This window comes from Heloderma suspectum, chromosome 2, assembly GCF_057233095.1.
Source record: "Heloderma suspectum isolate Gila_16-S chromosome 2, 16-S_ref, whole genome shotgun sequence".
NCBI classification, from domain to species: domain Eukaryota; kingdom Metazoa; phylum Chordata; class Lepidosauria; order Squamata; family Helodermatidae; genus Heloderma; species Heloderma suspectum.
The window spans coordinates 173,711,329-173,833,224 of NC_139459.1; the positions used below are offsets into that span (position 1 = coordinate 173,711,329).

A 121,896-nucleotide genomic window follows, 5' to 3' on the forward strand; every position below is an offset into this window, starting at 1 on the left:
TGGCCCAGCCGCTTCACTCTTTCTGGCGCTACTTGGAAGTACCCTCTGCTCTTCCCCAGTAGTATAATGGACACCTTCTGACCTGAGGGTCTTATCTTCCGGCGTCATCTCTTTTAGCCTTGTGATACATTCCATGGGGTTTTCTTGGCAAGAATACTGGAGTGGGTTCCCATTTCCTTCTCCAGTGGACCACATTTTGTCAGAAGAACTCTCCGCCATGACCTGTCCATCTTGGGTGGCCCTGCACGGCATAGCTTATGGCTTCACTGAGTTACGCAAGGCCCTTCGCCACAACAAGGAGGTGATCCATGAAGGGGAAGGGCAGGATACAACAGGTTAAACATTTTTCAAAACAGGATGGGTGAAATGAAATCCTGGAAGGAATTGGAGAGCTGGAGAAGTGGATGAAGGGGGGAGGGAAGGAGGGAGGGAGGGAAAAACATTTTGGTTTGGATGCAGAGAGTTTATCCAATGGGTTGGATCCAAATGTTGTTGTTGTTGTTCAGTCGTTCAGTCGTGTCCGACTCTTCGTGACCCCATGGACCATAGCACGCCAGGCCTTCCTGTCCTGCGCTCTCTCCCGGAGCGTGCTCAAGTTCATATTCATTGCATCCGTGATGCTATCTAGCCATCTCATCCTCTGCCGTCCCCTTCTCCTTTGGCCTTCAGTCTTTCCCAGCATCAGGGTCTTTTCCAGGGAGTTTTCTCTTCGCATTAGGTGGCCAAAATATTGGAGCTTCAGCTTCAGTATCTGTCCTTCCAATGAGCACTCAGGGTTGATTTCCTTTAGGATGGACTGATTTGACCTCCTCGCAGTCCAGGGGACTCGTAAGAGTCTTCTCCAGCACCACAGTTCGAAAGCATCAATTCTTCAGCGCTCAGCCTTCCTTATAGTCCAGCTCTCACAGCCATACATTACTACTGGGAAAACCATAGCTTTGATTAGACAGACCTTTGTCGGCAAGGTGATGTCTCTGCTTCTTACTATGCCGTCTAGGTTGGCCATAGCTTTCCTCCCCAGGAGCAAGCGTCTTTTAATTTCATGGCTACAGTCACCGTCTGCGGTGATCTTGGAGCCCAAGAAAGTAAAATCTGTCACTGCTTCCATTTCTTCCCCTTCTATATGCCAGGAAGTGATGGGGCCAGATGCCATGATCTTCGTTTTTTTAATGTTGCGTTTCAAACCAGCTTTTGCACTCTCCTCTTTCACCCTCAACAAGAGGCTCTTGAGATCCTCTTCGCTTTCTGCCATTAGGGTGGTATCGTCTGCATATCGGAGGTTGTTGATAATTCTCCCAGCAATCTTAATTCCGACCTCTGATTCATCCAACCCGGCATTTCTCATGATGTACCCTGCATATAAGTTAAATAAGCAGGGTGACAATATGCAGCCTTGTCGATATTGTTAGTCCAAATGTTAGTCTAACTTAAATCTCATTCATTTCAATGGTTCTGCTCTAGGTAGGACTAACATTGAGTACCACCCAACCTTAGTCCTACTTCGAATAGACCCATTGTAATCCATAGGACTTAAGTCATGACTAACTGAAGTCCCAGTGATTTCAGTGGATCTAGTCTAAGTAGGACCAAGTCTGGATCTAACCCAATATCTAAACAGAGTTTTCCAAGACCTCTTCAAGCCACATTCTTGTGTGACTGATGCCCTCACCGGGAAGCCTTTCCCTTAATTTCAGTTGTCTGGAAGCTGGCGCAGTAAGGTGAATGCACTCCACACATGCTCGGAAACACTCTCTCTGTATTACTTTACATGTCCCAGAGTCGAGGAGGGGAGAGATTGTTGTGGGTGGCTGGGAGAGATGAACAAGCGCCTCCTTGTCCACAGCACAAAACCAACAAATCGCAGCCAGCGATCCCTTTCCCTCCAGAGATCCGTTTCTTCACGTCCTTCCACCGAAACCCTGTGTAAACCGCTCAGTGGTGAAAGGAGGGCACTTTGCACGTGCTCACTGGCACCGCTGTCCTCGCGTTGTCCCAGGATGCCGAAACGGGTTCCGGGACGAAGGCCCAGCCAAGCCGCCCGCGTCCGCCCCGCCGCTCCTCCGCCTGCCCTTGACACAAGGCCGCTGAATGATGGGCAGAGGCGGAGCCACGAAGCGGCTGGGCTGGGCGGAGCTGCCGCTATTGTCTGGCGCGCTCCCCTCTCTCCTCTGGTGCAGTCCGGGCTCGGCTCCGTCGCTCGCTTGCTGTCGCCGCCGCCGCCGCCTGGGCAGCCTCTGCCTCCCGTCCGCCAACGAGGGGAGCGATGGGCCCGGCGCTGCTGCTCGCGCTGCTCTCGGGCCTCGGAGCCGCCAAGGTAGGCGATTCGAACCCAGCACCGGCGCCCCAGCCCAGCCGTGCAGGCTGGCCGTGTGAACGCGACTGTCTTGGGAGGTGGGATGTACACGCGTGTGGCTGTGCTGCGGGGCGGTGATGGACTGCTTATGTATCGTGTGATCCGCACACTGTCGATCAGTGGGGGCTGGTGGCGCCGATGTCAGTGGGGCGGCGAATCCGCTCTGGGTTTCAGTCAGAACCAGTCCACACTCTAAAGGAGCTTCCGAGGTGCTTCAGCTCCATAAGAGTTCAGGCTGGTTCTGACTGAAACCCAGAGTGGATTCAATGCCCCACTGACATTGGAGCCACCAGCCTCTGCTGCTATCGATTTATCCACCCATCTATCTGTGTGTGTACATATTGGGGTGCCGGGTTATCTGGTGACATCTCTTCTGGAGCCCCCGACACACATAGGACTAGTAGTGCCCTCCCTCCGCCCTAGCTTGTGGCTTGGCTTCCTTGCTCGAGTCATCTCAAACAACCTGAGACCCTCCAGGTTTGCTGGGCTGCAACTCCCATAATTGCCATAATTGGCCAGGCTGGCTGGGGACCATGGGAGTTGCAGCCCAGCGCATCTGGAGAGCTCCAGATTGGGGAAGGCTGACCTAGAACCATTTGCTTTGCCGGCCTCTTTCTGTGGCGCACCTGTTTTCCTGCCTCCGTCTGGATTGCGTAGATTTGATCTCTCTAGAGAAGAGAAGCTGGCTGGCCGGCCAGCTGGCTGGCTTGCCGACGAACGCTCACAGTTGCCAGCTGCAGGTGGAGTACACTAGATGGCTCCCTTGAGCGCCTTCCGACTCCATGATTCAATTCAAGTGGTAATCCAAACCCACAAACTAAGTGACCCTTTGGGGCTGTCATGTCTGGAGGAAGGAGCATTTCTGATCTTGCGAGGGAAGGATGAAGTGTGGAAAACCAAGAGAGTATCGATTTACATTGTATAAGACTGTGATGATCTGGAACAAGAAAGCACCCTAAATAGGAACGGACACCTGGGAATCTATGTGTGCGTGTGTGTGTGATGGGCAAGCATAGCGCAGTGAGTCATGTGCGCATATTTTTCACCCACCTATCCAGTGAAGTCACTCAGTGTGTGGTTGTGTATATGACTCATGCGTGAGCATGTACTGCGAGCAACTGTGTGTGCTCTTCAAGTCTTGTGGGTGGGTGCTTGTAGGTGTTACAAACCGTGTGTGTGTGTGCTGATACTGAACTACATGGCAAGTGTGCGAAATAATTGTGCAAAGCAGGATACGCCGGTGGAGGCTGTTGGCTCCAGTTTCAGAGGGGCGGTGATTCTATTCCATTCTGGGTTTTAGACAGAACCAAAACATCAAAAAGGAAAAATCCAAAGTGCCTCTGAGTTCTATCAGTTTCAACAGAAACAGAAGCAGGCTTGTCGAAGAGATCTATTGCTCCTGAGGAAGAGACCTAGTCTCAAAACACGTTGAGCATTTTAGAGATCTGCATAATAAACATTTTTTATAGTCCACAAGTATTTTAGAGATCTGCACAATACATAAATTATTATTACAGTCCATAGTTAGAGGTGCTTTGGATTTTTTCCTTTTTGATGTTTTGTGCATACAGCGCCTCCACTCTAAGTTTTCTAATTTTAGACAGAACCAGCCAGAGCTCTAAAGGTTCTATCCAAGGTGCTGAACCCATTCTGAGGATAGGGTGCTGCACCTTGGATAGCACCTTTAGAGTTCTGGCTGGTTCTAACTAAAACCCAGAATGGAAGCACTGCCCCTCCAAAACTGGAGCCACCAGCCTCCACTGAGATACACATGTGCAAAGGGGCAGGCAGTACAAGATTGCTGTATGTGCCTAAGGGCAAGTGGGGCCCACTTTTGTGGAAGAGGTCCGACCCAAGTGGGTGTGTAAGATGCATTGCATGTACCAAAAAATGCCGGGGAGGGTATGTTTCCTCTATGGTGGCTGGGTGTGTCCGCAGAGGAAATGGATCGTGATGTCTGTGGTTGTGAAAGGAGTGTGCAAGGTGGAATGGGTGGGTACAAGGGAGGTGCAAGGTGGCATGTGTCAAAATGCAAGCCATTGTGGACTTTCATGTAAGCGGTGTGTCTACGATCCTTGGCCACCCATCTGAGCTCCAGGAGTCTTGACTGATTCGCTGGGGCCTTGGGGCGGGGGAAGATGTTGTAGCTGAAAACAAAGGCAGACGCAGACTGGATGTTGAGTGTCTTGTGGAACATCACCTTGGGATGGTTAAGGAGCCATTAAGGCTCAGGAGAGCCCTGATCCATCAATGCAGTTCTTCAGTGTACTCAGCGGAGGCCTCTCTGTTTCCCTCTTCCCCACAGTTGTTGTGACTAACCCTGCAGGAAGACTGCAGAGCCTCTTTGGCACCCTCACTGATTTATGTGTGTAGGTCTCTGCAGAGATTCCCAGCTTGAGGCTTGCCAGCCTGTCTCCTCTCCTTGCAGATCCTTTGTCTGCCCCCACCCTCCCATTACACACACACACACATTTCCCACAGGGCCCCTTCTTAAATGCCTGCATTTTGCTGTGGCTCATGTAGATTTCTCCCTTCAAGTAAATGTTGGAGGGGGCAGGTCTGGTTACACTAAGACTGGGAGCACGGATGCTACAGTTTCATTTCTGCCCCCAAAGCTTGGCAGATATGCTGATATCTTCGTAGGAGCCCAATCATATTAATTAATTAATTATTAATCCTTAATAATGCCCAGACATTTGACTAGTAGTTACATAGATGTGACTTGTGTGAAGGGCATACAGTGATTTGCAATGAGCAAGAAGTTGATCAGGGTAGAGCGGGGGAGGGGGGGTCTAATGCAGATCATATTGGTGTGTACTGAGTTGGTGGGCCGGAAATTGGAAGAAGTCATCTACACCTGTGTGTGTGTGTGGGGGGGGGGTGTACTGGCTGATGAAGATTGAATTTATATATATATTTATGCACATGCGTGCATGTGAATATTTATTGTAATCAGTTAGAGGATGGCCTATAAATTCTATAAATGAATGAATGAATGAATGAATGAATGAAAGCCAATCTTTGCCAATCTTCATCGAAGCTTTGAAAAGATTGTTAAGACAAAATAATGTATGCAACTCTAACCAATAATATCATTTGGAGATGCAGAAATATAGACATCCACATCTACAAAGCTTCCCACCCCCAAAACATGCTTTGGCAGTTTGGAGGCAAATTGGTTTGTGGTGACGTGAGCTATTTGTTGTTTCCTATGAATGCTCCTATGAATGTTTCTGCTATGAATTCTACAATAAATCAGCGGATCTCCAAGATACCATTGGATTTTCTGTCTTTTTGCCGATACAGATGGCTACTATCACTTGCCTTGGGGGGATGGGGGGGAATCTAGACTGAAATCCAGGAGAAAAATCTGGAATGCATCTTATTTCTATGGCTAAAGAGCTAGCCTTTCGCCACGGGGGGGGGGGGGGGATCCAGTTTTCATGCTTGGATTTTTAGCTTTTGTGTGTGTGTGTGTGTTTTAAGTATGTCTAACTCTTTTACTTACAGAGACAACAGAGAAATGCACAGGCAGTTTCATACTCGGTTAACTCACTGAGGCTTAAATCTAGCTCTGCTTCCTATAGATCTTATCCCACCCCAGCCTATCCTCAGCCATGGAGCAACCTGGGTGACATTGGACCCAGTCACCGTCTTCGGCCTAACCTATTTCAGAGGTTGTTGGGAGGATAAAATTGGCTTGGGAATCATGCCATCCAGAGCTCCCCAGAGGAAGGATAGGAGAAAAATGTTTAAAAATTAATTAATTAATTAAAAATTAAAAATAAAGCCCTTTTGATTTCAGTGAGAAAGTGAAGTATTCTCCCCTTGCTGAAATCAATGGGATTTTAAAGTGCTTAGCTTTGGCTCAGGCTTCTCCAACCTGGGAACCTCCAAATGGTTTGGTCTACAACTCTCAGCATTCCTGAATATTGGCCATGTTGGATGGAGCTGATGGGAGCTGACATCCAAAACAGCTGTGAGGACCAGGTTGGGGAAGGCTGCTTTGGCTAGATTGTGCCATTTAATAATAATAATAATAACAAATTCCAAATGTATTTTAAACTTATTAAACTACTTGCATTTTTTTTTTGCTGTTTCGCAGTGACTTATGATGAATTCCAAGTTACACAAAATTTCTAGCTACTAGCCGGCTGCGGGGCGATGGTGGTGGTATAGTACCACCCTCCTGCCCCATTTTCCACCAGCCGCATTTCTGACCTTTGTCTTCTTCTCTCCCTTCCAATCATCCTCCTTGTTTCTTACAGCCTCTCTCCACCACTGGCAACTCCCGTGGAGGGCTGAATCACAACTTGTCTGGGGGGGCAAGGCGGATTCGACGTGAGCTTCAGGGGGCGCCCTATGAGGCTGTTGAGACCGCTTTGGCGAATGAAGTGTATTACCCTGAACTGGTCCGGCTGGCAGCGCTGGAGAGAGCCATGTCGTCCCCTGGCAGTCAGCTGCCGGAAGAGCAACTCGCCCAAGCATTAGAGAGAGCCATGGCTTCCTCCGGTAACCAGCTGCAAGATGACCGCTTGGCCCAAGCACTAGAGAGGGCAGTAGTGGCACCCAGTAACCAGTTCCAGCCAGACGAGCGCCTGGCTCTTGCCCTGCAGCGCCTCCTTCAGGATGGGCATCGCCGGGACCAGGAATCTGTCTATCTGGCAAACCTGCTAAGGCTTTGGGATGAAGCAAAGGGTGCCCCGTTGTACCCCGAGTACGATGAGACCGGCTTAGCGGGTGGCTCCTCTCCGCCTAGATCACTACCAAATCGTTACTGGGTCCCCGAAGGAGGTTTTGAACCCCAAGAAGAGCTGGTAGGCGAGGAAGAGCCTGCTGGAGAGATGGACCCTGAAATGCTGAGGTAGCTGGAATGGGGCACCTGGAGAAGGAAATGTCAGCGCCTACTTTGAACTAGGGCTTAGCCCCGGAAATGGTTTTGAATGTCATTTCTCAACTGTGCCACTCACGAAGTAATAAAGAAGAGAGTGCCTATGAACATGAGCAGAGTGCCCACTCATACTTCATCGCGGAATAAATTCTAGCTGCCCTCATATATTAATTTAATTTAATATTTTTTAAAGATAAGAAAACAGGAATGACGTAGTATTTCAGGGAACAGTTCAAGAAACAGGAAACAGTTCGTAAGAAATTTAGAGGCAGTTTATATTTTCACCAGGTTTAAATAGTAGAGCTTTTTCCTGCCCTATAAAACGTGAAGCTGCAGATGTGGGGTTTTGCATGTTTGAATATTATCCCACTAAAAAAACAAAGCAACCATTCCTCCCTGCATGTAGAAAACTAGCATGTCAGAACAAGGGGTCAGCCTAACCTCCCCAATATGCAATTTTTCTATATGCAGGGAGTGTGTTTTTGCTTGAAGAATTCATTCAGACATGCAAATCCTCACCTAGAATGTACATTTTTAAAAAGCCTTTTTCACCCTAGGAAATACCAGTTGGAGAAAATGTGGGCCTTAGGCATTGAACTTGCCATGGGATATGCTGTGAGGCACAGGGCCTCTCAGGGCTATCCTAGGGACTTCCATAAATTTGCAGCTCTCATTTGAAAATGAAACAACTCCAGCCTTTCAATTAGGGTAACATTCACCTGCTAATTGCTTAGTAAGGAGTAAACCTGCTTCTCACTTGGTAGGTGCTTGGTACTTAATTATTGTTTTAAATGTTATTCAAACAATAATATAATAATATATTAGACTGCTTGGGTTCTATCCAACAGTGTCCTTTTATTCACAGTAGGCTCTTTGATCCAGCAGAGGATTCCATGAATGGAAGGGGGTGGGGGGAAGGAGCCAATTTTCACAAATTCCCCCTTTCTGTTGCAGCTCCCTGCACCACCTCCCACACTATTCCGGAGACTGCCCCAGCCCCCTGGAGCAGATTTTTGATGGGTGCAGGGAGCAGCAGAGGAAAGTGGGAAGCAATGAAAATCGCCTCCCCCCACTCCCGTTCTGAGAAGTCTCCACTGCATCAAAACGTCTTCCATGACTAGAAGGGCAACTTTGCTTATATTTAGAGTTTTGCTGTTTTGCTTCCACCTATGATCTTTGTTCTTGTTTTGCTTTGACCTGTGAGATGGCCAGTGAACGCAGAGCCTTCCACTCTAGAGTGATGGGTTTTCAATCTTTCTGCTTTGAGGGAACCCTTGTATATCAGCCATGGGACCTCAGCGTGCTACAAAAGATTCTGGGATACTTTCTAGGGCACACACTTTCTAGAGGAGATTAGTAGTGGTGGGCGAGCTTTGTCTTTCATCAAAGCTGGCCTACCATTCTTGATCTTCTCCCTGAGAAATCTAAGATAGCTTCCAGGGAACTTCAGGTTCCCCCACAACACACATTAAAAATCACCACCGTAGGGTATGGAGAGGGGTAGAGGCAAAGACCAATCCCAGAATGAATGTCAAGAGAATGAGTCCACAGCTTGAGAGAAGAATCCAGGCATATCTGTGGGCCCTATGGAGCAGCAGGCCCAGAAATTCTTTCCAGTCCCCTCATCCTTGCCTGGGTACTTCAGTAGTGGGGGATGCACAGTGGGTTTTCTGGGTTCTGACATTGGAAATTAGGCCTAGTGGGTAAGGCAGGGATGGGAGTCTTATGCTCATACTTTAGGAATTCTATCTCCAGCTTTTTAGAGGGGAGGTGGAAAGCATGTTTAGGAGTTAAGGTCAGTTCTTGGCTCCGGTAAAGGTTTCTGGTGGGTTTGAACTGGGGAAAAGGCCATCCGGTGGACTCCTGAGTTCTATCCCCCTCTTTCTCTGTCTTTTGCAGGTACCTCATTGGCAGGATCTTGTCAGGAGCAAGCAACTTGGCCCCCCAGCGTCTCCCCATGTCCCCCAGGCGCCTGAGGCGTGCCATCTTTGATGCAGGCGACCTACCTGAGCCCCCCAATCTTCTGCGGGTCAAGCGACTGGGTGGGGAAGCTGGGGGGGAACCCCAGCTGCAGCGAGTCAAGCGGACAGAAGGGGAAGGGGCTGGGGGGAGGAGGAGTGTGACTGGGGGAGCTCAGAGGCTTCGGTATCTTCCTGAATAGCAGGAATTTGCCTCTGTGGGGGAAACAAATGGGGGCAGCCACCTCATCACGGCCCCTCTTGCCAGTCTCTGAATGTCAATGGACTGTGAGCGACACCTAGTGTTTTTTCCTGCCTCTGTTCTGCCTTGTGACCCCAATATACTGGGGAGGAAGGGGGTAGCTTCAGGCTGGGGTCCCCAAATCCCAGTTCCATTGTTATTGGGGGGGGCCTGTTCTCCACACTAACCTTCTGAGTGCCCTAATAAAAAGCTCCAGTTCAGTTCAGTGGATGCATTTTAATGCTGATGAGCTCCCCACAACCCCAAACCAGAGCTGGGCATTCTCAGCCTCAGTTTCCTCACATCCTGGCTTTTTTTAATGTGGCTCCAACAAACTCCCAGCCTCCAAATCTTCCTTCTGCCTTAATATTCCCATTCCATCCACTCTGTCTCTCACCCCTTCCCCCCCAGTTCCTACCTGCTTGTTTCTGTCTGGTGTGTAAGACCCCTTGTGTTCACTCCTACTCAGTACACACAAATACATATGCACCCCCTTGCTGATTTGTTGCCATGTTGACAATGCTTGTGGCCAAAGTTTTGGTGTTGATGAATTAATGAATAAAAAGTCCCATCAGGTATTTTAACGTAGCCATGGCCTTGTTGGTGTCTTTCTTTTCATACCTTGTTTAAATAATACCACGCTGGTGTTCCTGCTTATAGGTCAAGGGGTGTTGAACCTCAGCCCTGTGGGCCAAATCTGGCCCACCGTGGGTCCCATTCCAGCCTTCCCAGATTCCCCATATGGCCATGCCCCCTTTCTCCCAACCACCTATCATTTGGTGGTTTCCTGGCTTTTGCACAGTTTTTCCCCATTCTAAACAGTTGAAATGCCTCTCCAAAAGGCTTCATTACCGGCAGTAACAGCTTTAAGCTAAAGTATGTTGGTATTGTTTGTATACCAACTAAAATGTGGCCCCTGAGAGCTTCTTCAAAATTGAATTTGGCCCTCAGGCTGTTTAACAGAGGTTCAACACCCCTGATATAGGTGCTGGCTCTTATTAAAAACAAACAGTAAGTTCTGGAATAGGAGGTTCAGAATCTATAACCAACCCACCTACTCCCCATTTTGAGCATAAGGCTATTCTAGGCTCCATTTTGTTCTTCCAGACAGAATGTTGAACTATGGAGCTGGAAGAACCAGGCCCTACTGCCGTCACAAACCTCGCTGGATAGCTTTGGGCAAATCACAATCTTCCTACCATCAAGTTTCCCCATTTGTAAAATAGGAATGATCTGCCCTGGAGAGTAATGCTGAAGATGAACAAGAATGCTAAAAAGATTTTCAAAAGCATATGAAAACCGCTGTAGAAGTTAACAATAAATACACAGCATATTTCATTAAAAAAAAAATTTATTGCAACAGCCAGGCACAGCAAGACCATGGCTTCATTTTGGTAAGTGTGTGTCCAGCTCTGCAGGATGCCCACTGGAAGGTGAGACTGCAAAGGGAACGGATCAATCTGGAGTCAATGCTGAGGTAACACCTGTGTGCATACATGGGAGGTGGGAGGAAAAGGAGGAAATAATAAGACAGATTTTCTAAAGTACTGGCCTTCACTTGGTATGTGGTGACCCACAGCCAATGCCATCCCAAACCTGAAGCGGCACCCAAATTCCCCCAATGCTTGCTAAGGCCAACACTGCCTTTGTCTATCCCCCTCCCTTCACGGTATCACCAGGAGACAATCGCTACCTGCATGGCTGGCCTTGCCCACCACTGGATCACAACAGAGGCACCACCATAATTTTTTGATGGTTTTTTGTTTGTTTTTAAGGAGAAAGTTGCTACTTTTTTTTTTTTTAATTAAAGTGTTTCCCACATGCATGCTGGGGTTACAAATGTGACAGAAGACTGTGAGGGAAGAGGTGTGGGCAGCAACGCAGTGAGGCGTGAGTGGCTTCCCCATTGTCTCCCAGAATGTGTTTTCTGCATGTAACTGAGGGCTGGCCGTTCTTTCATATGAAAGCATCAGTTACTTTTAAATGTCTACTGTGGGGGAGGCGTGATAGGGATCTTCTGCCGCAGGAACCAAAATGTTCTGGGCCTTCCCTTCTTGTGTTGTTCCTTTTCCTGCGTCCTGTTTTGGTCTCTTCCTCACTCTCCCAACTAGCATAGAAAAGTTGAATCTTTGGTCTGTCTTAGGGCCATTTCTGACATAGCTTCTGTATTCACAAATAAACTTTCAATCATATGGTTGTGAAAGTGCCTCCACTTTGAAACATTACAGCTGGATTAGTCAACTATGTGACCTCCCCACAGCAGCATCTGTGAACTGAGCTGTTTGAGGGGAGCCTCAGCAAAGTGCCTTCTGGTGGGCTCCCTGCTACTTCGGCGGGATCAGATGGGGGTGGCGGCAGCAGAAAGCACAGCACTTGAATCGGCACCAAGTGGCGCCATTTTAATTTCCCACAATTGCCCTGAGGTGGCATTGTGGGTAATCAATATGGGGCTGTTCAGTGGCTGGTGTTGATCTGTTCACTGTTTGCTGGGGGGGGAAATTCTGAAAGGAACTCCAGGGCAGACATCAGTGGTGGTCTTGTGGGGTGCTGAGTCCCCAGCAGTCCCCACAACTGGTACCAGGCCTAAGATTCTGAGACATACTTCACATGGGGCTTGGCAAGGTCAGAGGCAACACATGCCCACTCTCTGAGCAGACCAGGCTAGACTGGGAGCTACTTGGATTCAAGATGGCGGCACTTGCTCATGGCAGGTGGGCCTCATCACTGGGTGTGGGCCCTGGCACATGCCCAGACCCATTGACCCTTAGCCGCAGCTATGAGTCCTGAAGACTCATTATCTTCCCTACGAGTAGCAGAAATGGTACAAAACAAGCGCTCCAGGCAAATTTGCAATTCTTAGAATCTAGCTTTTGGGGACTCTGTGTGTGCACGTGTGAGTGTGCGAACACGTGTGTGCACAGACTTTGTGTTCTTTGGGAAGCAACTGCTATTGGTATATTTGCGGGAAGGGTTTTACAAGTGCCAGAAAGAATGAACTTTTTGCTTCCATCTCTCTCAGAGCACTGCCAGCCTCCTCCACCTTTCCCTGTGCCAGTTGCATCCTTGTTGCCTAACTGGCCATTACTAGGCAACAGGTAACACTGCTGTCAGCCCTGCTTCTAAGGTAGCTAGTCCTAGCTGAAGCCTCCTTTGGCTCCCATCATTGCCAAGAAATAGGGGGAGGAGGCGGGAATGTGCAATTGCTTACCTCTCCCCCCTGAGGGTGGTGCGTAGCCTGCAGGTAGCAGAGCATCCTGTCGGTTTCCCAGCACAAAAGCAAGGGTAGCCAGTACCAGAGCATCAGCTATGCCCAGCAAGGCCAGGGTAAAGGCCCAGTGTATTGTACAGGTGCCCAGGGTGTAGCTCCTAGCCCGAGGCCCACAAAGAGCCCGCACCTCTGGGGCTCCCCAGCCATCTGGGAAAACCAAGCAGCCAAGCGCCTGACAAGTTGCTGTGAAACAGACATACAGAGAGAGGGAGGGAGAAACAGAGGAAGAGGGAAGGAGTTAATAACGGTGTGGTCTCTACAGAGACACCCCCATAGGATTGAGGGGGTCAGTTTGAACCAGGGCCCATCATGGTTTGCATTCCTACCAGGTCTCAGTCCTAGGACCTAGGAAGTCATGATAAGATAAGAGAATGCCCCTAAGCAGGTGCAGAGTGTCCTATCCCTCCTCAATGAGTAACTGTAACTGGCACTCACACACCTGGAATTAGAGGTAGCTTCTCCAGTATGAGCTCTGGGCAGGCTTGAGCCCAAGACCTTTTGCAGCCCCAAAAAGCTGCACCACATGGACTGAGAGTTGTCTCCCAGCGTCCCTTGCAGCAGCACAATAGCTACTGGGGCACATCACTTGGGCTGGATCCTGCTTCAGCGGCAACCATTAAATGAATAGGTGTGGTATTCAAGAGCAGCTACAGCCCAGTGAGCTAAGAATTGTTAGTCAGGAAGCCTCCTGGTCAAATCACACTTCAACAATGAGTGTGCTAGGTGGATTTTGGCAAGCCATTATTCTCTGAGCCACAGCCCTTCATCTGTAATATGATTAGATTCATTCATTCATTCATTCATTATTTCATGTCATTTCATTTCATTTCTATACCGCCCAATAGCTGAAGCTCTCTGGGCGGTTCACAAAAATTAACACCAAAAAGCACACAATAAAACAATACAAAACATTAAAAACATTAAAACCACAGTAAACAATACAACCAGAATAAAACCAGAATAAAACCTAGCAGCAGTGCAGGGATTTAAAATACAGATTTAAAACAGCAAAGCTAAAAGTCTACAAAGCTAAAATGCTAAAATGACTGGGAAAATAAAAAGGTCTTCACCTGGCGCCAGAAAGAATACAATGTAGGTGCCAGGCAAACCTCACTAGGGAGCTCATTCCACAGCCGGGGTGCCACAGCAGAGAAATCCCTCCTCCTAGTAGCCACCCGCCTCACTTCCTTTGGCAAGGGCTCACAGAGAAGGGCCGCTGAGGATGATCTTAAGGTCCAGGCAGGCACATATGGGAGGAGGTGATCCTTCAGATAACCTGGCCCCAAGCCGTTCAGGGCTTTAAATGTTAATACCAGCACTTTGAATTGGGCCCGGAAATGGACTGGCAGCCAGTGCAGCTGGAAAAGTACTGGCGTAATATGAGCTCGCTGGCCAGTCCCTGTTAACAATCTTGCTGCCCTATTTTGGACCAGCTGAAGTTTCCAGACCATTTTCAAAGGCAGCCCCACATATAACGCATTGCAGTAATCCAAACGAGAGGTTATCAGAGCATGGATAACTGTACCTAGGCTATCTCTGTCCAGATAAGGGCGTAGTTGGTATACCAGCCTAAGCTGATAAAAAGTGCTCCGTGCCACTGAGTTCACCTGTGCCTCAAGTGACAGTTCTGGATCCAAGAGCACCCCCAAATGATGAACGTGATCCTTTAGGGGGAGTGCAACCCCTCCAGAACAGGTTGAACATCACCTAGCTGGGCAGACGAACCACCCACTAACAGTACCTCCATCTTGTCTGGACTGAGTTTCAGTTTATTGGCCCTCATCCAGTCCATTACCATGCCCAGGCCCGGATTCAGAACAGCCACTGCCTCACCTGGGTTTGATGAGAAAGAGAGGTAGAGCTGGGTGTCATCCGCATATTGATGGCACCTCAGCCCACACCTCCGGATAACCTCCCCCAGCGACTTCATGTAGATGTTAAACAGCACAGGGGATAAAATAGAGCCCTGTGGACCCCCATGGCACAATTGCCATGGCACAGAGCAATAATCCCCCAGCACCACCTTCTGGAGTCAGCCATCCAAGTAGGAGCAGAACCACTGCAGTGCAGTGCCTCCAACTCCCGACCCAGACAACCTATCCAGAAGGATACCATGGTCGATGGTATCGAAAGCCACCGAGAGGTCCAGGAGAATCAACAGGGTCACACTCCCTCTGTCCCTCTCCCGGCAGAGGTCATCCCACAGGGCGACCAGGGCAGTTTCCGTTCCAAAACCAGGCCTGAAGCCCGATTGAAATGGATCTAGATAATCCGTTTCATTCAAGAGTGCCTGGAGCTGTCCTGCAACCACCCACTCAAGCACCTTGCCCAAGAAGGGGATTTTGGCCACTGGCCTATAATTGTTAACATCCTCTGGGTCCAGGTTAGGCTTTTTCAGGAGTGGTCTAATTACCACCTCTTTTAAAGCGGCAGGTACCACTCCCTCTGTCAAGGAGGAATTTACAACCTCCTGGACCCAGCTGAGCATCCCCTCCTTATTTGATTTAATAAGCCATGAAGGGCAAGGGTCAAGCACACAAGTAGCCTCAATAACTGAAACTCATCCAATAGAACTGGACCAGACAGTGCTCTGAACGCCTGTACCAATGGAACTGCATTAATCATGGTGTCCAATTCATGGTGAATCTGAGCGACTTTATCTTCAAAGTGCCATGCAAACTTGTCACAGCATGCAACCAAGGGTTCCACAGTCTCTCTCCCTGGCCCAGAATGTAACAAGGCACGAACCACTCAGAAAAGCTCCACTGGACGACACTGAGAAGATGCAATGCTGGTGGAAATAATAATAGATAATAATACTGGTCAATTTTATGGGGCTGGTGTAAATATTGCTTGGATCATGTATAATATACAGTGTACATTAAGTGGTCTGAGAACACTCTAAAGCACTAGATCAGAGATGCCCCCCAGATGTTTTGGACTATGACTCCCCTAAACCCTGACCACTGGCCACACTGGCTGAGGCTGATGAAGGTTGTAGCATGAAACATTGGGAGGGCACCAGGTTGCCTACCCTTGCACTAGATAAATGCTAAGCATTATGAAATACTAGCACAGGCTTCCCCAAGCTGGTGCCTTCCAGATGTTTTGCACTACAACCCTCATCATCCCTGACCATTGACCATGCTGGCTGGGGCTGATAGGAGTTGTAGTCCAATACATCTGGAAGGCACTCTGTTGGAGAAGGCTGTAGTAGCAGAACATCCATGATGAAGATGGGTGAGCTATGAGCAGGAGACCTTTATATCTCAGGGAAGGTATATCTTCTTATATCTCTAGGGAGGAAGCAGGGAGGGGTTGCCATCCACAGCAGGATCCCCTGATGGTGAAGGCCAGGCCACCCACAGTCAGGGGTAGAGTGCAGGGTTGGCTGTCACTGCAGAGTGAACAGTCAATGTATTCAGGGACACCACTGGAAGTAGGAGTGAAATGTGACATCTGCTCCCGGCAACTTCCACCTATTGAGAATCAAGCTTGCTTCCATCTGCACAGCCGCAGCTTGGACTGTGTTTCTTGGACACACCAGCGCATGATGGAACGCTGTGGTCTGTCTTTTAAATATGTTACCACCAAGCAACCACGCTGAGTGGCTTGTGCAGGACTTGAGCCCTGGTATGTCCCTTTTTGCAAAGTATTGCCCCATCCCACTCCAGTTTTCCTCCTCTTGATGTTACTATTATTGTTATCATCATCATGAAGTAGAAGAAAAAGAAGAAGAATTTCTTTGGGATGATGGCCCAAAGCTGCCCACTCTCACCTGCACCCAGCTATAGCACAGGGCGCCTGCCCTTTGCTCCCACTAAGGAGGCACTTTATTCTCTCTCTCCCTCTCTCTCTCTCTCTCTCTCTCTCCTTTCTCTCACCTGCTGAAAGCTGCTGCCAGGCACACACCTTGTAGACAGTCCCAGGGCTGCAGAGCCAGAATAGACCCAAGGACGCCACGCTGCCCATCACCAGCACCAGGGCCATCAGGACAAAGACAGCCGCCGCCTTGAAGGATGGGATGGGGGTCAGGGTGACCAGCGACCCCTCACACTGGAGGGCGCTGTCCTGCTCTGTGCAGACTTGGTACAGGCCAAACGATCCCACAGCGCTCACACTGGGGTCAGGCAGGACCCCCGAGGGCGGCAGCTGGTAGGTGAGCGGAGCCGTCTGCACCCAGGCCGGCTGGATCAGCACCACGACCTCTAGGATGCCAAAGCAGAGGGTGCAGCCGGCCCAGAGGGCGCCCACCGCCCGGGCATTGCGCACAAAATCCGTCTGGTAGAGCGCGGCCGCTTCTCGAGCCGCCAGCATGGCCCACCACAGCTCTCTTTCTTTGAAGGGGCCTCCAGCCGCCCGCCTTGGCTCCAGACAGCCTCCACTAGGACACACAGCTATGCTGCCTTTCCTCTTTCCCAAGAGGGAACGTCTGGCTTGCTGCTGGAACCCAGCTGCTGCACACCCTCCCCTGTCCAGATATCGCTTCCTCTCTCTTGTTCGGCTCCTGGCTCGACTCCTCCCCTGGGATATTTCTGCATTCCTTTACTCCAGCAGCGACGACCCTCCTCCTCCTCTTCCTCCTCCTCCTCCTCGTCTGGGAGCGGGCAAGTCACTGGCTCCGTGCAGGCTCCCTCCGGGGCGAGGGTTGCCAAGCTCCCTTCCCTCTGCAGTGCTTACACTCCTCCGCTGGGCGGGGGTGGTGGACGGGCTGCTCCATCCCCGCCTTCCCCGAGGCTGGCTAGCTTCCTTCGCCGGGTGCCGAGGGAGGGAGGCGCTCCCCTGTCCCGGTCACCCCATAGACCGGCTCTGACTCCTCCGGTGTGGGGCGGGGGGGGCCGAAGAAGCCCCTTGGCCAAGCGCCCGGCTCGCCCCGTCCCCTCGTCTCGCGCTGTCGCTCAGCGGGAGCCGCGGCGAAGATGGGGCGGGAGAGGCGGGTGCGCCGCGCCGAAGGCACCTGCCGCGGCCGCCCATTGGCCCCCGCACCCGGGCAGGCTGATGCTCACCAGCTGCTAAATCGTCCCTGGCCTTGGCTTGGGAAAGCAAGGGGGGGCACGGCGGGGGAGGAGGGCTGCTGCGGGGGAGAGGAAGATGCCGCCGCCGGAGAGCGCCTCCCCAAATCGGCGAGAACGCTAGGCTTCGGGAACACAGCCCCACGTGGAGGCTGCGGGCTCCGATGTCCGTGGGGCCGTGAATCCTCTCTGGGGTGCAGTCAGAACAACCCAGAACTCCAGAGGAGCCATCCAAGGTGCTGAACCTGTTCTGGGCCTCGGCTTCAGCACCTTGGATAGCTCCTTTAAAGTTCTGGCGGGAGCCCAGAATGCATGCACGGCCCCGCCGAAATCGGGGCCACCAGCCTCCGCTGGCAAACCCCATTGCTTTCTGCGGACGAGGGATTCGGCTGAGCTTCCAACAGGGGGCCGCAGACTAACGCTGGGTCCCCCACCCCCACCCCAATGAGATTTTATGGAAGACGCGGGGCCTGTTTATTGTTACGCAGCGCTGCCGTATGTCGCGCTAGTTCGAATGTGCCACTTCAGACTGCGGGGCGGAGGGAAGGCGGATCACGTGAGAGAGAAGAGGGGTTCTTCCAGCCCAGCCTGCTACTGAATTCTTGGTGAAGGTAAGATTTGAATGGAGGACACCACTCAAATCTGATCTGGCCACCGTGACACATGCCTTAGTTACGTCCCGTTTGGATTACTGCAACATGCTCTCCGTGGGGCTGCCTACGAAGAGTGTTCGGAAACTGCAGTTGGTTCAAAGAGCTGCTGCCAGACTGGGGCTGGTTACAGGCAGCATACAACTCCCTTGTTAAAACAGCTTCACTGGCTTCCAGTCTGTTCCGGGCACAATTTAAAGTGCTGGCTATAACCTATAAAGCCCTATACGGCTCCGGTCCAGGTTATCTGAAAGACCATATCCTCCCTTATGAACTTGCCCATGTCCTGAGATCTTCTGGGCAAGCCCTTTTCTCAGTCCCACCACTGTCACTGGCACGTTTGGTGGGAACCTGGGAGAAGGCCTTCTCCGTGGCTGCCCCACAGCTGTGGAACACCCTTCCCAGGGAGGCTAGGATGGTTCCCTCCTTGATTTGTTTCCGGAAGCAGACTAAAACATTCTTGTTCCAGCAGGCCTTTGGGACATAGTTGGAACCTGGGGGTAAGCTGCTTAAATGCTGTTTTAAAATGCTGTCTTAACGTTTTAATATAATTTTAATTACATTGTTGTTTAATGTATTTTTTAACCTTTGTATATTTTCATATGTTTTAATTTTTGTAAGCCGCCTTGTGTCCCAATACTGGGGAAAAGGTGGGGTATAATAATAATAATAAACCTCTTAGGCCTAGTTCTCACCGAGATGCTCAACCTGAGCCTGGACCATATCACTGCAGGTGGCAGCTGACATGTTTGAATGCGCCTCCATATGGCAAAGAAAGTGGCCTTGCATGTAAATAGCGATCATATCAGAGAATATCAGAGTTTTAGCCTAGCCTTCTCCCTGACATGCTAACTCTGTATGTATGCCCCTGCCCTGCCATAGAGGAGCATTCGGACACCACTTGCAATGATACAGTCCAGGCGCAGGTTGACCAACTCAAGGAGAACAAGGCCTAAAAGACTGAGTGGTGCCCTCATTTCAATCCCCCCCCCAAAAAAAAACAGGGGGGAAGATGATGGTACTGATACGTAGTGTAGAGCCAGTGTGGGATAGTGGTTAGAGCATTGGATTGGGCCTGGGGAGACCCAGGTTCTGGCCCCTACATGGCCATGAAGCTCACTGAGTGATTTTGGGCCAGTCACTGACTCGCAGCCTAAGCTAACTCACAGGGTTGTTGTGAGGATAAAATGGAGAGGACTATGTGAGCTGCCTTGGATTCCTTGCAAGAGGAAAAAGGCAGGATACAAATGTAATAAATATATGTAATAAGTCAGCACTATAGTAATGTTAATGTCACCGCCGTTGAGCTGGCTAGGGCTGATGGGAGTTTGTAGTCCCAAGAAATCTGGAGGGCATCAGTTTGGGGAAGGTGTGCATAGTTGTGTGAATTCCATACAGAAATACTGGGCGCCGTAACTAGCATGCTGAAAATCTGTTCGGGGATGGGGGGAAGAAAACAAGCTTCTAGCCCTTATGACTGAAAGAAAAAGCAACCCAGTGTGGTGTAGTGGTTATCTTCCTACCAGCCATAAAGCGGACTGGGTGATATTGGTCTCAGCCTAATGTACCTCACAGGGTTGTTGCAAGAATAACATTGAGGGCAGGGGAGCCTATATACCATCCTAAGTTACTTGGAGGAAGGGCAGAATAAAAAGGTAATAAAATAAAAGATAGGCTTGAAATAGCATAGGGTGGATGAATTACTGAAGAGTTCTGTCCATTGACAGACGTGACACCACTTGTTCTGGCTTGAACCTAGGCTGGTATTAACACTATCAACAGTGATTTGCACTTCTGGTGTCATGTAAATATAGTACCGATCTTCTAAATTTGGATGTCCCTGGAGTTGGGGGGTTTTACACCTATTGACCTGCTGAGCCCTAGTGACTTAAGTTGCAATCCTATGCACACTTACCTGGGAGTAAGCCCCATTACCCTGTATGAGGCTTGTTTCTGAGTTGTCATGTATAGGATTGCACCCCACATCTCATTAATTTGCTTTAACTCAGCATGGTGTTTCTGCACACTTCCTTTCCCGTGTACATATTTATCCATCAAGTACCCTGTTGAATTCATGCATCTGGCACAGTGGACGCCAAAAAGATTTGGTCACAGTTTTTAAATATACCAAAAGGACTCCATTATTTTTGGAACCAGAGGGAGGCATCTGGTTATTTATCATCCTACTGATTCTGACAGGCCAGGGCGTTGAGCAAAAGCCATTCCATCACTCCTTGGTTATCCTTACACATATGCAAAATAACCAGAAGAATGCAGATTTGCTTACTGTGCTTAATTTATACAGAATTCAGCTTTAATTAGCCCTTTTAAAATATGAGCACCCATAGCTCTCTCCTGCCTATAACTTCCCTAACCCAAACCAAGGCAATTGTTTGGACTTCTGTATTCCGCCCAGAGCTTCAGGATGCCTCATTAGGGACCTGCTCCATCCTGATGCTTAAGCAGAAGTGGGTTTGCACATAAAGGCATCTGTGGCCGCTCCACAAGTATTATTCAACTCTTTTTCCACTGGAGCTTTGCTAGAACCCACGCATTGCCTAGACCAGGAATAAGCTATTATAACCTTCTATTATAAGCTGCATAAGCTTTCTATGGGCAGACTGGCATTTACTGGACAGGGATAAGGAGGTGGAGACAACAGGTTTGATGTCCTGAACCTTTGGAATAGGCTGAGATAAATATAAGTTTAGAGGGAGAAACAAATCAACACACAGGCATGCATACCTGTAAAAAAAAATGACAACACCCCTAACAGCTGCATCCTGCACCCCCCCCCCCGATGGATGGTCAACAGGCCACGTGTAAGAAATAAATAAAAAGGTTGCGTTTCTAATGCACACAGAGAGACTCTGGCCTTCCCTTGCGTGATCAGTGGCATCACCCGGCTCACCATCAGGCATACAAACACTTCCCAAGCGTACACACACATGAAGTCATGGGGAAGTAGGGCACTAACAGACAGCCTGTGCAGCATAAGTGCTACCTCCAGTAGTGGGAGGCACTTGTTGGGGAGGGTGCTGTTGCAGTCATGTCCTGCTTGTGGGCTTCCCATGGGCATCTGGGTGGCCACTGTGTGAACAGAATGCTGGACTAGACGGACCCTGGGTCTGATCCCGCAGGGCTCTTCTGGTGTTCTTATAAGCAAATGAACAGCCCATAAGGAGGGCAAGGTCTGGAGACTGATCCATCCCACAATCAACAGCTGTTAATTGCACTACAATTACACACACACTACAGCACAGGATGTGAGCAGTTCCAGCCCAAGAAGTCTAGAACACACACACACACACATATACCAACTCCTTTCACAGAAACACTTTATTTGAATACTTAAAAAGATTATAAAATCAAGCAGTGAAACAGATGTAAAGGAATCGGGGGGGGGGGGAGGCTACCGTGTAATTAACTCCCCCACCCCCAAGGTTCAATATAAGCCACCTTCCCACTTATATGTCACGGCACAAATACAGCCTGGCATATCCATTCCTCAGCAACCCCACCAGGGCCGGCCCTGGCAAAATGACGCACCCTTGAGGGGCACTAATCCACCCCACCCACATTAACCCTTTCAACCCATCCTTCCCCACTCCACTTGCCTTTTAGGACAGATTTGTAAGACAACTTGTAGGCCAAAATCTGGAGCGCCACAACTCCCATCAGCCCATAGCCAATGGTGAAGGATGGTGGGAGTTGTAGGCCAAAACATCTGGGCCGGAAGTCGCCCGCCCATTTCAGGGTATGCCGCTTTGGCCCTGCCCCCATTCAGTTGTTTTATGGTTTCCAGGAGACAGGCAGATAAAGAAGTAATCTGTGGTTGTCTGGGTGCCTCAAAGGGAGATCTTCTTCCTAACCACTTTGAGCCAGATAGGGTCATGTAGGAATGCCAGTTTCACATTCTATCCCCAAGCCCCCTTCACCACGTTTGGAATCAATGCAAGAACTGGCATGGATAGACACATGCTGTGGGAACACACAGTGGCAGACCACCAAATTCCCCCACCCCATGTCATTGGCCGATGGGGATCTCACTTGCCTTTTCAAAGGGCCAGCCTTGTTCCTTGCTTAGCAAGACAACTCTGGCAAGCACCTCCCCTAATGATCGCAACTGAGGCCCAGTTCTCACATCCTCTTTTGCAGCACGGCTGCTGCTCTTCTGTCGAACCACCCGAGACCCAAATGATGCAGGAAACTGTGTGTGCATAAAGCAGCTTCTGCACACTTAAAATGATGGTTCAAAATGGCGCTGTTCCACATCAGGACCATTGCGGGTTTGTTGACATGGTTCAGGCCATCCTGCCTCACAGGGGCTGCTTGTCTCTCTGTCTCTTACACACACGTGGTTTTAAGTTCATAAAGAGCAAGAGGGGGAAATGTGAGAACCTGGCCTTAGAATCATGATTTAAGTCCTTGTCAAGGTCAGAGGGCAGCCTGAGCTGCTATCGGATTCCCCCCCCCAACCCTAAAATCTAGAGGAAAAGACTTTGCATCCCATTTTCCCAAGCACTTTGCCTGCTACATGCAGGACCAGACACTGCAGGGTCTTTTAACAAGCAAATCAAAGACTGCCATCCAATATATGTGTGTGTGTGTGTATAATATCAGTTATATCCCCCAGCTTAGAGAGCTTGGACTCGCAACAGAAAAAAAAAATGTATTTCAGTCCTTTTGGATATGAACCTCTTGAAGCCAAGAAAACCCACCTGCTCAAAACATACCTTTGCCTCAACTACTTGCAGAACATTCTTGACTAAGCAGGGTGGGGAGGAATAAAGGGGGTACACATTCCCCCCTCCTCCTAAATATTCAGCATGGGTTTTCCCCAACTGAGCATGAAACTATTATGGAGGAGGGAGGACTTGGTGAAATATATGGCTATCGGGGGCGGGGGGCGGAGGCGTGCTGTACAATTAGACATTGGAAATGTGAACAGACATTCATCCCTGTCCCTCTAAGAAAAAAAATGGCACTGCTGCTTCTTCAGCACTGGGGTTGGAAGTGAAGAGATCCCCAATGCTGTCTAATTTGGTTGCGGCCCATCGTGGAATGTGCTAGAAGAGAACATAGTAGAAGCTGTGAGGCTGCTGGTGTTTGATTCATGGCTGCTGGTGGTATTGCATTGATGATCGCTGACTATTTTTGGCACATCAAGAGCCCTTTTAAGCATCTGGTTCAGTTCCATTGAGGTCAAATGATGGTCGATTGTGCTGCATTCATTATTAGCCTCTCCCTCCTAAAGGAGCCGCATTAGGCAGGTATCATCATGTCCACTCCGAACTTCACCTTGTGAGCCTGGATCTTGGCTTCAAAGAGAGTCTGAAGAAAAACAAAGAGTGGGGGAAAAAAAACATGCACCACACAAAACGGACACTCCTAATCCAAACATAATGTAGCTACCTACCCCTGTGTCTTCTGTTTTGTGGGACTACCATAGCAGCAACATCATTACCAAATGGAAGTGGAGAGGCAAAGTTGCGCATTGGTTAGAGTGCTGGACTCAGATTGGCGAGGCTATTTATTTATTTATATCCCACTTTTCAGAGAGATATTTTCATAAAGCAGCTAGACGAATTCAAAACCCGCCTCAGGCACACCTTCTACCATGCTGCTTTCCCAAAGAACATCTGCTTTCCATTTTATTCCATTTTCCCATGCAGGAAAAGAGACCATCCGTGAAGGGTTCCTCTGAAGGAACGAGGCTTTGCGTTGTGTGGTCTTTTCCCCTCTTGTCCCTTCCTATGCAGTGGTACATTTTGCCACTACAAAAAACTGACTTTGCCATTTGCCAATAGAAATCCATTCCTCACAGCCATTTACTGAGCCCTCCCCTCTCCACAAGGGAAGAATTTGCTCCACAACTGGCATAATAGAACAGAACAGACCTGCTGGGAGACAAATCCCTCTAGATCCTATATTAATGGGAAAAAATGCTGCTGTATCACAGAATGATCTCCTGTCAATACTGATGGAACATTCCACTCATGGTACCCACCCGGTAGCTACTGTCAATCTGAGAAAGAGAGAGATTATCGAGTGACACATGGGCCTCATTTCCTGTTCCTGCTTGAAAGCTGGATGTGGGCAGGATCATTATGAAGATCGGGGGTGGGGGGAGTCTCTCTACTTTTGCATGTCAATGGGATAAACATAAATTTGCCTAGCAGGGGTCACTACTCAAGTGGCCAAGTTCAATGACAAACCCGAGGCACTGATGAAAGTACATTCAGACAGGAACCCTTAGAAGTGCCAGTTCTCAAAACATGGCAAGGGGCTTCCGCAGAAAAGTGCAAGCTCCTCCCACCACTCCCTCCCAAGCCCCAGAGCCATGATTTGCAACAACAGCCTACGCTCTCCCAAGCAATGCAGCTTGGATGCTTAGGTATCATTTGTGTTGACTGACTGAGCTGAAGACCAACAGGAGTGCGCATGTATGTGCATGCGTGCACACACACCTGTGCCCCTTTCCCGGGAACTCTGCAAGTGTGCATCTCATCATGCTGGTTCAATATTTCCAAGCTGAAGGGCAAATCCCTGGGGAAGGGCGGGGCGGGGCAGGTATTAAGGACCAAACCATTACACAACTCACCGGGTGGTGGATGTAGGCTTGGCATTCATAGCACCAGGCACTGAGGTCCGCAAAGCTGAGCACCAGTGGATGCCCAGATTCAGAGTTGTGCGCTACCATGTGCTGATTAATGTAGCGGCCGCAGCAAACCTGAATGGGGTGGAGCAAGATGGGCTTAGAGAAGGAAGTTGACGGAAGCAGCTCAGGTCAGGAAATCTAGCCTTGGGAATACTCACCTGGAAATGTACCAGAAAGCCATCTCAAGCACACCTCCTCCACCCCTAGGCAGTGGTGCACCTAGGCAATGTTAGACCCAGGACTTCATGGTCTTTAGATGGCCGTGCACATTTCTTCAGCTGTGAAGCACACAACTAATATTCTTCTTCCCCCACACCCCACCGCCTTTCCAAATACTGTTACAGTCCTGTCGTATCAGAGAAAAACCCTGTTTGCTAACTCTGATTTTCAACAACAACAACAGAAAAGGAGAATATATTTTTAAAGTAACAACATTAGCAACTGTAACCATGTGCATGTCCCACCGGCTACCCGAGTATAAAACGTGTTTTAAAAATCTGAATGGAGAAAGGATGGAGCGGAGGGTAGTGCCAGCCTTGGGAGAACATGGCACGCCGAGGCTGGTCCAGGTGCTGAGATTGGGTCTGTATGCTGCTGACTCCATCCCCTGCTGTTCTCTGGGTGGCTATTTGAGGGCCCCCAGACTTTGGCCATGAGCCCAGCCAGGGCTGCACCACTGCCCCTAGGTAAGATTGTCCACATACCAGCCCCCTATCCCTTCCAAACTCTACTGCATCAAAAGCAAAATGGCACCACAGTGGAGTCAGCTTCAGAGACCAGGTGACTTCAGAGGAAAGTCAAGGCAACCCCTTACCCCCAAAGGCACTGGCCTATACAGCCTGGAGGGAAATCTGCTTGCCTTGTCAGCCACCAGTACAGGGAGTTGGATCCAGACTTACGTTTAAAGGAGACCCATTGAAATCCATAGGACTAACTTGTCCCATGGATTTCAGTGGGTCTGCACTAAGCATTGATATGTCTGGCTCTAACTCAGTGATCCTCAGAGCAAGGATTAAAAGCCATCAGCCTCCCCAAAAGGAATTGAATTTGGAGCACAAAGAACTAGTGTGGTAGAGTGTAGAGCAGGGGAGGCCAACCTCTGGCCCTCACACCTAATCCAGCCCATGGAGGTGCCCAGTCTAGACCCAGCCTAGAGGCTTGGGGAGGAGGGTGGGAAGAGGAATCCAAGCATTATTTCCCATCAGAGGTAACATGGGGAATCCACGGACTCGGCTCGGGCTTGCAGGACCGGCTCCTGCAAACCCCATCCAAGTCCCTTCCTGCGCCATTCATGCTGCAGCTGGGACGTGAGCAGTTCAGGAAGGAGGTGTCCCATTTGGCCGAGGCTCATAGTGAGTCAATCCAGCACTAAGTCGATCCAGCTCTTTCTCTGTGCAGAGAGAGGCACAGGGAGTGGGGGAGTGGGAGAGGTGACGCTGGATGATGTCAAAGGAGGGGGCGGGAGCCCAGTCCGTAACATCATCCGGCCCACTAGCTTGGTCCAATCTGGCCCCCAGACCAAAACAGGTTGTCCATCCCTGGTGCAGAGGGGAGAGTGTTGGACTAGGACTGGGGAGAAACAGGTTGAAATCCCCACTCAGCCTTGAAACCCACTGGGCGACGTTGGGCTAGCCACTCTCTCTCAGCCTAACCTACCTCGTAAGGTTGTTGCGGGGATAAAATGGGGGGGGAGTACTAAGCATACCTCCTTGAAGGAAAGGTGGGGTATAAAATATAATAAATAGAACAGTAAATACATGCCACCCCAACCCTCCAAAGCCTGCTGTCACTTGAAGCCATCCATCACTGATGCCCCAAATGCACAGGTCTGTATTTTGATTTATGGGAGGTCTGGCTAAATTAGCCACAAGCCTGATTATTGTCTCCCTCAAAAATCCCTCTTCTGAACCAGGCAGACACTGTCAATTCCAGCTAAGAGATGAGCAAGTCCCTTCCGGCCTCAGGCTTGCCAAAGACCACTCCGTTACCAGCCCAGGGCAGAACAAGGGACCCAACCCTTTGCCTCCCTGGTACAAGTCATTGCTCTGTCCCAACTGACTGACTGCCTCTGCCGTCTTACCTTATAGCAAACCAGGCAGACCCAGTTCTCGGCCTTGCTGCCACATTCTGCACAGGGCTCCAGCACATTCAAGCCAGTGGGAGGGACAGGGAGCACCGAGTCAAGGTGGGGGCACCACAGTAAGGGAGTCACAGCATAAAACAGCCCCTAGAAAGAGAGGGTATAATCCCTGTATCCTGGCATCTGGCCCAACTCCAACCTGCACCAAGCCCAGAAAATCCGACTCCAGTAGTCCTGACTCAAGGCCTTCCCTTCCTTTCCCTCTCCCAACACTCACTCCATCTGCCAGATCTCCTCCAAGAAGCTCACAGAAGGAAGAACAGCCACCCGTGGCTTCATCAAGCAGGTGATTCTCAGTTGGCATGGGAGGGAGATCAGGTGGGCTCACCTGGTTGAAGGCAGGGGACAGGAAAAAAGAGAGGGGAGGCTGAGATGACAGAGTCCCAAAAAGTATCAGAGGGACCTGATTCCCAGCTGTTCTAGACTCGGCACACACTGACAAATCTACTTCTGAAAAACAGGCGGCAGCCTCCCTCTGGAGCAGGATGGGTGGTGGAGCAGGGGAGAGAAAGAAGCACAACTATTCCTTCTGCCGTCCCCTTCCTCCCCACCCTTTTAATTCTGTAAAAGTCTTGATTAGATAGAGGGGTAGAATGGCAATCCCCTCTTTTCCAGTCGCTCTATGGTTTCTGCCCCTGCCTCCCAATCTTAATTCGGGTGTGAGCTGCCCTTGTTTAAGGACAGCCCCCACGTTCTAGAGTGGGATGGGCAGAAGGTAGCTCTCCAGATGCTTTGGACTTCAACTCCCAGAAGCCCCCACCAGCATGGCCAATAGTCAGGAATGCTGGGAGTTGAAGTCCAAAACATCTGGAGATCTACCTTCTTCCCACCCCACTCTAGAGCATCAGTCTTCATCTGACAACTTGGGACCTACACATGGGTAGCACCCCAGCCCAGGTGGCACCTCACCTCACCTCTTTCTTCTTTCTCTCAACTGAAAAGAAAATGGAACCCTCTGGGAGTGGGGACAATAAGAGGGAAGATGGACAGACAGGCATGGGAAAAAAGATTTAAAGTGGCCCCCATGACACAGGTCAGGTTCTTGAGTTTAAAATACCAGAAGATCATGGATTTAGAGCAGTGATATCTCAAGACGTGTTTCTTATAACCTTGTCATGGGTTCCACAAGAAGATCAGGAATGGACAAGCTTCCCAGATAGACAGCCCATCTTCCCTTTATAACATGAAGCCGTAGCACAGCATTGGGCAATTTCTAGGTGATTCTCACTTGGCATGGGATTGATGTCCAGGCCTAACAGACGGGGCCAGGGCCCCACACACTCTGAGTGCATAGCTTCCAAACATGTCCCTGAATCCTTTGCACTGTGGAGGGTCTCTGTGGCAAGCAGGCTGATCTGGATCAGGGTCCCCAACCTCTTTGGGTCACTGGGGATGTTTGGAATTTGGAGAGGCCGCTGTGGGCGCTCTCACAAAATAGCTGCTATGGAGGTGGGCTTGCCCATTTCTAAAAATGGCTGCCATGGTGGGCATAGCCGGTCACAAAACATTCATTTCCCAGAAGGCAAGTTTGTGGAACTCAATGACAAGTAACTTGCCCAAGAATCTAAGCATAACGGGCAACCCTGCATTTTGCAGTATGCCAGGCTCCCTGTTAAAAAAAACTTTAAGAAATAAAATGAAAGGAGGGGCAGGGGAGACTGGTGGGTGCCAACATGGGCACCATGTTGGAGACCTCAGATAGGAAGTCTGAAAAGCCACTCATGTAAAGAGGAATGTATGGCACTTACTTCTGCCTCTTTGTCAGGAGACTCCACTTCCTCAGAGGAACTCCCCACGGACATGCCTTCTCTCCGGGGCTCCTCCGCTGGCTCAGCTTCTTCAGGGCAGCCCCTGGCCTTTGGTTGGGCCTCCTCACCCACTGGACTGGAATCCGGAGAGAGAGAACTTGAGGCCATCTCTCCCTCCTCTGCAAGGTTGTCTTCTAGTTGGAGGGAGGCCAACGCCACAACCGCAACATCGACAGCCTCCTGCAGAGGTTGAGCGGTGGGGCTCTGAAGCAGCTCTTGGGGGGGCTCTGGGGGGATTTCGCCTGGAACTGGAGTTCCCTTTGCAGCCCGAGTCCTGGGCTTCTCCCACACAAGAGCAGGCACTAGGGAGGGGGAATAAAAAGACAATGTCATTACTCCTCCTCTTCCCAACTAAGAAGCCCACCAAAAAGTGGGAACGTGTATGAGAAAGGGAGCCATAAAACTAGGCTGTGGCTGTGGGAAAACCTGCTTGTGGGTTTCCCACAACCAGCTGTTTGGCCACTGTATAAACAGAATGCTGGACAAGATGGACCTCTGGTCTGGTCCAGCAGAGCTCTTCATATGTTCTTAGGATCAGCAAGGGCCAGCTCCAACTTCCCTTCTTGGCCAGTTTCTCCCTTTCCCTTGGCGCCTGGTTCCTCCCTCTTATCTTGCCCCTGTCCTCTTACCTCAGGCCCCAGACTTCTTCCCCATCTCTCTTCAGCTCTGCTCCGTTGAGGCCCTTCCCCACGGCCGTGTTATGCAAGGAAGGGGCTTTTGTGACGTCAGTTGTCATCCTTTTTGTGACGTCAGTTGTCATCCTACCAATCCCCTTGTCGACCTTTTCTGAGGCAGGCTGGTTGCTAAGCATGCAAAACTCATCCAGTTGGAAGCTGGGATGCAATGTGCAATAGCTGCTGACGTCACAGGGGCCCTGCAATATCCCTTCTAAAAGCAGAGAAATAAACTGACCTACCTACTTCCCCCAGTGTAGTTTTCGGAGAGAGGAGAAAGATATTACTGGAGCTTATCCCCAGATGAAAGATTGTTGCTTGCCTAAAAGACACATCCTATTACCTTCCCCTCTCTCTCAGCTTCAAGACAGTGGGCCAATTCACACGCCACAACAGCCTGCTGAGGGTTGATTTACCCTTGAGGAGCTGACACGAATGCTGGTCGCCGTTATGAATATTCAGCTGCTGACTACAGGTTGTCATTGTGTACGAAACTGGCCACCGTGGGTTATATGAGGGTTAAACCGCCCTTGCATGACCTAGGCCAGACCATGGGTTATGCGAGGCACCCAGCACGTGCAGCAGCTCCTCGAGGGTAAATAACCCTCGATGGGCTGTTCGAACGTATAACCCAGATCATTACCACCCCTGCCCATCCAGAGGATGGGAATGTATGTGGCAAGGTGGCTATAAAGCAGGGGCACTGAACCTCTTTCAGCGCGAGGGACGAATTCCATTTTGGAGAAGCTTTCCGTAGCTGCGTTCCAGTGATGAGTGGGGCCAAAGGCAAAAGGGGCAGGGCCAAAAATACGAAACATACCAGCATATTCCAGCTTCAAGCTCTCACTGCCAGTAACTCAGCCTTAGGAGAGGCATTTCAACCTTTCAGAATGGGAAAAAACAGTGCAAAAGTTGGGAAACCAACCATCAGCAGCCATGGGAAAGGATGCAAGGCCGTCTGGGGAACCCCGGAGAGCCGGTTTGGGACCCCAGGTTGCCCAGATTTGGCCCACAGGCCTATGATTTAACACCACTGCTATAAAGAGATACTGTAGCTGAGTAGGCAGGTAAATGCCAGCTCAAGCTTCCTTCCACAGCTGGCTTACCCCCACATTTCTTTTCCTCACTCCCTGCTTTCTTCATCTCACCACTGAAGGCAGGCAGGCAGGCAGGCAGGCAGACATTTTAAATGTGGAGGGAGCAGTTCTGATGCAGCTTTGTGGCAGGCCAGGGCATGTGTTTTAGGAGCAGTAACAGCGATCACCAGGTATGTCAAAATGACTTAAGAGTCCAAGAAGCATCCTGCTGGGTCAGACCAAAGACCTATCGCATGCTGTTTCCCACAGTGGCCAACCAGATGCCTCTGGGAAGCCCACAAGTAGAACATGAGCTCAGCAACACTCCCGTGCTTGTGTCCCCCAGCATTCCGCCTCTGATCTGGGAGGGAGCAGATAGCCACTGATAACCTTCCACCACACACAGGACATATGGCCATCTTCACCCTCCATCTCCTTGGACTCTCACCTCTCTTCATCTCTGCCCTTACTTCTGGCCTATGCTTCCAGCCTCTCTGGAGTCCTATTGAGTGGCAGCCCTTCCTTCTGGCCAACTCAAGAAGATGCCCAACCTTGAATTGGGAACTGAAAGGCAACTGATACAGCAATGTGCTGTACCTGTGTGGGAGAGCGGCAGCCCAAACTTCCTTTCCAAGCCAACTTTGCCCTCCCTTCCTCGACTTCGATTTCTTCTAGCTTTGGCACTTTCCTGTAGTCCCCCACCCCCTTAGGCCTAATAATGCTGCTAAACTGGCAGAAACGTGCTCTGCTGTGCTTTTTTCCTGCAGTGGAGACCCGCTTTGCAGTTGGAACTTGGAAGTTTTGACATGCAAACAAAGCCAAGGAGAACAACTGGTCTAGTGGCTGAGGATGCCACAGCTGCCCTTCATCACTCTTTGATGGCAGCTTGTTTGGCCCTAGGAGGATGACACATTTGGGGAACTCTTTATTTTTTATTGATTTCTGATGTTTCTATCCTCCTTCTCCTCCAAGGAGCTCAAGAGAGCACATATGGTTTGTCCAGCTCCCGCACCAACCTCATTTTATCTTCACAATAACGCTGTGAGGTAGGTTAGGCTGAGAGAGAGCAACTGGGCCAAAGTCACCCAGTGAACTCCATGGCTGAGTGAGCCCAGGTCTCCCCAGTCTTAGTCTGGCACTTTAGCCACTACACCTCCCTAGCTCACTTCCTGGAGAACCCGAGGCTTTTCAACCCAACACAGCCATCACCTTCCCAATCCTCTCCTGTCCACCCTGTTGGTGAGGGGTTCTCTAGGTATCATAGTCCCAGGTGGCGTGCCTCTTCTGGAGGAATCCTCTTCAGAAGAAGTGTGAGAGCCCTTAGAGGTAAACTACGGTGAGGAGCAGCCCGTGCCAGGAGACAAAGGAGCCTGGGCCTTTGGGGGAAATGTCTGTGGCCCCATCCCACAAGAGGAGGAGAAGTCTGCTTCTGAAATGGAGGCTCACCTGGCCCCCAAGAGGGGCAGCATCTCAAGAGGCACAGCAGCACCATATCTGTGAGAAAGGCCCAGCTGCACAGAAAGGCTCCTCATGAGTAAAGGGCTCCTTATGAGCAGGGCTCTCCTCACAAGGAGGACTTCTTCCAGAAACCTCTGATGTGCTGCAGTTGTACCTGGATGTGGGCCAGGAGACTTGGCTATGTAAGTCTTCAGCTGAGACCTGCTAGCTGCTGGAACAACAACTGTAACTTAGCTCCCAGTAGGTGTGTATGGATTCCCCACTGTCTGTTCCATTGGGGGGGGGGGGAGTGATCCATTCCTCCCCCCAAGAATCCTCCACAGCAGCTCTGCTCTGCTCAGAATCCAGAGGGGGGGGGGAGAACTGGCTTGGGGTCACTTACCTTCCCTCCTGCCAGCCAGAGCTGTTCGCCTCCTCTCTGTACCTGCCACTGCCTTTACAAAAATGTCTTTTTAAAAAAGAAAATGGCGATGGGGGGGAATGTGCCCATAGACTTATACACAAATAGAGTCATGAATCTTGTGTATAAGTCTATGTGTCCATAGGCTTATATGCAAGATTCACCGCTCTATTTTATGTATAAGTCTATGGGTACATCCTGCTGCTCACATGTGCCCATAGACTTATACACAAAATAGAGCAGTGAATCTGCATATAGGCCTATGGACACATAGACTTATACACAAAATTCATAGCTCTATTTGTATATAAGTCTATGGGTACATCCCCCCATCATTTTTTTTTAAAGACATTTTTTGTAAAGGCAATCACAGCAGGGGCAGGGAGGGAAACAGCTCTGGCTGGAAGAAGTAGCCAAGTGTCGTTCTGCCTCCAGTCCTCCTGGAGCAGAGGTAAGTGGTCCTGATCCGCTGTGGATTCCTGAGGCCGGATTCCAAATAATTTGAATCCGCAGCGGATTTCTCTGACATCCCTAGCCCCCAGTACCTTGAAACCTTACTTCACCTTGGACTGATCTCTTGTGTTGCTGCCAGCTGATAAGACCCTACCATTGGACTGGTCTTTTTTCTGGACTGATAATAATTTGCTGTGGCCTTTTGCTTGCCAACCGATGTTTCCAAATGGATTTGCTCCTGGTTTGCCCCAGGGCTGAGCCCAACCCAGCCAAAACAGGACGCTGAGGATTAAAGGGCACAGGTGTGTGTGTAGACATCTTGAACATTGTTCCCACCACCCTAGAATCACCTTTGGGGATGAGGGAGCAGTACAGAAAACATAAACAAGCAAACAGCATCATTATCGAAATGGTGCTTTCCCCCCTTCCCAGGGACTCACGTATATATTATCCCAGTAATCATTAGGCTGTGAAGTTTTCAGCAGCCTAGTAGCATTAGCCCCCCATTTGAGAGGAGCCAAGGCTGAGAAACGGGCTTACGTAAAGCCACCCGGTGAATTCACAGCAGAGGTGGAAGGTGAACTGGGGATGCCCCAGCCCACAGCGGACACCTTGGCCACTATGCTACCACAGTTCAGCCACTAGAGAGCAGATGTGCTGTTGGACAGGAGAGATTAGTCACCTTCCAGTCGGAGGCTTGCCCAGTACTTGCGGTGCACAGCAGCGACGTGGCCCAGAGACTGCAGGGCACTGGGGTGTGGGGCCTTGAGGCGTCCCAGTGGGGGTGGAGGATCCCCCAGGAGGCTGCGCGTGCACATAGTCATGGACTCCGAGATCGACTCTAGGTTGTAGCCACCCTAAAAAAAAGGGGGGGGGGAGGTTAGGGAGATGGCACCCCTGTTGCAGCATGCAGGTCCACTGTGCAGGTTGCACACAGGTTCACTCTCCAGGTGTGGAACTCACTATCACAAAGGAACCTCTGCTGTTACTTAAAATACAAAAAGCATGCTTCTAGCCCTTATGGTCCATGCTTCCAGGCACCAAATCAGCTTTTCTAGGGGACTCAGAACACCATCGTTTGACTCTGGGTCTTCAAATCAAAACCAACTCCCCAGTGGCATGGCGGTGTCGTGAAGGATAGAAGAGGCTGGCCTCTGTGTGCGCAAGATGGAAAGGAAGGGGGAAGTGGGGGAACGAAAGGGGAAGACTCTGGTTGGAGATGAGATACTCCACACAGTTCTGGAGTATTTAGAGTACTTCACATAAACATTACCTTGTAAGGTAGGCTAGTACTATTACCAGTGCTTTTTTCCTGGAGAAAAAGGTACTGGAATTCTTGGATTATGCTTCCTTGCAGATGACAATTAAATTGTAATGTAGACAAAAAGGTGCCAGAATTCAGTTCCGGTGAGTTTCACCAGAAAAAAAACACTGATTATTACCATCACGCAGAAGATGTTTTATGGGGTGCTAGTATTTTAGTGGATCACGACAGGGTTCCAGAAGCACATTTGCAAGGGACAAGTGTGTCGATCTCGTTCATTTCTACCGTTCATACCAGTGGTTTCCCATTGAAGCCCCACATTTGCCTTCCCTTCCCACCCCTTCTGAGCCACCAGGGCTTTCCCTGCCCCAGGGCTGGCTCACAAGTGGCCATCGGACGTACCTCCAATACAACCGCCACCTTGCCGCCCGCCAGGCCCAGCAGCAGGTGGGTCATGTGAGCATAGCATTCTGGGGAAACAAGGCATCCGCCCAGTGGGTCCCCCCGAGCAGCATCAAAACCGGCAGAAACCAGCACCAGCTCTGGATTGAACTGCAACACAAGAGTAGTTACAGTGAGTGCTTGCCCCTTTCCTCCCCTCCTGGGCCAGAGACACAATACAGGAGGCTGTGGCTCCAGGTGTCCACCCCTTTTCTAACTCCCTAGGTCTCGTAGGCATCTCCATTTGGCTATGTAGATCAGGGGTGTGGAAGCTGTTCTCTGTCGAGGGCCGCATGCTGGCAATGGGTGGGGCCAGAGCCAAAAGTGGGCGGGGCCACCCCTTCACTCACACTCTCTTTCTCCCTCTCTTCCCATGGCACTCCGTTTTCTCTCTCTTGCCAGCGGTCTGAACTGACCGCTTGCACAGGGCTTTTGAAAGTAAGCTGCAGGTTGCCCAGCCCTGATCTAGAGGACGGCAGAAGCGTGACTGGCCGCAGAGCGCAGGAGAGCAGCTCCGGCTCAGAACCCAAGGGCTGCCATGGAACCCTCAGCTTCTCACGGGATGCCACGAGAGAAGTGTGGCTACTGCCAGTGGAGGCTGGTGGCTCTGATTTCGGTGGGGCTGTGATTCCATTCTGGATTTCAGTCAGAACCAGCCAGAACTCTATCCCCAAACCCCTCTCTCTCTCACACACACACACACACACACACACACACAGAGATACTTTCAACCCAAGGGCCAAATTCAATTATAGAGAAGCTCTCAGGGCCTGCAATCCAGTGGTGGGCACAGGGCCAAAGGGACCAGGCCAAAACACCGAACATACCAGCATATTGTAGCCTAAAGCTCTCAGGAGGGGCATGCCAAACTTTTAGAACAGGGGAAAAAAAACTGTGCAAAAGCTGGAAAGCCACCAAAGCAGGGGTGCAGAACCTCTTGCAGCCCAAGGGCCACATTCCATTTCAGAGCAGCTCTCAGGGCTCCATTCCAGTGGTGGGCAAGGCCAAAGATACCAGACTATTGTAGCTTAAAGCTCCTACTGCCGGTCACTGAGCCACAACAGAGGCATTTCAACCTTTCAGAATGGGGGGAAGAACTGCACAAAAGCCGGAAAACCAGCAAACAATTGGTGGACAACTAGCTGTCTGGGAAAGGGGGTGGGGCCATCTGGGGAACCCTGGAAAGACAGTCTGGGAACCCAGGAGAGGTGGATTTGGCTTCCAGGCCTGAGGGACAACACTGTTATTGTATTTATTGTATTTATTTCTTACATTTATATCCCACCTTTTTTCCTCCTTAAGGAACCCAAAGGCGGTGGACATAATCCTCCTGCTCTCCATTTTATCCTCACAACAACAACCCTGTGACTGGCTGAGAGTCTGTGATTGGCCCAAAGCCAGCCAGTGAGCTTCCATGACTGAGTGGGGACTAGAACCCAGATCTCCCGACTCTCAGTCCAACACTCTAACCACTACACCACACTGGCTCTTGCCTTACATGCGCCTCCGACTGCCATTAGATTCGCTCCTGCTGGTACATAGAATCATAGAATAGTAGGGTTGGAAGGGGCCTATCATGTCCAACCCCCTGCTCAATGCAGGAATCCAAGTCAAGGCATCCCTGACAAGTGGCTGTGCAGCTTCATCTTGAATGCCTCCAGTGTGCATGACTGCACAAACTCCTGTCTTATCTAGCTAACGTAACTTGAAGCCCCTGGCAGCTCCATGCCTTGTCCAGTCCCTAACTGCTGGACTTAAAGAAATGCTAGACAACAGTACTGTAAAACAGGCAGACACTTTCAATTAGCTACCCACAAGTTTAAGGGCACACCCAGGCCACAGACCTTAAAGTGGCTTGCCAACCATTTTGTCTGTCCAGGGAACTAGAGTTGAGTGAGGGGTGGCGGTTGAGTGGCAGTGGCTAGGGGCCTCTAACAGAATTCTCACACCCTCCCCAGGTCACAGTTCCCAGGATTCTTTGAGAGAAGTCGCAGCAGTTAAACTTGTATGAAGCTATGTTTGTAGCTAGGGATGTGTGAGAATCTGTTCCCGTTCGCAAGTCATGCAAACATGTCCTATTTGCCACCCTGAAAGTGAACCGTTTTCCAAGCTTGCATTCACCTTCGAAGGTGCACACGAGCAAAATGCACATTCTCCTAAACTGCATTTGCACTTTAACCTATGGGGACAGGGGAGAGAATTTGGGGTGTGTGCTTGGAAAAGTGTGCGTTTTTTGTGCTTGAAAATGCGCACTTCTGCTCAGGGGGGGGAAAGAAGCTTGCATTGGGGACTGAGAACAAGGCGAGATGAGCATCGAATCTCAAACATCACTTGTTGTTGCATCCCTTTTTGTAGCACAGATAAAGATTTGCAGACTTGCGGGAGGGGACCACAGAAACATTTGGGCAAAATCTGTTTTCCCCCAAATTTCTCAAAGATCCCTGGGGGAAAAAGCAATTTAATTTTTTTCCAGTTTTCAACCCAGTTTTTTCCTCCGGTCTTCACATCTCTAACCACATATGGGGCCTAATTGCTTTTATGGAGCAATTATGGAGGCTGGTGGCTCCTAGATCAGCGGGGCAATGAATCCACTCTGGGTTTCAGCTAGAACTCTAAAGGACCTATCCAAGGTGCTAGACCCTATCCCCAAACCAGGTTCAGAACCTTGGATAGCTCCTTAGAGTTCTGATTGGTGCTGGCTGAAACACAGAGTGGGTTCACTGCCCCGCTGACATCGGAGCCACCAGCCTCCACTGAGAGTACTAACCCAACCAGTCCCCTCCACCCCACCCCAGACCTCCCCATTATGGAGTGAATTTGCCTACCTCGTAGCTGACAGGCATGACAATCTGGTGGAAGGCAGCCAGGTACTCAGGGTCTCCCATACGGGGGCTGTTCCAAGGCACGTTGAGGGTGAAGCCTTCACCAGGCCCCAGGCCCACCCGGTTGTAGTCTGCATCCTCAGAGGTGGGAAAGAAAGTCCCATTGTCATAGCGATGGAGGGAGACGTATAGGACGCTGGGCAGGAAGTGGAAGGCGATTAGAGTGAATCAGGGGATGGATGCCTTGCCTGCCCTGCCTATCTCCCAACTGCCAAATTAGGAAGAGGCCTGGAAATGGCACTGTCACCCTTGTGCCATCGTCAAGCGCAGAAGAGGGTCACAAATCACTTCAACGGATAGCTTATTCCTAAAGGGTTAAAAGCCATGGGGAGGCTTGCAGTCTTCTAAAGCTAGGGAAGAGGAGGGAAGAGGAGGGCAGACTTCAGGCTCACGAGATTGCATAGTTGTTGTTTTACTAGAACCCTGGGATCCAGGTGGTGCAAAAGAGTGGCTTCGGGCAAGATAGGCTGTGAAGAACATGCCCTTTGAATTAAGGGTGCCTTTGAGCACACACTCAGCCCAAGAATTTCTCTGTGTAGCAGAACTGAGCTTATAGTCCTTTCACACACGTAACCCCTTCTGGTTTTCCCCTAAGCTTCCCTGAGCGAAGGTTTGCATACGGGGACTTCCAGACAAGGCTTTTATGGCTCCATCGCCCCACCTCATAGAATTTAAGAGGGGGTCCAGATGCCAGCGTCATCCATTTATTAGCCCTCCCGTGTTTTCCCACCACTTCTCTGTCTTCTATCTTACCACAGCAAATCCATTCAGGAGAGAAAGATGGAATGGCCCTTTTGAGTACCAGTGCCAGAAGCTGTCTGTCTGGAAGCATCCAGTATCTCTTCTCTGCCCTCTTATACCACCGACTCATGTCCCATTACCCCCTACCCCTGATATTCTGGCCTCTGGCCAAAATAAATCTACAAACATTTTAAATATTTTAAAAAGAATGGGGGTTTGGGGGCTCCTTTTAAAATCTGTGTTCAGCAAGAAAGACTCATGCCACTATAAACACTAGCTTATCTAGCATGGTTTCTGCTTACCTGCTGTTTTATATTTGTTTCAACTTATTGTATTGATGCTATTTCATGCCTGTATTTTGTAAGCTGCCTTGAGAATTTTTTTAATGGAAAGACAGGATCCAAACATTTGAATAAATCAATGGTTCCATAATGTGCACAGTTTATTTCAGCCTTCCCCAACCTGGTACCCTCCACTTGTGTGGGACTACAACTCCAACTAAATAATTATGGAGCATTGTAATCCAACACATCTGGAGAGTGCCTGGTTAGAGAAGTCTGGTTTATTTCAAGTGCGTAAGAGTGGGGTTTCTGATGTCAGAATTTTAAGTCCTTTGTCCCTGGTGGGAAACGCTCATTGGAAAGTAATGAAAACCACCCATCTCAAGAGAGAAACTGGTCCCTAGTCAAGCATGGGGGGGGGGGGGGGGAGACGGAGAGACATTGACCCCCAACTCCAGAAGAGATTAGTGCAGTGGAGGCTGGTGGCTCCAATTTCAGAGGGGCTATGCATCCTTTCTAGGTTCTGACTGAAACCCAGAATATATTCACAGCCCCACTGAAACTGGAGCCACCAGCCTCCACTGGATTAATGTCTTTAGAGTTTCTTTAAATTGAAACAAGGCCACATCTGGTACCTGGGATCATCTTCAAACATATGCTGAGTCCCGTTGCCATGGTGAACATCCCAGTCTAGTATCATCACCCTGAGGAATAAAACCAAAGTAAGAGTGGCGTCTAAACCTCAATTAAAGTAAGCTTAACGGTTGTAAAAACAACAAAGTCTTGTGGAGTCTTAAAGGCCAACGAATGCAAAACACTGCCCACTTCATCTGATGCACCAAGATGCCACGTCAGATGTCGTGACATCTCCCACGGCAGTCACTGGCCAGTGTCTGATACTGCCGCTACGACTCCGCTGGCTGTCTTGCCCAAGTGGAACCCGCTGCTTGTGCAGCAGGAACTAGTGGTCCCAAAAATAACCATGGAAACAAGCATCAATGCTCACTTCCAGAATGGAGCAAGTCAGCAGAGATCCCTCCCAGGAGCTCCGCTGACCTGCCCCTTTCTGAAAATGACCGGCAGCGTTTCTGAAACGGTGATGTCTCGTTGCGCTAGTGGACGGGCAGGACAGGATACTGGCCCTTGTTTCACCAGGGCAAGTGGAATGCCATTCCCGGGTTTCCTGTTAGGGAAAACCTACTTAAGGGTGCAGAAGCGGATGTGTTCTCTGGGATTCCTGGGGCTCGTGCCAGCTCACCTCATGGGTCGTCCGGCCAGGCGCTGCGCGTATCGTGCTGCCAAGGCCACGGAGTTGAAGAAGCAGAAGCCACAGGCGGTGTCTGGTTCAGCATGGTGCCCGGGCGGGCGGACAATAGCCACAGCATTTTGGACCTGATGCGCCAAAAGAGGGGCCGGCGGGGCGGGGAGAAATATCCTTGGATCATCACCATACAGAACGTCAGCACAGCACTGAAATGGGAGCTGGGAATCCCTCTCTAGAGCAATAGGGACCTGCAGAAAAGGCCACTAGGCAGTGCTAGGCCTGCCCGGAGCGACCGAATGGCTTCACGACAAGAGCTGGGCTCCCACAGAAACCACAGAGGTCACTGGAGCTTTTAGCCCACGAACTGAACCCTCCTCAATATCCTACAAATTGGGCCCACCCTAATTCGAAACAGTCCAATGGGTAAAGGAGTCAGGCCCATTTTAAATGGACAGAAGAGATGCCTCCAATCCTGCCTGGACGCCCCTGAAGCGGGCAGCACCGAGGGGAAGAGGCCCACTGTCCCTTCCCCGCCGCACAAAGCTCCTGGTGCTCACCTCCCCAGAGAGCACGGCCTCGACGGCGCTGAATGCGGAGCCTGCTGCCAGCCGGGCGCACTCGTAGGAGCTGGCACAGATGTAGATGGAATTGTAGCGGTCACCCTGGCGGTGCAGGTCGCGGGGCTTCATGGTGGCCGTCGACTTCACTGTCTCTACATAGGCCAGGCTGGAGAAAGGAGGAGGAGGAGGAGGGGTGATGTGGAGTCCAGCCCCTCTTCCCACAGGAAGAGGAGGGATACAAAGCCACATAGGAACAAAGGAAGCTGCTGTATATCCTTGGTCCATCTAGCCCAGTATTCTCTGCACTGACTGGCAGCAATGGCCTCTCCAGGGCTGCAGATAGGAGTTTTTCTAGCCCTACCTGGAGGTGCCAAACCATGCAATTTGCATGCAAAAACATGTACCCTGCCACTGAGCTATGGGGAGGCTACAGCCTCAGAAGTCAAGGAGCCACCCCAAGCCCTGCCTTTTCTGGAACCCCCATATTCCTCCCAGACGTTGCCATGACTCCCAGCTCAGCACAACCTGTGACACATCCGCAGCTCCTCTTCAGAGGCAAGCCGGGCCGGAAGCCGGCAACACCGCTCCGTCAGACGCAGCTCCCCGTGGCGCTGGAAGATCCGGGAGACTCTCTGAGGCAGCTCTGGATGCTGGCTGGTGAAGACAGGAGACGTGGGGAGAGGCAGAGAGCCGGTCTTGGGACCATATTGCACCTGTCCTGAAAGACCTGCCCTGGTTGCCAATTGCTTTTCAGGCTCAATTCAAGGTGTCGGTCTTCACCTTTAAAGCTCTTAGGACCTGGCTATGTAAGGGACCACCTGCCTTGTAGTGAATCTGCCCAAGTATTAAAATCTGCAGGAGAGGCCCTTTTGAGGGGGCCATTACCTGCAGAGGCCTGTTGGTTGGGCACGCGTGAAAGGGCTTGTGTTGCCCCCAAACTATGGGACGTGCTCCCTCAAGAATTAAGATTGGCCCCCGGTCTCTTGGCCTTCAGAATGAGGGTAAAGCTGCATCTTTTCGATTTAGCCTTTTAAAATGTGCAGTTTTTAATGTTTTAACTGTTTTGATTGTTCTTGTTTATTGTTTTAGACTGTTGTGCACCACCTTGATGGCTTCTTAGCAGATAAGGAGGTATATAAAGCTTAATAATAATCACAAATAAATAAAACGCCTTAGCGGGTGAAATGCAAGAGGCAGTGGCACCCTGCCCTCAACCTTCATGAGAAAGGGGGTGCAGGGACTTCACTAGCATACTCAGGAGCCTTTGAAGGGAGCAGCTCCTCATTGCCCCACTGCTTAGCTTAGAACAGGAAAGCACTGGGTCTCTAGCCTGCCTGGAAGTCATTCTGCGAGAAGGTTTTAGAGACTGATTGTCTTCTTGAGTTGTGCATATTTTAGGATATATCTTAGTGGTTAAATTTCACTCTACCATAAGCCACACTGAGAACCTTCACTATTCAGTGGGGCATTTTTTTTAAAAAAGAAAGAAAATGAATAACCTCCACTTCAGATGCTCAGTCCCTACTTTGATCTCACAAGCCAGTTACAAATTCAACTGAAGGAGGCTTTAAACAGAAGGATATTTATCACTCCCCTAAACGGCTGCACAGGAGGGGCTAGGTACATGTCAATATGGAGTTCCAAAGCATTGGGACCACCGCTGAGAAGGCCTTATCTCTTGTGCATGCCAATATAACAGATCTTAATGGTGGGCACTAGAGATGGACCTCTGACGTAGATCTGGGTGTACGGGCAGGATTAATATGGGTGAAGGGGCTCCTTCAAATAAAATATCTAACAAGTTTGAATTTAAAAAATCATTTGGTCATATTTCTATAGCACTTATGTACTGAAAGCGCTTTCATACACATTATCTCGGTAGCCTTGACAACAACCTTGTAAGGTGAGCAACCAGGATCCTCCACGTTGTAGATATGAAAGCAGTGAGTGAGTGAGAGAGAGGCTGAGAAATAGTGGGTTATTCAAAGCCAGACACTCAGTTTACGTCCGAAGTGAGATTTAAACCAGGGACATCCTGGCTCACAGCTCTCTCCATGTGCCACTGTGCTACACGACCAGAGCTTTTTAAAAACAACAAAAAAGCACATGCACACACACACATGCTTATGGGTGAAAAGAATGTAAACACCCCATTAACCGCTTAGAGATATTTTTAAATATGTTCAGCGGTATATAAATCTATTAAATAAATAAATTAAAACTCTCCTTAAGCGTGCATGAAACCAATCCTTACCTGTCCCACATATTGTAATGCTCTGTCATCTTTTCGTCATAGACCAGCCCTGTACAGGCAGCGGGCCAGGGTCGCATCAGTTCAGTCGCTGACCTGGACAGGATCTCGGCTGCTAGCAGGGGGCTGGCTGGCAGCAAAGCAGCATTCACCTCTCCTCCCTCCTGCTGGGGCACATCCACACCTGAGAGAGGAAGGCGATCAAAAGCTTTAGCGGTCCTGAATTGCCCAGAAGGAACTGCACAACCCCTTGGGGTCTGAAGGGAGCAAAACTCCCCAAGTCTGCTTGCTCTGCTCAAGGAAGGGGAGAAAGGAGAGCTTGTCTCGGACACTCACCGAACTTCCGGAGGTTCTTCCAGTACTTGCTGTGAACTGCCAGGGTGTGGGACACAGAGCGGAGGGCGCTGCCAGGAGGGAAAGATGAAGGAAAAGCACCAGCTGAGCAGGAGCTCAGGCTCAATGCAGGGGCGGGGGGAGGCAGAAAAAGAATCCTCTCTCACCTGCTGCATGGGGTGAGGGGCAATTCCAGCAGAGGACAGGGGTCTCCAAGAAGAGTCTTGAGGACTGTGCAGGCTCCCTCCGCTAAGGACTGGAGATTGTACCCGCCCTGAGGAGGAGGAGCTAGACGGTTTCACTGAGAGCAGCTCTATCTGCGATGGAGCCACTTTTCCAAAAAGTGACCCATTCCCTCCTCCCTCCCCCCTGCTCCCAGTGGAGAAATGGAAAGGGCAAGCCGCTCACCTCCAGAGACAGAACCACCTTGCCTCCAGACAGTGGCAGCAGCAGATGTGTCAGGTGGGCAAAGCATGCTGGGGTGGCTGCCATCTCCCCCTAAGGGTGCAAAGAAGAGTCCATGTCACTCTCTCCGGTCTTACTCCCGAGGGACGGGCCAGGCACAAATTTAGGAGTGGGAGAGAGGATAGATTCTACTGCAGGAGACTTTTTTTTTAAAAAAAGAAAAAGGTGGAGGGAGGGGTTATCAGTTAAGTGAGATGCCTCCCCTGCAGCCCCTCAAAGGCTTGCGACAGGACAGGGGTGCCCCAGGTAGAGCTCACTGTGCTGGGACTGAGAAAACTCTCTCTGTCCCCCACATCTGATGGAGCCGCCTCCACACTGAGTTCAAGCCTGCCCCAAATCTAGGCAAGCACAATAGAAACAGCAGGGGCTGGAAGAACTGCACAATGAAAGACAGTGAGAAAGCTACTCCCTTCCCCCTCCCACAACCTGCAGTACTTCACCCCAAATCATCATTGCCATTATGAAAGGCGGTAAAAGCAGGTCCTGCCCCCTCCTTCCCATTCTGACAATGGAGGCTTGAATGAAGGACTGAGGTGAGAAGGGCTCCCCCGCTCCCCCTGCTGCTCCTCCTGAACCCAGCATACAAGCTGCAGGCACCATTCCAGCCAGAGTCAACGGCAGAACTGGACTTGTGGCCTGGCCTCACCTTTGGTGGGACTATTTAGGTACCTGTCCTGGGCACCACCTGGGCAGGGCGGGGGGATGGAAAGCAAAATTAGGAATATGTTAGGCAGGTTTTCAAGACAACAGAAGAGAAGCCAGGTACCAGCTCGCTCAGAGGCTTAGCGAGGGCAGCAGGCCAGGCAGAACAGTACAGCCACATTGAAAAAGGATAGCTTGTCCAACGTTACCGATCTTTCTCTGTAATCTATTGTGACAGGGCTGGATTGGGCACATACTAGGTTACAAATTTCATTCTCACAGTGAACAAGCAAGGTCCAACAGGCCCTATGTGGACTGGGTGCCCTTAGTACACCCTCCCAAACCCTCTTCAGAGTGCCGGAGAGGGGGAAGTAGGTTCTCAACAACAGATCTAGGTAGAAGTGTTTCCTTCAAGAGAGAAGCCTAAAAACTGCCAAGGGATGATCTGTAGAAAGTGCATTTTCCTACCTTGGGATCGCCAATTACAGAATCAAAACCAGCAGCAACCAGGACTAGGTGGGGCTGGAACTGAAAACAAAACAAAACCCAAACATCACCAGAACAGTTAGCCACCAATCTCTCCCACCCACCCCACTAGCCAGCCAGTTCTGCCTCCATATTAAGAGCCTCCAAAAAACGCTCTCAAAGCAGAGAAAGAGAACAGACCATTATCAGAGTAAGTTGCCCAGTCAGGAAGCAAAGGGGACAAATATTGGAGATCCCAAGCAGTGAATGTGAAACCCCTTTTATGTGCATTTCCATTGGAGTCCAAGCATGACAGCAGGGGAATAACTCTGAGCTAAGGACTGCCTGTCACAGGACAGCAGTTTCATACAGGCAGATTCATGCCTGTGTCAGGAGACACTCACAGTTTCTGATTCATCATTATAAACAATCTTGAAACTGCAATACGAAAAGCAGCCCTAGGTATCAGCGGGGGTGGGGTGGGGGGATGTCAGCTCCACAGAAATGCCAACCCATGGAACAAGGAAGGAAGTCTGTAGAGCAGCCTTCCTCAACTTGGCGCCCTCCAGATGTGCTGGGACCACAATTCCCATCATGCACAACTGGTGGGGGTGGGAGCTGTAGTCCCAAAACATCTGGAAGGTGCCAGGTTGCTGTAGGGCAGGGGTCCCCAATGCAGAGCCCACAGGAACCCAGAATTTTTAAAATTTCCCCATTTTTAAAATATACATACATGGATTTGTATGAAATGCATTCAACATTCTAGCAATTATATATGGGCTCCAACAAAAGTGGATGAAATATCCAAATAAGTATCCATTTGAAGGTGACATCCATTTGCCACCCTTTCAAATATTGAAAATGTTGTAAGGTCCTCAATCCATTGCATTGTAGGAGGTGAGTGTTTATCCATCCAGTGTTGTAACATTAGTCTTTTAGCTGTCAAAAGGGTGCAGACAATTCCTTTACACTGGCCGTTTGTTAATTTCCACGAAGCAGGTAAATTATGTAAAAGAGCATGTACATCTATGAATGTCAAAGACTGTTCCGGTACAATATTTATCTGTGTAATAACCTCCTCCCTGCAAAAAGAAGCATCTACTGGACATTGCCAAAACATGTGTTTAAAAGACGCATTCACTGTATTGCACCACCAGCAACTAGCTGAATTAGACAATCCCTTATTAAAGAGACATTGCAGTGTCCAACAGAGACAAAGCAAATGTTTTTGCTGAATAAGATGCAGCCTAAGATCTACAGATGTGAAAGGTATATGCCAAAGCGGTGACCCACTGATTAGGCATTTTGTGGTGGTGCCCACAGCATGGTCTGAAATTCCCAAATGCAGCCATGGTTCCAAAAAGGTTGGGGACCCCTGCTGTATGGGTTCTGGATGGCCCTTAAGGCCTGTTCAGATGATGCCACCACCACCCCCAAACCTGTATGTGCTGTGAAATTGGGGGTGGGGGTGGGCTTGCACGACCACACAGAGGACACAATATACCTGCCAGTTCTGCAGGACCTCCCTCGCTAACGTGATCCAGACTCCCACTTAAAAACAGGAAGATCTGTCATTCCGATGAACACGTTGTCTTGGTTTGGACGCTGTGCTTTATGTATAGCAAGGCAAGACGAGGACATGGGGGGAGGTATAGGAGCTCAAGACATGCTCCTGAACGATATAGATTTGGGAAGGAAGAGGGACGAATGAGTATTGTTTCAATAGGCCCTAAATGGCACATCATCCAGTGACTGACTTAGGGTGCAATCCTTCCAGTATTTGGGAAGTTGTCAGGCTTTTTTCTGTCTGAACATACACAGGATTGTGCCCTTAATCTTAATGGATAAAGAACCACTCTCCACCAGCTTCTGCCTTAGTTTTTAGCTACAAAAGGGTATGGGGAAAATGTAGCTAATTACATGCATGCATACACACACGCCTACACTACACCCACATTACAAGATGGCTCAACTGCGCCTGCCTTGCACCGCTGGGTGATCGGGCATCCGGTAAAAGAGACAAAGATTGCCCATCCCTTCAAAAGGACATCCTGTTGAGTTTCTTACCTCCAAGGCCACAGGCAGTAAGATATGCAAAAAGGCAGAGAGGTAGTCAGCATCCCGCATGCCTGTCTAGAGAGACGGATAGGGCACATTATATTCTTGCGGGGATCCCCCATCCGAAAAGAACTCATTTAAAACACACACATACACAAATGGATGCTTTGCCTTGAAAAAAATGAGGTGGGCCGAGGCAGGAGTCGGCCCTACTGAGGTGGGCCAAGTCGCAAAGACACACGAGGAAAGGGAATTCCTCCACTTCAGCAGTTCAGACTTAAAGGATGCCAAACAAAATCAAACCTAAACCCTCTGTCTCCTTGAACCTGTGGGACCTGGGTTCAAATCCTGCGATGGTATTGGGTCAGCCTAACCTACCTCAGTAGGATGATGAGAAGCTAAAATGGGAGAGCTTCCCCTACCCAGAGCTCCCTGGAGGGAAGATGAGGTTAAAATGTGATAATCACCACCGCTACCACCACCACATCCAGACAACCCACCCTCCAGTGTGCCCCAACTTGCTCCCCATAACGCCAGCTGCAAAGGAATCTCTACACGACAGGAAACGGCCCTATTTTACTCGGTTCAGTTACGGGAGGGGAGGAGATGTCGACACACTTGTTGCCCGCCGAAGCACCTCCTGCTCCTGGCCTGGCAGTCCGAAGTGGGCAGAAGGTAGATCTCCCAGAAGCCCCTGCCAGCATGGCCAATGGTCAGGAATACTGGGACTTGTAGTCCAAAAGATGTAGAGATCTACTTCATGCTCATCCCTGACATACAATATCAGACACTGCACAGTCATGTCACAAAACCTGATGGCTTTGTGACATGGGGCACCTGCAGCCTTTAAACGGAACAGAGAAACTGCACAGCCAGGAGCGAGGGGAATGGAGGAGGCAGTAGGGCCAGCCAAAGAGCAGTAGGTTTGCGGCAACACAAGACAGTGCATGTTCCAAGAACATCCAAGGTTGTGGCACAGCTTTAGCAAAAAAGTCTAGAGCTGGGGTGCAAAACCTCAGGCCCCATGGCCAAATCCAGCCACCTGGGGGCCAAATCGAGCTCTCTTCCCTGGCCACATCTCCTTTCTCCTGACCACTGATGTTTTGGTGGTTTCCTGGATTTTGCACAGTTCCCCCACCACCACCCTAAATGGTTGAGATGCCTCTCCTAAGGCTTAGTTACCGGCAGTAGCAGCTTTAAGCTAAACTATGCTAGTGTTTTGGCCCTGCCCCTTTTTCGACTGGCCCTACCCAACACTGGAGTGCGGCCCCCGAGAGCTTCTCCAAAATGGAACTTGGCCCTCGGGCTGAAAGAGGTTCTGCGCCCCTGACTAAAGGCTGAGTGTGGTGGCCTGTAAACCTCCCAGGGCAGCGGACTCAACTGTCAGCCGCATTTTCTATGAGTTAGAAAAAAGCACAGTAGCACCAGAGCAGCCTTCGCCAACCTGGCGCCCTCGAGATGAGTTGGACTGCAACTCCCATAATTCCTAGCACACATCTGGAGGACGCCAGGTTGGGGAAAATTGCACTGGAGTCTGGCCTGTTTGGGCCCTCTTCTAAACAGGTGGATCCTGATAGAAGTCAACTACAAGAGAAAGTTTCCATGGAACGGGGGGGGGGGGGGCTGCTCATAACTTGCATCTACCTGATGAATCCCCCCCCGCTTCCCTCCAAAAGGCTAGGCTGGGATTTGAACCCAGGCCGATGTCTGGTGCTAGGCCTGCTCTGCAACTTTGGCATCCCCAGTTCTACGTCCCTGGACAGGGGACTCTTAAGGGCACCCCATCTGTTGCTCATCCCTACCTGGTCCCAAGGCACATTGATGTTGTAGCCCTCTCCCCGACCTCTACCCACAGCGTGACTGTCGGATTCTGGAAGGTGGGGCCAGAAACTGCCCCCTTCGTAGCGATGGATGGAGAAATAAAGGATGCTGGGAAAAGATGTCACGGCAGAGACAGCAATGAGAAGAAACATGCCTACCAGGCCAGGCTCAGCCCTCTGAACCCAGTTTGGCTGCAGTCCATTTCTAACCTACAAGCAGACTGTCCCCTCCTTTGCCAACCTCTGTTCATCCAGGATGGCAGCCCCACCACCCTCCAAGCCCTGCCCATTACCCCCTCATCCAAGGCCACCCCTTTATTCTGCACCTGGGGTTGTCCTCAAAGAGGTACTGGGTGCCTTGTCCGTGATGCACATCCCAGTCAACAATAAGTACCCTAGGAGGGAAAGAAAGGTCACTGAAGAGAGAATGAAACATAACACAAGCTTCTGAGAAAGCAAGTTACCATCAATCCTCAATGTTAAAGGCATCCCCTCAAAGGAACCATGGGAACTATAGTCCAGCAAGAGGGCTGGGATCCCAAATAAGAGAGTTCTCAGCATTAGTTCCCAGGGTTCCGTGAAAGGTATCATCATGACAGTGGAGAGCTTCCCCTACCCAGAACAACATTTGCAGTGTTGACATTCTCCTAGCCCAGGGGTGGGCGAAACTTCTTCCTGCTGCGGGCCACATTCCCTTGTGGGTAATCTGTCAGGAGCTGCATCTCGGCAGTGGGTGGGGCCAAAGCCACGGTGGGCAGGGCTAGAGCCAAAAGTCAATGGGTCACCCCTTTCCTCGCTCTTTCTGCTGCCTTCTTTCCTTGGTCACCCTCTTTCCTCCCACCCAGTGGACTGCCAGGGAAGGAAGGGGCAGCTCATTCGTGCCAGAGGTGTGAATTGATCGCAAGCAGAGGGCTTTCGAAATTCAGCAAAGGGCCACATGGAATTGGGCTGAGAGCCACAGGTTGCCCACCCCTGTCCTAGCCCAAGCTCTAGGGATAATAATTCATCATGATTGACTATTTAGTAATCCCTTAAGAATGGAAAGCATCTTTGTTTGCCTTCAGCCACCTAGTCAGTTTGTGGCAAAAACAACAGTGAAAACAAGGGCTTCCTGACTCACATTCGTAGCTGGTACACCAGGAGTAGGGCAACTTGTGGCCCTCTGGTGTTCTGGCTTACAATTCCCATGATCCCTCACTTTTCACTATGCTGACTAGGGCTGATGGGAGTTGTAGGCCACAATATCAGGAGGGCCACAAGTTGCCCACCCCTCTGCTACACTATCCACATAAATGTAAATGTATTTTGCATTTGACTTTCAACACATGAGCACAAAGTGGCACCATATTTTCTACCTCGTAAACTGGAATAAAGCTACGATTTGCCGTCCAGAGTAGCCACGTTTCTTTGTAAAAAGGAAGGCAAAGATCCACAGCTGAGAAGCTCAGGAGGTTTGGCAAGGGACCCTACAGAGCTCTGCTTTTGGTAACTTCATCGCCTTGACCTCCATAAGAGAGGAGCCAGCAACTGAGTTCCTTGATGGCTGCACTTCTGGCCGGGGAATGCTGGGAGTTGTAGGACTTTTCTGTCTAAATATGCATAGGATTGTGCCTTAAGGCTTTAATCCAGCAGATCTGTCTCGATGCACCAGTGACTAGGGATGGATAAGAAATGTGCGTGGTCTGAATTTTTATATGGATTTCCCAGTTTGCACCTCCCCAATCTATATGTGAACCAGAGCATCCTTGCGCACAGAAATCTCCACTTTCAGAATTCTACGATGCGATCTTGCAACTAAAAAAATGCACACAAACATGTGTATATCAGGGGAAAGTATGAGCAAAATGACATTCCATTAGGGGGAAATCGCTTGCAAAACCATGCACTAGGAAAAGCACGTACAAATGTGTCTGTTAGAAGAAATGCACACAGAAATGCACACGTTTTCATGCAGGCGTTGGGAGGGGGGCAGAATTCGCAAACTGATGTGGAAACAAGTCAAAACCAACTTACGGCTGGACAAATGAGAAAGTGCGCAATCCCGAAATTGGCAGACTTGACCGTCCCTACCTCTGACTCGGATCCGCACTACTCACCGCTCCACCCCCAGTTTCTGCCGGGCGTACTGGGCTGCAATGCCTACGTTGTTGAACATACAGTAGCCATCCATCTTGTTGTGCTGAGCATGGTGTCCTGGTGGTCTGAAACCCAGAGATGCACTGGCTCACCTCAGAACTACAAAGTCACAGGTTGACTATCGGGAAGCTGTATGCCCCAGCCGTGGGCTGCTGAGGTTTGGAGGTGCCGAGATAATGATACGCCAGGCCCAGGTTTGCTTACAAGGAGCCTTTATTGAGTCCCGCAGCACTTTGGGTATGCCTGTGTGCTGTAAGTACTCAATAAAGGCTCCTTGTAAGCAAACCTGGGCCTGGCTTATCATTATCTCGGCACCTCCAAACCTTAGCAGCCCACGGCCGGGGCCTACAGAAGCCCAAGCGATACAAGATGCTACGTTGGCACAGGTGGCAGTTCCTTCCCGTCCATTTCAAGGCACAGGCCAACAGGGCACGTTACACAGAGCATAAGAGCCCCGGAAAAACAGACCAGGAACCCATCACGCCAAGACGTCAATGACATTTTCCGTCCCCTCCTCGAAAAGCTACAGGCAGGTAGTTCCGATCCTTCTGGAAAGTGTTCAGGCTTCAGCGCCAGTGGGTCTCTGGGGCAAGGTGTTCCAAGGTATATGTACACCACAGCTCTTTTAAAAACTGGTTGGATGGTCATTTCCTCTCCCGTCAGGAATCTGTAGTGCTGAGAGAGGGAGCAGGGATCTCTAAGAATCCTGTGGCAGCTAACACAGCCATTCCAGCACAAGCTTTTGGGAAGGTTTACGAGGAAATGCTCAGCACTGCTGCCAAGCCATGACAATATTTAGACGTGACGTGAGAACGGGGACCACAGAGGAGCAGTCCCGTTTCAATTAAGTGCTGGAGTCATACAGGGGTTGGAGGCGGAACATCATCAGGTGGCACTGCAGTTGCAGTAGGGAAAGAGGGATGGGCTGAAGGCACTCTGTGTCAGAGTGAAATAAAAGTAAGTTTCCATTGGTGACGTGATCTTTGTAGAGGTCAGAAATAGATGCCAGGCAGCAAATGCAGAACTCCCAACTTCATGTTTGCGGTGCAGCATGTGTGGAGCACAGCATGTGTGTGTGTGTCTGTCTGTCACATACACAACACAAGGCAACAAACGAAGCATTGGGAGTCCTGCATTTACAGCATAATGTCCAGTTCCAGCCTAGGCTTTGGCGATTCTCCTAGACTTCATTTTAAATCTGCGCTCCTTGTAGATGAACCCATTACTTCTTGCTATTTTTAGTGGATAAGGAGAATTCTCTTGACTGGTGGGAGAGAGGAAGAAAATATCAGGGAGTGGCCCATGCCTCTTTGTGTGTGCCTAATACACTAGGAGAATATATGTCCCTTCCCACACCTGTCAGGGAAGCTATAAGAGAGAGGTGGCCACATATGTTCCTCACCGAGCTCCAGGACTGCAACTGAAGCCCGACTCCTAAACAGGAGCAAAAAACCAAGGAAGTATTCCATGGCCTTGGCGTACCTGACCACAGCCAGCCCGTTTCGGAGCTCCCCGGACAACACTTTCTCCATGAGTTGCAGAACGGAACCAGCAGCAAGACAGGCACAGCGGTAGGAATTCTTGGGTGAGGGAGAGAATTGGGTGAGGGAGAGAATCGGGTTACAGACTTGGTGCTATCCACCCCCAGTAGATGAAATGGAACCCTCATAACCCAGTTTGATAGACAGCTTCTTAGTCCTCTCCCTTCCCAGAACAGGAAGGGGGAGAAAAAAAATAAGAGGGGGTACACCCCACTAAGCACACCTAGTGCAGGGGTGGGGAACCTCTTTTAACCTGAAAGCCCAACTCAGTTTCAGAGAAGCTCTCAGGGGCTGCGTTCTAGTGGTGGGTGGGGCCAAAGACAAAAGGGGTGTGGCCAAAAAGACAGAGAGTACCAGCATATTTTAGTGCAAAGCTCTGACTGCCAGCAACTAAGCCTTAGGAGAGGTATTTCAACCCTGTGGGGAGAAAGTGCACAAAAGCTGGGAAACCAACAAACCATCAGTGCATGGGGGCAAGGGGAGGGCGTGTCCATCTGGGACCCCAAGAGGGCTGGATTTGGCCCTTGGGCCTGAGGTTCCCCACCCTGACCTAGTGATTTAAAGTGAAAAAAACAAAACAAGAATCCTGAATTTTGTACCCGAGAGCAACACAAGTTATATTGTTTGAATAAATTATGCAAGTCAGCCATGGACAGAAATGCTATTATAATTCAAAAAACTGAGCAAACTATTTTTTCTTTGTAAGTGCTGCTACAGCCAAAAAAAAAAAAAAAAGGTTCAGATACCATAGCCCACAAATTCTCAAGGTATCCTATGCAACAGGATGCCAGCTTGTTACCAGAAGGCTGCAGCTGGTTACTTTAGCAGCTTCTGGTCCTGGTGCCGCCCAAGTCCATTTATCTGCCACCCTCCTTCCTTGCGCCAAAGTTTTGCCTCACAGACAGCATCAGGGTGGAAAGAGTGATGCTCTCAAATACTGTGCCACAGCCTGCGAGTTAATAAAATCAGCAGAAGTTGATTATAGAGACATGCCAGGGGTGCCACCTCTGGATCAGGAACTGGCAACTCTAACCACACGGACTAGAAACTTTTTTTAAAAAAAATTAAAAAAAAAACAACACTTTTTTAAAAAGTTCAGAATGTAAGGCCGTGTGTCAGATATCCAATTCCATGTAGAACAGCCTTCACTGTAGAACATGCTGCCTGAGAGATGCTGGGATTTGTAGTCCAACACATCTGAAGAGAAGGCTCTGGGGATACTCACAGGGTGCAGATAGACTGAATCGTACATGTCTGACAGAGATCTCAACTGAGCCTCGCTCATTGTTTCAGTTGATTTCATCAGGGCCAGGTAATCCTGACTGTTAAAAGAATAGAACAGACATCAGCAGGGCTGGGCATGTAGATGCAACCCGATCTCTGCCTCTCCTCCACAAGAGGCTGAAGCCTCTCCACGGCCCAGCTCTCCCAGAACTCCAAGGTCTGCTTTCACCTGTGAGCCAAGAGAATCTCTTCCTCAGAAATGTCTCGGGCCTATAAGGAGAAAAAGGAACATAAGTACCTACAGAAGGAATCCAGATTTCCCATTCCATAGCTCTTATTTATTACATTTTAACCCTGCCCTTCCTCCAACAAGCTCAAGCCGCATACATGGTTGTCTCCCCTCCCCATTTGACTGTCACAACAACTGTGTGAGGTAGGTTAGGCCGGCCGTGGGCAGACTTCAGGCCTGCAGGATTTAGTTTGTGTTTTATTAGAACTCTGAGATCCACCAAAAGGAGCCAGGGGCAAAATAGTGGCTAATACAGGCAGACATTCGCTGGGTTCGGCTGAGTGACAGCGTGACTGGGCCAAGGACAGTCAGTGAGCTTCATGGCTAAGCAAGGATTCGAACCAAGCTCTCCCCAGTCCTAAATTGACACTCTAAGCCAGGAGCGGGAAACATCTTTCAGCCTGAGAACCGAATTCCATTTCGGAGAAGCTCTTGGGTGGGATGGGGTGGGATGGGCTAAAGGCAAAAGGGATGCGTCCTAAAATACCAGCGTACTTTAGCTTAATGCTCTTTCTGCCAGGACCTAACCCTGAGGAGAAGCATTTCAGCCTTTTAGAATGGCACAAAAGCCAGGAAACCACCAAACGACTGGTTGGGAGAAAGGAGGTGGGGCCAGGGGAAGGGGCGTGGCCTTCTAGGGAACCCCAGAGGGCTGGATTGGCACCCCCAGGAGGGCCGGATTGGCACCCCAGGCCTGACGTTCCCCATTCCTGTTCTACCCATGCTACTACATTGGCTCTCAAAAGCCCCAACAGCTACAAACCCTCCACCCCAAGTCCCCGCTGGCTCCTGCCCACTCCCTCTCACCGCCACTGGGATGCAACGCTCCAGCAGGTCACATTGCAGCAATTTGTCTCGTATGGCCACCAGCCGCTCCGGACACTCTGGGAAACTGGAGAAGCAGCGAAAAAGCGGCATATGGGGATAGATTAAAAACACATTAAGCTAGTGTTGGGGCTGAGATGGTTTGGGAAACAAACAAATGAACAGGGCAGTGAGGGACAATTCCCATTTGGAGGGGAAAGGGCCAAAAAACATCCATCCTGACAAAACACGCCCAGATCCAATTGAAACCTCTTGGGCCAAGGCAGGATCTGACAATACCTGATTAGAGGCAGGCTGGTCATCTTTACCGAGCTCCCAGTCCTTTAATCTGACCGATTAAGATTACAGCAAAACGGGCAAAGTTGAGAAAGGAGACATGAGAGATGGCTGAAATGGGGAACAGGGTGGGCTTTTTAACACTGAAAAGATGCCATAGCATTAAAAAAAAAAAGGAGACAGAAAAAAGAACACAAGAGGAATTAAAAGTGGGAGGGAAATGCTAGAGTGGCAGATTATGGCACTGGAGAGCAGAGACCACAAACAGAAACTACTCGGAGTAGTCTGGGGTGTGGGTCTTTGAATCTGCATACCCAAGATCACCCTGAGAAGCACAGAATATGGCAATTTACAGAGAGCCTGGTAGCTCAAACAGACACATGGCAAGTCTGAGCTATGGTAAAAACAGGAAACGTTTCTAGACCTCATTCTGATGGAGATGAGTTCCTGCTTTGGATTCGGGAACATCACGGGGCCAGTCAGAACATGCATGTATTTCTCTACTGCCATAGCAGTTCTTCTAACCTGGGTCTCAAACACATCCACTGTTCAGTTGTGTTCTGGAACCTCCCACTGTCTCTCCTTCCTGGTCTGTCTCAAGAAACTGAGACTAAAATTCCAAATTCCACACAAAATATATTCACAGCCAAATTGGGTTCGTTTATGTAAGAGTACTTGATCAAGGTAATTTATTTAAATAGCACAATCTCCTCCCGCATCCCCATACAGAATTTCATACCCTCTGACAATGGTAACTGCAGCCCTCTCCCTCTTCACATACTCACTAATGACCATAATCTACTGTTCTGATCTCTGGGAAAATCATATTGCAACTGAGGACTGCCCCTGACAGCATCATTTTCTTTTCTTACCAACACCATTTTAAAATTAGAGATCTCCTCAGTGAAATGGACATATTATCTAAGCATTCAAAAGTAACACTGACATGGATTTATTCCCTTTTTTAAAAAAGACTCTGGTGGATAAAACGTTTTTGAAGCAGTCCCTTAGGAATGCAGTCAAGAGGGATTATGATGTAAATATAGGAATACTGTATTATAGAAAGGAAGTAAATATTTTAAATGTCACAGAGCAATCCTATACATGTTTACTCAGAAGTAAGCCTCACTGAGTTCAATGGGACTTACTCTCATTCAGGACTGCGGCCTCAGTGTTTCTCAAACATTTCTCCATTCGTTCATTTCTTGTATTCCAAATTTATATTCCACCACTCTGGCTTATTGGCAATAAGCCTATAAACAGTCAAAGCCAGAGTTTTCCAAAGTGCGGGTCACAAATTAACCAAAGTCCTCAAAAGGGAGGAACAGTGACATCTGGATGCTGCAGGCTCATTTACCTCAAGATGGAAATGAAGAGTCAATTCTTCCGAAGCAGCCCAAGATATTTTGCTGCCTGAGGCGGAGCAGCAAATGGCACCCCAAGGTCAAGATACATAGTACCCAAGGGTAGTCAGGTTATTCTGACACCTCAGGCAACAAAGCCCCAAAATGCCTCTCCCCCACCCTGCAGTAACAACAACTTGCCCTTTTATGACACCCAATATCAGCTGCCTGAGGCAGCCTCTTCACTCTGCCTAATGGCAGGGTCGGCCCTGCAATTCGTAGAGCAAATACAGGGCTGCTGGTACAGATATCACATGCTTGAATGTCGGAAACCTCCTCCATGAGAACTCTCTGTACACAGAAAAAAAGTCCCATCACGGAGAGTAACTGAGCCCTCCCTCTGTCCCTGAGATGCTAGTTCTTCTTCTTTTGCAGTTAGGGGATCATTCAAACGTACAAAAGAGAAAAAAAAAAACACTTCCTACCTGCAGTTGGGGGGTGCGGTGAAGCTTGACCGCTTCTTTTTGCTGATCCTCCACAATGGTCCCTATGTTACCAAAGTGGCGTGGGGGCCACTGCAGCATGGCCACATCCCATGCCACTCCAATAACATCTATTGGAAGGAACCAATTTCTTGCCAGTTCCAGCTTACCTTTCCTGCCCCACACAGTTCTGTTGAATCCAGTTACGCAGAAGTGGCTCCCACACTACTCTGGTAATGTATGAAATAGCCAAAATGGCACAGGGAGAGGGTCTGTGTAGGAATCAAGGCAGAAGTGGTAGGGATATAGTCTACTCAAGTATCTGATTAGGTTCTAGGTCAGGGGTGGGAACATGAAGTCCGCAAAAAGCATGTCTCCCCTGCCACTGGGCAAAAAACAGGCCACTTTAGCACTACAGAGCACTAAAAAGGTCAAATTTGGCTTGTTCTCAAAAGAGAACAAGTTAAATTTGACCTTTTTAGCAGTCTGTCATGGTTTGCTACCGAATTTCAACAACAAAGCACTATTTTTTCCCCTCAGCAGTCCAGAGGAGGTAAAAATGGCTCCTGAACACCCCAAGGTTGCCTACCCATTTTAGGTGTTAGTGGTGGTGAGGGAAACTCATTAACAGCACTCACCTGTGCATGTTTACTCAGAAGTAAGCCCCATTGGGCCCAATGGGAAAGTTGGCAATGCCCACTGAGGACTGGAGCCTGTTATGAAATTACAAGCCCTTCTTAAGAGTTTGAGAAACACTGCGTTAGATGGAGGAAGACAATTGTTTGAGGACTGGAGACATACAAATGGAGCAGAAATCATGGACACAGTAGCAAGGACAGTATTAGAACCAGACATTAAGGGCAGGAAGAGGAATTGAGAGAGAAAGAGATTGAGAAAGGACCATGGTCACCGCATGGAGGGTGCATGATGTGACTGTGCTGAGACCAGAAGAGGGACCCGTGCGGGATGAAATAAAAAAACTACCATAGATTTCCAGGCAGCACAAAAAGAGGTAAGATCAGGATTATATATTTACTCACATCCAAACCATGGGTACTTTCCCCCCGTTGCCAGGAAAAAAATAATCAGTGGTTTCAGAATTAGGAAACATACATTACACTCTCAAACTGCTTACAAGTAGTTGCTTACATAATGGGAAATGTAGTGCAGCGGGGCCCAAGGACTACAACATCCATATACACCCACATAGCATGAGCTTTCAAAACAAGAACCCTTTTTCCACCTCCCCACCCCATTCTCTTTTACGGCATTCAAACATCAGTAGAAGGTAATATTAGGCCAGCATGCTTAGACAGAAAAAAGTCCTAGAACTCCCAGAAAGCCTCAGCCAGCCACAGCATGCTGGGCGTTGTAGGACTTTATTCTGTCTAAACATGCATAGGATTGGGCCTTTAAGTTAAGAGTGCATATAGATGTACTGAAAATCTGGAGGGGGCCCAGTTTGGAAGTGTACTCACTCAGTGTTTGGGTCAGGTATATAATTGTCTTTCCAGGATTGAGTTTTGGGAAGGGGCAGGAGGGAACCTGTTCACCCAGTTTGGAGAAGCCAGCTGTTCAAAGCAGATTAGCTGGTATTTGGGACATCACCCATCCACATCCCAACCTTTTTTTTAAAAAAGGTTTTTCCCACCCAGAAAAATCAGGTGCCAAAGGAAGGTTCAAATGCATGAACATACAAGTGACATTTTAAATCATAAAGGTGAACAGCCCGCCTGAATCACGAGGTAGAGGAGCAAAACTGAAGAATGACAGGGCAATCGGAGTTAGAAGGGTACCTCAAAGGTCATCTGGTCCAACTCCAGCCAGGGCAGGAAATCCTATACAGGCCTACTCAGAGGTAATTCCAATAGGATTTACTCCAGTGGAGGCTGGTGGCTCTGAGTTTGGTGGGGCTGTGAATCCATTCTGGGTTTCATTCAGAACCAGCTAGAACTCCAAAAGAGCTATCCAAGGTGCTTAACCCTATCCCCAAAATTGGTTCAGCACCTTGGATAGCTCCATTAGCATTCCAGGCTGACTGAGCCTGGAATGGATTCATAGCCTCACCGAAACTGGAGCCATCAGCCTCCACTGACTTAATCTCAGAAAAGTGTGTGGCTTAAGTCAGTGTTTGAATGGAAGGCAAGCGTGAGGATACAGAGATGGCAGCTGAATGTGGGTGCCTCTCCCTGATTTTTGGGGATCCTTCCTTCTCCCCACACCACAGTTTGCCCATCCCGTGTGGGGCCCTGACCCCTCATGTAGCATTTTCAGGTGGCTGGAGGGCCTGCCATGGAGAGGAGGGAATGGCAAAGTCTGCTTCCACCATCCAAGTTGCATGCACCTAAAGCTGGATCCAACCCTTTGGGGGGTGGGGGGAGGTGAAAACAAGGCTCGCCTTAGAGAAGAAAAACTCACACTTCCTAACTTCAGTTTTTAGGCATGCCTGTATACACCCCATCTTATATTAGGATTGCAGAGAGAACAGGACACCAAGAAACAGGGTTAGATGCAAGGAGGAATGACAAGGTCTGAAGAAAATGGTGGGAATTATGACAATCACTTGGCCTGAAACAGGATATTTCAGAGCCAGTAACATCAGATATTACATGTGATGCATTAGTCCATCTAGACCAAGGGTAGTATCCCATGTTAGTCCTACATAGAGTAGACCCATAGTGCTACACAGAGTAGACTCATGCTGACTTTACAATCCTTAACCAAAAAAAGTGCCCCAACTGATTACTTTTTGCCTTGTTATGCGCCATGCTTGAAATGGGTTACAACTTCAGAGTAAGAAAGCTGAATCGCAACAGCAAGTCAAGCAGTTGGGTACCAAAGAGTCTGTGAATATTATATGCAAGTTAGGGTCATTATCAGTTCCATCCTGAGCATGTTGATTCAGACAGAACTAAACTCTGATAAGTGTAGCTTCAAAAAAAAGGTGAGATGGGGGACATGTGATAGAGGTGTACAAAATCTTGCCTGGTATGGAGAAAGTGGATAGGAAGACATTTTTCTCCCTCTCTCCTAATACTAGAACCCAATGGGGTCATCCCATGAAGCTGATCGGTGGGAGATTCAAGACAAATAAAAGTACTTCTTCACCCAGTGCATGGTTAAACTATGGAATTCGTTAGGGGATTAGACAAATTCATGGCGCATACAGTTATCAATGGCTACTGCTTATAATTGCTACGTATATACTACCTCCAGGATCAGAGGCAGTTTACTAACTGGTAGGGAACACGAGTGGGACACTGCTTTTGGACCCATGCCCTACCTGTTGGCTTCCCACTGGCAGCTGGTTGGCCACTGTGTGAACTGAATGCTGGACTAGATGGACCCTTGGTCTGATTAAGCATGGCTCTCCTTATGTTTTTATGAATTCAACGGAGCCAAGCCCTCATGGATCAGACAGAGATCCGGCACACTGTTTCTGACAGGGTCAATTGGGCCTTCCTGAAGTCAATTGCCTTCAGGAAGCCCACCTGCAGGGCAGGAAGCTAAGAGCCTTCAGCAACTGGCAATGGAGAATCTATTTCTCTGAATACAACTGTTCCATTTAGCTGTCATGGTTAATAGCCAACAATAATCTGACCTTCCATTAATTTGTTTAATAATCCTTTTTAAAATCAACCTCTGCTGGCTAAAATATGCTTGTCATAGCACACACAGGCACAAATCTCAGGAAATATTCTTGATATGGACTTCTCCTATACAGGCAACTCACCCTAGTTTAATCTCTGGGATATTTATTTGAGTCCTGCCCCGGCCCAAAAGGCTCAGGGTGACTTAAAAAAAACCTAACTGTGTGAACAAAAGGATGTGATCATTTTTCATGAATGAGTCGCTAAGAAAAATAATGGGGCCGAGATTAAAAAAGGAGAGGTAGACAGAGACAGTCTAAAGCAGCTTTCCCCAACCTGTTGCCCTCCAGATGTGTGGGACTACAACTCCCAGCATTCCCCAGCCAGCATGGCTGGCTGGCAGATGCTGGGCATTGTAGTCCAACATATCTGGAGGGCAACAGGTTGGGGAAGACAGATCTAAAATTAGGATTAGGAGTCTTTGAGAGTGGGATTAAGGGACTGCGAACAGGAAAAATGATAAAGAGGTTCTTTCTTCCCCAGAATTTGAGGAATCTAGAAGCACATCTATGCTATGCACTTTAAAGCAGTTTCACAGCCATGGCGTCACCTCACGGAATCATGGGAACTGTAGCTCTTTAGGTGGGCCGGGGCTATTTCATCGTTCTCAACCTCCACACTCCTTTACAATCCCCAGAAATCCTTGGGAGAAAGTCCAAAAAGTTGAACTGCTTTAAGTTACAAAGGTGCTTTCCAGCTATTACCATCCACCCTTCGCCCCTAGTACCTCTCATCCCACGGGCAGTGGAACTCTGTCATCCGCGCATCCCAAACCAGGCCTGTCCCAACAGGCACTGCGCATTCTGCGGCGAGATCCTGATGAGAAGGAATAACACTGAATAGCAGTGTAAGCAAGAAAAAATGTCTTCTAACCCCAACCCTCCTCCTCTAGCTACTCCCATTTAGCATCGTTCCTCCAGCCCAATCTGGGGTCATTCCTCTCTTTTAAAGAGCCAGACATGAATACCCTATACACACCAGGGCTGGGAAACTGTTCTAGCCCTGGGGGCCAGATTGCCTCCTGGGACACCCCCTGGGGGCCCAATGACATCAGGGGATGGGCCCCTCCCTCTGCAAGCTCCTCCCCAAGCCCCTCTACACAAGCAGCTCATGTCATCCGATTCCTTGCTCTCCTGCATGGAGAAAAGCTGCCATTTTCTAGTGCTAATCAGTGGGAAGGCCTGGGAGAGGGGCAGGGCTTGGGACAGAAGCAGACAGGCTGGATGGGGAACGCCCGCAGGTCAGAAGCACCCCATCCCCACTATATATTAACAGTAAACTCATCCTATATACTTATAGCAAACTCGTTCTCAAAGTGCTGATCCTTAGGCAGCCAAAACAGCACCATCCATGCACCAGAGGAAGGTATTAGCTGGCTTGGGGGAAAACCCATGGTTTGCAGAAGTACAATTTTTTAAAAGAGAAAAAATACCCTCAAGGGAAGGGAGTGAACCCAAGAACGGCCCAATGAAAACTGAGCATGCTCTGTGACTACAGAAAGCTGATTGACTGTTTCGGGGAGTGGGGAGAACAGAAAACCAGGGGAAGGGGAAATGCAATGGAGTATCCTGGAAAAGGGCATACCTGGCTGGCTGGAATCCTAAACAGGAGCACTCCACACTGCAACATTTTGTTGCAGGTTCCACTAAAGGAAGTTACCTCTGTGCACATACAGAGTCCCTTTTCATCACCACTGTAGAAAAGCAATCTTCCCCCAAACGCTTATGGCAACAGAACAGGGCACCCCCTTTTTTTAAAAAAAATTGAGAACTGCACATACTTCTCCTGACAACACAGTCCCCAAAATGTTTTGAAACTTTTGCCACTTAGGGTGGTACTCCCTTGCCATTACTAACCCTGACACTGCCATTCAGTTTGCTTTCCCTAACTCAACCCAAAAGTTCCGCCTCCAAAGTTCTCTTTCCAACAGCCAGCTTTTCCAGTCCAGACCTCAGGTGTGCAAGCGTCCAACCTACCAATCGCTGCAGGCTTGAGAGCAGATCCTCCGCATCTTTGTTCAATCGCTTGGCCCGCCCTTTCCGCTTGGCTTCCGGCAGCCCCCCTTTCCTGTTAGCTTTTCTCTGGAGAAGTCAAGAGACAGTGGAAGGTGTCAGTTGGATACATAGTCACCCACACAACACAGTCATCAAGCCTCTCACCGCATGCATGGGTCAGGAAGGCAGTTGTTTGCCTCTCCCAACTCTCACTCACAACTAACTACTCCCTCCATCACGCTAATGAGTTACTTTACCGGTGGGGCTCGAGTCTCCAGAGGGGGCACAGAGGGGGGTTCCAACACTGTGGCATCTCCCAAATCAGAAGCCATTACAGGGGCAACAGATGCCCCCTACTCCAGTCCTGTGGAAGAGAAGGACAATACACAGCCCATGTCACGCAGTGGTTTTGGAGCTCACATAGATGCTCGGCCACTCAATTCCAGGCAACGGCCCAAATCCAAACATCAGATTCTCCTTAAACCAGGTAGGCACTGATAAAGAGATCTCTCATGTGGGGAATGTTCCTAGGACCTCTCTTCATGTCCAAGATGTAACCCCCACCCACTCCCCAACTGCAGGATTGTTATGGAACCAGTGGCCCAAGGAGAGGGAAAACTCCTTCGGCCAAGGAATTAACCTGTCCTTTCCTATTATCTAGGGCCTCTTGAACGGGACCTATTAAAATAAGTGTCAGGACAGAAAATGACTCTAAGGTAATAAAGAAAATAATGTCATGGGGCTCACTGGCCAGAAACACACACAGAGAAAATAGGATGCTAACTAACAAGGACACTCACAAGAAAAATACATGAAAAAAGGCAGAGCATTGGCTGGCAATTAGTGAGAAGTACGCCCATACCATTTATGAAGACAGACTTGAGGGCATGGTTGCCAAATCCATGATTCATTATCATCTTAAAATATATACTCTGCTTAAACCAGCCCCCACAGGCTCTCAAAGCAGCTTACAACAAGAATCATGAACACACATTAAGCCAAGGGTGGGGAACCTCTTTCAACTTAAAACTTTTACTGCTAACAACTAAGTCTTAGCAGATGCAACTCAGCTTTTTTAGAATGAGAAAAAACACACCTCGAACATTCTGAACAGGGAGGTCTTCACAACCTTTGTGAATGTCAGAAGAGTTGGCCAGGCGAGCTTCCCTTGGGAGGGAATTCCAGAGATAGGGAGCCTCAACAGATAAGGCCCTGCACAACCAGCATGTCAGAGAGACTAATGCTAGACCAAGATCCCTCTCAAATACATGCAAGTCTTCTGTGTATACGTTTTCTTGTATAAAGGTGCATTTAATCGCTTGGTACAATTCAGAAACAGTTTTAGGCTACAATCCTACACACACTTACCTGGATGTAAGCTCCACTGAAAACAATGAGGTTTACTTCTCAGTAGACATGTAAAGGATTGCACTGTGAATTCCTCATCTGTTGTTTTGGGCAACTAGGGTTGAGTGTGTCTGTCAATGAAGGCACACAATACAGCACTGCCTCTGAAGATACACTTATCCTCTAAGGCCCTCCTCCAAGGGAGGCTCAGAAGGTGGCAACAAGGGAGAGGGCCTTCACAGTTGTTGTTGTTGTTGTAATTCAGTCGTTCAGTCGTGTCCGACTCTTCGTGACCCCATGGACCATAGCACGCCAGGCCTTCCTGTCCTGCACTCTCTCCCGGAGCGTGCTCAGGTGGCCCCCAAATTACACAACTGTCTCCCCAATGAGGCCTCCCTGGCGCCAGCATTGTCATCTTTTCAGCGGCCGGTTAAAACTTTCCTCTACTCTCAGGCATTTGGCAGCATATGATAAGGTTTTTAATTGGGTCCTGGGATTTCTTATTGTTGATTATTAAAATTGTATGGGCCCTGGAATTTCTTATTGATGATTATTAAAATTGTATGTGTGTATGTTGTCTGTTTATGTTTGTAAGTGGTTTTTATATTATGTACAATATTGTATTTTTAAGGTTTTTAATCTTTGTAAATTGTCCAGAGCGCTTTGGCTATTGGGAGGTATAGAAATGTATACATGAATGAATGAATGAATATCTTGAGACTCAAATTCAGACATTTTGGTTAAAATGCAAAAAAAAACCTATCCCTAAACATCCAATTCTATGGGAAAAAACCAGGAGGTGGGAGGTCTAAAAATACACTCCAGGTAGAATGCATCTATTCACAGCAGACCCAAGAAGCACTAGAAGGCTGAAATACAACTGGATGGCCATAAATTGCTTTCCAAATCTCAAAATAAGCAGATTTAAAACTAAATTTCTGTCTTTCACACAAGCACACCAACAGCAGGAAAGAGGGTCAAATGTGCTTTAAGTGGCACATGTGGAATCCGTCCTAATCATAAGTGGAATGATTATAAACGTTCGACCTTGGTCCTGGTAAAGCTATGGTCTTCCTCCCATCGCCAGCCTGTTCACGCTGACCCTTTCTCTAAAAGCCCAAAGCATTTTCTTCTCTGTCGGCGTTGTCTCTATTGTGCGGCGACAGACGTTCACTTCTCGTCACCCGTTCATCTCAGCCCTTCTTCATCCAGAAAACTCAAATCGCGACCCTATGCACACTTACCCGAGAATCATCCCCACTGATCGCTTGGACCCCACTTGGAAGTAAATGGGATTTACTTCCAAGTAGACACACATGCACAGGATTGCACTGTCAGAATCTGACCTCCTCGTGTGGCAGCGCATCGCTCCTTTACGGACACCAAAAGCCGCGCTTCCTTCACCCCAATTGATCCTCAGACATTGCAACAAATAGAATCATAGAATAGTAGGGTTGGAAGGGGCCTGCAAGGCCATCGAGTCCAACCCCCGGGGGTCTGAAGCTATGACAAAGAACGCAGCCGCCTCCCGTCCCCAGGCGAGGCGTGCGACATCCCAAAGCCCCCCTCGACTTCACTGCCAGGGTCACAATACCATCCTCGCCCAGATACAGATCTGATGACCCCATTCTAGGCTCCCGTAACCCTAAGCGGCCGAGTTCAAAGGAACCCCGCCCAGCAACAAGCGGCAGCGGCTTAAGCCACAGTAGGACTCACCTCCCTAATACCACCTGGGGTAATCTGCCAAAAGAGAGCGGGAGGAACTCAGAGGACCACAAGGGGAGGAGGCTGCAATGATGGATAATCCGCAAAAGGAGGGACAACCATCATCCCCTCCCTTCCCCAGCCCGTCGGGGGGGCGGGTGTCTCGTCCTCACCTGAAGCTCCTGGTCACCCAGCCACGCCCCTCCCCGTTTCAGACACTTGGTCTCTCCCAGGGCGCTGCCTGATGCTGTCACGCGGCGGCGCCGCCGCCCTCACTCTGAGATAGAAACCATTCGCCGCGCCCGGGAGAAGTTGGGTGAGACCATTCTGTTCGGAGGGGAGGGGGGAGCCGGCGGGAGCTTAAAAATTGGGCGGGACCGTTAAGGAGACCGGCAGAAAGCGGTCGGGATGTGTAGGAGGTTAGACGAGACCAATTGAACCCTGGACGCGGGGGGGGGGGGACGAATACACCTTAAGGAGGGGAGCCGAGCAGCCCGTTCAGTTCCGTTCCCAGGCATTTTTCTTTGCTTCTCAAACGTGTGTTGCTTTCCTCCCCGCACCTGCCCTCAGGGTGAATAATAAATGACAATGAAATTGCTAAAATATGCCAAAATTATAATAAGAGGCTCCGACTTGCTTCAGCCTAGTGGGCAAATAACAGCCCATGCGCAAACATTTAGGCTGCTTCTGAACTAAACTCAGGCCGCCGAAAGTGGTAAGTGCGCAGAGTCATAAATAGAGTAAGACTGATTCGATTTTATGACGCAGTAGCATCTGGGCCAATTCTAGGTTTGGGGGGCTCTGCACAAAGTCACCTCCGTTGGTGGTCACGTGTGGGCTTACCCAGCAGCAGTGGTGTGTAGGAGCTGCCATTTTCATTTCCCAGAATGCCCTGGAGCAGTGCTATGTTGGGGGCATTGTGGGAAATTTCAATGGCCGCTAGTCCCAGTACCTCAGATTGCAGGGCTCAAAAAACATTTTTAAGTGGGGTCCAAGGCAGGTGTCACTACTGAGCCCTGTCGGCACTGGGACCCTGGCAGTTGCCCAAGGATGCCAGGTGTTCATGCCAATCTTGAATAGCATCTGTAGGCCATCACCCATCTTACCTGATCAGGTCATGGAACTTGGAGCAGGGCTTTAGAAGCTGATTTTACTGCACAGGCAGTAGGGATGTACGAGAACATTCCTTGTGTTCGTAAAACACTCAGACATGCCCCATTCGCAAACATGGACGCAAGCAGAACACATTCTCCGAAAATGATCACAAATTGTTGAGCGTGTGATCGTGTTTGAAAAATGTCCAATTTTTAATGAACAAGCATCTTGAAACTGTGTGTTTTAAGTGTGTGATTTCATGCTTTAGTCTATGGGGGAAAGTTGTGCCATTTTGGAAAATACATTTTTGCGCAATTTCCCCATTTGATCATGTTCAATTTGAGCAGTTTTTCTGTTCGTGCAAAAAGAACAGAGATTGTAAACGCTCGCGGAAATTGAGGAGAGATGAACGTCAAGTTGGTGTTCGGAGAATCTGGGCAAATACAAGCATCACTTGTTCACCCAACCCTAATAGGCAGGTTCATACAGGGATGGGTGGTTGTTCAAGACCAAATTAGCTGAAGAACTGCCTGTGTCCGTAGGAACCTACCCATACATTAAGATTGTTGAGTCCCTGCTCCAGGTCCCATCACCTGCTGAGTTGAGATGAGCAATGACAGGAGACAGGGAGAGGTGGCACTCCCCCTCTTAATTCCTTGCCCTGAGAGATACACCTGGCACCATCTTTGTTCTCCTTTTGAAAATCTTTTTATTTGTCCAGGTCCTTTCAGTATTTGAGGCTTTCTGTTTTTATCTCATTTTATGCTCTGCTGTGTTTGTACTTTATTGTGAATTTTATGATGTATTGTTTTTAAACTGTGATTTTGTTATTTCACTATAAGCCACTCTGAAAGCAATGATGAAGAGTGACATATACATATTAGAAAATAAATGTTAAAAATACTGCACTACTAGATTATAACGAAGAATCTTACAGCACCTTAGGGCGCAATCCTATGCATGTTTAGGCAGAAAAAAGTCCTACAACTCCCAGCATGCCCCAGCCAGCATTGTTATAGTCGCTGAGGAATGCTGGGAATTTCAGGACTTTTTTTGTCTAAATATGCATAGGATTGCACCTTTAAACACTTACTACACAATTCCTGTGTGTATTTATTTGGAAGTAAGCCCCGCTGTATTAAATGAGTCTTACATCCTAATAAGAATGTTTAGGGTTGTAGCCTAACACATTGTGGCATAAAGACCTGTTGGAGCCTGCTTAGTCAGTCTTATACATACCAACTCAGAAAAAAGAAGTCCTATTGGATTCAATAGGACTTACTCCCAAGTAAATGTGTATAGGAGTCTAAATTATGGCACAAGCAGCCGCCTCTATTTTTCCATTCAGCTCATGAGAGAACTCTTTTATCAGCAATCAGATCCCAGCAACAGAGCTTGGGTTGGATCCAGGTTTAGTCATACGTACAGTAGAGCCATTGGAATCAGTGGGACTTAAGTTAGTCATGACTTACTTGTCCCATTGGTGTCAATGGGTCTACTCTAAGCATGACTAAATTTGAATCATACTCCTTAATTCATGCCAGGTCTCAGCCTAGGCACCTACTTTTAATATGAAGGGATCATGTCCACGACCATATCACTAGTTACCCTGAGATTATCTAACACTGTGTTTATACACCTGCAGGCTAACTGGGGAGAGGAACCAAGAATTGCCCTGCAGGATCAGACTAAGGTCCATCTTGTCTAGCATTCTCTTTGTCCAGCCAGACTTCTTGGGTGATGGCCTTTTGCAGTTGCTTGTCCACATCATCTGGCATTCAGAGTTAAATGGCCCTTCAACATGGGGGTTCCATTTAACTCCTATCCTAATAGCATGTCTGTAGATCTCCATGAATCAGCCTAATCCTGCTTAAAAGCCATTGGCTAGGGGCCTTTGCCATATCTTGCAGTGGTGAATTCCAAAACTTATGGTGCAGTCCTATCCTTGTTCAGACAGAAAAAAAAGTCCTACAATTCCCAGCATTCCCCAGCCAGCCATGGTGGCAGGGGAATGCTGGGAGTTGTAGGACTTTTTTCTGTCTAAACATGTTTAGGATTGTGTCCTTAATTTGTATTTATTCATTATTTCTATAATGTTATCAGTGTGCATGGCTCTTGACTTTCTCTTGTCAGTCTCAAATCTACTGCCAATCATTGTTCCAGTATTTCGAAAGAATATTCTACTATTATGAAAGAAAGAGGGGGGAAATCCTGGACGTCACACTCTTTATAATTTTTTTATTTCTCATTTCTATTTTCAGATGATGCCTCTGAGCACATGCAGAGTGCATTAGTTCCCCAACTTAGTAGCTACAGACAGTCCCTTACATAGGTGTTATTAGAGCAGGGGTGGGCAGAAGATAAATCTCCAGATGCTTTGGATTTCAACTCCCAGCATTCCTGACCATTGGCCATGGTTGGCAGGGGCTTATGGGAATTGAAGTCCCAAACATCTGGAGATCTACCTTATGCCCACCTCTGAATTAGGGGTTACAGCTTCCAGACTGATTTGACCCCCAGCATCTTCCTTTTTCCAATTAAGTATCATTGAATTTCTTGCAAGGAGATAACCTTCTTTGTCTCTTGAAGCAAGGACAGTAAGGTCTTGTGGCACCTTAAAGACAAACAAATGTATTACGGCTATAAGCTTTCATGAACTGGATAAAGTGGACCCTAGTTCAATAAAGCTTATGCCATAAAAATGTGTTAATCTTTAAGGTGACACAAGACTCTTTGTTGTTGCTGCTGAACACCTGCTGATCTCTCATCCTCAGCCCCACAATCTGCAGCGCGGAGGTAATACTATTGACCAACCTTATAGGGTTGTTGTAAGAGGGCCCTTTTCAAAGCAGCATCCTCCCACACTCAGTACAAGGGAAAGTGGAATGACCACTACATTCCTTCTTGGCATGGGGCAGCAAATCCAAAAGGCACAGCAGTAGTTGTATCCCCTGTAAAGCATCCACAAGCAGTGCGGAACTGAAATACTTTCCTGCTGAAGTTACTGAGGGAGTAAAATATTTGCGTTTGGAAAGGTGTTGGTGTGAACACAGAGCGTAGGCAAAGCTGACACAGACCAAGACACATAGCCACCGTGTCATGTACTGCAGGGAGGTGACAAGAGTGGCTCTAGAGCTGTGAAAGCTGAATGCCAGGCAGGTCTCACATATTTTAAAAATAATGCAGGACTTGCGAATTGGGAGGGAGACTGAGAAAGCAGGTGGGAAGACCAAACTGCAGCTGAAAAATGACAGAGGCAGTCTCAAGCAATAAGTAGTATCCAATGTTAGTCCTACTTAGAGTAGACCCATTGAACTGAATGTGACTGAAGTTAGTCATGACTAACTTTAATCCCATTCATTTCAATGGATTTACTCTAAGAAGGACTAACATTGGATATTACCCAATGTTACAATCTCCAGCCAGATCAGAAATGGACAGTGATATATATTTTTAATGTATGTTTCTGTGTTCTTCTCTGTCCCTCTAACACCCATGAGAGGTAGCAATGGTTCCTTAGGGGCACAATCCTATGCATATTTAGACAGAATAAAGCCTTACAACCAGAGGTGTAGTGGAGGCAGGGCTCGCAGGGATGCAGCCACGGCACTTTTTCATTAGCAGGGACTCTGATGTCATCTGCCCCCCCCCCCCGGATTCCCTGCTCCCTCTGAGCTTAGCTGCGATCCTCCCTGTAGCTGTGGGGGGAATGAATTTTCCAAAAAACAGTATATTGTTCCATGTTGGAATGCAAAGTATTTGGGATGACTTGGTCTGGGATGGGCAATTAAGACCTATTCGCTTTACCAAAGACGTGCTCCTGGTGGAGATGAAAACTCCTAGAACTGGTTTGTTGATATGGATTGACACAGCTCCCTGAAATTTTTGGACCATCCTTGGAGACTGTCACAATGAGCTCCTGCATTTCCAAATTTACCACTACGCCACTGTGTGTGTGTGTGTGTGTGTGTGTGTGGTTCAATCCAGCTGGGTGTGTGGACGTTTCTGTTGGAGGGGGAGGGGGGAGATATAATGAAGGAGCTTAGGGGAGGCTAATGGGTAATGTTGGGGTGCTAAGGGAGTGTGCAAGGGGCCTGTTTAAATGAGAAGGGATCTGTCCAGGAGGGCTGAGTTGAAAGGCTGAAGCTTCTGTAAATTATCATATTTTGAAAAGCTAAAATGTTTGCGTTTGAGTGAGTGAGTGAGTGAGTAAGTGAAAAAGATTTTAATACCCCTGCATTTTTTCTCAGATGTCCAACTAAAATACAACTGCCTTACTCTCAGCTGCACTGTTTTTGGATTTCAGTTGAAGGCTGTGTGTCTTACAAGGTTGTATAATCTTAGAAGGGGCGTGGCTGTGAGGGGGCGTGGCTATGACTGTCATGAAGGGACCCTGCATTTCTGAATTTGCCACTACACTACTGCTTACAACTCCCAGCATGCCCCAGCCAGCCATGCTAGCTGGCACATGCTGGGAATTGTAGGACTATTTTTGGTCTAAACATGCATAGGATTGCGCCCTAGCTCATTCATTTCCCCAACAACTCTGAGTAAAGTAGGTTGCTATTCCCATTTTGCAGATGAGGAAAACAGAGGCCAAGAGTTGACCATAGCTGAATTCTGCACCAATTCTATCTCTCTGAGTCATGGTGGTTCCACTTCCAGCGAAAGTTAGTGATGACTAATTTTAAAAAGTAATGGAACAAGTTAGTCACATCTAATTTCAGGTGGGTGGGGGCCAGTAAGTATGAATGTGCACCCCAAAAAACCCTCCCTCCACACCTTTTTTTTTTATAGTCATACCTGTCGTTGTTCAGTCGTTAAGTCGTGTCCGACTCTTCGTGACCCCATGGACCATAGCACGCCAGGCCTTCCTGTCCTCTGCTCTCTCTCAGAGCGCTTAAATATTTTAAACTCTATTTTAGTCATCCCAAACATGGAATTTTCAAGAGGTCAATGGAAGTTGCCGTCCTCATTTTTTTCATCTTAGCCAGTTATGGTGGCGTTGTGAGTATTGTCCATTTTTGTCTTGACTCTAGGAAATGATGAACTAGGCCAGGAGCCTAGTTAACCACTAACGAGTTTTCTTATATTAGAAGGATTTTTAAGACATTTTACTACTACATTTATTATTGGAATACTATTATTTTTATTATCATCAGAAACAGAATCATAGAGTTGGAAGGGACCATTTAGGCTAGCAAGTCCAACCCCTGCTCAGTGCAAGAATCCAGTTTAAAGTATTCCTGATGGATGGCTATCTAGTCTCTGCTTGAATACCTCCAGCGACAGAGAATCCACTATCTCCCTAGGGAACTGGTTTCATTGTCTGACTGTTCTGACCTTTAGGGAGTTTTTTTCCTGATGTTTAACTGAAATCTGCCTTCCTGTAACCTAAGCACGTTATTTTATGTCCTACAGTCTTGGATGGCATAGAACAGGTTCCTATCCTCGTCTGTGTAACAACCCTTATGTCCTTGAAAAGTATTACCAAATTCCCCCGTCAGTCTTCTCAAGATGAAACATACTCAGTTCCTTCAATCTTTTCTCATAGGACTTAGTTTCTAGTCCCCTGAACATCTTTGTTACGCTTCTCTGAACTCATTCCAATTTACCTGAATCCTTCTTAAAGTGTGGTGTCCAGAAGTGGACACAGTATTTAAGGAGAGGTCTGGCCAGCACAGAGTAGTGTAGAAGTATTACTTCCCGTGTTTTTGAAACTATAATTCTATTGATGCAACCTAAAATTACATTTGCCTTTTGAGCAGCCACATCACATTGCTGACTCATATTCAGCTTGTGATTGACTACAACCCCAAGATCTTTTTCACACATACTATTAGCAAGCCAGGTATCCCGCCTTTGCACTGCGGTACCCCACTCGGTACCTTCCTCCATTTTGATGAGGAACCATTGACATGCACTCTTTGTGGATCCACCTAGTATTAGTGCCATCCAGCCAACACTTAACTAGCTTTCCAGTCAGGATATCATGGGGCATTTTGTCAAAATAGGTACAGTGGTTTACCAGGGACAGGTACCAGAAGCTAGGCTGTCCCTGGTCAGTTAGGTTGGAAACTCTTTTATTGTTCTTCATTGCTTTGGGACATTGCATTGCTCCAGCAGCTAGTATGGTATATTGTGCTGTGTGTATCATGCATATTTGTATATGAGCATACCTCTTACATTTTCTAGCCCTTAGTGATGATGGAGAGAACTTGACAACACATGGGGGCAGTGCCTACTGAAATCTCAGGACTGAATGGTGGTGAAGTCAGTGAAGGCTGGTAGCTCTGATTTTGGTGGGGGGGGCTGTGAATCCTTTCTGGGTTTCAATCAGAACCATTTGGGGGATTGGGTTCAGCACCTTGAATAGCTCCTTTGGAGCTCTAATTAGTTCTGACTGAAACTCAGAGTGGATTCACAGCGCCACTGAAATCAGAGCCACCAGCCTCCACTGGGTGAAGATTTATTCATTCTAGTCCCTGGATGTGGGGTTCTTTGGTGCGAAATCTGAATTTTCTGGGGTGCCGATAGCACGTGGCCCTGGCCGTACAGGAGAACCCCAAGTCTTCACAAAGCACCTGTGGCAGAGAGCAGGAAACTGAAACCAGCTGTGTCAGAACATATGACCCAGTGAGATCACCTAGCTGTGATCTCAAACCCTTTCCAACCCATCCAGGAAGTTAACTGCCTTTTCTTCCTTATTAGCCCCAGAAGGGTCTCTATCAATAGGTCAGCTTGGTACCCGTTGCTGCTGCTGGATGGAACGAACCCTGATTGGGCCTGGAGCCCAAGCGAGGGGGAGGCACTTCCACCAATCCTCATCTCTTCCTGCCTTTTGCAACCTTTGAAACCTTGTTCCCAGCACCCGTGCCAGCCCCTTATCTGAGAAGGAGAGGGGACTGCGTGGGGAGCAATGATCTCATTATGCAGGCCTGCAAAGGCCATGACTTGATGGGCCAGATAAAGTCCCCACTGCCTCCTTTGATGGCTCTACTGAAGGATGTGGGAAAGGGGGAGGGAGAGATCTTGGCCGATACAGCCCCCACCATCAGCACTTCAAGGGAGACCAAAACCAGGCCGCCTTGGAGGGATTCTCCTAGATTCTGCTAACAGCTCTGGGAAAGAAACACTGTTGTGTGTGTGGGATGAGTGTGTGTTTAGAGTCAAGGTTCCTAGACAGGGTTGCTGTGAGTCTCCCATTGGACAGATGGTGCTCTTTTTTCATGAGGCAACAAAGCAAAAAGATGGCAGAAACATTGCTGTAGAATATCTCTACTACCCTTAGCAACCCACGAGTCTCCTTGTCCCCTAAGCACCACACACACACACACACACACACACACTTCTCCCTTGCTTCTCCTTATGCCTGGAACTCCCTCCCAGAATACCCATGTGATGCCACCTCTCTCTCTTCCTTCAAATTCCTCCTCAGCCTGCCCCGTGAATCCTCAGCTCGAACTGAAACTAAGCTTAAGCACACATAACTGCATTTGTGCATACCCATCTTCTATTACCTGTATCTTTGCCTCACGTCCCACTCTTGAAACCGCCACCCACTGCCAAAATGTAGACTGCAAGTTCCTTGGGACAGGGACTTAGATTTTTGCATATGTCATCCTGTGAAACACCATATATACATTGATAGTGCTGTAGAAATCATCTTCATCATCTCCAAAGCTCTGAGAACTCTAAAGAAGCCAAGCTTGGTTTGGGACTTCTAGGATGCAAAAAGTAGGGTGCGCTATAGCTTAGAAGTGTATATTTTCCTTTTTTTAAGTTTTAAAGGTACTACTGGACTGAGACTTTCAATTTTTAATGCCAATAGACAAAATTTAAGTTTTTTATTTTAATTTTTTGCTGGTAAGACACCACATTCCTAGCTTTGATACTAGAATTGACCATTTTCCTTGTTGGTGAAATGGTGGGAAACATAGGGTTGGGGAACTGGGTATTGGAGGGTCAAATGTAACATGATGAGGACAGCCTCTCAATCCTTCTCTGATGCAAACTGCCCTGTCCTAAGGGTGCTTTGCAAAGAAAGAAGAATCCTTCAAGGTTCTGTTACATGTCGTTGCAGTCTAATGTATAGTTTGTCCCTAAATGTAAAAATAAAACTCCATCCTAGTTTTGACATGATAGCTGAAATGAAGACACTCGGCACACGCTCAGAGAACTTTCTAATTACATCACATGTCCAGTCACATACAAAATAGGTGCCAGGGCTGAACCCTGTCCGCATTGTGAGGGATGCAGACAAAATCAGTGTTGAAGTGTATGTTCTCATCTATGTGGACCACACTCAGCATAAACCTGTATTACCTAGTGTATAGGCAATAGGTCTGGGGTGCTGTCCTCAGCATTAAAGGAGAAGCCGAGATCTAAGGAATTCAAGTGCAGAAGCCAGGATGCCTGGATTCTATCCCAACTCCCAACAGCCACGCTACTGGACATAGTAAATAAATTGCTGGCATTATCTACCTTTAGTTTTAGACTTGCACAATCTGTGACACACACACACACACAAACACACACACCAAACACAGCCCACCAGCTATGTATTGTTGCCTGCCAGGCCCTTGTCACTTCCCCCTTGCTTTTGCAGGCCCAAATGCATAGTAAAAACAATGGCTGGGTTCGCACAACACTCTAACCCACGCTCAGTGGTTGAGTGTCGGTTGTTTGCTGAACCATAGATTAGAGTGTTGTCTGAACCCAGGCAGGGTGGCTTGTTAACCATGCAGTGTGGCTTATTTTTCTCGAACAAGGCACCTTGAGAAGCCATGGTTTATTGTTGGGTTGTTCAGTGTGTGGTTTACAAGCCACCCTGCGGAAAATGTCCTGGGTTCAGACAACATGCTAACCCACAGTTCACCAGGCAGCCCACAGTTCAACAACAACCCATACTCAACCAGAGTGTGGGTTAGCATGTTGTGGAACCCAGCCAATGTTTATTAAGCCCCAATGGGGTGCATTCAGGCTGGAGGATCACGGGCTGTGCAGGTCTATTGCAGCTTAACTTGTTTTCCCTTTTAATCTCGGTAATGAGAGCACCCTCCATCCAGAAGTTGGTCCTAGCAGGAGGCAAGTTGCAGGCAACCATACTCTTGTGCACCTTGTCAGGGTTGTATTGGAGCCCATAGAGTCCCAAGGCAGCTCTGATTCTGGGGAGATACAATTCGTGGGGGAGGAACTCACTCAGAATTTAGAGGCAAAGCTGGAGGGGGAGTCCCCCCCGCTCACATCCCTGGGAGCGACAGTGACCCAGGCATGGAAAGGGAGGGACAACTTGAGCTTTTAGATGCCAGGTGCAGGCGCAGGCACAAGCGAGAGATTGCGGAAGCCAAGCTTAGGCACTCAGCCCAATTGGCTCAACGTCAACAGCTGCACCCAGAAGCATCACGGGAGAGGGGGAGATCTTCCTCTCCCACCCTTTAAGTTCAGAAAGTTGCCGCATTTTTCCCAGATGGAGATCAACGGACACCCTAACCCTCAGAAACCCCTAGATGACTGTTCCTCTGAGTCTCAGGCAATTAGCATCTGTATGCTTCATTAGGATGAATGGAATTAAAGCCTTGGAAAGCAACCCTTTTGTTTGAGTGTTGATTTTGGCTATTGAAGGATTCAGTAGGCAACAGGGGCATCTTGACACACCTTTTGTTCATTTCAGTGAGGCTTGTGCAGGATAACTTCCATTTTGATTGGAATTAGACTTAATTTAAATCATTCCTTTAATTACACAAAATACTTCAGAAGGCACTTGAGAAAGCTGGCACCCTCTGCGGGAAGCTCTTCCCCTATACCCCAAGCCATGCCATAGGTGGGACCTGCAGAAACGACACTCGCTCCCTCGCCCTTCTGTTGTTAACACAAAGTGGTATATACATTGGCAGCCTTGAAACAAATTTCAGCCCCAAATTGGGGGGGATCGATGGAAGCTCAGCAGCAGGTTTACAAAGCCAGCAGAGAGACCATGGTCAACAGGGCGTATCGTATAGTTAGGACCTGTGCTAGAGGGCAACATGTATCCCCTGTTCTCCTCTCTCCTGTTGTGGTGCTTTAGAGAAGGGAGTGAAGACATCAACTCAAGGGAAGAATGTATGAGATGGGTGGGGAGGCAGGGTTAGATTTGGGCAGGTTGGATGGATTTTCATTATGATGGAAGAGCAAGCACATGGATGGGAGGGGGGGGATTATTTTTGTCCATTCTAGGATGGGTGAATGGGGAGATATTTGTATAGAACAGGAGTAAGCAAAAGGTAGAATGCAGTCTACGGGTGGACCGCTAGATAGTTTCAGGAGGAACAGTTTCAGGTAGACTCCTAGTTCCTGCTGATTGCGGAGAATTGGGATTCTTGCAAATAATGCGGAACTAGGTGGACTTTGGTCTGATCCAGCAAGGCACTTTTTATATTCTTAAACAAGAGGTATATTCATTTTACATGAAACTGCAATCTGCCTAGGGTCTGTCTTGTGGAGCTTTGTACGTTTAAAACATATTGGTGGAATTTTTTTACGTAAGCCATGCAAGATGGGGGTCAGCCCGCCCCCTGGTACAGAACATGTAGAAATTGCCCAGGTCGGCTACACATTTTTAACAGGGGCCATATTTTCAATCAGCAAGGGCTAGAGGACGAGCAATGTTGGCTCTGCTATGGGAACCAAGAAGACACAGGCCAAGGACTCTTGAATAGTTTAACTACTTCAGGTGTGAACAACGGGCAGGACAAGACCTTTGCAACCTGATTTTGCTGATCATATTGTTTTAAGCTTGGGGGGTTGGTCTAGATGACCTCCAGGGTGTCTTCCAACTCGGTGATTTTAAGATTGGGACAGGGGATTAATAGCACTGGCCAGAACCAATAAGGTTCTCCTTTTCTTTGAGGATAATAAGTTGCCATGGAAACAAAATAGTTGGGCAAGTGCTTCTTGGTACAGACCCATCAGAGAAGGGGCTGACCTCCCCCCAACCACAGTTAAGGATGATGTGATGAAGCGGGTCTTTATGTGAAAGGAACAATAGACTGGCAAATTGCAGTTTGAGGCAGATTGAGAACAGGCACAGAAAGCTGCGTTTTGGACTCTGAAAAACTAGAAGGTGCTTTAGGTGCTGGCGGCTTCCCTAGAAATTAAAGGATTTGGGGCAATCTGTTAGAGCTGTACCTCCACCTCTGCTCACCTGTATATTTGTAAATAACTGCAAATCTTACAAAGTGCCATAAGCCTCCTGTGACCTCCTTCCAAAGGAAGCCGACCCTAGGTAAGCACTGCCCCCTGAGCCTTCTCACTGTGTGCAACAGTATAAACTGCCCCACAACAGACAAATGGGATGAAGTAGCTCAGATTCATAAGGGGAGAACTCTGCCAAAATCTCTGTTGATGTTCACACTGGGGTGTGGCAAATTAAAGAATCCTTTGGCAGTTTTTTGCCTTAACCTGGGAGAGAGCAGCTGAGATACACAATGCAGAGAGAGTCCTTGGAAGTGAGACCACGAGGGGGCTAGATGGGAAACTCTTGGGGGCTGGGCTGAACTTTTGGACTGCCATTTACCTACCCCATCATAGGGATGGGGAACATGTGGTCCTCCAGGGAGGGGCCGTAGCTCAGTGGTAGAGCCCCTGCTTTGCATGCAGAAGGTCCCAGGTTCGATCCCTGGCATCTCCAGGTAGAGCTGGAAAAACCCGAGGCTGAAACCCTGGAGAACCATGGCTGTCAGTCACTGTTGACAATACTGGACTAGATGGGCCAAGGGCCTTACTCAGTGTAAGGCAGCTTCCTATGTTCCTTCCTATGTTTTTGAATTGCAAGTCCCATCATCCTTCATTACTGGTTATGCTGGCTAGGGTTGATGGGAGTTGCAGCCCAGAAAAATGTGGAGGACCACAAGTTCCCCACCCCTGGCCGAGCATATGGAGTGGATCGAGAGGTAGATACACGGGAAGCGGTTGGTGACTGGCTGAAAAAGGCAGGGTCAGCTCACCATGCTCATGGCAAATGGTGTTAATGGAAATGCAATTCCTCACAAGCATAAAACAGCAATTTTGCATTTTGCGTGCGTCCCTAACATGGGTGGATGGTAGCATGCAAAATCATGGCTTCTGCTCATGATGGGCCAAGTCATCCATCTGAGCAGCGGTGGGGAAATGCTTAGGATGAACGTATTGCCATGCAATCCAGGCTGCAGGGAAGCATCAGGCCCACACACAGAGAGCAATTGTGAATGATCCCTTGGGGAGTGCATAGCTGTAAGGACAAACAGATGCAGGTTGTTCAAGGGGACAGAAGTGCCCAGATGGCCTAGGAGGAGGTGGGGCTGCAGAATGAGCAAGGAAGAGAATATGTATGGAGCTTGGATGGACAGAGGTTATTTACAGATGGGTGGAGAAAGCTGGCATGGGGTGGGGTGGATAGCTCACTTCAGTCTGTGGCCTTGTTCACACAAACAACAGGTGTGGTGGTGTAATAAGATGGCAAAACTCTTCCTGGACTGTACTACTTTGGAAAGTAGGTGGGGGACTACATGATAATGCACCTCCATGTATTTTTGTTTTTTAAAAAACTCTCCACACATGGGAAACTAGATGACTGCCAGGTGCCCAGGCTCAGGTCTCTCTTTGTGATCGATCAGATAAGTTGACGTGCAAAACAATTGCTTCTATTACGCAATTAATAAGCAACTGTTTTGCACTTCAACTTCTCTGATCAATCACAAAGGGGGACCCCAGGCTGGGCACTTGACAATGGCAAAGGGAAGGGTTCTAGCTTAGCCTTTCCCCTCATATGTTTGTTTGGTTTGTATGGACTGCAGTTGTTGGTCCATCCCCCCGCCACCCCATGATGTAGAAGCATTCGGCCACATGATTCCCCACCTGCGATCTGAAATAGTACAATCTGGGAACACGTACCCTTTTATCACCACCACCTTGTCTGCTGCTTGTGTGAATTACCTCACGGTCTACCTCTATCTTCTCAGATTAGCTGAGAGATCATAGTACCTCCTATTGTTACCATTGTTTTACCCGTCATTTCAAGGGGCCCAAATGATAAGCAGCTAAGATGGCTGCTCTGAAAGGTGATCGGTGGATAGATGCTGCTCCCTCCGCAATTATGTCCCAGAGTCTCTGTACATGCATGTGTGGGTCGTATGTTACAGGAGGCTCTTTACCCCAGTGCAGAGACAACCCCAGGGGAGCCATGTGAGGCAGGAGATGCCTGAGGAGGGAAGCCTGGCGGAGGCCCTAGAAGGTGTGGATTGGATCCAAAAGGGAGCAAGTGTCCTGGCAGCATCATGGGGCTGAGACTGTACAGGGCAGCAGCTTCATCCCCCATCAGAGCCGGTGGCATCATCTCCAAGTGGGCAGTCGTTGCGATTGAGGCTTCCCCAGAATTTCCCTTGCGCTTTTTGGACTTGGCTGAGGAGACCTTGCGGTTCCGCGTCTGGATCCCATCCTTGCGCATCGCCAAGGGACGATTCACCTGGAAGGCACAAGCAGGAGCCACAAGTGAACGTGTGCTCAGTGTCACAGAGGTCAAGAACCAGACACCTCTAGTGTGGGTAGGGTCAGAAGGTCAAGAGACAGAATCATGGCAAGATCACAGAGCAAAGTAAAACCTGTGGCCCTCCAGGTGGTTTTGGCCTACAATTCCCATCTTCCCTCACTACTTGCTATGCTAGCTAGGGCTGACAGGAGTTGTAGGCCAAAATGTCTGGAGGACCACAAGTTGCCCACGCCTGGAGTAAACAGTAGACTGCTAGACTCTAGTTACTAGAGTGATATGCAGCCTTGAACTTTGCGGGTATCAAATTGAAAGCTGGCATTTGCAGAGCAGGAGCATACTGCAGATAGAGAGCAGGTAGGTGTAGCACTGGCCCAACTATAGAGGCAAATGCTTGGGGTGCCAAAATTCAGAGGCGGAGAACAGAGGCGACTCAGCAGCTTAGTGTTCCAGGGGATATAGGAGCAGAGGAAGCTGCCTTCTACCAGCTCAGACCATCCGTCCATCTAGTTTAGTATTCACACTGCAGGGGTTCCCCAGGTTTCAGGCCGGATTCTTTCCCAGCCCTACTTGCAGAGCCCAAAGATTGAACCTGGATCCTTCTGCATGCAAATCATGTGGCCTTACACTGAGCTACGATCCCTCTGTGGAACCTTCTGATCACAGATCTGTTGTAACGGGAAGGTAGGAAAGAAAGGACAAACATTAAAAATGACAGCAAGCAAATATCAAACTGACTTCTTGGTCATTTTATGTGCTATTCTTATGCTTCTCAGCATAGGAGAAGACAGTGGGAGGGGATGGGGGGCATAATTTTTATTTGCTTAAGGTTGCAAAACAATCCTTGGGCTGAGCCTGGAGAGAAGAGTTGCTCTACCTTCATGCCTATTCTGATCAATTTGCTTAGGAGAGATTACCCTCTACACCAGGGGTGGGCAACTTGTGGCCCTCCAGACGTTTGGGGCTACAAATCCTATCAGTCCTAGCTAGCATAGCCAATGGTGAAGGGTGAGAGGAACTGTAAGCCAAAACATCTGGAGGACCACAAGTTGCCCACCTCTGTTCTATGCCGTGGGTAGGCAACCTCCAGCCTGCAGGCCTAACTAGGGATCAGCAACTTATGGAGAAAGGGCATTGCAGATAAGAGGTGGGCAAAGTGTTAACCCCACTGCCGCTTCTCTGCTGAAAATGCCCTCCACCCCCCAAGAGCAGCATCCCCAACCTGACAGGGAATGCTGGGAGTTGCAGTCTAACACATCTGGAAGGAACTAGGTTGGGGAGGGCTGGAAGCCGTCAGGGCCTAGCTTCAGTACTACAGTGGGCCTTGTAGGTTATAGCCAGGATTTGATAGGGATGTACGAAAGTTCCGCCATGGATCTCGGGGAGGCCAAATGCCAGCGCATTCAGCCCCCCGAAATGGGTGGCGGAACGGCCCGCCACCCCCCCACCCCCACCCCCGGGACAGGACTTACCTTGGGCGGATCTTCCTGGCGGTGGCGGCTGCAGCGGTGGTTCGGCGGCTGGTCTTCCGACCAGCTGCCGCCACCGCCATTTCCAGGTTAAAAAAAAACACCAAAAAAAGTGATAGGCTAAGTAAAGATTTACATAGCCTATCACGGCTAGATTTTAAAAAAAAACACCTTGATAGGCTACATAAATGTTTACGTAGCCTATCACGGCTGACTTAAAAAAAAAAAAAGCACGTACGCAAATGGCGGCGGCCATGGCCGCCACCATTTGTGTTCCTTATTTTGGCACATCTTAGTCTACATAAACATTTACGTAGACTAAGATGGCGAAAATACGGGGAATGCAAATAGCGTACACGCTATGCTATTTGCGTTCCCCTTATTTTCGCCGTCTTAGTCTACGAAAAGTTTACGTAGACTAAGACATGCCAAAATAAGGAACGCAAATGGCGGCGGCCATGGCCGCCACCATTTGCGTACGCGAGTTTGTTTGTTTTTTTAAATCAGCCGTGATAGGCTACGTAAACATTTACGTAGCCTATCACGGCTGACTGCAGGGACGCAAACGGCAGTGGCTACAGCCGCCGCCATTTGCGTCCCTGCTAGCCAGAGGCCGGATGTCCAGCTGCTGGCAGAGCTGGCCGGCGGCTCCGCAGGATCGCTGCAGAGCACGGCCGGCCGGCCAGGATTCCGAGGGGGGAGGAACGGAGCACCTCCCCCCCGTCCAGGATTCCGGGGGGAGGGACGGAGCGCCTCCCCCCCCACCATCAGCATAATCCCCGAAAGGTAAGTGATTTTCGTACATCCCTAGGATTTGATTAGAAGTAGCCTGGAAGGGCTTGGGCCTATTCAGCCTCTGGCATGTCAGACTCTGTGTGAGCTTATCTCTGTCAGTGTTCTGAGAGCAGAGCCAGGGGGAGTCACCCGATTCCCTGTCCACCTGCTGGTCTGGCCTTGGCAGGCAGGGAGGCTGGAAGCTGTCTGTGAGAACCTGACAGAGGTGGAGCGGGGTTTGCAGAAGGAGCACGCAGGTTGAAGCGTCGCTGCTGGAGGACTGAGCAGTGTCGCCCTGTTTAGACAGCGGCCTTGCTGAAAGGCTAAAGGCCCTTGTCCGTCAAGGGATCTGGAGGGGGTATCCTACAGTCACGCCGTCCCTTTTAAGCTGATGCAAAGGTGAAGAGCCTCAGCTAGGAACATCTCATTTTCATTGCCCGAAGCCTTCTCTGTTTGGATCCATCATCGTCTGGGCTTTTGGAGGCACTTGCTCATAGACTGGAACTTTGGATTGTTAAAGACTTGCCATGAAAAGTACTGTGAGGCTTTGCATAGACTTGAACTCTCGTTGCTGTGGATTGTGTGTCTGTGTTTGTAGTCAGCTCAGTGTACGGCAGGCTGGGTTTGATCTACGACTTTTGGACTTCCCTCTGCCAGAACTCATGCAGCGTGGAGTTGCCAATGCAAAAGCGGTGGCCTGGAACTCCTGGCATGTGTGGGTATGCCCTTCCCTTGATCTTGGTGGGCCTTGACCTTGTAGCCTAGAGTTATCAACAAAAGATTCAAAGTTGGTCTCTCTATGGGTGTGGGTTGTTAGGCCTTTCAAGAAGTTACCCCCTGATTGCCTGATGGGTTCATTCCAGGAATCATTCCCTTTCCATGTCCAGGGTTGGAACCCTGTGAAAGGATTGCCTGGGTTAGGTACCCAGGAATCCAGAGTCCCTTCCCTTGTGTTCAGAATCGTGGAGATGGCAACGGAGAAACCACGTTGATGAGGATCACAGTCACAGTAGTAGTGTTTAGCTTTGGACTGTTCTGGAATTACATAGAGCCTATAGCTACTGACCATCAGCTATATGATTTCTGAAGAGTGTAACCATTAAGCTTTTGCCATGAGATTCCCTGCAATAAAGAAATCTCACTGATTTTGGTGTCCAGTGTCAGATTGCCTGAGCATGTACGCTGGGGGGATCGGGAAACCTGACAGCAGCAGCCACCAGGTTTAAATAACAGGTGTAACATCTCATTCCGCAGAATGGCTTGTTCAAGGCCACTGCATGAGTTTATGGCAATGCTTTGAGCCTCTTCATGGATCACTGCCTTGTTGTGGCGAAGGGGCTTGCGCAACTCAGCGAAGCCATAAGCTATGCCGTGCAGGGCCACCCAAGACGGACAGGTCATGGTGGAGAGTTCTGACAAAATGTGGTCCACTGGAGAAGGAAATGGCAACCCACTCCAGTATTCTTGCCAAGAAAACCCCATGGACCGTATCACAAGGCTAAAAGAAATGACGCCGGAAGATGAGCCCCTCAGGTCGGAAGGTGTCCAATATACTACTGGGGAAGAGCAGAGGGTATTTCCAAGTAGCGCCAGAAAGAGTGAAGTGGCTGGGCCAAAGCCGAAAGGACACTCAGCTGTGGATGTGTCTGGTGGTGAAAAGAAAGTCCGATGCTGTAAAGAACAATATTGTTTAGGAACCTGGAATGTAAGATCAATGAATCAAGGTAAGCTGGAGGTGGTCAAACATGAGATGGCAAGACTGAACATCGACATCTTGGGAATCAGCGAACTAAAATGGACAAGCATGGGCGAATTTAATTCAGGCAACCATTATATCTACTACTGTGGGCAAGAATCCCTTAGAAGAAATGGAGTAGTACTCATAGTCAGCAAAAGGGTGGGAAAAGCAGTACTGGGGTACAATCTCAAAAACGACAGCATGATCTCAGTACGAATCCAAGGCAAACAATTCAACAACACAGTAATTCAAGTCTATGCCCCAACCACTGAGGCCAAAGAAGCTGAGGTTGATTGGTTCTATGAAGACCTACAACACCTTGTAGAACTAACACCAAAAAAAGATGTCCTTTTCATCATAGGGGATTGGAATGCTAAAGTAGGAAGTCAAGAAATCACCGGGATAACAAGCAAGCATGGCCTTGCTGTACAAAATGAAACAGGACAAAGGCTAATAGAGTTTTGCCAAGAGAACACACTGATCATAGCAAACACGCTTTTCCAACAGCACAAGAGGTGACTCTACACATGGACATCACCAGATGGTGAATATCGAAATCAGATTGATTATGTCCTTTGCAGCCAAAGATGGAGAAGCTCTATACAGTCAGTAAAAACAAGACCTGGAGCTGACTGTGGCTCAGATCATGAGCTTCTTGTTGCAAAATTTCGTCTTAAATTGAAGAACGTAGGGAAAACCACTAAACCATTCAGGTATGACCTAAATCATATCCCTTATGAATATACAGTGGAGGTGAGGAATAGATTTAGGGGATTAGACCTGATAGACAGAGTGCCTGAGGAACTATGGATGGAGGTCCGTAACATTGTTCAGGAGGCAGCAACTAAATCCATCCCGAAGAAAAAGAAATGCAAGAAAGCATAGTGGCTGTCTGATGAGGCTTTACAAGTAGCTGAGGAAAGAAGGGAAGTGAAAAGCAAGGGAGAAAGGGGAAGATATATCCAATGGAATGCAGATTTCTAGAGAATAGCAAGGAGAGACAAAAAGGCCTTCTTAAATGTACAATGCAAAGAAATTGAGGAAAACAATAGAATGGGAAAGACTAGAGATCTTTTCGAGAAAATCGGAGATCTCAAGGGAACGTTTTGTGCAAAGACAGGCATGGTAAAGGACAAAGAAGGCAGGGACCTAACAGAAGCAGATGAGATTAAGAAGAGGTGGAAAGAATACACAGAAGAACTATACAGGAAAGATCTTAATGTCCCTGATAGCCATGATAGTGCGGTCACTGAACTTGAGCCAGACATCCTAGAGAGTGAAGTCAAGTGGGCCTTAGGAAGCATTACTAACAACAAAGCTAGCGGAGATGACAATATTCCAACTGAGCTATTTAAAATCCTAAAAGATGATGCTGTTAAAGTGCTGCACTCGATATGCCAACAAATTTGGAACACTCAGCAGTGGCCACAAGACTGGAAAAGGTCAGTTTACATTCCATTTCCAAAGAAAGGCAATGCCAAAGAGTGTTCAAATCACCGTACAATTGCGCTCATTTCACATGCCAGCAAGGTGATGCTCAAAATCCTACAAGCTAGGCTTCAGCAGTATGAACTACCGTAAGTACAAGCTGGGTTTCGAAGAGGCAGAGGAACTAGAGATCAAATCTCCAACATTCGCTGGATCATGGAGAAAGCAAGAGAATTCCAGAAAAACGTCTATTTCTGTTTCATTGATTACGCTAAAGCCTTTGATTGTGTGGATCACAACAAACTCTGGCAAATTCTTAAAGAGATGGGAGTACCAGACCACCTTACCTGTCTCCTGAGAAACCTGTACGAGGGTCAAGAAGCAACAGTAAGAACCAGACATGGAACAACCGATTGGTTCAAAATTGGGAAAGGAGTACGACAAGGCTGTATATTGTCACCCTGCTTATTTAACTTATATGCAGAGTACATCATGAGAAATGCCGGGCTGGATGAATCACAGGTTGGAATTAAGATTGCCAGGAGAATTATCAACAACCTCCGATACGCAGACGATACCACCCTAATGGCAGAAAGCAAAGAGGATCTAAAGAGCCTCTTGTTGAGGGTGAAAGAGGAGAGTGCAAAAGCTGGTTTAAAACTCAACGTTCAAAAAACTAAGATCATGGCATCTGGCCCCATCACTACCTGGCATATAGAAGGGGAAGAAATGGAAGCAGACAGATTTTATTTTCTTGGGCTCCAAGATCACCGCAGACGGTGACTGTAGCCATGAAATTAAAAGACGCTTGCTCCTTGGGAGGAAAGCTATGGCAAACCTAGACAGCATAGTAAGAAGCAGAGACATCACCTTGCCGACAAAGGTCCGTATAGTCAAAGCTATGGTTTTCCCAGGAGTAATGTATGGCTGTGAGAGCTGGCCTATAAGGAAGGCTGAGCGCTGAAGAACTGATGCTTTCGAACTGTGGTGCTGGAGAAGACTGCAGGGAGGTCAAATCTTAACTTAACGACTGAACGACAAGATTATGACTTAACGACTGAACGACAAGATTTGAGGCTGGGGGCTTCCTGTTTCAAAGCTCACGCAGTCTAAACTGCAGGACTGTAACAGGCCTTGTGGCCATGCATGTCTGCCCTGTATCAGACAGCTTCACAGCATACCAAACGTTTTAATTCTGAAGATGTTAGCAATGGTGTGTACAACGATGACAGAAATGGATTTTCTCAGTTCTAGAGAAACGCTCACCTTGAAGCGAGTTGTCAACAATTCTTTGGGTGGGGCATGAGATGCCACCGGGTTAGGCACCCAATGTGGAGAGGACTTGCTTGGTGCCCTTACTCACTTGGCATAAAGCCAACATAACGCTTTCCCTCTGCTAAATGGTGTATGGAATGACCAAACCAAAGAGGAGGCTTGCATGAGATGATGGTGAGAGGGTGGCCGCTTTATGCATTACTGAGAAAGAGGAAATGCGTCACCCAACATGAGGGCAAAAGGGGATGCTGATTTGCGTAAAATTTGCATCTGCTAATTTATAGCTAGATATGCAAATTGAGAAATTATTTACTATAATTTAAATGTCTCACCAGAGTGGGGAAGATGTTGACCTGGTGACCGGCTCACTCTGCTCTCCAGGTGCTAACTGTAGATGGGCAACTTCGAGGCCCCTCCCTGCTCTTCCTTCTTATGGTTCTTTGACTTTAAACCGGACTTAGATTGGACACAAGGGACTGTCCTCTGATAGCTCATCAAATAGAGGATTGTCCTCTCTGTAAAGCAGGACACCTGGCCACCCCGGTGCCCCTAAGCCCTGGACCCCTTTCCCCAAGACATTCCAGACCCTGTTTTCCTGGAAACAATCACATTCACACAGATGCCCCTGTCCCGCTCACTCACCCACCATCCCGCTACTGCCTCTGCTTACATTGTGGAGCTTGAAATAGAGACCGCAGGCGTTGCATACGGGTTCTCCATTTGCGTTGCGGCGCCAGAGGGTGGTGGTTGTCGTTTGGCAGTTACTGCACTGGGTTCCAGCTCGCTTGCTGACAATCTGCATTATTGAATACGAGAATGATTAATTATAGACATTGATCATTTCTGCAGTTACATGAGAGGGCTGTAGACAAGGGAAGTACAGACGAACCTATTGTGCAGGGTCCCAAGCTCAGAAGGGCATCACATGGGCAGGGTTTGCACTCCCTCAGAGAGGAAGTGAATGCAAATAGCATCCCAGGCCCAGATGTTCCTGCTTCCAACCCTAAAAACAGAAAGCGCTTTGCAATTGTGAATTAATTCATCTTTATCACAATGCTGTAACAGGAGTAGGTCATTATTCCCATTTTACAGGCTGGGAAAATTGAGGGCTGGGAAAATTGAGTGTTCTGAGAGACTTGTCTAAGACCAACCAGTGATTTTATTGTTGAGCTAAAAGTCAAACCCATGTCTTCCAGGGGTCCAAGCCCAAATTATTCACTCACCCACAGGATTGTCTATGCCACTCCCCCCCCCTTTTTTTTACTAGCCCTTCTCCTGTGACTGTAAGAGCAGCCTGACACACAGAAAGTAAGCAACACAACTTTTCCATGATTTTATCTCCATGTCAAGGAAAGCTTCAGTTGTTTGCTTTCTGTGTGTCACAGGAGCACATCTGCATGTTAACTACAACCACTTAAAAGACTTTACATTTAAATATTTTAAAACTGAAAAGAACAAATAGTAAAAAAAAAAAGAACAATCATGAATCAAATACTGTCACCATACCTCAAAAAGGATATTGTAGAATTGGAAAATGTGCAGAAAAGGGCAACCAAAATGATCAAGGGGCTGGGGGAATTCCCTTATGTGGAAAGATTATAATGTCTAGGACAGTTTAACTTAGGAAAAAGGCAAGTACAGGGAGACATGAAAGAAGTCTACAAAATTTATGTAGGGATGTCAGAGAATTGACATCTGCCTGGCGGCGGCGGCTCCAGCAGTGGTTCGGCGGCAGCAGCAGCCGGTCTTCCGACTGGCTGCCACCGCCGCCATTTCCAGTAAAAAAAAAAAAAAAACGTGATAGGCTATGTAAAGATTTATGCAGCCATCACGGCTAGATTTTTTAAAAATACCATGATAGGCTACGTAAATGTTTACGTAACCTATCACGGCTGAGTAAAAACAAACAAACGCATGTACGCAAATGGCGGCGCCCATGGGCGCCGCCATTTGCGTTCCTTATTTTGGCACGTCTAGTCTACGTGAACATTTACGTAGACTACGGCGAAAATAAGGGGAACGCAAATAGCGTAGCGTCTACGCTATTTGCGTTCCCCTTATTTTCGCCGTAGTCTACGTAAATGTTTACGTAGACTAGATGTGCCAAAATAAGGAACGCAAATGGCGGCGCCCATGGGCGCCGCCATTTGCATACGTGCGGTTTTTTTTTTTTACTCAGCCGTGATAGGTTACGTAAACATTTACGTAGCCTATCACGGCTGACTGCAGGGACGCAAACGGCGGCGCCTATGGCCGCCGCCATTTGCAGACCCGGCCGGCCAGGATTCGTGGCGGGAGGGACGGGGCGCCTCCCCCCCGGCCAGAATTTCAGGGGGGAGGGCGAAGCGCCACCCCCCCGCCAGAATTTCAGGGGGAGGGACAGAGCGCCTCCCCCCCACCGCGAATCAATTTTGTCATAAGGTAAGTGACTTTCATACATCCCTAATTATGACAAATGCCCTTGACAAACCAGACAGTAACATGACTACATTTATCACACCCCATGGGAGATTTTGTTTTCAGGGCTTGCCACTTAGGATCACAAGTGCTCCTGAGATTTTTCAAGGGAAGATGTCAGAACACTCCAGAGACATAAAAGAAGTCATTGTCTGCATGGATGATATCCTAATACATGTCATATCAGTGGAAAGCCATGACAAAATGCTGGCCATATCTTGAATTGGATCCATAAATCCAGACTCAAGCCAAACTAGGAGAAATGTGTTTTTCATCAAGGTGAAATAGTGTTCTTGGGAACAAGAAATAACACAGCATGGGACTAAGTCATGCCCAAAGAAGCTACATGCCACCAGAGAGCTGAAAACACTAAGTAACATTACAGAACTGAGATGCTTTCTGGGGATGATGGGCTCCTTTAGCCAGTATTTGCAGGATACCTCTACAGAGGCACAACCACTAAATCCACAACACCCTGATTTTAAGGACCGCTTTTACAAAGACAAAGGACAAGATTTCCAATCTTAAAAGTTTTATGATGCCAACAAGCCTACAATGGTGAATGCTAATGCAAGTGACTATGGACCAGTAGCTATGCTAAAACAACTGCATGGTTCAAAGTGGATGCCAGCTCCATTCTGCTCTAGAACTCTTATGGAAGCAGAAAAACAGGATATACATAGAAAAGACATGGCCAAATCCAGCTGCTGCATAAGGAAAATATGGACATATTCTATTGAGAGAATGAACATGGAATACGTAACAGAAACTGACAACATCTTCTTCCTGAAAAGGTACAATCACCAAATGCCCGAGAAGGATCCAAAAACCCAAGTTCATTTCCTGATACTCTTCCAGAGCCATCTTGTAAGGCTGATGGTGGTGTTACAACTCAGATTGTCACTTGCTCTGGATGAGTTATTCGGAAATCTTCAAGATTTAGAGATGCATGTGACTGAATATCTGAACTACTACTGTGCTGATATATTTGTTTCTGTAAACAAAAGGGTGGGGGATATGTGTGGATAGTTTCATTATATAGTTCAGTCACCAGGTGGCACTGCAGTTAATTGGATCTGGGTGGAGTCAGGAGTTTTCTGCTGCTGTTCTGTTCTTGTTGGAGAGAGACAATAAAGTTCCTGCCCAGTTTCTGGAGTGGTGGGTCCTCTAAACCTTCCGTGACAGTACCAGATTGTTTTGGTACCTGTTCTTCAGGATCAGCAGTCTTGGCACCACTGATTCTGTCCCCGCTACCACTGCCACCATTTCCCAATGCCAACACCCACGTTTGTTATGATCTGATGTAATTTATCATATGACGGGTTAGAATTGGTACAGACCCTTTTATTTTGCTTAGGAATACTATTGATTCTGAATTTTCTTTTGCATTGAGGTGACTTAATTTGAAATCTTTTCGTGGCTTTCAGGATTGTCCTGCCAAGATACTGAGAAAATGTGGATTATTCCATTTGAAAAGGAGGAGTTAATAAAAAGTTCTGGAGATAGCCAAGATGAATAAACTGACTACATCAAGAGGAGAAATGCACTTTATTCTGTAGTTTCTATAATGGGATGTATTGTATATTGGAACAAACATTGTGATTTTGTTACACTGAATAGAACAGTCTTTCTGTAATAAAACTTTTAGAAATATATACTAATTTATTATCATTTCCCCTCCTCTCCCTGACAACTTGGTGAAGTTTTTTTTTTTACAGCTACAGCCATCTACTTTAAGGAGGGACTTGTGAGGGACAGCAAAGTAGGGATCCCTGATCTGATGGGAAGGGGGAAGACTTACCAGGCGTTTCTTGGGCCGGATGAGAGGCCGGTTTTGACCATTCATCTTGTGGTAGAGCCCGCAAGCGTTGCAGAGATAGTGGCCAGTGCCATCCCTTCGCCACAGGGGTGTGGCTGTGGCACCACAGTTCACACACTCGCGTGCCTCTGAGAGAACAGATGGAGACAGAAAGTCAAGCAAGAAGGAGCAGAATAGCTCCTTCATGTCTTCAGGAAAGCTCTGAAAAAGACCCATCTGTTTTGGCTGGCCTTCCCGTAATGTTCAGACTCCTGGTTTTATTGGTCAATTTTGTTTTTAGTGATAATCTGTTTTTTATGGATTTTTGTTGTATCCACTGTGTGTGGGGCGGGAGGCGTTAATCTTGTACACTGCCTTGAGAGGGTTCCACCCATGGACTAAAATGAATTCTAAACAAACAAACAAGTAAGGTGAGGGGCCTTTCACCTCTAGGAAATGCTGCCATCATCTCTTGACGCAGTGCTGGACTGGAGACGACTAATTAACGAAGAAGCAAGAAAGCAGGCAGGACCTAATTAATTTGTGCAATGGCTCATCAGAGCCTGGGAAGTGGAATATTTATTCATTTGCATATGGGACAAAGGAGGGCAATCTTTGCATGGTTAAGATACAGTGCTAGAGCTTACGTTCAGTTAGGACTCAGCCTCTGACTTGTAAGCACAACCAGGAACCTATACATTCAGCTTCAGAACCTGTTTTCTGTGGCAGACCCCAGTTCTGAAGCAGGCAATGTTGGAATAAGAGTGCCACTGAGCACATGCAGAGTCCACTTACAGTGTGAGGCAGGGACACATCACACAGATCTGGAACTGAAGGACTCTGAAGTTCACAGGGAATTAATTTCTAGCAACCTCGGCCCCTGGCGCTCACACGTTTTATACATTTGCTTCTGGATGCTGCTACTCTCAAAGTCAGGTTAGACACAACCTTTGCCTTTTGGTTGCCTCTGCAAAATTGCTTCATGGCTGGTCAGCTCTCACAGTGCATCAGTAACATAAAAGTGCTGATATAAGGGTTCTTTTAAAAATTGTACATCACCTCGAGCACTCATTGAGCACAGAGATGATTAAAAATATTCTCAATAAATAAACAGGTACTTCCCACACAAGCACACTTTTATCAAGAGTAGTAATATGGGAAATATCATTTGGATGATCCACATGATTGGCACAATTACTTAAAAAAAAAGTATATAGCAAATATTCGCACAATAGCACATAAATGAAAAGGTGTTGGGTTGGTGCAGGGGTGGGGAACCTCAGGCCCTTGGGCCAAATCCAGCCCTCCAGGGTTCCCCAGTAGGCCACACCTCCTTCCCCTGGCCCCACCCCCTTTCCCCTGACCACTGATCGTTGGGTGGTTGCCCGGCTTTTTCTCCTGTTCTAAAAGGTTGAAATGCCTCTCTTAAGAAGTAGTTACTGGCAGCAAAGGCTTTAGGGAGCAATCCTATGTCCCTTAGAAAATGTCTGGGGGACCCAGGATTTTTTGGGTTTCCTAGCTCTGTGCTCAAAGACAGGCCTCCAAACTCGGAGCCAGGAACCCACACTCCCCTGCCCTTCCCCCTCGTAGCTGATACAAAAAGAACCATGCTGGCTGGCTCTCAATGCTCAGTAAACACAGCACGGAGATGGGGAAAAGGGGGTGTTCCTGGGGGAGGGGAGGGTTGGGGAGGAGACCGGGGCAGCATTCCCATGACCTTTCCCATGGCTGCCCCAGCCTCCTTCCCTCCCTCTCCCCGAAGCCTCCGCTAGACGGGCAAAATCACCCATCTAGCTAAAATGCAGACAGGCAGGTGCAAGGCACATTTTTGCATACTTGCTGACATTAAAAAAACAAAAACTCCCTGCCAGTAGAAAGCCAGCAGAGCAACCCAAAGGATGGAGTCAAAAATTCTTCCTAAAGTGTTAGGTTTTCTATTTACGGGGGATTTTTTAATGCAGGGGGGGATTTCAAAATGGTATCCCCCACCCGCCGTCTAAAGTGGTACAGTCCATTCCACTGCCTCATTTCACACCTGGTACCCAGCAGAAGATCTCACCAGTGGGGGAGAGCTGTGTTGCCCCCCGTATTTTGGGGGAGTATCCAGCTGTCAGGGGACTCCCAGACGGCGGGAAGTATCCATATTCCTGCCCCATCGCATAAGGGCTATGGGCTGCTCCAGTCGAAGTCCCCAGTGGCAGCAGTTCAGTGTGAGTGGGGCTCATCCGTTCCGTCTTCAACATCTCCAGGTATCTGGGGCTGCCCTTGCTGTCGTCGGGGGTGAGGTCCTTGGGCGAGGGAGGGGCTTGGAGGGTCTGATACGAGGATGCTGCCGAGGTGTAGATCGGGAGTCCGGCATGGGGTTTCCCAGAGGCGCTGGAGGCCCATGCGGCTGTGCTATACGGGTGCCCGTCCACCCACTGCAAACCATTGAGGATAGGATACAATTGCCGCACTGTTAGCGAAGGGGAGAAATTTTTAAAAAGCCATTAGTTGTGTGTGGTGGTGTAGTGTATGGAGGTGGAAGTGCTCAGGGTAGTGAGCCTACACCAGAGGTGTGAAACCGCCGCCACCCCTGGCCCGCGGGCCTAATCCAGAACTTCCTGGGGTTCCTCCACGGGGTGAGGCTTGGCCTCCAAGCCCCACTACCTGGAGGGAATCCCACTGTTATCTGAGATATGTTTTTGCAGGCACACTGAAATACAATTATACAAAACTGAAATACTTGAGGCCTGATTCAGTTGCGCTCTGCATCCTTCCCACCTCCTCGTACGCTCACTGGTCAGTGTGAGGGAGTTTCTTGCCGCTGAGCCTTCCTCTCTCTGTCCTCTCATGCATGTCTAACTGTGCATGTAAGGCAGCGGTGGCCCAAAACGTTTTGCTGCCTGAGGCAAAGGACAAGATGGTGCTGTGTCCCGTTCCATGCACAAAAGACTGGCAGTTGAATCTTACTTCAACACTGACAATGGGACAGCATCTTCCACTGCACCTGAAGGCAGCAGGCTCACTTAGGAGGCACAGGACAGGCTGCATGCCACACAGGCCTCTCCTTCAGTACCCTGCTGCCAACTCCCAACATCTGCCGCCTGAGGCGACTGCTTCACTCTGCCTAATGGTAGGGCCAGCCCTGGTGTAAAGCTGTGATGACTGGAGTGGGCCTTAGTTGCCCGTGCAAACATATATAAATAATGGCAACCCCCCTAGCTGATTGAAGTGCTACAGCCTATTCCGCCACCTCATTTTCCTTTGTGGGTTGACCAGGACCTTTTTTCCAATGAAGAGAGAGAGAGAGACACCAGTGATTCACTGCGATTTGCTCAATACTATATGCTAATAGCAAACTCATTCTCTGCGTGCTAGTCCGTATGTAGCCAAACTCACACCATCCACACATGAGAGGGAGGTATCAGAAGGCTTGGGAGAACCCCGAGAGTTTGCAGAAGTGCAAACAACTTTAGGGTCGGGGGGACGATGACAAAATAACCCAATCATGATTGAGCATGCTCAATGACCACAGAATGCTGAGTGTCAGGGGGGGCGGGAATCAGGGAGGAGCTGGGGGTGGAATGGAGTATCATGGAAAAGGGCATGGCTGGCTGGCACCCTGAATAGGAGCACTCCACATTGCAACTCTTTTCTGCCAGTCCCACTTGTACTTCAATATTTGCAATGTGAAAACAGCAATACCAGTGTAAGCTAAGAAACTGACAATGATGAAGCTACAGAGAGGCAGTAGAGCAGGGGTGAGGAACCTCAGCACTGGGGGACACATCCGCCCCCTTCCCCTGGCCCCACCCCATTCCCCCGTTAGTTGGTTTCCTGACATCTGTGCAGTTTTTCCCCCATTCTAAAGGGTTGAAATGCCTCTCCTAAAGTTTAGTTACTGGCAGTAGTAGCTTTAAGATAAAATATGCTGGTATTTTTGATCCCGCCCCTTTTGCCTTCAGCCCCGCCCACCACTGGAATGCAGCCCCTGAGAGCTTCCCTGAAACTGAATTCAGCCCTCGAGCTGAAAGAGGTTCCCCACCCTCCAGTAGAGCAAGAGTCTAGAACACTGTGGTAACAAACGATGGCTTCTACCAGCAGAGGGTTTAGTCCCTGAACCAGTTTTCAGTGCCAGGACTCAGATTTATAGAAAAAATGCCTTTGAGAATGTGCAGAGTGTCTTTGCCATATACCTCCCATCCACATACCCATCCGTGATTAAAAAGTTGGGTATCTGGAAGAGGGTATAACTCCCAGACCTTCGTTTTAAAAAAGAGAGATTGGGACCAACTACCAGAAGCTGCAGCATCAGTGGCCTCAGTGTGGTCAAGGCACAGCCTCTCCTGCAATCACTGCATACATACCTGGAGAGTGTCTGTAGGATTCAGGCATGCGAGAGAAATACGTGGGCACAGCTCCAGAATCAACACCCTCCGAATCACCAAAGAAGAGGTCAGAGTCATTGTTTGCTTGCAAATGGGAAGGTTCCAAGTAATGGGGGGCAGGGTCTTGACCCCCCACAGTGGAGTAATCCATTGTTCACTCTTATTTAGAATTTTCTTTTCCTTAGATAAAACCTACAAGGATAAGAAAGAGGGGGTCACATGAGAGGAGGTCACATGAGATGGGGTACTGGGAGTCCAAATTTCTGGGTCTGGGAAGCAAATGAATGTATTATGTTCCTGGAACCTAGTGGTTAGAGGGGAACGGGGGTGATAGGAATCAGAACTCATGGGTTATATTTATAAACATAAGAAAACTTGTGGTTATCAAGGCTTTTGTCTTCCATTCCAAAACGCTCTACAGAGCGGAAAGACCTCATACAATGGGGTAAAGATTCATTTGTCCCTCTAGCCAAGCGGCATCTATACTTCCTTGAGTATAAAGCAGACCATTTCTCTCTAGATCAGAGATTTTCAAAATGTCTGTCTTCAGGGAACATTCACCACCACCACCACCACCACCATCACATTTATTTATTTAGATGTTGACTCATTTGCTGAAGAACCCCTGTGACTCTGCCATGGAGGAGGAACAGATGTACATGGCAGAAGATTCTGGGGGCAGACAGCGTGAGGAGCCCTCCCCACTTCCAACCCCCACATTGATCCCCAAACAGAACTATGGGTTATCACCTATTCCCTCCTATTCTCTGGAGCAGCCTTCACCAGCCTGGCACCCTCCAGATGTGTTGGACCGCGGTTCCCAGCCCCAGCATGGCTGCCTGGGGGTTTGGGGAGTTGTGGTCCAACACATGGTGGGGGGGGCAGGTTGGTGAAGGCTGCTCTGGAGGGTGTCACAAACCATTGACAAGTTCATGACAGGCAGAAATTGAACAGATGAAGCTTGCCACACAGCTGCTAAGAGGCATAGGAGTGCTGTCCGTGAAAATGCAGCAACTCGGAACAGCTTGCTACCTTCCCACACCTGGCCTTGTGCAGCTTTAAGCAACCTGTCAAGCAATCTTCTCTCCCTGCCTGTAGCTCTGAAATCAAATCACCTTAAACAAGATCCCCACCCCCCACCCGAGAAGATTCTGGGGGCATGTCTAGAGTGCGCACTCAGTCCACGCTGAGTGGTATTGGTGAGCGGTTTCTCAGGGGCACGGTGTTCTCCATGACTCATCTTCTCATTAAGAAACCCCTGATAAATATCCCTCCAAGCAACCCCAGGTGCTCCAGAACGCAGTCTGAAAACCACTGCTCTCAATCAAACCCAAAGAAGAGATATTAATGGATAGTTAACTGCTTCTCCCTCTTACAGCACCAAACAGGAATATCCCCATCTCCAAACCAGATAGTATTAAAAACAAATCAAGGGAAAGGGTAAGATCATAACTGTAATAAATACTGCTCTGCCAAATGCGAAAAATCTTGGCATATGTTGAGGCCCTCTGATTGTTTTTCTACCATTAAGCTGGTCCGGGATTGAGAAATGAAGGGTGGAATATACAGTGCCAGAAATTGGAGAAAAAAAGAAGGAGGATGGTTACATTGGGGGGGGGGGTAGGATGATTAGGCCCAATCCAATTATACCTGCCTGAAAATCCCTCCCCATCCCATCCCATCCCACTTTAAACACTGGGTATAGAGATGTTTCAAATACATAAAGAGCTGGGCCTAGATGTGTATCTGTATAGCCCCTATCAGAATCAGATAGTTGCAGTAGTACTAATAATCTGTTTAGGCCGATTTTAGTCTTCCCCAGTTCCTTGCCAGATAGCTGACTGGCATTATTCTGAGTGGATGCAGCATGCCCGTAAGGGGGCCGTGTGTCCTACTTTACAGAGGACAGTCCTCTGCTTGAAGGTCTGTCCAGTCTAACTCTGGTTTAAAGATAAAGAAACCTAAGAAGGGTGAGTGAGGGCCTTGAAGCTGCCCATCTACAGTCAGTCTGCTGTCTGACTGGTCACGGTCTTCCCCACTATGGTGAGATACGCTGTATTTCTATTGAAATTATAGCAATAATTTCTACATTTTAATCTATACATATATATTAACATATGCACATTTTATACAAAGCTGTGTCCTCTTTTGTCCTCCTTTTGGGGGGATGCATACGCAGGCAGCTTAAGTACATCATCTGCCACTCTGCAGGGTTAAAATGCCAGACTGCCCCTATTCTAATTCCTACCATCAAAACATCATGCGATGCACATTGCACGCAACAAGGTATTTCCCATGAGATTAAACGAAAACAATTGTGTAATAAACGTCACATGCAGACTTTCTGGCTGTTAGGCTGTTGGCAACAGCACACAGTTAAACTATGGAATTCACTACCACAAGACGTAGCGATGGGCACCAATTTGGACGGCTTTAAAAGGGGGTTAGACAAATTCCTGGAGGAGAAGGCTATCAATGGCTACCATTCCTGATCCAGAAGGCTATCAATGGCTACTAGTTCAGTATCGGAGGCAGTATGCCTATGTAGACCAGTTGCTGGGGATCATGGGCAGGAGGGTGCTGTTGCACTCGTGTCTTGCTTGTGGGTTTTCCATGAACAGCTGGTTGGCCACTGTGTGAACAGAATGCTGGACCAGATGGACCCCTAGTCTGATCCAGCAGGGCTCTTCTTATGTTCTTAAGGCACTGGGGGGACAGACAGGTTTAATGGGAAGTGAGGCGTGGCAGCACTGCAAGGGCTCCGTACATTTGCTTCATATGCCTGAGGGGAGCAGAGAAATCCAGGGCCTGCTGGACAGACCCCCTTCGTAGTAACAGAGTGAACTCAGCAACCTAAGATTCACCCTCTTTCCTCTATCACTTTCTCTGATCAGCCTCTCTTTCTCAGAACTGACATGCTCACTCTGGGGCCTACTTTCGTCTCTGATATCATCTGCTAGATCTGATAATGGCCCAGAGAGTGGGGCCTTCTGCACCAAGTTTGTGTGTGGTGTTTTACATGTGTGAGTTTGTTTATCATGTGTGTCCCACTGAATATATTCAGTATAATACACGGAAGACAGCATGTATAATACATGGAAGAAAGCCTGCCCTACCTCAAGGTTTTTGTGAGGATAAAATGGGGAAAGGCAGAATATTATATATATATCATACTCACTAGTTGCTCATGCCCCATGGTGGCTGCTACCTATTTTCCCCTATATTGCCCCTGGGGGGAAAAGGTACGTTATCATGCACCATTGTTCCCAAGGCCATTTGTGGCCCCTCGACTGCTGGTAAGTGTCCTGACCAGCGAAGCCATAGCCAGTGATGTAGCGAGGTAATTTTAGACAGTGGATATAATGGTCTTTCCAGGGGGCCCTTTAGTCAGCCATGTGTATTACTTCAGTTGTGAAGAATACAACGAACATTTCTCCCCACTACCACTCCATGCTTTAGGGCTGCCTCGACATGCCTGATTTGTTCTAAGAAAATGACAAAAAATGTTTACCAACACTGATGAAGCATGTGCAGTTTCACATTTTAAATGCATGTAAATCCTAGCACCCCCATGACTACAAGAATAAGTGAGAGCCAGTGTGGTATAGTGGTTAGAGTGCTGGGCTAGGACTCGGGAAATCCAAGTTCTGGTCCCCACTCAGCCATGAAGCTCACTGGGTGATTTTGAGCCAGTCACTGACTTTCACCCTAGCCTACCACACAGGGTTGTCGTGAGGATAAAATGGAGAGGAGGATGACTATGTAAGCCGCCTTGGGTTCCTTGCAAGAGGAAAGAAAGGCAGGATAGAAACGTAATTGTAAATAAATAATATGGAGTTTGCCAGCCCAGGTGCTGCTGGTTTGCTGCTGCCCTGGCATCTGCTGTTTCCTGGGTGGTCTTTTGGGGACCTCCAGTGCTGCAGGACCCTGGACTTTGGTCCCAAGGTCCAGCCCTTGTGGCACCACTGGCCATAACTTGAGAGTGCTTCCAGAGAGAGGCATCCTAGCTTAACCAATCCAAAGGCAGTGTGGCTACTGCATCTTTCCTTCCTTAACAGATTTTATGTGGCAAGAAAAAAAGAGGACAGAAGCAATGGGAAAACACAGGAGGGTTAGAAAGGGAAGTTGACATCATCTCCCTCCACCCCACCACCAAAATTCCATGAATGAGATAGGGCGATTGCATGATAAAAGCTTATTTGGGAAGCACCCTCAGTTTAAGGCAGCTTCCTACATTCCTGAAGCTAGTGACCCATCTGAAACCAGTTTTTGAACTGAAAAGCAGAAGCAGTATTTCTCTTTCTCAGCAGTAGCCTTTAAAACCTTCCTAAATTAAAAGCGTCATCTGGAACCACCCTGAGTTTTAAAGCGACTAAAAAGAAGACCATTTTCCAGCATTTGGATCGCCCTGTACATTAATGTAAGTAAAGAAACATGCCCATGTGAAAGTCTTTCTCCCCTCCCCAAAAGCGAACCCCCGCCCCGTGCGTGGATGACTGAGGCTCTGGGAAAGACGTTGGGGGCATTCAACTCAGTGCTTCTACTATGTGTGGCATTGCATTTCTATTTGAATCATAACAACTAGTTCTAAATCTGAATCTATAAAAAAATAGCATATGCTAATGTAGTGCAAATTTGGCTTCTCTTTTGTCCCCTTTTTTGGTGATGCATTTCCTCTTTCTTAGAAGCATATATGTGGCCAACCTAAATTTGACACTTAAAGTTCCTTTGAGATTTTCTCATGCTACGTGTGTGTATGTGTGTGTGCATGGACGCGTGCATCTATGAAGGTAGCTCATGGGGCAAAAAAGCAGCATACAGGCATTTTCAGAACAAATGCACATTCTATCCAGATACGTTTGCAATAGATAACAAGAGGTTGAGAGGTCTTGCACCAGCCCTGGTGCCTCCTTCTCACCACCACCGTTGTCTGAGCCAGAGCAAGAAGCAGGTGAACAAGCAGGTTGCAATGGTGAAGAGGAGAAGCAACTCCAAGGGACTCTTGCCAGTAGGCCCCTGCTGCGGTGTGGGCCCTTGGCAGATGCCCACCCATGCCTGCCCTTGACACTGGCCCTGGGCCTAGTTCTCATTGAGGTATCAAACTGGTGCCATTAAAGTTTGCAGATGGGTGCTCATGTGACTGAATGTTCCTCCTCACAAAAAGAACAAAACAATCCTTCAAAATGGAAGACTAGTATGTCAGGGATAAGGCCTGGCTAGAACCAGCATGGTGGTGGTGGTGGTGAAGCTAGTGTTTTAGACTTGGCCTATCAAGAGGTGGGTTCATATCCCTGCTCAGCTGTGAAGCCCACTAGACGTGCTTCCAAGCAAGACTTTTATCCTGCAATCACCCTGCCTCGTTCGTGGAATTTTACAGGGGATCCAGACATCGTTGTCTTCCACTTGTAAGCTTCCCGTGTTTTCCTACCACTTCTGTCTTTTTTTTTCTTCCAACAAAAAATCCATTAAGGAGGGGAAGTTGGAATAGCTGCACAATGGCTTTTGATTGGTAATGCTAGGAGCCACCTGTTTGGAAACTCTCTAGGTGGCGTTGAGCCGATCACTACTTCACAGTCCAACTTACCTCATAGATACTTGTGAGATAGAATAACCTGAGGAAAACCCTGTGCTTGCAGCCCTGAGCACCTTGGAGGGTGTAGCTCCTATGAATCACCAAAAAAGAGGACACGCATCACCCAAAAAAGTGGGTAGTGATTTGCATAAGATTTGCATATGCTAACGTATATCTATAGATGCAAATTCAGACATCATCATCATTGCAATAGGAATACAGTACATCTCCCCCTACTGGGACAGACTGTGACCAGGTGACCTGTGTGCCTGTTTGTTCAGCCTGCTGTCCAGGTGCTAACTCTTGATGACCAACTCTTCTTATGCTTCTTTTCTTTAAAGTCAGGCTTAGACAGGAGAGCCCTTCAAATACAAGATGGTCCTCTCTAAAAAAGACATCTGGCCACGCTATGCACAGTGTAATCCCACACATGTCTACTCAGAAGTAAGTCCCATTGAGTTTAATGGGGCTTACGCCCAGCTAAATCATTATAAGATTGCAGCCTCAGTTATCAGGGTTAATAGGCACTGACCTGTCCTCCATGAATTTCTTTACTTTTTTTTTACAAAAACACATCAAAAGCCAAAACAGACATGGCACAAAAAGTCTGTGATCACAGCTCCCGACCTTTTAAAAAACAACTTTGAAGTAGCCACAGGGGCTCAGGTTTTGATGAGTGGCGTAGCTCTAGAGAAGGAGGTCTTTAACCTTCTTCCCCGCACCATTGTTCCTGATCTAAATCCCACCCTGAAGCTGCTGTTAGCCCCACTGTGGGAAAAATACAGATACCTGTATGGTGCTCCTATTTTATTTTTCCTCAGTGGGGCTAATAACAGTACTGGTTAGTGGGGGTTTTAGATCCACCACATGATACAGGGGGGAAAGGATTAAACACCCCTTCTCCAGCAGTGCCACTGCACCAGTCAAAACCTGAGCCCTGGTGGCCACAGCTTCTGCGTCACATCTGTTTTGGCGAAGATAGTGGAAATCATAACATCTTGTGGCAGTGAACTGGAAGATTTGGGGGCTTTCTCCGTTTAAGTCACACGCGCTTCTGGTCTTGTACTCCTCCACCCTTCTTTGAGAACTCACTGGGGATAGAACAGAGCAATCCCAGCTCCAAAACTCCTTCATTCTCCCCTCCCATTCCCACTGCCCTTCCAAAGCTTCTAATTCCCTGCCTGCCATTTCCTCTGGCTTCCCCTCCACCATCCTTCCCGCGGATGGCAGTTGGATCAGCTGCCAGGCTTTATCGTCCCATCTTTGCAGTGTGTTGAGGCATGGGGTACCAAGGGAAGCTTTTGAAATCAACCTTGAACAGATGCCAACTTCCGCTGAACACAGGACTGGTGACACTGCAGTCTTCTGATTCACTTCCTCCCCTTTCCACCTCTGGGGCCTTTAAAAAGGACCTCCTTGATTCTGTTCTCAGATGTGGGAGGGGAATGAGCCCCCCCCCCGCCCCCCATTATGGGCAGGACTGGGATTCATACGCATATTTTATATTTGTTTTGCTGCTGTTGTCGTTGTTGTGTTTTAACACTGCTGCCCCACTCTGTAGCCCCAAGGGGTGTTCAAAGCAGTTTATGAATAATTTCGAACCAAGCAACAAAATGATAGCAAGTAAAAACCATTAAAAAACAATCCTCAGAGCCAACTAACGATACCTCTTCCAACCCCAGCAGCATCTTCAGCAGCCCATCTCAGCATGCGCATCTGTCTAAACAGCCACACCTTCAACGGCTTTCTGAGCAGCAGCAGAGAGCGAGACTCGATCCCCAAGGACCTTTGAGGGACCAGAGGCTGCCAACAGACAATCAGAGGTGGCCATGATCTTCTTCAAAACCTACTTGTGAGTTTCCAGAGGCATTTGCCTGGCTACTGCCAGCCACAATGAGCACAAAGTCCTCCCTAAGGAGTTCCTTCTGGTTCTCTGTAAATGGACAGCCTGGGTCCCTTGGCCTAATTTCATGCAGGTGGACGGAGCCCAAAGGGAGAGGAGAAGGCTAGAGGGGAAAGGGGAAGGAGCCAAAACAATACGGGGGAAGGAGGATGGGAGAAGCTCTCTGTAAGTGATCAGCTTTGTTGTTGCTGTTGTTGTTCAGTCGTTCAGTCGTGTCCGACTCTTCGTGACCCCATGGACCATAGCACGCCAGGCCTTCCTGTCCTGCGCTCTCTCCCGGGGTGTGCTCAAGTCCATATTCATTGCATCGGTGATGCTATCTAGCCATCTCATCCTCTGCTGTCCCCTTCTCCTTTTGCCTTCAATCTTTCCCAGCAACTGATCAGCTCAGACCTCTGGAAAGAGCAATCTGGCAGCTGGCTGGGCAGGAAGGAAGAGAGAGAAACACACACACACACACACACACACACACGGAGGATGGCCATGTGTCCTCTTTTACAGATGACAAGTCCTCTATTTGTAGGGCTACCAGAGGACTGTCCTCTATTTTGAAGGTGTCCTCTTTTTGAAGTGCTGTCCAGTCCAAATCCCATATAAAAATAAAGACTGGGTTTGGACGATCAGTGAGGAAACAGCACAGCAACAGCTGTTGCCCACACGCATGCCGGTCACGCGACTGGGATTACCCTAATTACCCCTGCTGCCTCACAGGTTGCCATATTGTCTGAGCCTGGCACGTGGCATGGCCATAGTGACTTCTCACCCACCCTACAACCCACAGTTTGCAGTAGGGTTAGTAGGGTGGTTAAAAATTCACTATGACCGTGCAGCGCGCCAGGCTCAGATGACACAGCAACCTGCGAGGGGGTGAGTGTAATGAGGGTAATCCCAATTGTGTGACCAGCATGCACGGGGGTGGGGGAAACAACCAGCACCGCATTGTTTCCCCCACTGATCGTCTGAACACCCTCATAAAACCATCCGAAGGAAGAGCCGGTCCTTGGAGTTGCCCATCAACACTTAGCAGGTGGACAGCAGGCTGAGCAAGGCACACAGGTCATCTGCTGACAGTCTTCCACACTATGGTGAAATGTACTGTATTTCTATTTAAGTTATCCTTATTATTCCTAAATTTGCTTCTACACATATAAATCAGCATATGCAAATGTTATGCAAATCAATGCTCTGTTGTCCTCTTTTGGTGATGCATGCCCTCTTGGGGGGCAATTCATGTGGCCACCATAAGAGAGGGGGCTGGCAGAAAGAGAGTAAGAGAGAGAAAAGAGGGTGGCAGAAAGAGAGTGAGAGAGAGAAGGGGGGGCAGAAAGAGAGTGGGAGAGAGAAAGGGGGGCAGAAAGAGAGAGAGAGAGAGAGAGAGAAAGGGGGCAGAAAGAGAGTGAGAGAGAGGAAAGGGGGTGGCAGGACGAGAGGGAGGTTCACAGAGAGGGAGAGAGAAAAAATAGGTAGCCTTGCCCAGTTGTAAGAGCTTTAAGCTAAAATATGCTGGTATTTTCTCTCTGCCCCTTTTGCCTTTGGCCCTGCCCACGGATGGAATGGAGCCCCTTTATTCTTTCCAGTCTGGGTTCAGGCCTGATTTGGGGACTGAGACAGCCTTGTTCACCCTGATGGATGACCTACACTGAGAACTAGGCAGTGGGAGTGCATCCCTGTTGGTTCGACTGGATCTCAAAGTGGCTTTTGATACCTTCAACCATAATGAGGTTGGGAGGACAACTCATCTGAGATTAGGGCTACAGCCTGCCTTGGGTGGGTTGCACTCCCCTTGAAGAATCAAATTTGTAGTCTTGGGCTGTGCTTGGACCAAGCTGTGCTCCGGGCTGCTCCAGTGATAGCTGTGGCCAGTAACGCAATTGCATGGCTTCATTCGGTGCACCCGGTACACCCTTTCTTTTGGAGAAAGCAAATCTAACCACTGTCACACGTGCACTGATCGCACCCAGATTAGATTACTGTGACATGCTTTGTGTGGGGCTGCCTCTGGAAACTCAGCTGGTGCAAGACACAGCCACCAAAATGTTGTCTGGCGCTCGTGTTTCAGAGCATATTACTCCAGTGCTGTTTAATCTGCAGTGGCTGCCATTTTGTTTCTGGGCCCAGGTCAAAGTGCTAGTTATTACCGATAAAGCTCTAAATGGTTCGGGATCAGGTTTTCTGAAGGACCACGTTCTCCCGCATGAACCTGCTCACACACTGCATTTGTCATCAGAGCCCTTGCTTTGCGTCCCATTACCAACAGAAGCTCATTTTGTTGGGATGTGGGACAGGGCCTTTTCAGTTGCAGCACTAAAACTGAGGAACTTCATCCCCTGGGAGGCCCTAGTTGCTCCTTCCTTAGTGGCCTTTTGGCAAATTGGAAGAGGATTTTTAGCTCACCAGGCCTTTAGTTTCGTGTGAGTTTTGCTCCCCTGAGGTATTTTATTTGCTCTAGTTTTTGCTTTCTGACTTTTATCTTCATTGCTTATTGTGTTTTGTATTTTTGCTGTTGTTGTTTGCATTTAAAGACTGTAAATTGCCTCAAGGGCCCATTCTGGCTGAAAGCTGAGGTGAAAATACCTAGATAGATACCTAAAGAATGGCGTGCCTATGGCCAGCCAAGTACTGAGTTCATGACTGAGGAACGATTTGAACAGCTCTATGTTATACCAGTCTTCCTCAACCTGGTGCCCTCCAGATGTGTTAGAGTATAACTCCCATCATCCCTAGTCAGCCTGGCAATTGGCTGACTGGGGATTATGGGAGCTGTTGTTCAACAGGGAAAAGCAGCATTACACACAAACACGTATAAATGTAGCCAGACACCACTTTTTAGATCTGCCCATTCTAGAACAGGGTGATTTGATGCCAGGGAAGCAGTGTGTGGGAAAGGGCTTTTCAAAATCAGCATTTGGAAACCCTCAGGGAGTAAAGCTGCTAACAGACAATTTGGAGCAGGGAAGCAACAAGCAGAAGAAGGGTTAAGCACCTCCTCCCCACATCATGGAGAGCCTTGTGTGGCGCAGAGTGGTGGATGGCAGTATTGCAACCGGAACTCTCCCCACAACCTGAGTTCGATCCCAGCATTAGCTGGGTCTCGGGTAGCCGGCTCAGGTCGACTCAGCCCTCCATCCTTCCAAGGTCGGTAAAATGAGGACTCAGCTTGCTGGGGGAAAGGTGGTCACGACTGGGGAAGGCAATGGCAAACCACCCCGCTATAGTCTGCCACGAAAACGCCAGCGCAAGCGGCGCCCCTCTAGGGGTCAGTAATGACCCGGTGCTTGCACAGGAGGAACCTTTCCTACCTTTCCTTTCCCCACATCATGACCCCACTCTTAATTGCCCTCTCTACTCAAAACAGCTTTTCAAGATTAATAAAAAGGTAATCAGGCTATAGTTCAGGGGCTGGCCTATAACTCCCATTATTCCTCACCACTAGCTATGCTGACTAGGGTTGCTGGGACTTGTAGGCCAAAACGTCTGGAGGGTCACAAATTGCCCACCACTGCCACAGTTACATGTGTTTGCATATAACATGTAGTTTGGCCCTTTGCAACTAACCTACTCCAACACCTATGAACAGGACTACAGGATGGCACACCCACCTGAATAAGTGCTATGGAAACACCTCAGACTTATCTTCTTGTGAAGATAGCAGAGGGCCACTAACAGCTCTAGGTTGCCTACCCATGGCTGAGTGTTATGTGAATGAGCCGTGGGCTCATGCATTCACCTCTCCTCTTCTGGAGCAGCTGTGAGGAAGTGATCAGAAGCTTCTATTTTCAACTAACTGCGATCTGGTGTTATGTTAAAAGCTAGACAGACTATGGTTAATCTTAACTATAGTTTAGGGAAATAAGGCAACTTCAAACCATGCTTTCTGATCCTGGCTTGTTTCTCTAAATCAGGGGTGGGCAACTTCAGGGCATCCAAGAACCCTGGGCAACCCCCCCCCCCATGGGCTGCGTTCCTCCTGCATGTGCACCATCAAATTGGGCAGCATGGTGGTGGCACATTTTTTTGGTGATTTCCAGCTGAAATTTGGCAGCAAACCAGTACAAAGCCGTAGAAAGGACAAATTTAGTTTGAAAACAATTGGGGGGGGTGCCATGGTGGGAGCAGCATAAGATAGGGAGTCTCACATGCAGGCCACATGTTGCCCATGCCTGCTCTGAATCGTAGTTCAGATTAACCACAGTACCAGGTTCGCACGCAACAACAAACCACAGTTAGTTGAAAATGGAAGCAAAAGTTTCCAATCTCCTCCTCGTGGCATTGCTGGAGGAAGAGTGGGGAGGGAGGTGTGCACAAGCCCAAAGCTCACGCACATAAGCCATCATTTAATGTTACATCTAAACCCAGACATTGAAGGAAATTATGATAGGACTTACATTTTAACAAGTCACTTCCAGTGTTTTCTTTTTAATTCCTGATTACTGTTAACAGCAAGTGCAGCCTTCCCCAACCTGGTGTCCTCCAGATGTGCTGGACTGCAACTCCCATCATCACGCAGGGGATAATGGGAGTTGTGGGTCAGCACACATGGAGGGCACCAGGTTGGGGAAGGCTGACCTAGTGCTCTCAGGGCTGAATTAAGATGAATTTGAAGTCAGGGCTTTCAGGTATGTAGCTCAAACTCTCACTCAATATGCTATAGTAGCTTTGAAAAACATGTAAACCATGAGCACATATGTTCACACCTATCTAGACACACACACAGAGTAATTGCACACTGCAAGACATGCACATAGATACAGCCTTCCTCAATACACACAGTCGCATCACATACACAGAGGTGTTGAACCTCTTTCAGCTCGAGGCCCAAATTCCATTTCGGATAAACTCTCAGGGGCCGCAATCCAGTGGTGGGTGGGGCCAAAGGCAAAAAGGGCAGGGCCAAGAATATGAGCATACTGTAGTTTAAAGCTATTAGTGCCAGTAACTAAGCCTTAGGAGAGACATTTCAACCTTTTAGAACAGGGAGAAAAACTGCATAGAAGCTGGGAAACCACCAAATGACTGGTGGTTGTGGGAAAGGGGGTGTGGGCAGGGAGAGGGGGCGTGGCCCTCTGGGGAACTCCAGAGGGCTGGGTTGGGATCCCAAGTGGGGCAGATTTGGCTGCTGGACCTGAGATTCTGCACCCGTGACATACAGCAATGCCCTGCAAACGCTCATGTACCTCACATTCGCACATAAACCTAGAACCCACTACTGCTCACAAAAATATGCAACAGGCCTACGCAAACTTGTGACCCTCCAGTTGGAACACACCGCACCAGCCATGTATGATAGCCTATCAGACTTGATAAACTTCCTGCCTTGGCTGCCTGTCTGGATCCAAGAACCCCAGGTGAATGTCAAGCAGCCGGCAAGCCACAATATCCTTCTGGTGCAATGAGTTCAGCTTGGTGGATCAAAGGTTTTATGGCAGGGGTGAGCAACATGTGACCCTCCAGATGCTTTGCCCGACAATTCCCATCAGCCCTAGCCAGCATAGCCAATGGTGAGGGATCATGGGAGTTATAGGCCAAAAGATCTGGAGGGTCACACATTGCCCTCGCATGCCCCCATTTTATGGGCTTGAAGTATACACTTCGACTGTTCTGATTTACCAGGTGTAGTCTCTATTCCCTGCTACTTGCCCCAGGTAAATCACCATCCCCATGGTACTTAGGAATGCTTTTGAAAATTTGTGTCAGTGGAACTTACAAGAATAACTTTTCAGGGTTCAGCTCCCTCCACAGAGTCTCTAGAAGTTACATCTCAGAATGGAGGGTGGATACATCTTGTCTTAGCACATATGCATATAAATGTATATGCATGGACCACTAACAGTGCAATCCTGTATTTGTCTACTCAGAAGTAAGTCTCACTGAGTTCAGTGGGGCTTACTCCCAGGTAAGTGGGTATAGGATTGTAGCCTAAGGCACTATGCAATACACAGCTACCAGTTCACACACTCCAGCTGCTGTTGCGTGTATATTTTGAATTGAGTGTATATTTTGTATACACTGTCGAGTGTATATTTTGAAGCATGTTTTTTCTAGTATATCTTAAACCAAAAGAACAAGTACTGTCTCAGTTAGAGATCTGAAGGTCTGGAAAAGAACTGGAACAATCCAGAAAGAAATGGGTATTTTTGTATGTGTGTTTTCAAGGAACGTTTTTGTTTTTTCCCCCAAAATTGGAAAAATTGAACAGCTTTGGATTATGAAATATTTTCCTTTAGAATTTAACACAAAGTGTTTATATATTGTTACCAAGCCTTTACTGCCCCCAAATGATTTCTAAAACTCTGTAATAAGAAGACTTTTATAAAAAGACTAGAGATGTAAAATGTCTGGAAATCATGAAGCCATGGGGGAAAATGTTTTTAATCCTCTATGTAAGATTCTGAGCATAGATATTTCTTACATTTCTTATTTAAATTATTGATCTAATGTATCTTTTACTGATAGACATTTTGGGATGTTTGAAGTTATGCTCAGTTTCCCAGTATGTGAATAGAGTCACCATATAATAATATGGAAGAAAATGTCCATTCTTGACAGTTTGGGGTTTGTTCTACAGAGTCCTGCGTTTCTGGACTTGTCTTCCTCTGCCTGCAGTTCTTCTTGCTTTTTCTGGCTTCTACAATGATTCAGATGTTTCAGGGATTACTTGCTGAAGTTCCCTCTGATCAGACATAAACTAGGAATCTAAAATATGGTATACATAACTTGGTTTGCTCATAAAATTAATCATGTTTGGTATATTAAATTTTAAAAGTATAGTTTATTCAGACAATAATTACAAATTTAGTGACTTCACTTTTTACAGTTTTCAAATATAATGATAATTTTATGAGTAAACCAAGTTATACATAGTATAACTCTAGGAACATAAAGGCTGCTTTACATTAAAGCAGGTTTCCTCAACCTGGTGCCATACAGATGGTTTGGACTACAATGGCCAGCACCCCTGACGGTTGGCCATCCTGCCTGAGGCTGATAGGTGCTGAAGTCCAAAATATCTGGAGGGCACCAGGTTCGGGAAGGTTGTCCTAAAGCAACAAAGTCTGTAAAGAGATTAGATCTGTAAAGAGTGCTTTAAAAATAAGTACTGCTTATTTTTTGATTTTTCCCAAAATATCTGGGTCCCATCCCCAGCCCCCAAAACCAGGGGAAAAAGCAGTTTTTTCCCCCCATGGCTTCAAAATTTCCATGAATTTTACATTTCTAGTCTCAGTGGAGGACAGGGTATTGCAGTGGAAATAAATACAGCACAGAGAAAAGGTAAATACTTGGGTGAGTCCAGACAAGGCTTTAACCGTGTCATCGCCCTGCCGCGTTCATGGAATTTTACAGGAAGGAATCCAGATGTTGGGTTGGATCCAGATTTACGCTGGATCAACTGTGCTGGCAGAAGTGGACTTCCTTGCCCCCTCCTTCCCATGGTAGCCCCTCCAGCTCCCTGAAAATGCTACACAGAGAGTCAGGAGACGCTGCTGAATGGAGTGAACTGCAGTATGTTTGGGGCGGAACCCCCAAAATCAAGCAGAGGAACCTTTCACAAGCAGGGACCTTCCACGAACGGAGCCCTTCCTCTTGCAGAAGGTCCATTCCTCTCATGGAAGGCAGATCCTGGATCCAACCCATTGGGCCAGTTCGCACAGTCACAGCACAGGAAAGAAGCCGCGGTGGCTTGTTAACCCCACCGCCTGTGCCAGTTGCGCACCAGCTGGATTTCCCCAATTACCCTCAGTGGTGCAGCTTGCCATGTCATCTGAACCTGGGCAGCGTGGCTTCTTTCGAGGGAGGCAGGCAGCAGTCCTAAAATAACCCAACAGTGGCCCATGGGTTTAGGTGAGGGTTGCTGCCCCTCAAACAAGCCATGCCTCCTGGGTTTGGATGACACAGCAAGCTGAGCCAGTGAGGGCAATTTGGGAAATCCAGCTGGCACACACGGTGGGGTTAACAAGCCACCATGGCTTACTAACCATGCCGCAATCATGCGAACCAGGTCAATGTCATCTTCTATTTGTAGCCCCTGCCTGTGTTTTCTGATCTCTTTTTTCTTACCACAAAAAATCCATTAAAGAGAGAAAGATGAAATAGTTGCACAGGGCCTTTTGCCTGGTAATGCTAGGAGTCCTCCATCTGGAAGCACCTTTTAGCAAGGTACAAAAATGGGGGCGCTCAGACAGTGGGCATCTCTACACCAGTCTAAAATTGCACATTTAAAATGGGGCTTTCTGCTTCCGTTTGACATGCAGGATTACGACGACTCCCTTTTTTCGCGTGCTTCCTTCCCCCTCTCCCCTTCCCCCTCCTTCTCCCCATATCTGAGTCTTCCATTATCTTTCATTGATCTCACTTTCCGCTTTTCAGGGAGGGAACTCAAGCAGAACACAGTGGGGTTATTTGATAGATCATTACCTGCAATCTATTTAAAAATGGAACAAAGGGCATTTAGTGCAGGAGATGAGCCCGCAAACTTCTGTGAAGGAGCAATCTCAATCACAGGATAAAAGCACAGTGTGAAGGAGCCCAGTGACCCTTCTTATGAAAATAGGGGTGTTAAAATTGTGTCTCTGCTTTCATCCACGAAGTGGTAGGTATGCATGCTGACATCCAGCACAGTCCCAAATGACTCACATGCCCCCAACTTTACACACACACACACACAAACACATCCCAATAATACATCAAAGCAGCAACACTACCACAAACATCAAAGGCATCATGTTATCTTTGGGCCACACCAGTCCTTATCAGCAGGAATTAAATTTCCTTTTGAATATTTTAATTCCAACCAAAATTACCGTTGTTGCCATACCAGTTAGCTACCCCACCCTGTACACTGAGCTCTGTGGGGCAGAGGGGGCTGGGCATGTGGCCCCCAGATTATACAGCCTTATCACCAGCCCCGGCTTCAGATAATTATTTGTGGGGTATTTGTTATCAAGGGACCCAGGCTACTGAATCAGAGGCAGCAATTTTAATCCACCCTGAAACAGATCAGAAGACCAGCTTGCATTTAGACTTGCTGCTTCCCCCTCCAGAAGCATCAGAAGACCATGGAGCCTTCCAAAGAACCCAGGTGTCTGAGAGCCTAGGCAGAAGGTAAACTGGCTACAGGAAAGAGGAGGACTTGGAAGTCCTGGCTTTGTTCTTTCCAGTAGATTCCATCCGCTCAAGGGTAAAGCCTTTCTCCCTGCTCTAATCCTGTAGATCCCAGATGGGAAAGGAGAACTGAGGATCAAGTCCCATCAAGAGACAGGATTGGAACATGCAACCTATTCCCCTATTTCCTGAACGCCATTTTCCTGCCACAATATCAGCACATCCCATTTGGGTTCTTCCCGGGGCAGGAATTAAACAAGACTCAGATGCATTTGCTGTTGGGATCAGAAGTTAGTGGGAAAGGGGTTGTATGGAGAGGGAAAGAAACAAGCATGCATTGTTTTTTCCCTTTCACTTCATTCCACTCCTGTTTATCTGTCAGGATAGATCTTCTCCGCCTGCTTATGCCTTTGTCCTTACTGCCCATCCATTTTCTTTTTACGTTTCTTGATACATGTTCGCCCCACTATTCTTTTGCCAAGCTGTGTTTTAACCCATGCTGCTTCTATAGATGCTTTCTTCACCAATTTCACATTTGCAGTTCCTTACTTTTGCGGAATTCTGTTTACAAGTGTAGCCCTTTCCTTCCCTAAAGCTCACGTGTGTGCAGCAACATTTCCATATTTGGTGCAGTGTTGTTCTGAAGAGTGTGAGCTGGGAAGTCCCCAGTTCAAATGCCGCCTCTGCCATGAACTCACGAGGTGGACTTAGGCAAGCCACTCTCTCTCAGCCTCACTCCCCCACCCTCGCACCCACCCCAATCTGCAAAATGGGGATAATAATACTGACCTACCTGAAATGGGGTTTGTCAGGCCCCTTCTTTGCAGGTCTTCAGGACCCACCTGTTTTCTTTGGTTTCCTCATAATTTGTGGGCTGCACGTTTTATTGGTGTAATGTGTTTTTACAGTATTTTCTTGTATATTTATTGTTTATTTGTATATTTTTGTATGCTTTTGTATGCTTCTTTCTTGTATACTTCCTTGAGAGGGTTTTACCCTTTGCCTAAAAATATTTTTAAATAAATAAATAAGGGAAAGGACTTTGAGCACTCTAACGCAATTGGGTGGTATAGAAATGTAATAAATTAATAATAATAATAATAATAATAATAATAATGCACTGTATAAATTCTAAAACAACATAAATCTTGTGGCACCATAAGGATGATCAGATTTCTTGTGGTACAACCTAGTCCATTTCATCAGATGCATGAAATGCTAAGCTCAGCTGGCAAGTAAATGCTAAGAATTATTTACTGACTTCCCGATCCATGATTCTCGGGCTGCAACTGTAACCTAAGCATGTTTTCTTGCATTGGAAGAAATCCCATTGAAATCAACTTGCTTATAGGTCTGTGAGTTTAGAATTGGGACGCTAGGCAGTTTTTACAGATGAGGAACTGAGGCAAAGCTTGTTTCAGCCAGGACGAGAATCCAGGTTCACCACATCTAAGGGCTATCCATGAAATGGCACTGTTCCGTTTTCATTTATAATTCTCCGGGCATTTTTCTACGGAAGGCTTAACAGCCAAACCCTATGTATATTTGTGTGGAAATAAGACCTATTGAGTTGAGTGGGACATTCTCCCAAGTAGTTGCACATAGGATCGCCACCTGACCATTTTGCTTCAAGTAGTCCCTAATGGGACTGTAAAACTGTAAAACCTCCATCGGCTAGATTACGTTTTAAAACAGTCGCATGGAACACATAATTGTAGTGCAAGGAAGGATCAAATATGTTTTTTGTGTCATCATGTAAACTATTTCTCTGGGTTGAAGTCTTTGTCTAAACCTCCCATCATGTTATTCTGGAATTCTGCAGTGAATATAGGTGAAATATATTGCTTTTATGGCACTAATGTTTTGCGAGCATTCTGTCCCTGTCCTGTCCTCCACCACTGATCATGCTATGGCTTTCTGTACGTTCAAGAATGGTACTGTGTGCCTTCCTTCCATTCTCTTATGGATTCTTTCTCTGGTTTGATCCGCCAGTCCAAGATCTCCACAAGTAACAACCTCCAGTTCTCATCTGCTTCCCCCCCTTTCCAAACAATGTTTTCACATTGCCATCCTGTTCTCATACTTATTACTTTCTTAACAGGCTGCCAGCCTTTTTCACTTCTCATTCACTCTGCCCAGACTTTCTTAACCCACCTTGATGCTTTCTAGACGCATTGCTTTCATCATACTTGTTTACCTGGTTCTGTTCTTCTAATTCACTTCATCCTCTGTCTAAAAGAACCATTATGAAGTTTGGAACTTTGCACTGCCAGATGTTGATGCAAGGAACTGTGCCATCACCCCTAAGTTGTTGTTTTTGGTTGGTTGGTTGGGTTTTTTTACCCTCCAGCACCAATGCAAGTAGTAGAACTCAAAATCCTATCTCACTTTGCCCAATCCTGTATCTATTTACCTAGAAGCAAGTCCCACAGAATTCAGTGGGAACCAGCTCTGATAAGTGTGCGCGCACAGGATTACAGCCTTAGTCCTTTCCCAATGTGTCTGTAAAGATACTTCTCCTGGTCGTGTCATTCTCCATATCTAAAACCTTTGCTATTCAGATAGTAGCATTAACTTATAAGACTTGGCAATTGACAGAGATTGGCTATCAATTCATCTCTGAATCTACTGAATCCCACTCCTCAGTCATCACAGCTATTTTATTTTATTTTGAAAATTATGAATTGCCTTTCTGCCCCAAAGGCCCCCTGAGGTGATACACAACTTTAAAAACCACCTCAATCCATTAGGATACATTTAAAAATAATAATCTGCAGAACAATAATCAGATTTTGATGTAACTCAAAATTTGAGCTTGTCCGAGCCGTTAGTGCCTTGTTCTGTTTTGATCACTTCATGTTTAACATTCTCAAACTATTTGGTCATTCCCAGTGCATTTGGGCCATACACTGCCATTTCCACCACCCTTCACCATCTGAAGAGAGAGAAGGTAGGCAGGACATCCACCCATTGCAATGCCTTTGGCTACACCACTCATAGACTTTCTCAAAGTCCACCGGCATGAGAAATTGCTATAATCAGGGCTTAGCTTTGGAACCTATTTTCAGTGCCAATGCTCAGCCTTGGAATGAACAGGGGTAGAAGGCACCCACTAAGACACAAGAGCCTCCATCCATATGCAGAGTGCATTGCCCACATAAACAACAATAGCCAGCCCCAACAACACAGTAGGCATCCAGAACAGAGGATGTAACTTTCAGGCAGACAAGCTCCAGCACCTCTCATTTTCAGCACTTCTCCCTACCCAACCATATTTTTTCCATCTACCCTTTCCCATCCCATTTCTCGGAATCTATTGCCATGCTTAGCTCCCCCTGGCCATGACTCCTATGCCCAAATACGAGTCAATGGTTATAAGCTTCAGTCAACTGAATTTTTGGTCATGCGTTGGATCAAACTGACCTGATGCTGAGCACAAGCCGTGGCAACGTTTTGAATATGTCTTGGTCCACGGAGCCTAGATAACTTGAGGAAAGGGCTGGGTTGACACTGGAGAAAGTGCTCCCACTTCAGTCTGTTGATCTGTCTCAACCGAGTTCTACTACAAGTTCCCAGGCTGTATTGATGGCACAGAGAGAGAGAGAGAGAGAGAGAGAGCAAACAGGGAGGGGACCAATGGCCCCAAAAAAATGACACAGCAACCACCCAAGTGATGTCTCCGCCTCCTCTAGAGGGGACTGGCAAGAAGAATAAAGAGCAGGGAGAGGGAATGGGGGTGAAATACATATAGCCCATGTGTGAACCGAATGAAATTAATACTCTCCTACTGGAAAAAATTCAAGGAATAAGCTCTAGTGTGTGGAATGAGAAAGAGAGAGAGAACCTTATGTTCTGGAGTTTGCATCAAGGTCTGGAAAGGAAGCTGTGTTAAGTAGGTTGATGACAGGCAAAGAAGTCTAAAATCTAGATCTCATCCCAAACTATGGGGAGAATTTGGGGCCTAGGCTTGTGAAAATGTTAAAACACACACACACACACACAGAGTAGGAAGTCAACAATCTAAGGTAATATATCTTTTGCACTCTTATCTCCTGCTGGTTAGGTCCACGAGCACAAGAAATCTTTTTGCACAGGCTTCTGTGGCGGGGAGGGACATAACTGGACAGTTTCCCCCCCTGATGCCAGCAGAGATCGCATTACCGCTGTCCTTGTGGACAGATTGTAGAATCTGACTACAGGGTGGGTGGAAAACCCTAACCACCACTTGCCTACCTACTTGCTCCACTGTGTCTGGGTACTCAAAAGAATAGCATGCCCTGGTGGGGCTGAAAGCAAGAATACATCTCTGGTTTATTTGCAATTGAGGACAGGTCTATAGTATTTATAACGCAGTACTACACTTTTGAGAGTGATGCCAAATGGTGGAAAGGCAGGATGATTGGTGACTGGTTTTGATCCCCAAATTGTGTACCATGCTCCAACTTTCTGGGCCCTGTCCCTGATAAAGCATCTCCCTTATTTTGTCAGTCTTTGAGGGAAATATTGTCACTGCCTTTTATAATTTAGCTGCCAGAGTTGCCACTCTTCAGGCTTCACCCCACGCTGCTCTAGAAGTTAAATCTCTGAAGGGTAACTCATAGAATCATAGAATAGTAGGGTTGGAAGGGGTCTACAAGACCATTGAGTCCAACTCCCTGCTCAAGGCAGGAATCCGAGTCAAAGGATCCCTGACAGGTGGCTGTCCAGCCTCGTCTCGAATGCCTCCAGTGCAGGAGAGCCCCCCCCCCCCGGTAATTGGTTCCATTGTCGTATTGCTCTAACAGTCAGGAAGTCTTTCCTGATGTTCAGCCGGAATCTGGCTTCCTCTAACTTGAGCCAGCCCATTATTCTGTGTCCTGTACTCTGGGATGATCAAGAAGAGATCCTGGCCTTCCTCTTCGTGACAACCTTTCAGGTACTTGAAGAGTGCTATCATATCTCCCCTCAGGGATGCATCTTGACATGAGGACACATCCATGCAAATGTACATACACAGACTCAAAATGCCAATGCACTGCTTCCTTCCATCTTCCACCCTTACCCCAGCCCAGCCACCGCAAATTGCTTGTCCACATAAGTGTTGCTGAATATGTCTGAGCTCTACCTATTTGATAAGTACTGTTAGAAACCATTAGGATCAGTTACTAGCATACCCTTATTTTAGAAGCCAGTGCAGAACAGGCTATTTTTGCAAAGTAAAGGAATTGCCCTGTGTACCATTACATTTTATTTTTCTTTAGCTCAATACATTTTCATTATGATCATCATTATCATTTGCACAGAGGCTTTCAAATCTATGATGCTGTTTTGAGGAGGCCATTTTTCCCAAAAGTTGAAATGCTGGGCTTATCAGATTGGGACTTTTAGAAGGTCACATGCAAAAATAAGATTGGGGTAAGACACTGCCTGATTATGTGGAAAAGATCCCAGAAGACCTCCCCCCCTGCCCCCTCAAACCTCACTTGACATCCTTTTGAGTGCTGTATTCAGTTCTGGACACCATAAATAAGCATTTCTCAAACTTCTTATAGCCAAAGGCACTCGCCAGCCCCAAATTAAAATTAAATTTATTTTATTTATTTAAAGATTTATATGCCACCTTCCTCGTGCTTGCAAACAACAATTAAAAACCAACCATAAAATACAATAACATTCATTAAAATAGCACTGTCATAAAACAGACACTGGTTCCATATATAAAACCAAAGCCTCAGGCAAAAAGTTATTCATCCAAAGGATTATCATCATGTGCAACACAGCAAGAACGCAGGGCAGCTGGGCCTCATGGAGTAACCCACCCACCCTAATTTGAATTCCAGAGTGGGTAAGAGACTTACATATGTGCAGAGGAGCCCACCGCTAGTGTTTCCGTGTGAGTCACTGTTCTGATTCTAAAGAGGCCAGCTCAGAGCCATGATTCATGCAGAGTCACAAGAAGTACTTTAGGGCAGGGGCAGGCAGAAGATAGATCTTGATCCACTGGTAGATCTCTGGGTGTTTTGCCATAGATTAGCAAGGTCTTCTGACTGCCAATTGTTTAACAATAGGAGCAACAAAATTATTCCACTCCACCCACCCACACAATTATACTGCTTAAATGATGAAAGGTTGGGGTACCCAGGAGCGTATTATGAGCTCCTATCAGTTCTGGTACTCAAAACAAATTCCTGGGCTCAGAATTATTTAATTCTAAGTGTGTATGTATTTTTTCTAGTATAAAACAAAGTAGATCCAGCAAGCCTGAAGTCTGCCCATCCCCGCCATAGAGAAAAGGCCATAGCTCAGTTGTGGAGGACATACCTTGCATGCACAAGGTCCCATGTTCAGTTCCCAGCATCTCCAGTTAGGGCTGGAAAAACATCCAGTCTGAAACACTGGAGAGCTCTGCCTGTCAGTGTAAAGCAGGGGTGGGCAGGGAGTAGATCTCCAGATGTTTTGGACTTCAACTCCATGCTGGCAAAGGCTTCTGCGAGTTGAAGTCCAAAACATCTGGAGATCTACCTTCTGTCCACTGCTGGGGTAGACAATACTGAACTAGATGGAACAATGGTTTGACTCACTCTAAGGCAGCTTCCTAGGTTCTGTGTTCTCTGAAAGTTGGTGATTCTGCATCTTTGACACCAGGAATGGTCCACTTGCAACCCACGTAGAGACAAGGCAGTGTGCCCCATCAGCACATACTGAATGGAAGAAAGCAAGGCCAGAGCCATGACTTGTGCAGAGACACAACAGGCACCCTCCTTAGGTCCCTCTAAGGGAGGGACATTTTGCTGTGACCCACTTTCAACCAGGGGGGACATGGGGCAGGATCCTCTCTGCCAACAGATTTCAAATGGAAAGGGGCAAGCCCAGAGCAGTAAAGCATGAAGAGGTGCGGTGGACCCCTTCCTTTCTAGGTAGATGTTTCAGGCTCATAAGGGCCTTCTCTCTCTCTCTCTCTCTCTCTCTCTCTCACTCACTTTTATTAAACTATTCAAAACATTTTTAAAAATCTAAATGTCTATCCAGTGATACAAAGTTACAATGTACATATCAAAATATTATGGAAGGAGAGAATTGATCTAATAATGAAACTGATGTGGCCAATCCATGCCTTCTCTATATGCTAGCAGTTGGTTTATCCATTTCGGTGACCTCCAACTCCTTAACTGGGCATCCCTTAATGGATGGGACTGAGACAGGCTGCCAATATCTAGCTAAGACAGTCTTACAGAGCAAGCCTATACGTGTCTACTCAGAAAAGTAAGCCCCATCAAGTTCAATGGGACTTACTCCCAGGTACCTGTGTAGAGGATTGCAGCTTTATTGCCACTACCAACAAGATTGTAATAAACCATTTTACAGGAAGCTGAAAGTCTATTGTCTATTTAGTAATACTGCAAGAGGGTTCATATTTACTGATATAATTCCTGACAATTTGACCAGTTCCTCTTGCTGCTTGAGGCCAAAAACTCACAGAAGCCTTCCAATTACTGGAGCCCTAGTTCCATTTTTTTTGTGTCAACTCAGCCACACAACAAGGCAGCAAATGAAACTGACCAGAGCTAGCACTGAAACCAACAGATGGGCTGAAACTCAAGCTCTCACAGGTTTCTCAATGTCAAGGAAAGTCTTTGCAGATGAGCAACTATTTACAGGGCTGAGTTGGGGGAAAAGCAGCCTGGTGTCAGCTTTGAGAGAGTCACAGAATGACAGAGCAGAACCAAACATTGCTGGAAGGCAGATTAAGGCAAACAGACCAAGGATGGTCACAGCCTATCATTGCTGAATTACAGAGAAGCGCCAGAATTCCTTGCTATTTCAACCTGTTTATATGGCCTCTGTTCCTAAATCCTGCTGCAATGAACTCAAGAGAACTAGGATTCAGTCTGCAGTACCACAGGGATCCCTCCCCCAACATGGTGCCCTCCAGGTGTTTTGGACTTCAACTCCCATCAGCCCCAGCAAGCATGGCCAATGATCAAGAATGCTGGGAGTTGTAGTCCAAAACATCTGGAGGGCACCAGCTTGGGGAAGGCTGTGCTAAGCCATTTAGGGCACAATCCTATGCTGGCTGGGACATACTAGGAGTCGTAGGCCTTTTCGCTGTCTAAACATGCATAGGATTGCACCTTTAAGCTGCCATTAGCTCCATAGGCCCAATTATGCCTCATCTCGGCCCAGGCTTCAGGGAAGACTACAGCAGTACAACAAGCCAGTCCCTCCCTTCTATTGCCCTCTTGGATTGCTCAAGCTGTGCATCGAGCAGCTTCCTGCAACACTAGTCTCAGGGTGGTGCTGAAGCTGCAGACAGCAGTTCTGAGCAAGCAGAGCTGGACAGCTCTGATAAGGCCTTATCAGATGTCAAAGCAGACGGTTTGGGCTCTGGGTGACAGGGCAGAGCTGAGAGGCAGAACGTCAAGTGGAAAAGCATTCATCGCATGCATGGGTGAGTGCGCGTGAGTGAGCCGCCTTATTTGCAAAGCCTCCAAAGGCAAGAACAACTGTTGGGAACCTTTGCCAATCATCAGTCAGGAGGTGAGGGATGCATCCAGATCTCAAGCCAAGAACAAAACCCAACCAGCTGTTAGCCTGGGGAGCAACTGGCCACACATCAGCTAAAGGCTTGAGCCAGAAGTCAGCGTCAAGCTTCTAGTCCACACATTTAGAGTTCCCTGCATCTTACTTCACAGACAAGTATGGATCTGACAACAAACTCATGTGTCATACGGGTATACTTGCCAGAAAGCCTGTTGAGCATACACTGTAGAATGGCTCCAAATCGCCTTCTCACTCCATTTATCCTCTTTAATTTTAATTGCTAAGCCTGCCCCTGCCCCCTGTCCCCTTTCCCCTTCCTCAAGTATTTCAAGAGCCACTTACTTAACATAAGCAAAGGTAGCTGTGTTGACCAGAAGAAAATTCCAAATCCATATTGGTGTAATAACTTTATTAGGCTAACCAAAAGTTCACCACAAATGTGCAAGCTTTTGAGATCTCAGTATCTCTTCATCTTCTTGCCTGATGAAGAGATCTGGAGATCTCAAAAGCTTGCAAAGGTTTTGTGAATTTTTGGTTGGCCTAATAAAGGTATTACACTAACATGGATTTTGGCATTTTACTTAACAATATTTTTCCTGAACCACTCATAACCATTCTGCATTAAATGGTATGATGGGGAAGGAGCTACATAACTATGCCTATAAAACTCTGCCCCCTGAGGGTGGAACACATTCTAAATCTTCCATAACCTTGATGCCTAGAAACTTAAGATGTTTTTCTTAAAAAAAAAAAAAATGAAATAAGACATTGTGTTGAAGTTGTATGAATATACTCACGCATATATGTATGTATGTTTGTGGATGCTAGATTGTAGCAGACTTCAGTATAAAGGCAAACATTTCTAGTTTCATCCTTGTTAGCAGTGGGTAAAAACAAGTGGGGGGGGAGGGTCAGAGGATGTAAAATTCAAGTGAAAGTGTCAGCCGATTCTCTGAAAACTGCCTTATCTCTGGAGCCAGATAATGAGAAGAGCCCCAGCAAGATGGGGATGAGCACATCACAACAACTTTGATCACTAGCTCTGCTCCTCCATTTGCTCTGCTGGTACTCCGTGATCCCCAGAATGACATGGCTGGAGTAAGATGAGCAGTAATTAATCTACACTGCAGTGTATTTGGAGGGCAAAAAAGAGATGATGGGGGGCCTTGCTTGGCCAGCTGCCATCAGTCACAGTACGAGTAGTCACATAAATAAAGACATACGATAGATATGATGTCTTTTATTGCAGTCTTCCCTAAGCCAGTGCCCTCCAGCAGTATCGGACAACAACTCCCATCATCCCCAACCAGCAAGCCTGTGGCTTCACTAAAACATGACTGTTTTATTGAATCAGCCATGCGTTCCGATCTTTCCTTCTTTCTTTCATCGGTGCCGTCAGTGTGCATGGTGCTTTACAGAGTTCAAGATGACAGGTCCCTGCCCCGAGAGGCTTCCAATCTAAGCCGACGCAGGACAAGGGCAAGCAACAGAGGAAGGGCAGGGAAGTGGAGGCAGGGAAACACTATGCAGTTGCTTCAATTACACTTGGGGTTAGATGCTTATCTGCAGTAGGGCA

General features: G+C 48.0%; 4 protein-coding genes across 25 annotated transcripts; 1 reads left to right on the forward strand and 3 right to left on the reverse strand.

Moving 5' to 3' along the window:
• The first annotated feature begins 2,170 nt into the window (after positions 1-2,170).
• Positions 2,171-11,634, forward strand: PCSK1N (proprotein convertase subtilisin/kexin type 1 inhibitor). The gene is made up of 3 exons (XM_084836151.1): positions 2,171-2,314; positions 6,622-7,217; positions 9,144-11,634. The coding sequence occupies exons 1-3, from the start codon at positions 2,264-2,266 to the stop codon at positions 9,403-9,405; spliced, it is 909 nt and encodes a 302-aa protein (XP_084692277.1). The 5' UTR covers positions 2,171-2,263; the 3' UTR covers positions 9,406-11,634.
• On the reverse strand, positions 10,780-17,231 carry LOC146353299 (LHFPL tetraspan subfamily member 5 protein-like). The gene is made up of 3 exons (XM_084836152.1): positions 16,596-17,231; positions 12,652-12,894; positions 10,780-10,927 (listed from the first exon to the last, which is right to left on the reverse strand). Exons 1-3 carry the CDS (start codon positions 17,026-17,028, stop codon positions 10,899-10,901), a joined length of 705 nt encoding a protein of 234 aa, XP_084692278.1. The 5' UTR covers positions 17,029-17,231; the 3' UTR covers positions 10,780-10,898.
• Positions 17,232-19,622: 2,391 nt separating this feature from the next.
• On the reverse strand, positions 19,623-74,210 carry HDAC6 (histone deacetylase 6). Of its 13 annotated transcripts, none has more exons than XM_084836155.1 (29): positions 65,495-65,509; positions 65,334-65,357; positions 62,528-62,634; positions 62,253-62,357; positions 61,004-61,092; positions 54,508-54,592; positions 53,641-53,681; positions 53,413-53,509; positions 52,129-52,226; positions 50,607-50,711; positions 48,837-48,905; positions 48,493-48,619; positions 46,700-46,765; positions 44,636-44,695; positions 43,469-43,558; positions 43,228-43,334; positions 43,064-43,131; positions 42,731-42,911; positions 41,002-41,130; positions 40,474-40,642; positions 39,911-40,044; positions 39,288-39,356; positions 37,574-37,766; positions 34,710-34,859; positions 33,726-33,900; positions 28,923-29,284; positions 27,392-27,502; positions 27,115-27,261; positions 19,624-25,106 (listed from the first exon to the last, which is right to left on the reverse strand). In XM_084836155.1, the coding sequence occupies exons 3-29, from the start codon at positions 62,600-62,602 to the stop codon at positions 24,894-24,896; spliced, it is 3,315 nt and encodes a 1,104-aa protein (XP_084692281.1). In that variant the 5' UTR covers positions 62,603-62,634; positions 65,334-65,357; positions 65,495-65,509; the 3' UTR covers positions 19,624-24,893. The 13 variants fall into 13 exon arrangements, 12 of the variants coding, with proteins under 12 accessions (XP_084692288.1, XP_084692281.1, XP_084692284.1 ...); XM_084836160.1 differs by lacking the exon at positions 65,334-65,357 and having other exon boundaries at positions 19,626-23,707; positions 24,978-25,106; positions 65,495-66,128; XM_084836159.1 differs by having other exon boundaries at positions 19,626-23,707; positions 24,978-25,106; positions 65,334-65,534.
• A 1,922-nt stretch (positions 74,211-76,132) lies between these two features.
• Positions 76,133-121,170, reverse strand: GATA1 (GATA binding protein 1). Of its 10 annotated transcripts, none has more exons than XM_084836170.1 (7): positions 115,224-116,521; positions 102,466-112,803; positions 95,206-95,418; positions 92,892-93,311; positions 90,860-91,005; positions 87,272-87,397; positions 76,133-79,896 (listed from the first exon to the last, which is right to left on the reverse strand). In XM_084836170.1, the coding sequence occupies exons 3-7, from the start codon at positions 95,375-95,377 to the stop codon at positions 79,582-79,584; spliced, it is 1,179 nt and encodes a 392-aa protein (XP_084692296.1). In that variant the 5' UTR covers positions 95,378-95,418; positions 102,466-112,803; positions 115,224-116,521; the 3' UTR covers positions 76,133-79,581. The 10 variants fall into 10 exon arrangements, with proteins under 10 accessions (XP_084692296.1, XP_084692294.1, XP_084692298.1 ...); XM_084836168.1 differs by having other exon boundaries at positions 102,466-114,032; XM_084836172.1 differs by lacking the exons at positions 102,466-112,803; positions 115,224-116,521 and adding an exon at positions 121,118-121,170.
• Positions 121,171-121,896: the final 726 nt, after the last annotated feature.

Coding starts and splice junctions, on each gene's coding strand:
- HDAC6 (XM_084836158.1), bottom strand. CDS start 62,602: ATGGCTTCTGATTTGGGAGATGCCACAGTGTTGGAACCCCCCTCTGTG. Junction 42,912..43,063: donor GAAGAACCTCCGGAAGTTCG/GTGAGTGTCCGA, acceptor TTCCTCTCTCAG/GTGTGGATGTGCCCCAGCAG. Junction 27,262..27,391: donor GAGGAGATCTGGCAGATGGA/GTGAGTGTTGGG, acceptor CTCTCTTTCTAG/GGGCTGTTTTATGCTGTGAC.
- GATA1 (XM_084836172.1), bottom strand. CDS start 95,377: ATGGATTACTCCACTGTGGGGGGTCAAGACCCTGCCCCCCATTACTTG. Junction 91,006..92,891: donor GATCTTCTGCTGGGTACCAG/GTGTGAAATGAG, acceptor CTGTTCTCTCAG/AGGCACGCGAGTGTGTGAAC. Junction 79,897..87,271: donor TCTATTTCAAGCTCCACAAT/GTAAGCAGAGGC, acceptor TGTGCCTTCCAG/GTGAATCGTCCCTTGGCGAT.
- PCSK1N (XM_084836151.1), top strand. CDS start 2,264: ATGGGCCCGGCGCTGCTGCTCGCGCTGCTCTCGGGCCTCGGAGCCGCC. Junction 2,315..6,621: donor CGGGCCTCGGAGCCGCCAAG/GTAGGCGATTCG, acceptor TGTTTCTTACAG/CCTCTCTCCACCACTGGCAA. Junction 7,218..9,143: donor ATGGACCCTGAAATGCTGAG/GTAGCTGGAATG, acceptor TGTCTTTTGCAG/GTACCTCATTGGCAGGATCT.
- LOC146353299 (XM_084836152.1), bottom strand. CDS start 17,028: ATGCTGGCGGCTCGAGAAGCGGCCGCGCTCTACCAGACGGATTTTGTG. Junction 12,895..16,595: donor CTGGCAGCAGCTTTCAGCAG/GTGAGAGAAAGG, acceptor TCTGTTTCACAG/CAACTTGTCAGGCGCTTGGC. Junction 10,928..12,651: donor ACCACCCTCAGGGGGGAGAG/GTAAGCAATTGC, acceptor GTATGCACACAG/GTGTTACCTCAGCATTGACT.